The sequence below is a fragment of the Chiloscyllium plagiosum genome, unplaced genomic scaffold (assembly GCF_037043375.1).
Source record: "Chiloscyllium plagiosum isolate Xiang-an unplaced genomic scaffold, Cpla_swu_hap1 HiC_scaffold_39, whole genome shotgun sequence".
NCBI lineage: Eukaryota > Metazoa > Chordata > Chondrichthyes > Orectolobiformes > Hemiscylliidae > Chiloscyllium > Chiloscyllium plagiosum.
In genome coordinates this window covers 18,552,921-18,688,017 of record NW_028270177.1, presented here as the reverse complement: position 1 = coordinate 18,688,017, position 135,097 = coordinate 18,552,921, and the positions used below count along the sequence as shown (strand labels likewise).

Below are 135,097 nucleotides of genomic sequence, written 5' to 3'. Positions count from 1 at the left end.
ATTCTCCTCCCAGCCACAAGGGACACTGCAGACAGATACTGCACTGCAGGCAGATTCTCCTCCCAGCCACAGCGGGGGCGAAGGAGGCTAATTCCCCTCCCAACCATAGGGGACTCTTCAGGCAGATTCTCCTCACACCTCCAAGGGACACTGCAGATAGATACCGCCCCCATCCACAGGGAGATGCTGCAGGCAGATCTGCCCTCCCAGTCACAAGGGACACTGCAGACAGAAACCGCTCCCATTCACTGGGAGATGCTGAAGGCAGATTTCCCCTCCCAGCCAACAGGGGTCACTGCAGGCAAATATCGCTCCCATCCACAGGGAGATGGTGCAGGCAGATTTCCCTTCCCAGCCACAAGAGACACTACAGACAGATACTGCTTCCATCCACAGGGAGATGGTCCAGACAGATTCTCCTCCCAGCCACAAGGGACACTGCAGACAGAAACTGCTCCAATCCACAGGGAGATGATGCAGGCAGATTTCCTCTCCCAGCCAACAGGGTCACTGCAGGCAAATTCCTATTCCCAGCCACAGTGGCTCTTTTGTGCAGATTCTCCTCCCAGCCACAGGGGGATGTTGCAGACATATGTCTCTCCTTCCAGCACCACTAATCCAGAATTTGGTTTCCAGCATCTGCAGTCATTGTTTTTACCTATATGTCTCTCCTAGCCATAGGAGGCATTGCAAGCAGATTGAGGGGGAGGGGGAGGGGGAGGTGCTGCATGCAGATTCCCCTCCTAGCCACAGATGTACTGTAGGTAAGATTACTTCACCTTCCAGAGAGATACTTTATGCTCATTAATGGCCCTTATTCAGCCATCATTGTTGTTCACATAGTAGTGGATGGAGGAGAAGGTACCTCACAAGGCAATAAACAATATCTACCACGTGCTTGTGGCCTCCTGAGAAGAATAATCCTCATTCTGAAGTATTCAGTGCCTTTTTGGGAAGCAGATGTTAGCAGGTGGAGTCCTCGGAAAATGTGAGGACTGCAGATGTTGGAGTTCAGAGTCAAAAAGTGTGGTGCTGGAAAAGCACGGCCGCTCAGTCAGCATCCGAGGAGCAGGAGAATTGATATTTCAAGCATAAGCTCTTCATCAGGAATGAGGGGGGTGAAGCATAAGCTCTTCATGATGAAGAACTTATGCTCGAAATATTGTTTTTCCTGCACCTTGGATGTTGCCTGACTGGCTGTGCTTCTCCAGCACCACACTGTTCAACTCTGATCTCCACCATCTGCAGTGCTCACTTTCTCCCAATGCATTAGTTCAGCAGGCCTTCTCAGTAGGAGGCAATATAGATTTCTTGTCAGCAGTCTGGCCAGAATGTGGGATTTTCATGACCTGGAATAAACAATACCATAGACATTACAGTACTGATGAGGTCATTTGAAATTGGTAATTTTACTTGTGTACTTGATTAGCAGAATCTTAATGCTTGCATTTTTTCTTGCTATAATTTTATTGTCATGTACTGTGCTGTGTTGAGGGATACCATACAACCAGACCTTTGCCACTCAAATACCATGCAAAGCAGGACAAAAACTGCAAAAAGTTACAAATGTAACATGTTTAAAAGTATAAAATAAGAACAGCAAATGGTGGAGAAACTCAGCAGGTCTGGAAGCATCTGTGTAAAATGAAACAGAGTTAATTATTCATTTATGTAATGTGGGCATTGCTGGCTGGGTCAACATTTATTGTCCGTCCCTAGTTTAACAACCAGAATTTCTCAGCTCCCATCAGTTATGAAGAAGTCATATTGGACACAAACCATTGACTCTGTTTCTTTATATACAGATGGCAGACCTGCTGAGCTTCTGCAGCATTTTCTGTTTTCATTTCAGATTTCCAACATCCACAGTATTTTGTTTTTGTTTGTGGTTTAAATAAAGTATTGCACCAGGGAAAGAACTAAAGGATTTGTCAGTATTACAGCCAGTGTTTGGCTGTCTGGCATACTATTGAGACACAGTATACATATCTATGATACGTATCACTATGATACATATGATACATATCACATGATCTAACACCCCTTGCAGAGTTGTGGCAAGACAAAACCACAGTAAGATGTGTTAATGCTTCTCTTGCATCAGCAGAGTCTCTAAATACTCTTTAGCCATGCAACAGGGCCAAGACTCACATAGCAGAAAAGCAGGAGAGATTAAATGACAACAAGGATGATGATGCAAGCAAAAGAAGATGATAATGGACATGCAAAGAAATAAAAGTTAGATGGATGTGTGGTGTAAATGGGAATAACAGAATCATTACTAAAATGGCTGATGAAACAAAAGGGACCAAAGTAATAACGTTTTTACCAATTGGATTAAGCCTGTATTCATTGTTCACTGTTCAATTTTAATAACCAGAATAAATTTACACTTGCAGGTTGATTTCCCCTGATTGCATTACCATCTAATTCAGTCTAGTTGCATGTTGTATCAAAGTGAGAGAGATGGGAGACAAAAGCATTAAATACGTTGTGAAAAGTTTCTTAAAGTTCTAGTCAGAGCAGTAACGTATTTCTCTGCTAATCGCAGGTAGATAGGATAGTGAAGAAGGTGTTTGGTATGATTTCTTTTATTGGTCAGAGTATTGAGTACAGGAGGTGGGAGGTCATGTTACGGCTGTACAGGACATTGGTTAGGCCACTGTTGGAATATTGCGTGCAATTCTGGTCTCCTTCCTATTGGAAAGATGTTGTGAAACTTGAAAGGGTTCAGAAAAGATTTACAAGGATGTTGCCAGGGTTGGAGGATTTGAGCGATAGAGAGAAGTTGAACAGGCTGGGGCTGTTTTCCCTGGAGCTTAGGAGGCTGAGGGGTGACCTTTTGAAGGTTCACAAAATAATGAGGGGCATGGATAGGATAAATAGACAAAGTCTTTTCCCGGGGTCAGGGAGTCCAGAACTAGAGGGTATAGGTTTAGGGTGAGAGGGGAAAGATATAAAAGAGACCTAAGGGGCAACTTTTTCACACAGAGGGTGTATGGAATGAGCTGCCAGAGGAAGTGGTGGAGTCTGGTACAACTGCAACATTTACAAGGCATTTGGATGAGTATATGAATAGGAAGGGTTTGGAGGGATATGGCAGGTGGGACTAAATTGGGTTGGGATATCTGGTCGACATGTACGGGTTGGACCGAAGTGTCTGTTTCCATGCTGTACATCTCTATGACTATATGTGGAGGTGCTGGTGTTGGACTGGAGTGAACAAAAGCTTGTGATTTCAAATAAACCTGTTGGACTTTCACCCGACGTTGTCTGACTTCTAACCTCATTAATGTTGTCAAACAGAGACTGCCCATATAACAAGTCTCTGCAGAAATCATTGTCAGGATTCTTGGAAAGGTGCTGCATCACAGTTCAAAACAGAACATAGCACAACAGATAATGGCCTGTTAATAAAGACCTCCGTGAGTTTAAATGCTTGGTTATAATTCTATTATGATTGGATTTAACTTAACATTTTATTTTCAGACTTGGAATCAAACACTAAATTTTATCTTGCAGTCCAAACTATAAACAAGAGGTCCTTAAGAAGATAACCAGTCTCATTGGCAGTTGTGTGTCCTATCTGTATTAATACTAGAAAGCGCTGAAATCTGAAAAGATAGAAGTGGCATCTGCTACTTCTACTGATCTGAACAGCATTAAGAAAATAACCCAAATATATCTCAACTGAACTTGAAGCTCAATCCAAAACAACAATTCAAATTGCAGTACGGTGACTCAGTAGTTAGCACTACTGCCTCACAGCACCAGGGGCCTGTATTTGATTCCCACTACGGGTGACTGTCTGTGTGGAGTTTGCACATTCTCCCTGTGTCCGCGTGGGTTTCCTCCCACAATCCAAAGTTATGCAGCTTAGGTGAATTGGCCATGGTAAACTGTGCATAGTGTTAGGTGCATTAGTCAGCAGTAAATATAGGGTAAGGGAATGGGTATGGGTGGGCTTCTCTTCAGAGGGTCGGTGAGGACTTGTTGGGTCAAATGGCCTGTTTCCAATCTGTAGGGGAATTAATCTAATACTACAGAAAATATTTCTCCCTAATGGAATCGCTTTGGCTAATCTTTATATGTCAGCGTTCTCACTGAAAAAGAGTTTGCAATCCAATGTTATGCAGAGGTAGAAGAATAAAATGAATCTTTATTTTGTAATGTTTTATTTAATATTGATAGACCTGCGAACTGTAGTATGGTCATGCTAATTTACAAAGCTATATGCATTGCTGTTCATGATAAAGGTTGCCACTGTCATCATCTTTAAATGTAGGAGACTGCGCTTGAGAATGTAACTTTTAAAAAAAGTTTGTGATTTACATATGAAAGAACTGAAACCAACATGGTCATTCTAAAAGAGAGACTTAACAAACAATCCGGTCTTTTTCAATCTATAATTTCAGCTACATCACGCTGTAAACGTTTGCTATAAATTCTGAGTCTTACAATCTTATCCTCCACAATCACCTGATGAAGGAGCAGCGTTCCAAAAGCTAGTGCTTCCAAATAAACCTGTCAGACTATAACCTGGTGTTGTGTGATTTTTAACTTAATTCATACTGGAAACAAGTTTTAAAGAAGGTTTTTAAAAGTCTGTTTTTTTTTTACATACACAATAATAGAAGAATGTGGTGAGCCTGGTGAAAGCAGACTTGTGTCTAAACTAATTAAATATTTAACCACTGGATAAAAGCAAATTATTGCGGATGCTGGAATCTGAAACCAAAAGAGAAAATGCTGGAAAATCTCAGCAGGTCTGGCAGCATCTGTAAGGAGAGAAAAGAGCTGACGTTTCAAGTCTAACTGACCCTTTGACAAAGTTAGACTCGAAACATCAGCTCTTTTCTCTCCTTACAGATGCTGCCAGACCTGCTAAGATTTTCCAGCATTTTCTCTTTTGGTTAAATATTTAACCATTTGGTTCTGAAAAAGCCTGTTGGAAATGTGACCCCAAAATTGGCTGTCATTCAAATTTACTTGCCTCATATCACTAGAGTTATATAATAGAGTTATATAATAGAGCAAAATGTTCTTTACTGGAAGGGATAATCTAACATACATTAGTTTACCAGCCCAGATTGTGCTTCCTGCTAACCAACCATCCAGAAACTACCTCTAATAAATTGGAACACTCTCCTAAATATGATATCAAAACTGCACGTAATGCTCCAGATATGGTCTCACCAATGTTCTATTCAACTGTAATTAAACTTGAAAGGGTGCAGAAAGATTTACAAGGCTGTTTCTGGAGTTGGCAGTTTTAAGTTATAGGAAAAGTAAATATTTAAAAACTTAGCTTTCTGGCAAACTAATGACAAATATGTAATTTGGTTATTTTCAGTTATTTCTTACTTTAATTATTTGTGAAATATAAGTTTATGGAAGATTGTCAAATGTGGAGTATTGTGTTCCTGTGGCATACACTGAATGTTTACCGGTGAGGCCACTGTCTTTGGTTCAGGGGCCTAAATACAGAAACTGCCCCGTGGTATGCGATTTCTATCCATGCCCTTGGTCTGACCTCATTAATGTGTTGCTGCTGGGCTGCTTGAGCTAGACACCACCACAGAGGCAGTTGACCAGTTCCATGAAAGCTATGTTAGTCAGTTCAGACACTGGCAGTTATGATGAACAATGTCTGTATGTGTATGTGCGTGGTGCAATTTGGCATTCCCAGCTCCATTACAGGTAATTCTGCTTTAATACGCGTTTCGTTAAAGTGAATTCGCTGTAACGTGATTGATGAAATGGAGACACTTTCTAAAGCGCAAACTTTTGAAATGTGTGTTGGCTGTAAGATGATTACATTGCCAATGCTTTAAGTGCGATTTTTGTCTAATGTGGGGCTGCACAAGAACGCAACCATTGTGTTAAAGAAGAACTACCTGTATAATGCAAATAAATAATTATCTTCAAAACTACTATTTTGGCTGCTAGGTGTCTGAAGAGCACAGTCACACATAACCAAATAAGAGCCCAGCAAGTGATAGGCAGCCTCTTTGCAGATGCAAAGAGGTGAAGTCCTGTTTCAAGGGGGCTTTTTTTTATTCATTCATTGGTCATGAGGGTTGCTGGCTGGCCAGCTTTATTGCCTGTTCCCTAGTTGCCCTTGAGAAGGTTGCAGTGAATTGCCTTCTTGAAGTGCTGCAGTTCATCTGTCAGTAGACCCACAATGCCCTTGGAGGGAATTCCAGGATTGTGATTGAGTGACAGTGAAGAAACGGCTATATATTTCCATGATATCCTGGATGATTATGGAGGATCCGTTCCTGATACAATGTGTTTATTGAATGGAATGAGCATGTGCAAGCTGCCTGCTGTATTTGACCCTTGCCTTTTAAACAGGTTCAGTGCAAACCAATTTGAGGTCAGTGAGATTTCAATGTGAATTGAGGATTTGCAAAGTTAAGGTGATTTATCTTCTCTCACAATGGGAAAAGATTGGAAAACCAGAAGGAAATTCAATTTACTTTGACTGTTTTCACGGGGCTCACATCAAATAATGGCACTTGTGTGTGTGTTTTTGGGAAGAACTAAAAAGCACTGAGTATGGGCACCAGTTTTAGTCAGTGCTATTATTGTTCTCTGCACATTTTTGACTTTGCCCATCATAATTGCTAGGCAACTATTTTCTAAAGCTGTTGATAAGTTGCAGTCAAGTCTCAACATCCTGAAAGCAAGAGAGCCACTTACAGCAAGAGTTCACCAATTGAAGTGTTGCCAATTTAAAAATTTTGCAACAAACAAATAAAAGTGACTTTCAGGAAATGTGACGTAATCCAACATACCACAAGGTTTGGCATTAAAGTTTGTAAAATTTAATTAAAATTTAACAGTGACCACAACAAGTGCACCCCCTTTGGAGTGGTGGGGTCATAAGACACTGTGCAGGGACACAAACATCAAATTGTTAGGAAAAGAACTACAGGAAACCAAATGTATTCCTCAGGGACACCACTGTTTTCACAGAAAACTGTCCTCAAATTTTATAAGTGGCAAAGTAGTGAGAGGTGTTGGAATGAACAATTCCTCAGTAAGACAGTAAAGAGGACTAAAGCATAGGGTGGAGGAAAGCTACACGCAAGGTAATATACCAGAGATTGACTGATGTATTGGGAGCAGAGAGACAGAACCATAGAAATGATACAGCAGAAGGTGGCCATTTGGCCCATCCCACGCATGCCATATCTCTGCCATTGCTCTTTCTAATTCCATCATCATGCACACGGCCCGTCGCCCTGCAGTCTACAGCACTTAACATGCAGATCCAGGTACATTTAAAGGTGTTTAGGGTCTCTGCCTCCTCCACCACCAAGTCAGGTAGCAAATTCCAGACATCCACAATCCTCTGCATGAAAAAGTTTTTCCTCGCGTCCTTTCTAATCCTTCTGCCTCTTAGCTTGACTCTATGACTCCTGGCATTTGAACTCTCTGAGGAGAAAGTGAGGTCTGCAGATGCTGGAGATCAGAGCTGGAAATGTGTTGCTGGAAAAGCGCAGCAGGTCAGGCAGCATCCAGGGAACAGGAGAATCGACGTTTCGGGCATAAGCCCTTCTTCAGGAATGAGGAAAGTTTGTCCAGCAGGCTAAGATAAAAGGTAGGGAGGAGGGACTTGGGGGAGGGGCGTCGGAAATGTGAGGTGGAAAGAGGTCAAGGTGAGGGTGATAGGTCAGACTAGGGTGGGGGCGGAGAGGTCGGGAAGAAGATTGCAGGTTAGGAAGGCGGTGCTGAATTCGATGGATTTGACTGAGACAGGGTGGGGGGAAGGGAAATGAGGAAACTGGTGAAATCCGAGTTCATCCCTTGTGGTTGGAGGGTTCCTAGGCGGAAGATGAGGCGTTCTTCCTCCAACCGTCGTTTTGTTGTGGTCTGACGATGGAGGAGTCCAAAGACCTGCATATCCTTGGTGGAGTGGGAGGGGGAATTGAAATGTTGAGCTACAGGGTGGTTGGGTTGGTTGGTCCGGGTGTCCCAGAGGTGTTCTCTGAAACGCTCCGCAAGTAGCCGGCCTGTATGGGAGATCACCTCGGGGGATCTCCCATCCACCGCCTCCAACCTCATAGACCCACAACCCCGCACCTCCCGCTTCTACCTGCTGCCCAAAATCCACAAACCTGACTGCCCCGGCCGACCCATTGTCTCCGCCTGCTCCTGCCCCACCGAACTCATCTCCGCATACCTTGACACCGTCCTGTCCCCCTTAGTCCAAGAACTCCCCACCTACGTTCGGGACACCACCCATGCCCTCCACCTGCTCCATGATTTTCGCTTCCCCGGTCCCCAGCGCCTTATCTTCACCATGGACATCCAGTCCCTGTACACCTCCATCCCCCATCACGAAGGACTCAAAGCCCTTCGCTTCTTCCTTTCCCGCCGTACCGACCAGTACCCTTCCACTGACACCCTCCTTCGACTGACTCAACTGGTCCTCACCCTGAACAACTTCTCTTTCCAATCCTCCCACTTCCTCCAAACGAAAGGAGTAGCCATGGGCACCCACATGGGCCCCAGCTATGCCTGCCTCTTCGTAGGATATGTGGAACAATCCATCTTTCGCAACTACACTGGCCCCACCCCCCACCTTTTCCTCCGCTACATCGATGACTGTATCGGCGCCGCCTCGTGCTCCCACGAGGAGGTTGAACAGTTCATCCACTTCACCAACACCTTCCACCCCGACCTCAAATTCACCTGGACAGTCTCAGATTCCTCCCTCCCCTTCCTTGACCTTTCTATTTCTATCTCAGGCGACCGAATCAACACGGACATCTACTACAAACCGACCGACTCCCACAGCTACCTGGACTACACCTCCTCCCATCCTGCCCCCTGTAAAAACGCCATCCCATTCTCCCAATTCCTTCGACTCCGCCGCATCTGCTCCCAGGAGGACCAGTTCCAAAAACGCACAACCCAGATGGCCTCCTTCTTCAAGGACCGCAATTTCCCCCCCGACGTGGTCGACGATGCCCTCCACCGCATCTCTTCCACTTCCCGCTCCTCCGCCCTTGAGCCCCGCCCCTCCAACCGCCACCAGGACAGAACCCCACTGGTCCTCACCTACCACCCCACCAATCTCCATGTACAGCGCATCATCCGCCGTCATTTCCGCTACCTCCAAACGGACCCCACCACCAAGGATATATTTCCCTCCCCTCCCCTATCAGCATTCCGTAAAGACCACTCCCTCCGTGACTCCCTCATCAGATCCACACCCTCCACCAACCCAACCTCCACTCCCGGCACCTTCCCCTGCAACCGCAGGAGGTGCAAGACTTGCGCCCACACCTCCCCCCTCACCTCCCTCCAAGGCCCCAAAGGAAACTTCCATATCCGCCACAGATTCACCTGCACCTCCACACACATCATCTATTGCATCCTCTGCACCCGATGTGGCCTCCTCTATATTGGGGAGACAGGCCGGCTACTTGCGGAGCGTTTCAGAGAACACCTCTGGGACACCCGGACCAACCAACCCAACCACCCTGTAGCTCAACATTTCAATTCCCCCTCCCACTCCACCAAGGATATGCAGGTCTTTGGACTCCTCCATCGTCAGACCACAACAAAACGACGGTTGGAGGAAGAACGCCTCATCTTCCGCCTAGGAACCCTCCAACCACAAGGGATGAACTCGGATTTCACCAGTTTCCTCATTTCCCCTCCCCCCACCCTGTCTCAGTCAAATCCATCGAATTCAGCACCGCCTTCCTAACCTGCAATCTTCTTCCCGACCTCTCCGCCCCCACCCCAGTCTGACCTATCACCCTCACCTTGACCTCTTTCCACCTATCACATTTCCGACACCCCTCCCCCAAGTCCCTCTTCCCTACCTTTTATCTTAGCCTGCTGGACAAACTTTCCTCATTCCTGAAGAAGGGCTTATGCCCGAAACGTCGATTCTCCTGTTCCCTGGATGCTGCCTGACCTGCTGCGCTTTTCCAGCAACACATTTGAACTCTCTGCCAAGGAAAGCACGTTCCTCCTGTCCACATTATCACTACCCCTCACAAATATTGTCATGTGTCAGTCTTCTCTGTTCCAAGGAAAGCAACCCCAACCTCTCCAATCTCTCGTCATAGCTACAATGCTTCAGCCACTGCAAAATTATCATAGATCTCTCCAGAACAACTATGTCCTTTCTGTAATGTGGTGACAGGTGTGGCCCCACCAGTGTCTTGTACAGTTTCATCATTATATCCTTACTTTTATATTCTGTAGGAGAAAGTGAGGTCTGCAGATGCTGGAGATCAGAGCTGAAAATGTGTTGCTGGAAAAGCGCAGCAGGTCAGGCAGCATCCAGGGAACAGGAGAATCGACGTTTCGGGCATAAGCCCTTCTTCGATTCTCCTGTTCCCTGGATGCTGCCTGACCTGCTGTGCTTTTCCAGCAACACATTTTCAGCTTTTATATTCTGTACCTCTGCTAATGAAGGAGAGCATTCCATATGCCTTTTTTACAATGTTATCTACCTGTTCTGCTACCATTAGGGTCCTTTGCACTCATACACCAAGATCTCTCACTTCATCCAACCCTCTCAGTATATTCCAGTTTACTGTGTATACCCTTTTACTGTTTGACCTGCCTAAATACGTATCCCCATACTTATAGAATTAAACTCCAACTTTCCTGCCCATTCCACCAACCCATCTATATTATTTTGGAGCTTTCAGCTCCAATTATGCCCCCCCCCCCCCCCAAGTTCAAATCCAATTCGTTAATTTATAAAGCAAACAGCAGGGGTCCCAAAACTTAGCCCTGTGCTACACTACCTGAAACAGTAGAAAATAGAAGAACAGATGCAGTGTCTATAATCCAGCATGCTCAGAACTAAAACCGTGCCAGAATTTGCATATTCTGGATTTCAGCATGGGAACTTTGGGCCATGGGCAGTCCAGGTAAAACCAGATGGGATCAAAAGTCACTTGAAGTGTGGGAGAGAGGGGCACACATAGTGGTGAAGCCAATATTATTCTGGAGTCCCACTACTCCAACACACGGTTTAGCAAATCGACCAAGTACAAGTTTTTAAAACAAATTTGCTCAATTAAAATAGATGAATGAACAATGATATGAGTTTTCCATTTTCAGACACCACCAGCTTTCTCACTGTTGGATTTGAAGTACTCTATCTATATACTCAAGTGCAGTCAAATTACGCATATGCAAATACAAAGCTAAGAATATAGAAATGGGATATAATATAAAATCAGAAAATGCACACACTCACAGGGAAGCACAGTAAGATATAGAAACAGAAAGGTAAAGATGTTCCCATTCTACAGCAATTCCTGTATTTGAAAGGAAAATTGTGTTCACCTATATTACTATCATTGTACTTTGAAAGTAGTTCATTGTATGACATCTTTGTGATACAGGGGAGTTGCTGGATGGTTGTAGCATGAATCATAGAATCATACAGTACAGTAGAGGCCCCTTGGCCTCTACTGTACTGCCAAAAATACACTACTATTTACACTCGTCCCATTTTCCATACTAGACCCATAGCCTTATAACACTTCAAGTGCTCATCCTTGTACTTTTTAAAGGTTGTGAGTTTTCCCACCCCTACTACTGTCCCAGGCAGTGCATTCCAGACCACCACCACCCTCTGGGTGAAAAGGTCTTCTACTAAGTGTGGTATTGAATGATGTCAATGGCACAGATTCAATCCTTGTACTAGCTCTAGTGCTTCCTCACCTTGCCCCACACTTGTAGAATGATGCCCCTCAAGCTGTACCAATTTTTTTCCCTCTATTAGATGCCTATTTGTGGACAATGGCTAATAATCAAACAGTGATTATGGACTGGTTGGGCTGTAGGGTCTATTTCTGACTCTATGACTCTATATAGTAAGAATCAGGGAACAGTATAACCCCCCCCCCCCCCCCCCCCACCAAGAAATGCAGCTTTAAAGAACTAAGTTTTGATTGCTTTTATAAAGAACATGTACAAATATAATGAGTTGAATGACCTCAATCAATGGCTCAAATGACCCAGAGGAGCTGGTGGCATGGTGGTAATGTGACTGGACTAATAATTCACAATTCTAGGCTCATGTTCAAGGGATGTAGGTTTGAATGGCAGCTGATAGAATTTAAATTCAAGCAATGAAAAAGAGACCAGGACTCAAAAGCTAGACTCAGTAAGGGGCGACCATAAAACTCTTGTTGATTGTCATAAAAACCCAGCTGATTCACTGATGCTTTTTGAGAGAATGAAATTCGCCGTGATTTCAGACACAATTTATAACGTTGTTGACTCTTAACTCAGAAATATTCTAGTAAACACCTCAGTTCAAGGGCAAGTAGGAATGGGGAACAAATGATAGCCTTGCCAGTGACACTCACATCCCAGGAAAGCACACCCATCTGAATTTCTGCTTTACCAGTCGGTAACTGACAGGATTGTGCTGTGTGTTGAAATGTGACCTACAGATAAGTGCCAACAAATGGGTCATGATGGTTACCTCTGCCCTGAACCTTTATGCTTTGGGTTCTTTCAAAATTAATCAGCCAAATCAATCAAGCTGCAATGCAGACACATAATTTTCTTGCTGGAAACCTAGCTGCAAAATGAGAGGGACCTCGAAATTTTTCAAATTGCAGGATTCTCCAAGGCATAGGCTGTTTGCACTTCATCCTTCTGCTCTCATAAAGATACTCCAATATTTTCAGTTAAAGGAAATGTAAACCTCCATTAACACAGCACCTGTACTTACATTCCTGAAAATTATGGCATTAAGTGAAATGTATTATTTGAAACACATACTTCCAGAGGAACACATTTAAAAGTTTGAATAATGTTCCCAGAAAGTCAAAGAAGGGCAGAAAAGAAGCACAAATATAAAACATAAGCAAAAAGATTATGTTACAATTTATTTCCTCATATACAAGATTGAGTATCAGGAGGTGGAAGACAATGGACAGTTTTTCAAAAATTTGCCCAGTCTTTATTCAGACAGGCAATACCAAAAATGAGCTGAACAAACAGGAAACTTGCTCAGGAATACTGAATGGTAGCATGGAGCATTTTGTCTTTGCTGTTGGGAGTCGGGTAAGAGTCACATTATGGTGAATGAGCTGCTCATTATTGGAGGGTTGCAGTGGTTGAGGGGTGGACAGGTTGAGGCAGTCTATGTCATGGCAGCAATTGGAAATGAAAAAATTGAGGGCGGGTAACAGGCCCGCACAGGGTGCCCTCGTGGAGGGGGTGTGTTGGAGGCACGAGAAGGGGACTACAGAGGGTGGCAGGAGTCTTGATGGAAGAAGTAAGCACGGAGGCGAAGGCGGCAGAAGAAATGCTCAATGTCACAACCCGTGTCAAACGCATGGATCCGGGGGCATAGTGGGATGAAGGTGAGGCCTTTACTGAGGACTGATCATTCATCCTCAGTGAGGGGGAGGTCTGGGGTGATTCTAAAAATGCAACAGTGCTGGGAGCTAGAACCTGTTGTGGGGCTGGAGCTGGGAGTGGGGGTTGAGTCTGTCACTGGAATGGTTGTGGTTTTTGGATCATGAGTGATGTCATCGACAGAAGTTACATGGGGGCTGGGGGGCCAAAGTGGGGCCTTTGGTGGTATCCATGGGGGCAGAAGTGACATGACGCGTGGCATTGGCGATGTCATTGGCTGAGTTCCAGTGAGTGTCCTGATGAAGGGCTTATGCCCGAAACATTGAACTCTCCTGCTCCTCGGATGCTGCCTAACTGGTTGTGCTTTTCCAGCACCATGCTCTTTGGCTCTGATACCAGCATCTGCAGTCCTCACTTTCTCCCAGCTCCTTATTGGAATAATGGATAGTCAAATACAAACTGTGTTATAAGGCTCCATGTGCAGTGGACCGGTCCCTACCTTTGAGATGGGAGGCCTGGATTCAAGTCCCACCTCCTCTAGAGGTGTGTCATAACATGTCTGAACAAATTGGTTAGAAATGACCTAAAAACCATGTTATAATGGAACTTCTTAATTGAGGGTTACCTGTGTGATATTTTTGTGTGAAATTTTCTTTGAAGAAAGCATATCATCCTTCAAATATCAGTGTGCTATGTTTGTTTAATGCTGACCATCACTTCCACTTTTGTCTTATCATGCTTCTTGGTATTAACTATAAACCAATTTTGTCCACGCAAAGCTCTGTCTGGTGAACATATGACTCCCATTTGGGCTTCAGCTGGGTTTTTGTTTGGGTTGTAGCAAAAGTCATCAGTTATGCATTTACCCTAAAACATTGTGGAATGTTGTTCAAAATATTCAGCAAACATTAGGTGTGTCTTTTATAAACCTCTGTGTTTTTATATTCATATCTTGTCATCAGTTGTTTAAATACATTAAAGTAGTGAATGACTGGGACGTATAAAACAAGGAGAACACTATTTATTAAATGGAGAGTAGGGAGCACTTGTGTTATCGTTCATTGACACTATGACTAGTTTCTAGAAAAAATATTTTTGACCTAATCAACTTCTCTTTTGGTTTTATATGCTGTCTCTTTATACTAAGTTTCCTCCTTCCTTTTGAGTCATTAAAATGAGTCATTCTTACATCCTTTCAAAATCCTTAAATATACAAAGTACTTTATCAGATCTCTCACAAGATCCTAAAGTTTCACAATAGAATATTGTTACATTAACAAATGGTGTATCTACACAATAGTGAGATGAATGCCCTGTTCAACTGTTTTTATGATATTGGTTGAGATACACCTAAGACATTCTCAATGTTTCAGTACTGCATCATTGACTTACGCCTAACATTATTGCTATTCTTGTGTGTGAATACCCATAAAGCAGTTATCTCTAGTGGTCACAGTGTTTTTCCTTTGTAAACGAACAATGTCGGGTTGAATTTCCCTGGGGTTTGCTTGCTATTGACCTTGACAGAAGTTCCACAACATTCCTGACTATGTTGTTGTAAAGGATAGCCTACAATATGTTTATAGTCCCAGTGGCTCACCACTCGGAAACATTTTCAAAAGTATTTGTTTAAAATCTAAACTGAAAGTTCTGAAGAATTTTCAGAAAGGTCTATTGGGATCTTTAGGGAAACAGCATCAGATAGCAGTTTTACCTCCTTCTAGTTAGTGTGGTTGGAAAGTTATCCTTAACCCTACCTAGTATGAATTGGGTCTCAGTGGTAACACACTTGCTTCTGAGTCAGAAAACATTCACTCCAGAGATTTGAGTGCAAATTTTAGGCACAGGAAATACCGAGGGACAACTATGCCATTGAAAGATTTGCCTTTTAGTTGAAATTTTAAACTAATCTCCCATCTGAAACAACTTCACAAAGGTTCTGTATCCCATCACCAGATTACCCTTTATTTACATGTGTCTAGTGCATGATAATGACCCAACTAATACAGAGCTGGCTCCTAGAGTGAGCAGAACCTCTGGACTCCTGGTTTTTTAATCTTTTTTTTTGTAAAGTATTGAGAATAATCCTGTTCTGTAGTTCTGTCACTGTCATTTTGTAACAGTCCACTGCTGAAGGCTTAGACTCCTGTTTATATCTGTCGGCCATGATCTGATTGGACGAGGTTAACAGCCCCAATCAGGGAACTCGTATTTTATGATACCTTCCTGGCTGACCCCGTTGCAATTATTAAACTATCTACCCTTTCAGGTGAAAGTATACGATTCCATGATATTGCTGTGAAGAGCAGCCATCACCTACCCATTGAGACAATGTGTGGAATCATTTGGGAGCACCCAAAGTCTATTAGAAAGGCAGGAACTTAATTGGGCAGATGGCATCAATACAGTTTCCTGATGGCAGGTTAAAGTTTTGCTATTAAATTCTCAAAGGGTGGTTCACTTTCCAAAATTCCATCAAAGAAAATCTGATTTGCATTTATCAGTGTCATGAATGCTAACTTCCAGTGAGCACAAACTTCTTCAGTTACTTGGCTCCTTCATAACCATGGTATTTCTTTGTGTGATTGCCTACAGTGTTGGGATGATGTTTCTCTATTGATTATATCATGGAACGTCTCAGTCACGTGTAGCCTGGTTTGTTGTTGTTAACTGCTGTTGTTATTGTGTTGTACATAAAGCCTGACTGGGACAACAAGACTGCCCACATGAGGTATCTATAATGTCTGAAGCCAGCAAACCTGGCCAGGGTAGACAATGGGGCAGAATTCAAAAGGCTGTCTTTTGTGGTCCTGTTCTTGTCCTTTGCAAATCTTTGGTGATTTGTACATTCTCCTAATGGTGATGAATCATCAGTGACCTGTTGATGCTGAGCTGCTTTTATATTTTAAGTGCGGCCCCTGGCAGATGTGTCAGAGGCAGTACCACTGTGGGGCTACATCAATAGCAATGAAGTGACAAACATTGATTGCACTTGAGGTAACCAACCTTCTGTGTGACAGTCCTCTGCAGTGACAAACTTACAGTGCTAACTCACACTCATATGACATGAAGAAAGACAGTGGTGTGTACCCTGGCAGAGCACAGCATATCATTTATTCTCTCATGGTACTGGAGCCAGTTCTTTTAGACTGCCCACAGGTCGTGAACCCGGAGCAACTGTGGTTACTGTCAGGATGGCCTCTTGTTGTCATCCATAGGAAAAGGAACTTTACTTCACTCCTGCCAGACCTCAGGAGAACTTCTGAGGAGACATGCATGAACTGGCTTTTGTCTGGTCTCTTACATCACCAGGGATGTGTGAGGGTGATGAGCAGAGGTTGAGAGATGATCCTAGATTGCAGAGTGAAGTGCTGGCTAGGTGCATTTTAAATATAATACCAGGATATTTTTACATCTGCCTCCACACTACATTTTAAGAAATGAAAATTCCACATAATTTAACACATATAGTGTAGGGAGTAACATGTTGGCATGTATCAAAGATTGACTCTGCAACAAGAATCAAAGAACAGGCATAAATGAGTCATGGCAAGATGTAACAAGTGATGTGCCATAGCTTTTACATCTCAACTTTTACACTTTATCGAAATGAATTGAATCAAAGGTATGATTGCTAAATTTGCTGATAATAAAACAATAAGTAGAAAAGTAAGTTCCAAAGAAAACATAAAGAGGCTACAATGGGATAAAATAGGTCAAGTGAGTGGGTAAAGATCTGACAAATGGAGTAAAATTGTCTATTATGGTCAGAAGAATAGAAAGGAAGTATCTTATTCAAATATGAGGTATTGGAGATGCTGAGATGCAATGGGACCTGGGTATTCTCGTGCATGAATACAAAAGGTTTGTACGAAGGCACAGCAAGTAATTCAGATGAACATTATTATTTCTGGAGCGAGAAATTGAATAGAAAAATCAGGGGATTATGCTTCAGTTATACAGAGTATTGATTGGACCACATCTTGAATACAGCATAGATATCCTTATTTAAGGAAGGATGTAAATGTGTCAGAAGAAGTTCAGGGAAGATTAACTAGACTAATACCTGGAATGAACATGTTGAATTATGTGGAAAGGTTGAACAGGCTACGCTTCCACCTGCTGGAGTTTTGAAGAGTAAGAGATAACTTGAATGAAAGATATAACAATCCAAGGGATTTTGACAATATGGGTGTTGAAAATGTGTTTCCAGTTGTAGCAGAATTTAGAATTAGAGGTCTTGGTTTAAAATTCAGGGGTTGCCATTTTCAGACAAAGATGAGGAGAATTTTTGTTTCTCACAAAGGGTTCTGATTCTTAGGAGCTTTCTTCCTCAAAAGGCAGTGGAGGTAAAGTCTTTCAACACTCTCAAAACAGAGTGTTGAAAACAGAGATTCTTGATTATCAATGAGTTGAAAGATTATTCAAAGTACATGTAAAAGTGGAATAAACAAATCTGTCATTATCTTATTGAATGGAAGAGCATAATATGCATTCTTTAATGCAGTGTAATAGAAAGGCAAACATTTTAGTCAGAATAATGTGGACAAGAAGTATAAACTGAATTTCACACTGTGAAGGAATTGCAGAAACAACAAACACCTGGATTTATCTTTCAAGATGATAAGATGTTGAGTGGGTTCTGATGGAAGCATTTTGGTTCCATGGCTTTATTATTAGTGGCCAAGAATAGTGAGGAATATATACTGAATCTTTATAAGTGACTGTTCCAATTCTGGCAAATGTGTCAAGGCCTTAGGTAGTTCGCAGGTAGGATTTATTGGTATTGTTGCAGGAATAAGGGACTTTAACAATTTGGAGACACCAAAGAAGCAGGGATTGCTGTTATTTAGAAAATTAATAAAAGATTTCAGAGGTATTTAGAATGACAACGGGCTTTATAGATTGAACAAGGAGAAATAATTTTCAGTGGCAGAGTGGGTGAGTACTCACAGATGACACTGATTTCAGGTTGGCAAAAGCACTAGAGAGAAACCAATCATTGTTCAGTTTGAGTTCCACCAGGGAACCTAGATCCTGCCCTTTTTCCAGCCTTGGTTTAAATATGGTCAAAAGAATTTAATTCCAGATGTGAGGTAAGAGTGAATGGTCTTGACACCAAATCCACACTTAACTGATTGTAGCATCAAGGACCACTAGGAAAACTAGAATCTATGGGGTTTGAGGGAAAACTGTCTACTTGTTGGATTCATACCTGCATGAAGGAGGATGATTGTGGCTGTTGGAGGTAAATCATCTCTAGCCTAACTATCTTTAGCTGCTTCATTGATGACCTTGTCCCTATCATAATCATTATTTTTGCTGATGATTGCACAATGTTCAGCACCATTCACAACTCTTCAGATACTGAAATAGTCCATGTCCAAATGCAGCAATACCTCAACAATTTTTAGGCTTGGCTGACAATTGCGGATAACATTTGCACCACACATTACTAGACAATGACTGGTTCCAAAAGAGAATCTAACCAAACAGAAAATGCTGGAGACTTCATTCTGAAAACGAGTCATACTGGACTTGAAATGTTAACTCTATTTCTCTGTCCACAGATGCTGCCAGACATGCTGAGCTTCCCCTTTCTCTATTTATTTCAGATTCCCAGCTTCCACAGTAGTTTCCTTTTAACTATCTCCCTTAGACATTGAATGGCATTTCCACTGAGGAGAAAGTGAGGACTGCAAATGCTGGAGATCAGAGCTGAAAATGTGTTGCTGGAAAAGCGCAGCAGGTCAGGCAGCATCCAAGGAGCAGGAGAATCGATGTTTCGGGCATGAGCTCTTCTTCAGGAATGAGGAAAGTGTGCCAAGCAGGCTAAGATAAAAGGTAGGGAGGAGGGACTTGGGGGAGGGGCGTTGGAAATGCGATAGGTGGAAGGAGGTTAAGGTGAGGGTGAAAAACGGAGTGGGGGTGGGCACGGAGAGGTCAGGAAGAAGATTGCAGGTTAGGAAGGACCAGTTCCAATACCGAACAACCCAGATGGCCTCCTTCTTCAAAGACCGCAATTTCCCCCCAGACGTGGTCGACGATGCTCTCCACCACATCTTCTCCACTTCCCGCTCCTCCGCCCTTGAGCCCCGCCCCTCCAATCGCCACCAGTACAGAACCCCACTGGTTCTCACCTACCACCCCACCAACCTCCATATACATCGTATCATCCATCGTCATTTCTGCCACCTCCAAATGGACCCCACCACCAGGGATATATTTCCCTCCCCTCCCCTATCAGCGTTCCGAAAAGACCACTCCCTCTGTGACTCCCTAATCGGGTCCACACCCCCCCCCATCAACCCAACCTCCACTCCCGGCACCTTCCCCTGCAACCGCAAGAAATGCAAAACTTGGGCCCACACCTCCCCCCTTACTTCCCTCCAAGGCCCCAAGGGATCCTTCCATATCCGCCACAAATTCACCTGCACTTCCACACACATCATTAACTGCATTCGCTGCACCCAATGTGGCCTCCTTTATATTGGGGAGACAGGCTGCCTACTTGTGGAACATTTCAGAGAACACCTCTGGGACACCCGGACCACCAACCCAACCACCCCGTGGTTCAACACTTCAACTCCCCCTCCCACTCCACCAAGGACATGCAGGTCCTTGGACTCTCCATCACCAGACCATAGCAACACGACGGCTGAAGGAAGAGCGCCTCAGCTTCCGCCTAGGAACCCTCCAACCACAAGGGATGAACTCAGATTTCTCCAGTTTCCTCATTTCCCCTCCCCCCACCTTGTCTCAGTCCCAACCCTCGAACTTAACACCACCTTCCTAACCTGCAATCTTCTTCCTGATCTCGCCGCCCCCACCCCCCCACTTCAGCCTATCACCCTCACCTTATCACCCTCACCTTAACCTCATTCCACCTAACGCGCATTTCCAACGCCCCTCCCCCAAGTCCCTCCTCCCTACCTTGCAGCTCAGGTTGAGGTTCTGGATGTAGGTTTGCTCACTGAGCTGTTGGCCTGCACAGCTCAGCGAGCAAACCTACATCCAAGCATCACCTTCTCAAGGATGTCAGCAATGCCCACATCCCTGGAATGAAATATTAATAATCACCTGATGAAGGAGCAGCACTCCAAAAGCTAGTGCTTCCAATGACTATGACCTGGTGTTGTGTGATTTTTTTAACTTTGTACACCCCAGTCCAACACTGGCACCTCCAAATCATGTTAAAAAGTAGGCTTTTACCCACAACTTTGTTATGATCTTGGGCGGACTGCCTATAAAGATAGTATTAATACGTCTTAGAAGGACCTAGGTTCAATTATTGACAGAAAAACAACGCACAAGGAAGAGTTGGAGGGCAGGGGGAATCAAACTAACTGAATAGTTCCACCACAACCACCAGATGAAGGAGCAGCGCTCCGAAAGCTAGTGCTTCCAATTCAATGTGTTGGACTATAACCCAGTGTTGTGGGATTTTTAACATTGTACACACCCCAGTCCAACACCGTCATCTGCAAATCATCACCAGATTCCCAATCGCAACTTCACGCAGCCTACAGAGGGCGCCCCCGAGTGCTTACCCCGCCCTCCTCAGGCAAATCCAAACAGTTGGCCGCGACAAACAGCCGCAGTGCGACTGCGTACTGGGCGCCACCCGAGCTCCGGCTCCGGTCGCCGCCGATTGGTCCCTTTTGGGCCATAGGGCGGGCGGAACGGGGGAATGACTCGTGTAATTGGTGATGAGTGGGTGTCAATCGGATGATGCGTCAGCGCGCGGGGCGGCGGTTGGAGTGGAGCTCGAGCAGGCGGTGGCTGGCCGCGCCCCCTCGAGTCCAGGGCCAGAGCGAGGCTCCCGGAGAGAGAGGGAGGGAGGGAAGGAAGGAGCGGGAGCTGAGTGTGGGGAGGACCATCTTTTATCCGGTGGTGGTGGCGGAGGAGCGGTAAGTTTATCTATCCCGCCCTCAGCACAGATGACCCCCCCCCCCCCCCCCCCGCTCCCTCGGGAACCTGATGTAAAATAAACTGAAGTCGCGGCTGGGGAGGAGCGAGGGTCCGAGTGGAGGGATAGCTTCACCCCCCCCATCCTCCTCCGGGGGCGGGGGATGGGGGTGTCGTGTTTGATGAGGAGCCGCTGCCCACCCCCCCCCCCCCCCGATCTCAGGGACCGCGGTTGCGGGCTCGGGCTCGGCCGGTGTTGGGTTGAGGAAAGACCCTCCCTCTGTCTCGCCCGCTGTCAGTGGGGCGCACCCAGCCCCCGCCGATTCTCTGTTTGAGGCTCACCACCTCCTCCTCCTCCTCCCCCCTCCTCAGCAACCCTGGTCCGTGACCCCCTCACCCCTCAGCCAAAACCCCCTGATCACCAGCTTCAAGCTTAATTTGTGCAGGCGAGGCCGTGGGGCGTGATTTGCGGCATTTAAAACAAGTCACTGGTGACCTTTGGTGATGGAGGGACCTGCTTCCGAGTCGGTGGCAGCAGCAGCAGCAACAACATAAACAGAGCAGTGGTTCCACGTTAAATAATACTGCAAGTGGGAGCTGCCGTTATGGCAAACAGAAGATGTGGAAAGCGGTTTACTAAAGGCGTCGGTGAAGATTGTGGGTTGACTGACGGGATTAGAGTATAATCTCATAGAGACAGGTTTGTTTATCTTCGCATGTTGATTGTTCATTTTCTGTTCCCAGCTCTGTTTGGAATAAAACAAAATGGTTAGGTAATGCATTTGTGGAAGGTCAGAAGTTGCATGGCCTTAAATTAGTCCTGTGGAATGTTACTTTCAATTTTAAAATGATAAATTGGAGTTTTAAGATAATATCCTTTCAGAACCTTCAATTTATGTAGCTTTTGAATGTCCGCGTTGGTTGAGGGTTTTTTTTTGTTTTAAATTTGCTTTTAACACCAGGCAATTTTTCTTGTCTTGTTTGTGCTGATAAGTGAACTGCTATTTATATTCCTAAACTCGAAGGTATATCTCATTATTTTACAAAGAGAAAGAAAATTAGGAAATTTAAATTTTGAAGAACTAATACCATAATTAAGAAGGGTTTCAGGGTTCTTTAGGAAACAAGATGGGAGATGATGAAGCAGAGCTATTCAATGAGAGTGTTCTCATGAGAGAGGTTGAATGAGAACTGATCAAGGGATGTACACAGGAATAAAAGACCTTTACTGTTTACAAGAAGGGGAAATATTAGGGAAAATGGAGATAATTGCTAATATCTTGGGTTGTGGCAGGGCGAAACTATAAAGAAAGGGAATACATATGTTGAAGTCTGCCTGTATTCAGCAGATTTCACATGTCCTTTCTGCAGAAACGTTCTCAAGTTTCGTATTTAACTGTGCCCAATTCTGATGATTTCCATTGCTTCGTCTGCATATACTGTATGACAGTTCTGCATGTTGCAGCTACTTCTCAAGCCAAACTGTTGGCAAGAATTGGGGGATGGTTTTGCGAAGGATGTGACTCCTATTTTAGAGAGCTTTGGTTTTTTAAAAGCTATTGAGGAGATCTTTGAAGATATTAATCCTTGAGGTGTAAAAGAAAAGCTGTGCATAAGATAAAAATAGTGAAGGGGACAGATTACAGATTATATGGACAAGAATTTCAACTTTGGAATGACTCGTATACTTGATCTCCGTGACTAAAGACTCAGCCTATGATGGAGTGGAGATTGGCACAGACATCTATGACTTTATTTGATTCAATGAGCAGGTTTGAACAGTTTGACACGAGTTTGATCAACATTAAAGGGAATTTGTCAGGATATATGTGTGTTACACTTCTTTCGGGGTCCAAGTCACATCCATGTTGTAGACTGGAGTCATGAACGATGAAGGTAGTGGCTCCAACTTTCTTTTCATCACGTGGCTGACCATGAATTTCTCCTCTGCCGTGGTCTGCCATGTGTGTTGGAAGGATTTACAGGTTAGTAATTAATTTGGTTGCTTTCTCATGCAGGCCATTTGGTTCATTGAATCAACACCAACCCTTTGAAGAGCATCCTATCCGGATCAACCCCCATTCCCCCCCCATCCTGTCTCCGTAACCCTGCGTTTTCCCATGGCCAATCCACCAAACCTGCACATCTTTGGACTGAGAGGAAACCAAACTACCCAGAGGGAATCCATGCAGACACAGGAAAATATAGTGTGTATATAGCTGGGGCAGGCTAAGCAAAGACATGCCAGAGAATTCCTAGAGGCCTGACATTCCAACCACAACACCATAAACAAACACACAGATCTAGATACCATCTATCAACCCCTCCGAAAACGAACAGGAAATGACCACCACAAACCCCAGGAACCCCCATCTAGGACAAACATATAAATAAAAAGCAGGAGACAACAGCTTCGCTTCACTTGGAGGTCGCACTGATGATGTTACCTAGCCAGGTAATGAAATGTCTGGATATCAAACCTACAGCTCAGCGAGCAAACCTACACCCTAAACCTCAACCTGAGCTATAAACCTTCACAAACAGGAAAATATGCAAATTACACACTGGCAGTCACCTCGGGCTGGAATCGAGCCCGCATTCCTGGCGCTGTGAGGAAAGTGCTCAATTCTACATCCTCTGGTCAAGTCATTCCTCTACCAGTCATATTTTGCCAAGATTTTTCTTGACATTTACATGGTATGGCAATCTGATGACTGGTTAAAATTTTCATCTTGTCAACTAGATGTCTAACTAGTAAAACATGCCCCAACACTTACCATAATAAAGCATTTTGTTTTAAGGATATACTGCATTTCCGGGGTGTGATGTTTGATGTAATGATTTATAGTGTCATAACATGACTCTGAGCACTTCTAGTATCAAGTACTGGTTTAGTTTATAATATGATTAGTTGCTTGTACAAAGTTTTTAATACTGATTTGCTGAATAATATTAGCCTATTCTAAAGTAGCTGAAAGACTGTAAAACTGAAGACAAATGTTTGTTCAACTACATGATCTTTTTGGTAGATCTCTTCAAATTAGATTATTTGGGTATGCAAAATCTCTAACTTCCCTAAATAAATAAACTTAAAGTGGTGAAACTGTTTTAATTGCTCAAAATTTAGCTCTGCTTTGCAGTCAGAACATTTTTAAATTCCAGAGGATGTGGAATTGAGCAAATGATCGTACTATTCTTTTTAATTAATTTTGGCCCAACAATGTGCATTAACTTGAAAGTCAACTCTGTCTCTCAAAACTGGCACATCCCTCCCACGCAATATCTGCATGCTGTATTTGTGTTAATTATTTTGGTTCACTCTGTGGTTATTGTTTAGTGTGATTGTTTTTTTTGCTGGTCAGAAACTATTCCTTGGGTGTGTCTGGGCTGGGGTTGAATCTGGATGCGAAAGGCCAATGTCAGAATTTTGACCCTTTTTAAAATCTATTTTGCTGTCTATTAGTTGCAAAAATGTAACACGCACATTTTGAAACGGACAGGAAGGAAATGTCTCAGTGTGTATGACCAGTAATGGTGTTTTCAAGGCTGTTGAATTAACTAGCTGTCTGGTAATCTTAACTGCTGTTATTCTGCTGCATCTGCTTCATGATGGTTGGGTTGAATACAGTTCTTTACATGTATGGTGTATAAATCTGTCTTTGTTCTGTTTATCTTGCATTAACATTAATCTGCCCTTTTGTTTATTGCTAAAGTTTATTGCAAGTTTTTGTCTAAACCTTGGTCCTGGTTGTCCAAAAATTACTTTTGCCAGAGTCTTTTTTTGCAAAGGATATGCTGCACATTCAAAATGTTTTAAATATTAGTTGTTTGCTCTTGCAAGATTTTTTAAAAAATGAATCTTGTGGAAAATAATTTTTAAGATGGCCCTTATCTCTTTACTTTTGATTTTTTTTGTCTGACTGGAATGGGTTTGCATTTCCACAGTGGTAAGGTTTGATTGTTTATTTCCTTTTGTTTTGAATACGTGTCTTAGTGCAGTTCAAGAAATCAGACTTAGAAATATGAGCTGTTTTATCCAATATTCAAGTTACTGTGCAACCTCGGATATCCGAACACCACCAATTATCCAAATTTCAGATTATCCGAACAAGATCTCAAAGTCCTAATGCTTTGGTAAACATTTATTTAAACATTTGATTATCTGAACTTCGATCATCTGAACAAAATACTCCCCGCCCATGTTGTTCAGATAATCGAGGTTGCCCTGTACTCTCAACCATGGGTTGTAATAGGAATAAATAGAACTGTAGATAGTTGAGTATGTGACTCTTGCATGACTCATTTTTTAATTTTTTATTGGTCTCTTATAAATTAGCATCAATACATACATGCATACAATATTACTGATAAATTTTAAGTAAGTCAGTGATTAATCACAATACTTTTGCCCCTTGTGTTCAATAAATCCTAGTTCATGATAATTTGTATTTAATGAAGTGAACCAAAAGTAACTTGCTCCCAGTTTTTTAAATAATAATTTCTTTCAAATAGATTTTGTTTCAGCTTTGTGGTTGTGATAAGCTAGTTATGTCATTCCAGAAATGGATTCCGACAATGCATTTGTGAATAACCTCTGGTCCAGGATCTGCAATTGATGTATAAAATCCTCAGTTGCTCTGCTGTATTACGTTTGTCATTGTTTTGATGGAGTATTCTTGTCGAAATTACATTGCTTTGTTGCTGACATATATCCTCATGATATTATGTGAGGATTCTTGATTCAATGTTTAATCCATTTGCAAATGAACATATCATTTGGTAGTTTCTTTTTATTTCAAAAATATACTTTATTCATAAAATAATTTGATGGTCTGTACAATTGGTCATGCAGAGATCAAAACTTATCATTTTTATACAGGTCTGTACATTTTTTGATCATATGCCCATATAATTAGCTGAGGCATCAGCAGAGCCCAAATGACTGCATGGGCCCCCTGTTCTTCGTTAGGCAGGCAGACTTTACACAGTGGTTTTTCCCCACCGCGCCTTGGCGGCAGCTGCCCCAAGCTTCAGCTCGTCCCTCAACACGTAGTCCTGAACCATGGAATGCAACACTCAGTCGGGGTCAACTCCTTCAGCTGGAAGATCAGCAGGTTTCGGACCACCCAGAGAGTGTCCTTCACCGAGTTGATGATCCTCCAGGCACAGTTGATGTTCGTCTCGGTGTGCGTCCCGGGGAACAGACCGTAGAGCACGGAGTCCCGCGTCACGGCGCTGCTCGGGACGAACCTCGACAAACACCACTGCATTCCTCTCCAGACATCCTCTGTATAGGCACATTCCAGAAGGAGGTGTGTGACAGTCTCGTCCCCCCCCCCGCAGCTGCTTCGAGGGCAGCGTGCGGTGCGGCTGAGAGTCCGGGCGTGCATAAAGGATCTCACAGGCAGAGCCCTTCTCACCACCAGCCAAGCCATGTCTTGGTGCTTGTTGGAAAGTTCTGGCGATGAGGCATTCTGCCAAATGGCTTTGACAGTCTGCTCAGGGAACCGCTCGATAGGATCCGCCCTCTCCTTTTCCCGAAGGGTCTCAAGGACACTACGTGCTGACCACTTCCTAATGGACTTGTGGTCAAAGGTGTTTTTCTTGATAAATTTCTCCACGAAGGACAGGTGATACGGAATGGTCCAACTACTCTGAGCGTTCCGCGGCAGCGAGGCCAGGCCCATCCTTCGCAACACCGGGGACAAGTAGAACCTCAGTACGTAGTGACACTTGGTGTTTGCGTACCGGGGATCCATGCACAGCTTGATGCAGCCACACACAAAGGTGGCCATCAGGGTGAGGGTGGCATTTGGTAGTGAAAAATTTGAGAATTACTGAATAAAGACACGCTTTGTTGTAGCTTTTCATTTTGAACTCGGAGCAATTCTCAAGAATCCCACTGTAAAGTGGAACATTGCTTTATAGAAATTATGCATGATAAGAGTGCTGAATGGTTGGCAGTGGATTCTAGCAGAGGCATTTCAAGGAGTTAACTGCTAAACTGTATTTAAATTTAAACCATGCAAGTTGATTGCGATTGGTTAAGAAGTTGTCCTGAGGCATGAACCTGCAAATAGTTGTTACCTATTTTGTTATGCTAAAATAGATGCGGTGTGTGTATACTTTTGTTCTGTCTGCAAGGAGAGGGCACACTGAATTAGTATTAGTTTCCATTACACACAAGGAGAGCCCGACTGACACTCTTAAATTGGTTGTCATTGTAGCTCTCTGCACGCTTGAGATTATCTTGCAAATGTTGTCCAATCTTGGAATTACATCTAATGCTGGACACTTAAGTTTTGCAAGCAGGTGCTGGTTGGGTATAATCAGTAACTTGTGTGTTGCATGGTGGTTAATGTTTTTAATTTAATCCCCTCCAGGCTAGCCACCCATCTTGCACCCTCCATTCAATTCAAGACTCTACTTGCCAAACTTAAATACTTGCACTTTTCCACCTCCAAGATCTACTTTCTCCCTCGAGCCATATAAATGCCTAACGTTGCTACACTCTTCCATTGATGACTCCTTGCTCATTGTTTTACTATTGGTGATTGTGCCTGTAGTTGATTAAGCTCTGAGTCTTGGAGTACCTCTACTAAACTGCTCCACCTTAAAAAATGCTCTTTAAGCCTCTCTCTGCTGCCACACCTTTAGTTGCCTGTCCTTTTAGTCACTTGTCCTAATAATTCATGTGGCCAGATTTCCAATTTTGTCAGATAGTACATTGTATCTTCAACTAGGTAAAGGTTCCAATGTTGTGTAAAATTGGAAGTTGCTAAATGTATGGGCTGATTACAGTGTAGTAACTGCAACTTATTTTTTTTAAGGTGCTTCAAGTTTAATGCACAGCCACAAAACCACAGAATACTTAGTAAAGTAAGTACTCTGACTGACTGAAATTTAAGGTCAATGTTGTAGGTCACTTTTCCATAATATTTAGGATATTCATTCTACATTTTAAAATACTTTTGATCTTTTGAATTAATTTTATCTTTATGATGAATTGAAACAGTATTTTATTTAAACAACCCCTTTATGTATATTTTGTGACGTGTGCAATGGTTATCTTTCCTCCAATTGGTTGCTTTTGTGTTCTAAGTGTCTGTTTTTGATTTGCTGATACCATCTTTTGATTTAAGGCCCATTAGCCTATATCAAAGAATTACAGAATACTTGTTAGGAAAATAAACTGCTGCTGTACAATCTGAGCTATAGACAGGCTTGCTTGCATTGAAGGCCAAGAAACAGTTTTCTTTTGTTGCCACATCTACCAATCACCAAGTTGGGTTTAAAATAACTGTTTCTTCAATGGGCTTATAGCAATTGGTTAACTCTTTCTGTTAAAATTTCATCACAAAATTTGTGGCAAAGTTGTAGCAGTGACGGATAACATAATTACGCGGAAGTTGGTGATAACGGAGTACGGCGTGCTTGTTCATCTTTCTTAAGTTTGAGTATTTTAAATGAGGCAGAATTTACTGATAGTGGTGTGGTATTAAATTGTCCATCTTTTGTTGATGGAAACTTGATCCTTATTAAGGAAGTTAAAAATCTCACAACACCAGGTTACAGTCCTACAGGTGATTTGGAAGCACTAGCTTTCGGAGCACTGCTCCTTCATCAGGTGATGTGGACGGTTTCTGATTCTGTGCCATTGAGCTTGAGTAGCAGTGAAGATATGGATTACCAAGTACTTGATTATTTATGAAGCACTTCACTTTCTGTAGCTATGATAAAGTGAATCTGAATATGAATACAGTAAGAAATAACTTGAATGAGTGGGTGAAGATCTGGTAAATGGAGTAAAGTGTTGGAAATTGTGAAATTGACCATTTTGGCAGGAAGAATAAAGAAATATCAAAATGATGGGAGGTTGCAGGAATGTTTGGATAAGCAGGGCTTGGAGCTGTTTGAGTTTAGAATGTTAAGTGGTAATTTTATTGAAATGTGATACAAAATCCTGAGGGGTCTTAACGTGGTAGATATAGGAAGGTTCTTTCTCCTTCTAGGTGTATCTAGAACTAAGGGTCACTATTTAAAAATAAGGAACTACCCATTTTAGATCTCTCTTTTCAAGAAGCCCTGCGATCAATGTTTTTGAAGCAGTCATAGATAACTTTTCATACAAATGCTAGAGGATTTGAGGTTACGGTCAGATCAGTCATAATTTCATTAAATAGCACAGCAGACTTGAGGACAAATAGCATATTCCTAATCTGTTCATTTGAGTCTTTGCTCTCATAATGAAATCCAGACTGGAATGGATGGTTGGGTCAAAGGAAGTGGGTGATGCAGAAGTCAGGGGAATGGGAAAGCATGACTGGGTGTTGAGGCAGGAAGAGGTTCTACACAAAGAGAAAGTTAAGCCACAGTGAGTTGGATATTTTCTAATTAGTTTGTTTAGAGTTATTACCTCCTGGAGCAAGTGGGACTTGAATCCAGGCCTCCTGGCTGAGGAGCACTGCCACTATTGTATGCAGCAAGAACCTTGCCATGGTGAGAGATAAACAGGAGAATAAGAATTGTTAATTTCGAACAGTGAGAAACTAGGGGCCAGCGTGGATTAACAAGGGTCGGAATGATGAAGTCAGTTTTGTATTGGATTGGGTAGAAATAACAGAGCTTTAGATAATTTGCATATGCAAGCCAACATACAAATGAGGAATAGGATTAGACCAGTCAGCCCCTTGGAGTCTGCTCCTGAATAAGATTATGGCTGATCTGATTACTTCACATTTGTGCCTATTTCCGATAATCTTTCATCCTATGCTGATCAGCAGCTTATCTGGCCCAAAAAAAGGTCAAAGACTGTCTTCCTCAAAAGGTGGTTGAAGCAGAGTTCCAAAGATTGCCCCTCTGAGTACAGGTTGTTCTGTTATAACATGCTTTTCTTCCATGCGAATTTGCTGTAACATGATTGACGAATTGGGGATCCTGTTTCTATTGCTCAAACTTTTAAAAATGTGTGTTGGCTGTAACACGATTACAGAGCCAACATAAGCGCTGTTTCCAAAGTGGTGTTCTTCTATAATGTGAGGTTGCACAAGAACGCAGCCAATACATTATAGAAGCACTGACTATCTGTATACAGTAAGACTTCTTAAAGTTGTTTGGTATTAACTGGCATCTGTAGTGCTACTTGATCCAGACCCCACGGAGTCTCATGGCATCAGGTCAAACATGGGCAAGGAAAGAATTGGCTGATTACCACCTACTTCCTTACTTTGCTTGATAAATCAGCACTCTTTCATGTTGAACATCAGTTAGAAGCACTGAGGGTGGTAGGGACACAAGATGGACTCTGATTTCAGTGCTGAAGAGTGGCTCAGTAGCACCCCAGTTGATGAAATTGTGAATAGTGGTGATTAATTAACAACAAACTGGAGGAAACTGCACAAATTTCACCCATCCTCAATGATTAGGAAGTCCAACATGTCTGTTCAAGAGAATTTGAATCAATCTTCAGCCACAAATACCACTGATCCTGGCCACTTCCTGAGGAGCCCAGCATCACAGATGGCAGACTTCAACCAATTTGATTCACTCCGAGTGATTATCAAGAAATGGCTGAAGGTATTGGTTAACATTAACACTGAACATTTGTGCTGCAGAGCTACCCATGCCACTATCTGTGCTGTTTCAGTACACCTATAGCAGTGACGTCTACTAGAACAAATCCAACCTAGTCAATTATCACCGTATCAGAATGTCAGGGTGAGGTGATATAAAGGAGTCCCAGTAAATCGTACAGTTTGGGTATTATGGAGTGTCTGTAAGTTACTGAAACATTAGTGTTTATCCCAGCTTTGTTTCCATCGTATTATCATAAAGCATTAAACTGTTAAATTTTCAAAGCATTGTTCTTAAGCAGTCAGCAAATACTTTCATATAGACTTGGTTTCATGATGGTGAATTGTTGGATAAATGGAAACATTCTTCAATTAACGCAGAGATCTTTGCAAAACATATTTGTAACAACCTTGAATCCTGCGCTTTGTAGTTAAACTGGAGATATTCTTTGCAAGATAATCTCGTGGCATAATACAGCTGTGAAACATTACCTTTTATCTGTTTACTTTTGTAATCATTTAATGAGACAATTCATAACTGTTTGACTGAAATTTGGAACAATCCCACTTCTGGCGCACTAGCTCTGCAATAGTGGTATAATGGTGTTTACCTGGGTTTGTTTCCTGGCCATTGCAAGTATTGTGGGTCCTCCTGTGGTACAATGATAGTGGCCCAAGAGGCCCAAGTACAGGTCCCACCTGCTCCAGAGGTATGTAAGGACATTTCTGAACAGGTTGATTAGAAAAATAGGTTAAATAAAAGAAAAAAATTAAGTGGGTGTTTGGTAATTTTTAATGGGCCAATTAAAATTTAGAGAGATATTTTGAGAGAGGGAATTTGTAGTAACTAGAGCTCTGATCCGTGAAGAATTAAGGCATATTTTTTCAGATTATCAGGCAATTGGAATAACCTGAAATGTATGGAATTGTATCTCAGCAGAATATATTAGATTATTGCTGACGTGCATCAGTTTCTTTTTCAAGTAATACAAACTTAGTTGCATTACGTTCCCAAAAATTACTAATTGGTAATTTGTTTTTATGCAGCTTAGATTATTTTGTCAGTTCTGTAATTTGTCTAGAAGCGAATTACACCGCTAAAAATTTTTCTGTTGAAATATTTATCCTTTTGTTAATTTTGTCCTGGGAGTGACTTTATTCAGGAAAATTAGCTTTCTCTGTTCTAGTTTTTTGTGTGTATGAGTGTATATATATTTGTTTAGTGATTCTTGAAATGACATTTTCATATGTACAGCATGGAAACAGACTCTTCGGTCCAACCCGTCCATGCCGACCAGATATCCCAACCCAATCCAGTCCCACCTGCCAGCGCCTGGCCCATATCCCTCCAAACTCTTCCTATTCATATACCCATCCAAATGCCTCTTAAATGTTGCAATTGTACCAGCCTCCACCACATCCTATGGCAGCTCATTCCATATACGTACCACCCTCTGTGTGGAAAAAGTTGCCCCTTAGGTCTCTTTTATATCTTTCCCCTCTCACCCTAAACCTATGCCCTCTAGTTCTGGACTCCCTGACCCCAGGGAAAAGACTTTGCCTATTTATCCTATCCATGCCCCTCATAATTTTGTAAACCTCTATAAGGTCACCCCTCAGCCTCCAACACTGCAGGGAAAACAGCTCCAGTCTGTTCAGCCTCTCCCTATAGCTCAGATCCTCCAACCCTGGCAACATCCTTCAAGTTTCACAACATCTTTCCGATAGGAAGGAGACCAGAATTGCACGCAATAGTCCAACAGTGGCCTAACCAATGTCCTATACAGCCGCAACATGACCTGCCAACTCCTGTACTCAATACTCGACCAATAAAGGAAAGCATACCAAATGCCGCCTTCACTATCCTATCTACCGCGACTCCACTTTCAAGGAGCTATGAACCTCCACTCCAAGGTCTCTTTATTCAGCAACACTCCCTAGAACCTTACCATTAAGTGTATAAGTCCTGCTCTGATTTGCTTTCCCAAAATGCAGCACCTCTCATTTATCTGAATTAAACTCCATCTGCGACTTCTCGGCCTATTGGCCCATCTGGTCCAGATCCTGTTGTAATCTGAAGTAACCCTCTTAGCTGTCCACTACACCTCCAATTTTGGTGTCATTTGCAAACTTACTAACTGTACCTCTTTATGCTTGCATCCAAATCATTTATGTGAATGACAAAAAGTAGAGGGCCCAGCACTAATCCTTGTGGCACTCCACTGGTCACAGGCCTCCAGTCTGAAAAACAACCCTCCACCACCACCCTCTGTCTTTTACCTTTGAGCCAGTTCTGTATCCAAATGGCTAGTTCTCCCTGTATTCCATGAGATCTAACCTTGCTAGTCAGTCTCCCATGGGGAACCTTGTCAAACGCCTTACTGAAGTCCATGTAGTTCACATCTACTGCTCTGCCCTCATCAATCTTCTTTGTTACTTCTTCAAAAAACTCAATCCAGTTTGTGAGACATGATTTCCCACGCACAAAGCCATGTTGACTATCCCGAATCAGTCCTTGCCTTTCCAAATACATGTACATCCTGTCCCTCAGGATTCCCTCCAACAACTTGCCCACCACCGAGGTCAGGCTCACTGGTCTGTAGTTCCCTGGCTTGTCTCTACCGCTCTTCTTAAAGTGGCACCACGTTTGCCAACCTCCAGTCGTCTGGCACCTCACCTGTGACTATCGATGATACAAATATCTCAGCAAGAGGCCCAGCAATCACTTCTCTAGCTTCCCACAGAGTTCTTGGGTACACCTGATCAGATCCTGGGGATTTATCCACTTTTAACCGTTTCAAGACATCCAACACTTCCTCCTCTGTAATCTGGACATTTTGCAAGATGTCACCATCTATTTTCCTACGGTCTATATCTTCCATATCCTTTTCCACAGTAAATACTGATGCAAAATATTCATTTAGTATCTCCCCCATTTTCTGTGGCTCCACACAAAGGCCACCTTGCTGATCTTTGAGGGGCCCTATTCTCTCCCTAGTTACCCTTTTGTCCTTTTAATATATTTGTAAAAACCCTTTGGATTCTCCTTAATTCTATTAGCCAAAGCTATCTCATGTCCCTGTTTTGCCCTCCTAATTTCCCTCTGAAGTATACTCATACTTTCTTTATATTTTTCTAAGGATTTCACTCGGATCTATTCTGTCTATACATGAAATATGCTTCCTTCTTTTTCTTAACCAAACCCTCAATTTCTTTAGTCATCCAGCATTCCCTATACCTACCAGCTTTCCCTTTCACCCTGACAGGAATATACTTTCTCTGGATTCTTGTTATCTCATTTGAAGGCTTCCCATTTTCTTGCCGTCCCTTTATTGTTTTATGACTGCTAAAGTTAATGTTTATATACAGTATTATCATCTTAGATTTATTGTGGTTGAATTATTCACAGATTCTTGTTTGCAATAATTTCATTATGAAATAATATTTTAAGGATAATAGGTTTCTGGAATAATTTGATTGTTTAGTTGTTTGATTGGTATCTAATTCTACAAATGCAAGAATCACCTTTTAATGTCTAAAGTAATCCTGATTTGACCAGTTCTGTGGGCTGGTGTCTGAAGGAAAGATGTATGTTTTTATATGTCGAGAGGGTGGTGCTGGAAAAGCACAACAGATCAGGCAGCAACCGAGGAACAGGAGAAGCGACGTTTCGGGCACAAGCCCTTCATCAGGAATGAGGTTTGTGGGCCGGGGGGCAGGTAGCTGAGAATGTGTTAGGTAGATGAAGGTGAGGGAGAAGGTGATAGGTTAGAGAGTATAGATGGGAAAGGTGATGGACAGGTCAGGAGGGCGGTGCCGAATTGGAGGTTTGGGACTGGGATAATGTGGGGGCAGGGGAAATAAGGAAACTGTTGAAATCCATATTTATCCCGTGTGGTTGTAGGGTCCCAAGGCGGATTATGAGATATTCTTCCTCCAGGCGTGTGGTGGTAACGGTTTGGCAGTGGAGTCCCAGGACCTGCATGTCTTTGACTGAGTGGGAAGGGGAGTTGAAGTGTTCAGCCACGGAGCAATGAGTGGCACTTCTGTTGGTGACATCACTCCTGACCCTATTATCATACCCACTCAAGTGACTGTTTCCGCCCCCACACCTAGCTCTAGCTCCAGCTCCAGCCCCACCCCAGGTCCTAGCTCCCATCCCTGCCGTGTGTTTACCATTCTCCTAGACCTCCCCCTCAATGAGGATGAGCGTTTAGTCCTCAGCAAAGGTCTTACCTTCATCCCTCTACGCTCCCAGATTAATGAGTTTGACACATGTCTCGACCTTGAACTTTTTTTCTTCTGCCGTCTCTGCCTCCGGGCCCACTTTTTCAACCAAGACTCCCGCCCACCCACCGAGGACCCTTTCTCCTGCCTCCAATACACCCCATCCACCTGGACACCTGTTGTTGGCCTGTTACCCGCCCTTGACCTCTTCATGTCTAACTGCCGCCTTAACATCGACTGCCTCAACCTGTCTACTCTCCTCCCTCACTCGCTCCAACCTCCCACTCTCACAATGCGCAGCCGTCCACTCTGTCCGCTCCAACCCCAACCTCACCATCAAATCCGCAGGCAAGGTGGGGTTGGCGCACTGACCTCTACACCGGTGAAGCCAGGCGCCAACTCGCAGGCACCTCCTCCTACTGCCCCCCAACCACGATCTCACCTCCCACTACCGAACCATCATCTCCTTGACTCTCTACAACCTCATCTGGAGATCTCCCAACCCCACTGACTGTGAACCCTGCACCACCCAATTCTATCTCTCGCCAAAGATTCACAAACCTGACTTCCCGGGTCGACCCATTGCCTCTGCTTGCACCTGTCCCACTGAACTCCTCTCTGCCTATCTTCACTCCGTTCTGTCCCCCTTAGTCCAGGAACTCCCCACCTATGTTCCACTTGTGCCCCTCACCGCCTCCAAGATTTTTGTTTCCTGGGCCCACAACATCACCTCTTCACCAAGGACATTTAACCCCTGTACACATCGATCCGCCACGATGAAGGCTTCCAAGCCCTCTATTTCTTCCTGTCACATCGTCCCAAACAGTACCCTTCCACAGACACCCTCGTCCACCTGGCTGAACTGGTCCTCACCCTCAGCAATTTCTTCCAATCCTCCTACTTCCTCCAAACCAAAGGGCTAGCCATGGGCACCCACATGGGACCCAGCTATGCCTGCCTCTTTGTTGGGTATGTGGGACAGTCCATCTTCTGCAGTTACACCGGCACCACCCACCAACTGTTCCTCTGCTATATCATTGACTGTATCAATGCTTCCTCATGCTCCCCTAGGAGGTTGAAGAGTCCATCAACTTTACTGTCACCTTCCACCTCAACCTCATTCACCATCTCCGACATCTCCCTCCCTTCCTGGATATCTCCATATCCATCTCTGGCAACCGACTAACCACGGGCATCTACTACAGCTACCTAGACGACACCTCCCACCCTACCTCCTATAAAAATGCCATCCCTTATTCCCAATTCCTCTGCCTCTCCGCATCTGTTCCCAGGATGACCAATTCCACCTTACAAAATCCCAGAGGGTTGCCTCCTTCCAAGATCGCAATTTCCCTTCCCATGTAGTTGACAATGCCCCCTCGCGCATCTCCTCCACCTCCCGCACCACCACCCTTGAACCCCACCCCTCCCAACGCAACAAGGACAGAACCCTCCCTGGTCCTCACCTTCCACCCTACCAACCTCTGCGTACATTGCATCATCCTCCACCACTCCCACAGAGAGATTTCCCTCCCCATTCCTATCGGTCTTCCGGAGAGACCATTCCTTTCCCTTCCTGATTCCCTCATCAAGTCCACCCCCCATCAGCCCACACCCAACTCCTGGCACCTTTCCCTGCCACCGCAGGAAGTGCAAAATCTGTGCCCATGCCCCTCCCATCACCTCTGTCTAAGGCCTCAAAAGATCCTTCCACATCTGACAAATTTTACCTGTACCTCTACCAATGTCATCTACTGTATCCGTTGCACCCAATGTGGTCTCTTCTACATCGGGCATGCCTACTTGCGGATCATTTCAGAGAACATCTCTGGGACATCCGCACCAACCAACCCCACCGCCCCGTGACTGAAAACTTCAACTCCCCTTCCCACATCTTCAAGGACATGCAGGTCCTGGGCCTCTTCCACTGCCAAACTGTTACCACCCAACGCCTGGAGGAAGGACCCCCCCCCCCCCCACATTATCCCAGTTCTAAATCTCCAACTTGGCACTGCCCTCCTGACCTATCCATCACCTTTCTCATCTATCTGCTCCACCCCCATCTCCGACCTATCACCTTCATCTACCTATCGCATTCTCAGCTACCTTTCTCTCAGCCCCCCGGCCTACAAGCCTCATCCCTGATGAAGGGCTTATGGCCGAAACATCGATTCTCCTGTTCCTCGCACGCTGCCTGACCTGTGCTTTTCCAGCACCATACACTCAACTCCATCATCTGCAGTCCTTACTTTCTCCTCCCTGTGTTTATACATGATTTAATTCACAACATCTCGAAGTGCTTAACAAGTAATTGTGCTTTTTGGCTTTCAGTCACTATTGTAATGTTCGCCAGCCAATTTATGTGCAAAAAGCCCCCTCAGACAGTGGTGATAATAAGTTGTTGTTTGCTTCGTGCTGCAAATTGAGGCGGAAATATTAGTTAAGTCAGTAGCGATATCTAACTCTCCTGCACTTTTTTCCCCCCAAATTGACTTTTACAAGGAACAAATAAGTTCTCAGTTCAATGTTTCCTCTGGAAAGCAGCATTTCTGAAGTGTAGGACCTCTTCAGTACCATACGATGAGCCTAATTATTTTGGTCAGATCTCTTGTTGACCCTGTAAATAACAATGTGATAATGATTGATTGGATGAGCAAAAACTATTAGCAGACTGAGAAGTAGCTTCTTTTTATTCACCTAAGTGCTGTGAGGGTCTTGTGGCCACCTCCGAGGATACGTAGCACCTCTGAACGGTAACACCTGTGTTAATGCCGAGCTCCATCAGTCTTGGGTTAGCATGTCAGCATTGATTATTTTGCTGAAGTTCTGGAATAAAACTTGAATCACAACCATTTTATGATTATGCTACTAACTGACACAGCTATCAATTGTAAAATGTAAATGTTATCTAATGGCCACTTTGGCAAATATGGAAGGAATTCAGGTGGCATCAAGCACTGTTCATGTGCTCTGTACAATGCATGTTTTGAGTTCTTGTTCCATGGCTAGATGACTGTGTTGTTCATTAATAATGAGACTGTATTTCAAATGACTTTGGATATTACATTAATGAGCATGTATTTTACGGTGCACCGAAGCCCAAACGTGCAGGAATGGCTTCTTAATGGGTTTTGCTGCTTTAATATCCATATGTTCAGTGCTTTATTTTGTCTGGGCAAGCCAACCTACTCATTGCTAAAGAAGAACAATGTATGTTTATGTAATACCCCATATGACTGTCAGGAATATTGTAAAACAAAACATGACAGTGAGTGTTTTTGGTCATCTCTTAATACCACCTTATGTGACTTGGAGATGATTGGTTTCAAGAGGCTTCTTTTGAGGAGAAAACTGAGCTTGGGAGGCTGAGAGGTGTGTTTCAAAGCTTTGGGGTGTTGGTGACTGAAGCATGGCCATCAATGGTGGAAGAACTTAAAATCAGGCATGGTCAAATGGAGAATGAAACGTTACAATACTTGCACCTTTCTTAATGGAAGAAAGAGATGTTGATCACTAGCTTGCAGGATAACTTACATTCTAAATTTATCATGCTTTAGGTAAGTAATGTGGGCCACCAATCTTCTAAAATGGCGAATCAAAATAGGTTCTACAACCATTCTTGCGTGTGAACAATTGTTGACCTTTTTAGCTGCCTTGTTGGCAACTGATGTAACTGTGTCTTATGGTTTTCTAAGTTTGACATCAATGGCATCTATCTTTCTGATTTTCTTTCTTGTAAAGAAGTGTCTGATGGCATTTTCAGGATCATTGCCTTGTGTAATATTAATGCTGATTTGTACAGACCAGAAAGTTACATATCAGCCCTGTTTGTATGGTCTGTTCTGCTGTAACAATTTAGCTGCATTCTCGTGCAATAGAAATAATATGGCTTAACGGAAAAACAGGGTTGGGGTGAATCACCAAAAATATCAGTAATAATCAAAACAAAAATAGTATTAGTAAATGTTTAAAATCATATTTTAATGAAATAATACAATAAACTTAACACATTAAGGGGTTTGAGTTTGTTGAGTTACAGTACTGTGTTAAGATGGGCTGAGGGTCATCATCAGCATCATTATTACTTTCAGGTACAAGTTACAACAAAAGAAAATATTTAGTCCAGAAGTGGATGGCTGTGGTTCATTGCCCTCAGACTGTTTCTTGGGCTTTGACTTAAAAAATCTAGTTTTTGCTGCTTTGCTGTTTTCATGAAGAAGCTGTTCATAGGGTGCCAGATAAGACTTTATGCTGCAAACTGCTATCCTGCTGCATTCTGCATTGTAGTCATTGTCTTCTATGAGCTGCAGTACTTCTCAATTTCCCTCAGGGTTGAAGACAAAAGAGAAGTGGAAAGTTCTCGTGGTGCTGCATCCTGGACTTCGTCGTCTTTATCTCAAGCTTCAATTTCCTCCGCAGCAACAAGTTGTTTAAGATCAGTCTCCACATCAAATCGAGCTTGCTTCGCAAGAGTAACAAAATGTTCTTTGATTGCTGGAAGTTTTTCCGATGGTTCAGTACCTTTAAAATCATGAAAATCTGGGAGAAACTTCTGCCAAACTGCATGCAAGCAATTCTTACTGGCATCACCCCAGGCCTCCACAGTGATGTCAATAGCATTCTTAATGTTAAATCTCTTTCAAAATTGAAGAATGCTGTCCTTGTTATCTCCCTTAATAGCTGCAATCAGCTTCTTGAATGTGCGCATTAAATAATCAGCTTTAAAAACTGCTATTGCACCTTGCTTCATGGGTTGAATGAGAGAGATAGAACTTTCTTGTTTTCAGAAAGCTCACCAATGGTGGGAGGATGGCTTGGTGCATTATCCAGAATGAAGAGAATCTTGAAATCCATATCTTTTCTCCTGCAATAATTTCTAAAAATATCCTCAAACGTCAACAATAAGGTCAAAACATTTGCCCCATCATTCAACTTCTTTTGCTTGACCTGATGTAAACACCTAGAGTGGATTGTGGGTGGAGTTGAATATTAGCCGACTGGAGTTAGTGTTTTTTTTTAATCGTTCCTTTGAATTACAGCCAAATTACGTTGATGGAACTCATTATAGGAGAACAATCTATAGTCACTAAATTAACCTACATTGGATAGATGGTGCGGTGAAAAAGGGAGGGGAAGGGTTTGGGATAAGAAGACATATCTTGAAGTTGCATTGAATGCCTGCTTCATCTGTGATTAATCAAAGTATTCATGGGCTGATTGTTATGTACTAAATAGTCTTGGGACTCTGCTTTTATTTGGCATCTGATTTTATAGAGTAATCAGTTTAGGGAGTGGCTGCAGCTGTGTTTACTGAACCTAAAAAAAATGTCCAAACTTGTTATTAAGTTATCACTTCTAAAATTGTCATGGTTGCTTTTGGAAATGTTTAAAATGTCTTTAAACTACATGTAGCAATGTGTGCAGGGTATACTGTTACCTGAAATGTTGCTTATTTTAGGTGGAATCATAGAAATGAGCAATGAGGTTCAGAACTCTAGTAACAGTTTACAATCTGGCAGTGGTTCACGACCAGATGGATGTCCTGATAAATTTTAAGTACATGTTCCTTTAAACATAGTTTCTCTATGTAAATTGGAATAGGCATGAAGGCAAATAACTCTAGAAAGTGTGTGATTTGTGAATCAAGAGTCTTGAAAATGTATTGCGAAACCTCCACAGTGAAACATGGGTGTCGACTTACCACTGGCCAAATAGTTGTTGTTCCAGTGTAAATAGGAGTTGCACTGGGCATTCTATGAAAGAATTGCTTAGGCAATTGAACTTTTCCAGTGGTCAATTCCTCTACTCTTGGAACCTCCAGCAGTCATTGTGTCTCTTTTCTTCACCCCCCCCCCCCCCCCCCCCCCAAAAAATCTTGTTTTGGCAACCTACTTGGCACCCTGAAATCTTAATTGGTGTCCGGCCCCCAACTCCACTTACACCCTATCTTGTCAGCATTTTAACTAAATTTGTCTTATGTTCTTATGGTTTGAAGCAGCTGTCAATGTCCTTTTAAAGTTCAGAATATGGCAGCTGACTGCTGTGAAAACGGGGTAACATTTTGCCTTTCTCTGACAGTTAACCTAGAGTTGTCAGAATGGAAGTATGAGTCAGCATTTCTGAGGGAGTCCTGACTGGAGTTTCCTCTCAATGTGGAGCCACCACCTTTTTGTGTGAGATTGCCACTCCTTGGAAAATCCAGTGCAGTGTATAGAGGACTTTATCTCTTGCAGTTTCTGTAATTTCTAATTTGATCAGATTTTTTGACCTTTGGCTATATTCCCGATGTGGAATATGTTTTGTAAATATTAGTATTATTAGTCATATTCAGTGGAGCATGCTGTATGGGAACGAGTTAAATTTTGTTGCATATCCTCCCGTGTTTAAGTCAAAATGCTTTATAATGTCCTTCATGGAGTCATACAGCATGGAAACATACTCTTTGGTCCAACTTGTCCATGCTGACCAAGTTTCCTCAAACTAAGCTAGTCCCCTGTGTGTGGTGCATATCTGTCTAAACCTTTCCTCTTCGTTTACCTGTTCGAACATTGTAACTATACTTGCATCTACTTCCTCATTACACATAGAAACCACTCTGTGGAAAAGTTGACCCTCTGGTCCCTTAAAATTTTTCTTCTCACCTTAAATTTATGCCCTCTAGTTTAGAGCACCCCCTATCCTAGGAAAAGACTTTTGCCATTCACCTTATCTATGCCCCTCCCCATCATTTGAAAAGCCTCTATAAGGTCACCCCTCAACCTCCTGCACTCCAGTGAAACAAGTTCCAGCCTCTCCTTAAATCCTGCAGTCCTAGCAACATCCTGATAAATCTTTTCTGAACCCTCTTCAATTTAATGATATCGTTCCTGTAGCAGGGCAATGAAAACTATATACAGTAACTCCAAAAGTGGCTTCACCAACATCCTGTACAAGCTTGACATAATGTCCCAATTCCTATACTGAAAGGTCTGAGTAAATGACTGGTGATGCAATTTTCAAAGAACTATGTACCTGAATCCCTTCCTGTTCAATAACACTACCCAGGGCCCCACCATTTACATAAGTTCTACTTTAGTTCATTTTACCCAAATGAAATACATTGCATTTATCCAAATTAAATTCCATCTGCCACTCTCAGCCCATTGACCCAATTGATAAATATTGCTTTGTAATCTTGGATAAACTTCTTCACTGTTGACTGTACTACCAATTTTGCTGTCATCTGCAAACTTATTAACTATGCCTTCTAAATTCTCATTGAAATTGTTTATGTAAATGATGAAAAACAGTGAACCAGCACTGATCCTTGTGGCATGTTGCTGGTCACAGACCTCCAGTCAGGAAAAACAACCCTCCACCACCACCCTCTGTCTCATAGCATCAAGCTAATTTTGTATCCAATTGGCAAGCTCTCCCAAATCCCATGTGCGCTAACTTTAATCAGTGTACTATGTGGAACTTTATTGAATGTCTTGCTGAAGTCCATATAGACAACGGCCACGGTGGTGACTTCATCAATCTTCTTTGTCACCTCTTCAAAAAAAACTGATTTGTCCGCCTTTGTTTTTTTTAAAAACCTCCAGCATCTCTTCTGTAATGTAGACTGATTTCAAGACATCAATATTTATTTCCCCAAGTTCCCTAGCCCCCATTTGTTTCTTCACAATAAAGATTAATGCAAAATACTCATTTAGTATCTCTCCCAACTCCTGTGATTCCACACATCAATGACCTTGTTGACTTTTAATGGGCTCTCCCTAATTAATCTTTTGCTCTTAATGTACTTGTAGAATCTTTTTGAATTCTCCTTCATCATATCTGCCAAGGCTATCTTATATCGTCTTTTTGCCCTCCTGGTTTCTTCCTCAAGAATGCTCCTGCACCCCATATACTATTTTAGAGATTCATTTGGTCCCAGTTGTCTATATCTAACATGCATCAATCTTATTCTTGACCAGAACCTCGATATCTTTATTTATCTATTGTTCCCTACTCTAACCAGCCTTGCCCTTCATTCTAACATGAGCATAATGCCTCTAAATTCTCGTTATCTCAGTTTGGACACTTGCCAGTTGTCCCTTTGTCTGTGAACAGTCTACCGTAATAAACTATCAAAATTTCCTGTCTCATACCGTCAAAATTTGCCTTATTCCATTTAAGAACTTTAACTGTGATCCAAAGCCTATCCTTTTCCATAACTATTTTAAAATTAATAATAGAATAATGACCGTGGATCTCCAAAGTACTCCCCGATTAATCATTTGCCCTACCTTATTTCCCAAGCGAAGGTTAAGTTTTGTTCCTTCTCCAATAGGTACACCTACATATTGACAAATTCCTCATCATCTCAGCCCTTAATAAGTATGGCAGTTCCAGTCTATGTCTAGAAAGTTAAAATCCCTTACTGTTACAACTCTATTAATCTTATGTATATCTGAGATCTCTCTACATATTTGCTCCTCAGTTTCCTGCTGATTATTAGGGTGCCTATCGTACATTTTCTGAAGGTGATCATCCCCCTCTTACTTCTGAATTCCAACTGTACAGTTTGTCATTGGACAATCCCTCAGAAATAACCTCTAGTACAGTAGTAATGATTTCCTTAATCAAAAACACTACTTCCTCCTCCTCTCTTGTCTCCTTTCTATCCTTCCTGTAGCATCTAAACTCCTGAACATTAAGTTACCAATCCTGTCTGGCCTTTATTAATTTATTAATATACTTTATTAGTAAGAGATTTTATTAATAAAGTATATTTTTTGGAGTGAAGGTTAGTTCAGAGTTTTGACAACTGCAAAAGCAATGGTTTTGGTGTCAGTTTACAAAGAGTGCAACTTTTGTACAAATATATGGGATATACTTTTGCCACATGTACACTTGCCACATGAATTTTATGTTCCCTTTTCAGATAGATCCTCAACATGATATTAAACCTTGCATCAGAAAAATAAACCTCTAGGAAGACAGCGATTTGATCTGTGGATTCCAGTCTCCAAAATGAAAAAGAAACTTTGAAAATTGCACTTTGATAAAGTAGAAGATCAGCAGTTAATTTTAAATCAACAAATTCCTCTGTGGAAATTTTGGGTGGGACTGTTAGATAATGTTTCTGAATGGAAACAAACTCCCACTTGAAACCCAATGTATGCAATTTCAATTGTTTTATTTTGCTTCTGTGCCTCCTCTAGATATAATATCTGTTCAAATACATTTTCAAACTGAAATCCATGCTTTTTGCTATCAAACTGTTTTGTCCTATTGAGCATAAGTTCACTGTAATCCGTAGTACCTTTGCCTCTTTTGATTTTTTTCTTGAAAATTGTGCAAGTTAATAGTCATACCACTTAATTTGAGTTTCATTATTCCTTGCAATATCCCATATGTGGTTGGTTGCGTGATCATCAAGTTCATTTTTGGTTATTGATGTCAAGTCAAACTGAAGTGAAATCTAATTTTCTGTCTCGCATACTTGGAAAGTTGACACATTTATGATGCAGTTAAATGGGTGTCCACTTGAATCAGGAACACCTATCTTTTTGGGTTCCCGTGTCAAAATGTGTCAAATCTGAATGGACTTTGTATATATCAATAGTAAAATATGTTCAAATCTTGATCTGCAGGAATTGAGAACACTACAAACAACTGCAAGTCATGCATACATGCTCATATTGCAGTCAATGTGTGCTAATGCACGCCCACACCCATCTACTTCCTTGACACCTTGGTTGCATGATTAATATGAGAACTGATGTCAAGATGATAGGAGTTTTTGAATTAGATTTAGATATAAGGCCATGTGTTGAATGCCTCTAGCTTAAATATAATAATGTGCTGTGCATATCATATTAAGTACTGTGTAGTCATTTAGCCTGTCATTAGTTTGGACTATTCACTTACACTGTCCTTTCCCAAACCAATGTGCCAATCATTCTGTCTGGGATATGTTAGCATTTAGATGATATCTATTTCTGCATATACCAGTTATGCTTGATCTGCCATTTCTCAAATTGTAGTGCTTGGTTACTTTATGGGTGGCATGGTGGCACAGTGGTTGGCACTGCTGCCTCAGTGCCAGAGACCCACCTCAGGCAACTGTCTGTGTGGAGTTTGCACATTCTCCCAGTGTCTGTGTGAGTTTCCTCCGGGTGCTCCAGTTTCCTCCCCACAGTCCAAAAATGTGCAAGTTGGGTGAATTGGCCATGCTAAATTGCCCGTAGTGTTAGATGTAGGGGAATGGGTCTGGGTGGGTTGCTCTTCGGAGGGCCGATGTGGACTTGTTGGGCCGAAGGGCCTGTTTCCACACTGTAAGTAATCCAGTCTAATCTTAATTTATCCACTTGCCCTTTCAACTAACTTTTTACTCAGGAGTTATTGAGCAGTAGTATGGTAAATATGTCATACTGTGAGCTTGTACAATATTGCTGAATGTTTAACTTAAGCTGACCTTTTAAGTTTTTAAAACTAAATTCTTCCATTGTCCTGCTAGTTCATAATGGAAAGCAATATGTGTACATTAAAGTGAAGTCACTTGCAACCACCAGTCTGTCCTGATTTTTCAAGTAAATTTTTTTAATGTTTTGGAGCTTGTACATAACTATTGTGCAGAAATATAAATTTGAGCTCATTTAATTATGCAGTTCCATTGAACATAACTAGGAGCAGGAGGCTGCTACTCAGCCTCTCATGTCTGTTAGCTCGTGGCTGAATTGTTGTTCTTAATTCATCTGCCATGCTAGCGCCTCAGAGTTTTGAAAAGAGTAGAGTTGAAAACTTCCTCTTTAAACAATTTGTGATCGAGCCTGCACAACACTAGAATTTCAGACATTCCTCTGAAAGAAAAAAAATCCTTCACTGTTCATAGTTCTTTGAAAGTAGAGTCGCAGGTAGATAGGACAGAGAAGGTGGTGTTTGGTATGCTTTCCTTTATTGGTCAAAGCGTTGGGTATAGGAGTTGGGAGGTCTTGTTGCAGCTGTACAGGACATTGGATAGGCCAGTTTTGGAATATGCTTAATTCTGGTGGCCTTCCTATTGGAAGGATGTTGTGAAACTTGAAAGGTTCTGAAAACTCCACCCTGCCTCCTTTAAAAACGCTATCCCCACGGGATCCAAGATGGGAGTAATCTTAACAGGTCTGCCTCCTTGAGCTCTGTACCATAACTTGAAGCAAAGTGATACTTTTACCCTCTCCAACTAATCTATTTTGAAGAAAATGACAGTTTAATATTAGAAGTGCTACATACTTTTTTTAGTAAGGGAAGATGACTAGAGACAAAGGACAGAGTAAATCACAACATGTAGGGCATTCCCCTGCAGCATTGGACACTCCTTTGGCTGCAGCTGCAGCTTCCCAAGAAATCCTGATGGACTCTCCTATGCAACAATTGGGCTGCCGGAACGAGAGGAAGGCGAGTATCCAGCCAGTTTCTTTGAAGAATGGCTGCTGCGATATCTAGGTTGGGAGGCTTGAGACAGCACACTGGGTGACGGTGTGCAGGCCTGGTTCGGACCAGCTCCCCTGCCCAGTCCTAGTGCGATTCCAGTCCTGTAGGGACAAACAAAAGGTAATGGAAGCTTCCAGATCCTTGGAAAGAATCCTCAGGCCCTGATTCATAAAGGATCAAAGATTGTTTTTTCAGAACTTTTCTGCTGCCGTGATCCGCAAGAGGAAGTCATTTGAGGTGAAGAGACTGAGGCATCTGGATATTCGATATTCCATGAGGTAGCCAGCAGTACTCTGCTTTAATCACGAAGGGGCCGTGCATGTATTTGACTGCTCAGAAAAAGCAAAGAACTGTCTGGATGAGAATGTGTATCGTGTATAAGCAGGTAGGGAAAGAGAGTGAAGTTCTTAGTTTTGTGAAGCAAGAGATTCAGTTGACCATGACTCCGATCAGTTTACTATGGGGTGATGCAGGCAAGGGTAATGGCTTAACAAGGTGGAAAAGCATTCATTATGTAGAGCCATTTAACAAGATGAGGTAGAATTCAGTATGTGAGGTCAATTTTCACAAGGTGAAAAGTATTCATTTTGTGATGCCAGTTATTTATTGTGTAACAACAGATGGCTTAATCTTTACTATTGATAATCATTGACTGTAACGGTCACCCAGTTAATATGTATATTGCCTTATCTGAATGCTCCTCTCTGTAAAATGACTGTATAAGTTTTTCGAGAAATTACTGTTCTAGAGAAAACTGTGAACTCATGTCCCAGTGCACATGGGCAATCGTTCTCACTCCCTCCAGAACCCAAAATAAAGATGGAGATAAAACTATTGTCTCTGAATGTTTTGCTTCAACTGAGGGGGTGGAATGGAACGGTATGACACGGACACTTTGAAATAGACCGGATGGTCCAAAGAACATGGACAATAATGGTTGTCTTTTCTTTTCCCTTTTTTTTCTCAACTTAGTATACTTCTCCTTTCTCTTCGTTATTTTATTACAGAAAGTTTTTTTTTAAGGTCTGTGTAAGGTTGGGAGTGGGCGAAGTGCGAACGTTTAATTTTTTTTGTCCATATATCTATTTTTTGTAGTTTATCCGTTACCTGAGTTTGGGGCACGGCTCAAACTAGAAGGAGTTATGGAGGTGTATGTGGGTAGTGTAAGCCCCCAGCTCCGGGCAGAGGGGGAGCAGTCTCCTCTCAATTGTTTTTTGTATGCTGTAATTGATTTAGTTTGGTTTTTAGTAGAGGTAGTTTTTAAAAGGTTTTGTTAATGTAGTTTTAGTGTGTGCATTTTTAAGACTCCGAGTCTTTTATTTAAACTCTGTGCACTGTAAGTAGGGTTCTTCCTCTCGGGAGTTCGAGTTGTTATAGAAGGATGTGGCTAAGTGTCTCCTTAAATGGTGCACCTGGAATATTAAAGGGAGTCACTCGCAGGTCAAGAGGGGAAAAAAAGTACTCGGGAAGGAGAGGGTTGATATTGCCCTTTTGCAAGAAACCTATCTTGATGATAAGGAGCACTTAAAGTTACAGCAGGGTAGGTTTGATCGGGTTTTTTTCTCGTCCTTTAACATGAAGAGCAGGAGAGTGGTGATACTTATCCAGTAGAGTCTCCCATTTAAGTTATTCGATCAAGTTGAAGATGAATATGGGTGGTTTGTAATTCTTAAAGTTTCAATACATAGTGAGGAGTATGGCATTCTAAATATTTATTGTCCCTCAGCACACCCCCTCAAATTCCTGACCGATGTACTTTTGAGGTTGATTATCCTTAGAATGCGATACACTATCATAGGGGGAGATTTTAATCGCCTCATGGACCCCACAGTGGATAGAATGCCCAAAGGTCCCCCAAATGTGTCTCTGCAAACCAAACAATTGGTTGACTTTTGCATGGAATTGAGGCTGGTGGACATTTGGAAATGTCTCTACCCTATGGGGAGGGACTTTGCCTTTTTCTCAAATCCATACAAGTGTCATTACCAGGATTGACCTGTTAACACCTTCAGGGTTTTTCTGGACTCTGATGCATATTTAGAGGTTGAGATTAAGGGCAATGGAACAGGTTCCCAGCATTGGCGAATGGATCCTTTTATACTCAAGGAAGTTTGTCAAGTATTTACCAGACGAGTTCAAAGCATTCTTGGCTATCAATTCAGGTACAGCTAGTAACCAGACGATACTCTGGGAGACTGCTAAGGCCCATGCTAGGGAGATAGTTATCTCTTAGTCGGTGAGACAGAAGGGAGAGCAGCAACGTCTGCTCGAGGCACGGTTGAAGGCAGCCGAGATGACACATTTTGATAGGCTGTAAATGGCTAAATTGCAGCGAGTCACAGCCTTCCGGGTTGCTTTGAACTCGATGCTCACTCAGACAGCAAAGAGAACTGTTTGGCGAAACAAAGGCTGGACCTTCCATGTTTGACCTCTGAACAGGCATCTCTTCTTAATGCCTCCTTGACAGTGCAAGAGATACAGTCGGCAGTAACAGCTCCAAAGTAGGAAGGTGCCTGGCTCTGATGGTCGCCTGAGACAATTCTACGAAGAATTTATAAATATTCTGTCTTTTATTTGGCGTCACAAGTGGCCCATCATTAAGCTTGCCAAATTGCAGTTATCCAAGGGAGGGGGGAGGGGAGTAGACTTTCTGGATACTGAGAATACCAACTAAATTCCCTTCTGTCTTTCGTGAGTGACTGGACTTGAGGACCCGAGATCAATATGGTTGTATATCGAGGCCTTCCAGGCAAAGTGCCCCCTTACTAGCCTGTTGTTTATGGATAAGATGAGACAGTTATGGAATACTGTCAGGATCCAATCATTATTAATACAGTCAAACCATGGAGAGCAATGCTACAGAGCAAGGCTGTTTAGCTAAAACCTCCTTTCTTAACCCTATAGTTGGTATGCGAGGATTCCGGCCAAGGTTGATGGACCCTGGGTTCAAACTGTGAGCAACCAGGAGCGTCTCCTGTTTGGGAGACTTATTTGAGGGGGAGGTGATGATGTCCTTCAACCAAATGAGTCGCAAATATGGATTGCCCAGTAGAGATCTATCTTGTTACTTTCAGGTTAGGGACTTCCTCCAAAAAAAAAACTACGCTTTTGACCAATCCGTATAGGTCTGACACAGATTAGAGTGCTCCAGGCTATGAGCATTCTCTCAGTTAATGCCCTTTACCATCTGCCCTTTACCATCTGCCCTTTACCATCTGCCCTTTACCATCTGCCCTTTACCATCTGCCCTTTACCATCTGCCCTTTACCATCTGCCCTTTACCATCTGCCCTTTACCATCTGCCCTTTACCATCTGCCCTTTACCATCTGCCCTTTACCATCTGCCCTTTACCATCTGCCCTTTACCATCTGCCCTTTACCATCTGCCCTTTACCATCTGCCCTTTACCATCTGCCCTTTACCATCTGCCCTTTACCATCTGCCCTTTACCATCTGCCCTTTACCATCTGCCCTTTACCATCTGCCCTGTGCCTCGAATGACATTGAGCAACTACGTAAGGTCTAGTAACAAGAATTGGGAGTGGAGATTCCCTCAGGGACATATGGGAGGACATTTTGAGAGAATGTGAAAAAAATCTCGATCTATAACAGGACACGTTATGCGGTTGAAGTTTATTCGTAGGGTTCATTTGGCTCCAGATTGTCTTGCGAAATTGAAAAAGGGAGCATCTCCAATGTGCTTCAAATACAAAATAAGCATAGGTACCCCCACTCATTGCTTGTGGTTATGCCGCAAGCTTCGTAGGTACTGGAGCGCTGTGGCAGGAGTAATAGAGGGTCCGGGGGACGGAACCTAAGGTAGATCTGGTCGGTCTCCTGTTGGGTTTGCCGAATTTATCGTCCTTAGAAATGCATGGGAACAAGCTATTTAACATTCTCACAGTGTGAGGAAGAATATTTTGAGGAGATAGGATGCCAACTTGTGGAATGTTTCAGAACATATCTGGGGTTCACTCACTAAACAGCCCTACCGGCCTGTGGCTGAACACTTCAACTCCCCCTCCCACTCCGCCAAGGACATGCAAGTCCTGGGTTGCCTCCAATGCCAAACTCTAGCCACCTGACGCTAGGAGGAAGAGCATTTCATCTTCCACCTTGGGATCCTCCAACCACACAGGATCAATGTGGATTTCACCAGTTTCCCCATCACCCCCCCCCCCTTATCCCAGATCCAAACTTCCAACTCAGCGCTGCTGTCTTGAACTGTCCTACCTGTCCATCTTCCTTCCCAGCTATCTGCTCCACCCTCTGACCAATCCCTTCACCCCCATCTTCATCTGCCTATTGTATTCCAAGGTAACCCCACCCCTGCCCGCTCCACACCCCTTTCATTTATCTCTGTCTCCTTGGGCCACACCTTCATTCCTGATGAAGAGTTTATGCTCAAATATAGACTCTGCTGCTGTTTGGACGCTACCTGAACGGCTGTGCTTTTCCAGCATCAGACACTTCGACATTGACCCAATTGATCAAGATCTGTTTGTAATCTTAGATGACCTTTTTCACAGTCCACTTGACTACCAATTTTTGTGTCATCTGCAAAATTACTAACTGTGCCTTCTATATCCTCATCTAAATCATTTATATAAATGGCAAACAAAAGTGGACCCAGTGCCAATTCCAGTGGAACACTGCTAGTCCCAGACCATCAGTATTTGAGGTATATCATTTTTGCCAGTTTATCAATAGTGCTGGTTGATAAGGTGCTGATTTAAAACAACGTTTCCTGTATATCCACTTAAACGTCAACCAGTTGCTGGGTTTTTGGAGGGACAAAGCAAGAAAATGTTACATTTCTGTAAAGTAGCATTCTAGGATTTTAGCATGGAACTGCAATTTCTTTTCTTGGAGGATAGGGCAAGAGAAATTTTCATTCTTGCTGTATACTAACCAGTTTTTTTTGCATTTTAGATAATGTAGCTCATTTTTGAGGCTAATTGTTGCTGGGAGACTCACCAACCTATAGCAAATCTTGGAAATTGAGCATTTCCATTCTGCACGTGTGTTTTACTTTTTTAAACCGGACAGTTCAATTCTAAGTTATATTTGAGCATACAAATGATTTAGTATATCTAAGCATTTAAAGTATTTAAATCAAACTATTTAAAGAGGAGGTGCACAGATTTTTGGAATATCAGAGTTGAGGGCTATGAGAAGCTGGTACAGAAGAGGAACTGCGGCCTCAGACGGAGCAGCCATTATCTTGTAGAAAGATGTAGTGGGCTTGAGGGGTTGGACAGCCTACTCCTGCTCTGACTATTTACATTCTTTCATAGCTTCATATAAAGTATTGAGATCAAAATTATGGAATTGATGAACAATGCAACTTTAAGAAATTAAATTTCACTCCTTTATATAAAGCATGTGGGCAGCGTGGTGGTTCAGTGCAGCCACACAGCGCCAGGGACCCGGGTTTGATTCCAGACTCTAACAACTGTCTGTGTGGAGTTTGCACGTTCTCCCAATGTCTGCGTGGGTTTCTTCCCACAGTCCAAAGATGTACAGGTTAGGTGAATTGGCCAAGCTAAATTGCCCATAGTGTTCAGGGAAGTGTAGGTTAGGTGCACTAGTCAGGGGTAAATGTAGAGTAACAGGGTAGGGGAATGGGTCTGGGTGGGTTACTCTTTGAAGGGCCAAAGGGCCTGTTTCCACACTGTGTAGGCATTCTGTGGTTCTACAGATATGTACCATTGTTGATTTATTGCTGTATATTTGACCCAGCCCCTCATATCCAGATCATTGTACTGAAAAGTACTGCTAGGGATGGACCTCCTGGGACGTCAGTGTAAACTTCAAATAACACTTAACTTGTTTTCACTTGTAACTTATTGCATGCTTATTTTTGTTCAAGAAAGAGGGAGTTGACTGTGGTGTGTCTCTTGGAATGCCAGATGCTGAGGTTGGGCCATCGAAAAATGTTTATTGTTTACAGGCATAACCCTGTTCAGTGCAGTATTCAGGTACTAGCAGTTCTTCAATTTCCAGCAAATAGTGAGAGACTGAATTGGCACTCTATGTAAATTCTTTAAAGGTGCTATTTATTTGGAGCCAAAGTGCTAATTTGATTTTTCTTATGACAGCATCACATATGATATGTGATTTTTTTTCTTCCTATTTTGCAAAGGGCAGGACTTCTACTGCTCTGTTCTTAACATAAATTGACAGCAATTAGTTCTGCAGTAAAACTTGTCAGTAAAAGCTATGTGGTAGAATGCAAAAGGCCCTATATCGTTCACACTTTGTCCACTTTAAACATTCCATTTAATTAAGTCAGCGACTTAAAAAACAACTTTATCTTGTGCCTTTCACAACCTAAGGATGTCCAAAAGTGCTTAGCTGACAATGAATCCATTTACAAGCATAGTTGCAATAGAAATTGAACCTGAGGAAAAGAACATGGATGTGCTACATTTTAACCATCTATTTTAATATGCCTCTGAAGCATGAACTACATGCTTGGAATAAGTTCCAAAATTGCACTGGCGTGGAGGTAGTGTTCGGGCTCATCAGAGCCTGTCTGCTCCAGGTCCGTGGCATTGTTTTCTTATGCTTTTTTTCTTCCTTCTTCCTCCTTCCATTTTGAGGCCAGAGTGGCTCAGTGAGGCAGTGGCTGTAGTGTCGATGGTGTGGACCAGGATTGCTGGTAGTGGCAGTGCCTAGGACCTGGACTCTTGGCGACAGTAGACCTGGAGCCTGGATTGACAGCAGTGTTGGTGAGATGGTGGCAGCAGAGCTGCGGTCTCCCAGACCATCAGTGTCATCATTGCTGTTCTGAGAGTGAGGCTTCCTGAAGACCCGAACACCTTGCAAAAGCCCTGATGTCTGCTTGAGATACAATTTGAACAGAAGATGAACTCCTATTTAAGTAATTTCTTTTTATTCTTGTTGAAACTCAAAATGGTGGCAGATTATGGCGACAAAATATTTGTTCTATCTTCAAGATATGTGACAATAGATTATTCATTCACTTAACTACAAAGAAAGAGTAGTGATAAGTTTGATGCATTTAATTTGTGGACCTATAGGAGATGTTCATCATATTGTACATAAACAGGCAGACAAAGTGCTGGAAATGGCCAAAAGAAAGAGGAAATTTAATGCGTATCAACTAAGAGAAAGATCTTCGCCTCATTTATTCGGGCAGTTAATAGATAAAGAAAATTTAATGGAAGGAGAAATTGATGGTAAAATAGATGGCCATAATAATTGAATAGATGCATTTGACTTGTGTGAAATGAGTAAGTGCAGCACAAGGACAGACAAGGTGGAGATCCGTGGTAGTCAACCTTCAGGGAAAGGAATGACACTGATGAGCAAACAAATTGTTCTAATACTGAGAAATGTATAAAGCAATTTGTGCATAAGATTCTATAAACAATACCAATACAACTAAAAAAGTAGATTTAGTGATATTGATGGTGAGGTAATGTTGGCCAGGACACAAGAATTTAACTTGGAGTAGTTAAGATTTTTAATAACTGAGGGAGAAGTACAATCTCAGTTTAATGCCCCATTTGAAAGATCACAACTTTAACTCTGCAGCCTCCCTTTGATATTGTGGTAAAGTATTGGCTTTGATTGTATTTAAACCTTTTTTTAAAAAAATGTATTCACTCTGAACAAGTTTTCAACCCATGTCCTTCTGGATGTAAGGAAAGAGGAGTCTGAGTTAAGGTTGACATCTGAGGCTCTACAGTTTAGGTTGTGTAGCTCTTAAAGCTATCAGCAGACTAAATACAATGCTTGAGGGATTTTATTTTAATTTATTGTATGTTTAGGGAGAATGTTAATATTTCCTTTCAAAGTTGTTTTGGAAGTTTGAATCCCCTTTTTCAGCTTCAGGATGTATTCTGGGGAAGCTTTGCACTGGTTTAAAATCTTATTTTGTACTTTTCTTGGCAGAAAGCTACGTGTCTGGTTAAGGACTGAATTGTTAGATCGCTACAGAATAAGTGACAAGAAGTTACTGTTGCTAAAGAGATGGCACTGCCATTCAAAAAGGACCTTGAGAAGTACAAGGATATTGACGAGGATGAGCTTCTTGGCAAACTTAGTGAAGAAGAATTGAAACAGCTCGAAACTGCTCTTGAGGAACTGGATCCAGAGGTGGGGTTTGAAGTTCTTTATCCATCAATTCTCAGGGATGATGTGCTTTATTTTGGAACTTGGTAAAACTTCAAACTCAGTTATTTAACATCTGTTTGGAGAAATTAAACAGGTTGTAGGACATCTGAGATTGGTTAATATAACTTAAGAGGTTAAAACTTGTGTTGTACATTTTCCAAACATCCATCAGCTACCCCATAGTGTAACATTCTTCCCCAATCTTTAATGTTTGGATTTTCCCATAGCTGTGTAACTGTTCAGTAATTCATTGTAAGGAAAATTGAACTAGTGTTGTGATTTGTTATAACTGCAGTCTTGAATTGATTGGCTGTAATTTCTTTTGAGGGTTATTAAAAGTTCATGTTTTTATTTTCAAAATTAGTGTTTCATTCTTAACCAAATGTTGAATTTTTTTTTGTTTTGAGAATTGTATTTTAAAATTTGGACAATTTGCCAATATCCACTGAAAATTAATTTCATTTCCTGTGAATATTCACTGTTCAAAAAGTGCTTGTGCCTCTCCTGTGTGGGGAGTTTGATTTAGCTTTCGGATGGAGAGAGATCAACAGAGGAGAGAAAAATTTGAATGTAACGTACCCTGAAGCTTTTGGGCATGAAAGTTAACAAGGGTTTTGGGAATTACGGCAATTAGAGCCAAAATTAGCATATTGTATAAGAAAAGAAAATAATTTTTTTTAAAAAGTATTTTTTTCATTAGAAAGTCTATAATAAGCCACTTGGGGTTTGGAGATGGCACATTTAGAAAATTGATATTTAGGGTAGACAAGGAAAGACTTCAAGTGTATGTGTATTTCAACTTGAAAAATAATTTGTCGCCTAATGTGGAGAATGTCCTGAAGTAAAGAGAAAAATGATAGGAGTTTGTACTCTTTGAGACATTACTGTCAATGCGCACAGTTCATTTCTCATAGGCAAGCAGTGAATACTTTAATAGTTCATGGAGGAATCTGAATGCAGAACAGTTTGATTGTAGCTATTACACCATAAAGGGAGATGCTACCAAAGGTTTTTGGCCTGCACTCATCAGCACAGAATTATAAGACTGACAAATCTCAAAGGAAACAGCCATTTGTACTGCATCAGATTAAGATGCTTTTGGGTTGGCCATTGACTAGGACTCTGTTTGAGGAATTGCCAAGGAATAACCCTAAGGGATCAGTTGTCCCCAAAAGATTTTGTGCAGTGTGTTGACATGTTTTTCCAATTGGCAAAGGCCTGTATATGAATATTTGTATGCTCCCTGGCAGTCTTAAATTGGTTATTAGTGGAATTCTTAATGCAATCTGAATTGTTTAGTAGTTACTGTTTCCAATTGCAGAATCATATCAAATATTGGGAGCTATGTTGTGTGTTTTATAAATGTGGGCTGATGAAATATAAATTTTTGCTGATTGCAAACAGCCGAATGGACAAGCTCTTAGCTATGAATTGCCAGTCATTGGGGTATAGAGCTTACATGTGTGATCTCAGCATAAGTGCATCCTGATTATTCTGCAACGGACTTTAGGCTTCTCCCCCAACCATGCACACCTCTCCACCCTCAGCCAGTTTATTGTAATGACTTTTTTTGCTATTTCTAACCCTTTCGTTGGTCTATTATTCCTGAAATAATCTTCTGACATGAAAACATTGATAACGATCTCGGTAGAGTCAGGTAGCTATTTAAAACAGTAAAAGAAATCCAAAGTGAGTTATTTGCCCCTGCTTTCCTAAACCTAGACTAATTCACTAAGATTTGAATATCTACCCTGCAGTACTGAAGAGCACATTCTGACAATAGTTCAATGTGGTAATCTGAGGGCAAGGACAAAGAAGAAAACTGCAAAGTAGAGCCAAACATTTTTCTGCATTTATACCTATTGTATTTTATATCTCTTCAATTTGTTCTGATCTCCAGATGTTCAGTGGATGTCACGTACCCTTTTATATTCTGGATAGAAGTGAATGTTTTTCTATCTTTTTATTTCTACAAGTTAAAGTAAATTTAAATGTATAGAATATACTCTGTTTGTAAGATTCTCAACTTTTTTTTGAATTGTGCATACTGTTTGTTTCTATTCATATGTTTAGAGGTGCTTGATGTACTGTTTTATTCAGACATCTTAAGTGTGTTTTCTCCAATGCGCTAGCATTCACTCCTGCCAGCAGGCTTTCGTCAGAAGGACCAGACTGTCAAAAGCCCAACAGGCCCATTTGATAGAGATCAACTTCTAGCATTCTTGGAGAAACAGGCCTTGGAGTATAAAGACAGGGAGGATTATGTGCCTTTCACAGGGGAGAAAAAAGGTACTGTACGAGCCTTAATTGATGTTGCAGGCTTTCATTGTTTTCTTGCACGTTTCTGACTTCAGGGAGGGACGTCATGATTTTTTAAAAAATTATAAACGTACCTTCAACTTTCCAGCAGAAGATGAAACCACAATTGAACACCACAGATTTGTTTAATTACTTCTTAAAAACGTCATTATGACATTGAAGCATTTCATTAGAGGATTATTAGTGTCTATGTTCAGCATATTTGGTAACTGAAAATCATTTGTTCTTTTTATGACAACACTTTAATTAAATATTAAAATTTTTTTTGACCATTTTAAAACAGACTTCTAAGGTTCAGTACTTCCCAATGTTAGTGATTGTGTGAGTTGAAAAGGTTGCCCGCCATCTTCAGTAAGATTGTGTATTAAGTGGAAAGCATGCATTCTTTAGGGCGGTCAGCATTCAAAGAAATCCCTTGAAGTTGCACCAATATGTGGTTTGATTTCAGGAAGGGTGAAGTTAACGAGAAACATTTTGCAATAATAGAAATTGTGTAGTCTCGGCCGATTGTCAAATATTTTTAAAATGTAAAGTTTCAATTACAATGTAATACCCATGTGAGAGGCCTTGAACCATTCCTAGCAGGCATCAGAAATGCTAATTACAGTATTTAAACATATTGCCGTTGAGGAGAAATGTTTTTAAAATTGCATAATAGGATATGGTGTGGTTACCATCCGTATACATTTTTTTGTCCTCTGACAAGGAGTACTAGCGTGAGTTGGAGGCATGTATTTAGCCCCAAGATGAGCTTATGCAGAAGTAACTTTAACCTCATTAGATGATGATAGAAGTGGGAAATGCCAAAACATAGCCATATTAAATGCACACTTAATACTAATTAATCTCTGATTCTAAGTAATTCTTCTTGACAGCTTCACAGTGCTGGCATTTCCAAATAGCACCGGGGCCAAATATTAAAATATTTTCCTCAGTTTTAAATAATATTGAGAGTAAGCTCCCCATGAAAATAGTCAGTTTTTTGATAGTTTGTACACAAGTAGGTTTTTTAAAGGCTGAGCTGTCAGATCCCAAAAGTGGGAAATAACATTCCCAAATGCTTAAAAAATCAAAAGCTCTGTCATTATAAAGCTGCTGTGTGGAATTAGATCTGAACTCCATTTGTTTTGATTTTGAGCACTTAATTGAGTTCTTGAAACCAATCAGTTGTCTAGAATGGAAAATCCCCAAGTTTGAAATAGTCTTTACTGAGCAGCAATATAAAGCTTATGTTTTTACATAATATTTGGTTCCTGAAAAGAGGTGCAGTGTTTTTACTCTCATTATCTTGATTTCTAAGTGTAGATTTTTACAAAAATATGAACATATCTAAAGACCGCAATTTCTTGAAACTTGGCACACCTTGCCAATTACATTACATAAATAATATTTAGAACATAGAACATTATAGTGCAGTACAGATCCTTTGGTCCTCGATGTTGTGCTGACCGGTGTAACCAATCTGAAGCCCATCTCACCTAACTATTCCATTCTCATCCATATGCTTATCCAATTACCATTTAAATGCCCTTAAAGTTGGTGAGTCTACTACTGTTGCATGCAGTGTGTTCCACACCCCTACTATGATTAACGAAACTACCTCTGACCTGTATCTAATAAAGTCTATATTTAGTATAAATACTTTGCAAAACATCAAAGCTTAAAGGCGGAATAACTCTGCAATTGACTCAAAGGTCTATCTTTTTTAAACCGAGTTATACTTGTATTTTTCACCACCCACATCTGACTCCAAACTAAATTCCAATAATATTGAGCCACAAAGGACTTTTGTTTGAATGGAATTCTTTTTTTTATATCTAGTATATGAGCACAAAGAGTTTATTATAATTACTTTTCTTGCTATTTCTAATCCTTTCGTTGGTCTATTATTCCTGAAATAATCTTCAGACATGAAAGCATTGATAATGATCTCGGTAGAGACAGGTAGCTATTTTAAACAGTAAAAGATATCCAAAGTGAGTTATTTCCTAGCAAAATGAAGCAACATGATTCTACAGTTAGGTAAGAATTTTTACTATGAGAGTCGAACAGAAGAAATACTGAATACTGTTTTGGTATCACCTTTACTCAAAAACCCAAAGACAATATTAGTTAAACATGAATTAATTAGCAAGTTGTTGATTTTTAAACTATAAATTACCCATTAAATGGCAAATACAACTAAGATCTCACTAATTTGCTCAACAGTCCGCTCAGCACATCAGTCGTCAAGCTCAGTCGCAAAATTCTTCGGAACTCAATCTCCTCAAAAAATGTAGCTCCTCTATTAGGAACTGGTTGGTTTTGCACTTTACAGCAGCATGCGACCTATCTGAGTTCCACAGGCATAATCTACACTAAAAACGGCCATGCATGCAGGACTTCCTCAACTCAGTTTGGAAGGCATTGTTAATTTAAAGTAACAGACATGATTGGACCAACTGCATTTTTGTATGCTCTCAGATGATGGACCACTCTCTCTTTTGATACCTACTCGACCACTAAATTCATCAATTCCTACTGAGCTTTGAAGGCAGTCTGTGCCCTTTCTATATGCTTAAACCAGTTTGTCTCCCAGGGAGTTTTGATTTCTAATCTCAATCAATTTTTGTTTCCTTAGCCATTGAAAGGGTGAGTTTCCATTCTCTGCTTTAATTCTTTTTCTCTTTTCAATTAGTCTGTCTCAAAAAAAAGTCTCAACTGTGGAATCCAACACGATAGAATTGGAATGAAATTTAAAAATGCTTAATCATGGCACTTAACTGACTTGCTCTCAAGTTTATGGGTACCCTGAAGACTTCCATATGAGTAAAGCTACCAAAGCAATATCCTGCACCATGCAAGAGCAAGTCAGTTCTCTTTTGATACATGGCATCTGCGACAAAAACCAGGCTGTTTCCTTCAAAGATTTGCATTGAATTAAAAATGCATCTTTTGTAAGCAATCGAGCATACTCTTAGTATCTTTTCTGGACCATTATATAGAACAGTATAGCACATGGAAACAGGCCCATCAGCCCACCATGTCTGTGCTGACCATGGTACCATTCTAACTAACCCCATCTGCCTGTAGATGGTCCATATCCTGCTCTTCCCTGCCTGTTCATGTGCCTAGCTAAATGTCTCTCAAACTTTTCTGTTGTGTTTGCTTCTACCACTTTGCCGTGCATTCCAGACACCTACCACTCTCTGTATAAAAGAAAAATCACTTGCCTTACACATTTTCTTTAAACATTTCTCCTCTCACTTTAAATCTATGTTGCTTAGTATTTGATATTTCCACACTTGGAATAGTCCTCCTAAAAAAGCATTTCATAATTTTATAAACTTTTTATCAGGCCAACCCTCAACCTCAACTCTAGCAAAAACAAAATTCCAAGTTGGTCCAACCTATTCTTATAACTAATTACATTATGTAAGGCCTGTTTGTCCACTCTGAAATCTGAAGAGATTGGAACAAACTTGTGAAAATGAAAAAACAAATTTGACATGGCTATACATTCACTGTTGTGCACTGGATTCTTCAGACAGGATTCCATATTATTATCCTTTAACTGATAAATATTCTTTTATAAAGCATCAGAGAGTTAAGTGCTGAAATACAGCAATCCTGATGTAAATCTTGCCTTTTGAAATTGCAGCTGGCAAATGGTTTAAATCCTTTATCAATCATATAAATATCACATAAATATCAAGCTGATGAAGTGTCCATTTTGCATGAATATTGAGGCCACATATAATTAAGGGTCTGAACACCCCTCTCATTCTTCAGTGAATTGAAATTATTTGTCTCTATTAAGGTCAGTGGGTTCTGTCTAATTTGTTTTGCGAAGATAATCTATAACCAGTGCCATTAAATAGAAGAGAAGTACTTCAACCAGATTTGCAAACTGTGCTCAGGAAAAGACTAGTTATCTAGCCTCAATGGGCTATCATGTTTAGTACATTCACAATGCAGGCTTCCATACGTGTGGAAAAATGATCTAATACCATGGCCAAAGGGACTAATATAAAATTTGTTCTGAATTTGAGATTCCCTCCACAAGGTTTAGTTCCTAATCTGTTGTAACAATTTAATCCTTTAATTCTTGTTTGAATCAAGTGAATTTGCACTGTACACTTTCCAAGATTAATACATTGTATTGAGATTTCCTGAGAGATGCCCAAAACTGAATGCAATACTGCAGATGAGACATGCTCAATTGAAGCATCACTTAGTCACTTTTGAATTCCGACCTCCTTGAGATAAAAACCAGCATACTCTGAACCCTTTTCATTGCCAGCAAATCCGAGATTGAGTACAAGGATGCACAAATCTCTTTGCTCCAGCACAGCACCTAGTCACTCACTGTTAAGAAAATACTTTGATTGTATTTTTCAAATATAATCATTAATTGTGTATTCAAAAACCTGAGGCCCTTTATAGATTTCTAGAGGATTCCTCTCCATTGTCTCTTTCATTCTCAACTCCAAGTATGTGGGTGTTTATCACTGAAATTGAAATGAGGGTTAGCTGCTTTCCTCTGTTCTGCTAGCTACCAGGTTAAACTTTGTCTAAAGGACACCCTTGCCCTAGCCATTAACTCTATCATTTCCATGGTTTTCTACTATCTTCAGTCATATTCTCTTTAAGCTCAGCTTGTTTATTCTCTCTAAATTGCAGACCACTTGACTTGCATCTTAGCTACCATGCTAGCCAATATTGTTAATTGATCTCTCTCAAGTGATGTACCCTCTTCTCAAATTCTGCATGTTACCACCTCTCTCATAAAACTAGTTCTTGACCCTGCTAGTGTTGTAAACTGTTGCTCAATCTCCAAGTGGGGAGGCAATAGCTTAGTGGTAGAATTGTTGCACTGTCAATCCAGAGACCTAGATAATGTTCTGGGGACCCAGATTCAAATCCTATGATGAAATACAAATTCAGTGAAAATCTGGAATTCAGAGACTAACAATGATCATGAATCCATTGTCGATTGTCAGAAAAACCCATCTAGTCCACTAATGCCTTTTAGGGAAGGAAAATTCCATCTCTACCTGATCTGGTGCACATGTGACTCCAGACCATAGCAATGTGATTGACTCTTAACTCTCTGGGCATTTAAAGGTGAGTAATAAATGCTGACCCAGGCAGAGATGCCCACATCCTGTGAATAAATGTGGCACAGTGCTGCCTCACAGCGCCAGAGACTCGGGTTCAATTCCCGCCTCAGGCGACTCTGTGTGGAGTTTGCACATTCTCCCTGTGTCTGCGTGGGTTTCCTCCGTGTGCTCTGGTTTCCTCCCGCAATCCAAAAATTAGGTGAATTGGCCATGCTGAATTGCCCATAGTGTTAGGTGAAGGGGTAAACGTAGGGGAATGGGTCTGGGTGGGTTGCCCTTCAGCGGGTTGGTCTGGAATTGTTGGGCCGAAGGGCCTGTTTCCACACTGTAAGTAATCTAATCTAATCTCAAGTGAATGTGCTGTCACCTTCCAAGACCCAAACTTTGAATTGGACTGAATTTTGTTTTGTTCCACAATGCTAAAACCTCTCTTCTCAAATTCATTTAGTAGAGGCAAGACCTAAGTTAAGTGATGTTGGGTTGAAATAGGTGGTCCTATAATGACTGTCATTTCATATAAACCTGTTAGACTCTAATGCGGTGTTGTGTGAAATTTGACTTTGTCTATCCCAGTCCAACACCGGCACCTCCTCATTACTATGTTATGGCTAGAGTAATATGGTCAGAACTTCATCGGATTCAAATATACACCAACATTGCAAACAATTTGGTTTGGCATCTGGCAATTGGCATCCAGAATGGAATCTTGCTTACGGGCAGCACAGTGGTTAGCACTGCTGCCTCACAACGCCAGAGACCCAGGTTCAATTCCCGCCTCAGGCGACTGACTGTGTGGAGTTTGCACATTCTCCCCGTGTCTGCGTGGGTTTCCTCCCACAGTCCAAAAGTGTGCAGGTTAGGTGAATTGGCCATGCTTTAATGCCTGTAGAGTTAGTGTAAATGTAGGGGAATGGGTGTGGGTGCGTTGCACTTTGGCGGGTCGGTGTGGACTTGTTGGGCCGAAGGGCCTGTTTCCACACTAAGTAATCTAAACAGTTTTTGGTCAAACCTGAAGGTAATGGCTTGGGCTCTTATCACTTGGTTGGAGGAAATTCTTGATTATCTAATCTGATTGAGGAACAAATCTGACAACCTAGAGATAGTTCCTGAAGAAGGGCTTATGCCTGAAATGTCGATTCTCCTGTTCCTTGGATGCTGCCTGACCTGCTGCGCTTATCCAGCAACACATTTTCAGCTCTGATCTCCAGCATCTGCAGCCCTCACATTCTGCTCAACCTAGAGATAGTGCCAATATAGAGCTGAGTGCTGTCTATATAACAATGGAAACTGATAGTTTCTTTTTTGAATGGTATTGCCTCAGGTAATATATCATTGAGCAATAGGAGGGGTTTAGGTATGAATCCTTCTCATTCATGAGAAGTTGTGGTAAGACCAACTCTTACTCATAATTTGCTGGTTTATAATTGGATTATCCCAAAGGAACTAGTGAGAGTGATAAGCAATAAGTGCTGGAGCAGGATTGAGCGGCCAATCTTGTATGACTGCAGATTGAAAGGATAAGGAAACATTTTTACATCGGTTATTACCTGTGGTTTCCTCAGTTTTCCCTTCAATAGCCCTTCAAAACATTTTTTAAATTGAAAATTCAGTAAATTATTCTGCTTGATGTATTTTTAAGTTTCCTTAGTATTTTCTCCTTTTCTTTTAGCTGTGAAAGCAGTCCTCCTCTAATATAATACCTTTCTCCCATTAATAATCTTGTATTTATTGGGTTGGCATACCACTTGCCTTCTCTTAATCAGTAAAAGATTTTACCTTAGACAGTGATTAAGCACATATGTCTTTGCCCCTTTTGTAACTTGTCTCCTTTTCTCCCTGACTTCCTAGCCTATCTTAATGCAGGAACTAAATTTGATTATCTTACTATAGTTTCTACTTGCCTTAATGCTTCATACAAGAAGAGATATTGTGCTATGCTAACTGCTGTGTCTCTTCAGATGTTGCCAGACCTGAGTTTTTCTAGCAATTTGTTTTTGTTTCTGATTTCCAGAATCTGCAGTGCTTTAGGTTTATTTTGTTTTGGAAATTGTGTTTATCCTAGATAAGGTGGCATGTCCTTACTTGGTTTCATCCCACAATGCAAAATAGCTCTCTTTGCCATATATGTACAGCTGAAAAAGAAATTAGTTATGAAGTCTCTAACTACAGGAATGCTGGCAAGTGAATGAAGTATCTATAGCTAACATTTTAAAGCTGCATGATTCCTGCTTGTTTACCCCACCCTGTTTTGCACTTTTATTGGTGGTCAAAATGGGTGGTTACAAAGTTAATCCACATATTTAAATTTTCATTTCTGTTAACTTAATTAATATGCATTTGCAGCACTCCCTCCTTTTTGTGTCAGTTTTTTTTATTTCATGCGATTTGGGCATTGCTGACAGGGCCAGCATGTATTGTCCATCCTTGGTTGCCCTTGAGAAGGTGGTGGTGAGCCCCCGCCTTGAACTGCAATAGTTCGTTTGTCAATGGACCTACAATACCATAAGTGATTTATACCATAAAAACTTTGACCTGGTGACATGAAGGAATGGTGATCTGTTTCTTGATCAGGATTGAATGTGGCTTGGAGAGAAACTTGCAGGTGGTAATGTTAGTGTTTGCTGCCCTTGTCCTTCTAGGTGGTTATGTTCAGGGGTTTTGAATATGCATTCTAAGGAGCCTTAGTGAATTTTTGCAGTGTATCTTGTAAGTGGCATACGCTGCTGCTGCTACTGTGTGTTGATGGTGCAGTGAGTGAATGTTTGTAGATGTAGTGCCAATTAAGTGGGCTGCTTTTTCCTGGAAGGTATTAAGGTTCTTGACTATTGTTGGAGCTGCAACCATCCAGGCAAGTGGAGAATATTCCATCACACTCCAGACTTCTGCTTTGTAGATGGTGTTCAGGTTTTAGAGAGTCAGGTGCAATGCTCTTTCTTTTCTGCTGTGCAGTCTTCTGAGACTTGAGTGGAAGCTGTGCATTGGCATGTTAATTGGCATGTTTCCCAGCTGCGCAGCTTACAGGAAATGTTGCTGAGGTGATGAGTTAGTCACTAAAGGGTTCCTAGCCTCTGATGTACTCTTGTAGTCACAGTATATAATAGCTAATCATTCAGTTTTTGTTCAGTGGTAATACTCAGAATGCTAATTTGACTGATTTGCTGTGGTACTAAATTCCACCGGCTCGTCACCTTTCTGGGTGAAGAAATTTCTCCTCATCTCTGACCTAAATATTTATTCTACATCCTTAGATGAAGACCCTGGGTTCTGGACTCCCCAATATTGGGAACAGCCTTCCTGCATGTATTCTGTCTAATTCCTGTTAGAATTTTATAGGTTTGAGTGTGATTCCTCTTCACTTTTCTGAACTCCAGTGAATAAAATTCTTACAGATTCAATCTCTATTCATATTCCAGTCCCATCGTAGCAGTAATCAGTCTAGTAAATCTTTGCTGCACTCCTTCTGTAGCAACAATATCCTTCCTCAGACCAAAACTTCGCACACCTTTAGGTGTGACGTTTCTATGGTGCTGAATAATTCCTGCAAGCCATCTCTGCACCTGTACTTGAATCCTCTCACAGTGAAGACCAACTTACTATTTGCTACCATCACTCCTTGTATGCTTAACCTTCAGCAATTGGAGAAGATCATCAGAGAACTGGAAGGGAGAAGAGGACAGGTTGGGGTTGAGCTACAGAGATGAATGGAAAAGAGATGGGGCAGTGGGGGTGGATTGGGAAGAAGGCTTCCTGGCACTTGCGCTTGACATCACACACAGACTTTGTGAAAATGTGTTGTGTTTTGAACTGTGCGCATGCACATTCGTAATTGCCCACAGTTTGTGTCAACAAACACCTGCCTTCAGAAAAATACCTGTTTATTTCTACTTTTTGGTTTCTGTCTGCCAGTCAGTTTTCTGACCATCTCCATACACTACCCCATGCACTTCAATTTTACACATTACTCTCTTTTGTGAAACTGTTGTCTAAAGTCTTAAGGTTCAAATAAACCATATGCATTGACTCAGTGTTATCAACTCAAATAGTTGCATCCTTGAAGAATTCCAGTAGATTTGTCAAGCATGATTTCCTTTTCATAAATCCATTCTGACCCTGCTGGGTCTTTCCACTGTTTTTTCAAGTACTGCTTCAATAGCTGAGAAGTGGAGAGGAGTGCCGAACATTGTGCGTTAGTCAATGAACTTCTGACCTTATGATGGAGGGAAGGTTATTGGTGAAGCAACTGAAGATGGTTGGGCAGAGGAACTAGAGCTTTTCTTGCACAGTGGTACATCTCTTCCTCTGAGCTAGGAACTCCCATCTGCTCCAGAGTGTGTTATAACATCTCTGAACAGGTTGATTAAGAAAGCTTTCTACCCTGAGGAACTCCTGGAACTGAAATGACTGACCTCCAACAGCAATAACTATCCTCCTTTTGTGCACTGTATAACACCAATCAGTGGAAAGTTTGCCCTAATTTCCATTGATTCCTGTTTTGCTAGAGTTCTTTCATGCCATATCTGATGAAATGAGGCCTTAATACCAAGGGTTAGAGTGTCTCAACTCACCAGTGGAATTCAGCTCCTTTATTCATGTTTGAGCTAAGGCAGTAATGAGGTCCAAAGCTGAGTGGCTCTGCTAGAACCTGAAATCAGCATTCGTGAGCAGTTTTTTTGCTAAACAAGTGCCACTTAATAGCACTGTTGACAACATCTTCTATATCTTCACAAGTCTGGATTATTGAGGTGGTAATTGACCAGATTGGATTGATCCTGTTTTCTGTTGGAGGTGTTAAACCAAGCATATAAATCTCTGTTCAAATGTAAAAGATTACAAGAACAGTGGGGTTTTTTTCCTGATGTCCTAGCTGGCTCCTAAAATCTGAACTTATGCCATCATTCTGCTGTGAGCAATTTAGCTGCAGTAGTTAACTATGTAACAGTGACTACCTTCCAAAATTATTGATTAATTGTTAAGTAGCTTGGAGTGTTCGAAAACAGATACTTTTCTAAAATGAGCCTGATATTTGTTCAGGTGATTCCTTATTATTTTGTTCTTTCACATGATGTGGTGCTGGTCATTCACTTATTCGTAGCTAATAGAATCCCTAGTGTGGAAACAGGCCGTTTGACCCAATAAGTCCACACCCACACTCCAAAGAGTAACCCACCTAGACCCATTCTCCTATCCTATTACTCTGCATTTACCCCTGACTCATGTTTCTAACCAACATATCCCTGAATAATGTGGGCAATTTAGCATGGCCAATTCACCTAACCTGCACGTCTTTGAATTTTGGGAGGAAACCCATGCAGTCACTGGGAAAATGTGCAAACTCCACATAGACAGTCACCCAAGGCCGGAATCAAACCTGGATCCTTGGTGTTGTGAGACTGCAGTGCTAACCACTGAGCCATCGTGCTACCCCAACTGTTCTTAAGATTCACTGTACAAATATGGATGAGAAACCCCATCTGTTGAAGGAAAGACCATCATTTTCCCGTTTTTAGTATCCAGCTTGATTTCTTACCTGCATTGTCATATGTATGGTTTATCCTAAATGTTGTTTAGGATTCCTCTTGAAGATTTATTTTTGGCATTTCCAAATTTGTACTTGTGCTTTCCTGTTTTGGCTCCTCTAGCCGTGTTTTGGATGTCACCTTGCTATTTTAATTCCATAGGTTTGATCTCTTGTTGCTGTTTACTATGGATAAAAAATTTCGGTTTTCCCAGTGTTCTTTCATTTCTCAATCAAAATGACATGGAATATTTCTTGTAAAGCATCAGATTTATAGGCGTGTTATGTGTGATGATGATCAAATACCTAATTTTTGAGTTAAGTCACCATTGGGGGAAAAAAACAGGTGGTTATTTGTGGTGTTTAGCAAACTGACTTTACCAGTGTGAGTAAAACTTTCCCATTTAATTATTTTGGATTAGAGTAAGCCATTCAGCCCCTCAAGCTTGTTCCATTCAATTAGATCTTGGCTGATCTCTATCTTAATTCACTCTGCCACTGGAATGCAAACTCTGTTATCCAGCAGTCTGTTCTTTTTAACCTACAGTAGTTAGCTAATGGGAAAGAGCATGCTTTTCCTTTGAGTATCAGTACAGCATTTCTCATGTTTTCTTTCTCTGTGGGATAAAGTAACTACATTGCTCAAATAGATTTTCATCGACAGGAAAAAGACCTTCCCTGAATTACAGAAATTGTGTTGTATGTACTAAATAAAGGAGAGCATGTCATGCATGGAACACTTCTTTAGTATGATGCTGTTTGCCTTGGTTAGATTTACATTGTAATATTTTTTTCATGGTTTATGATGGTGAAGCATGAACTGTTAAATGCCAACCTGGTGTTGCATTTAAATTAATGGCTCCTGATTAAAAGTAGCCTTTAATTTGGATACTTTGCATGTCTCTGGAATTGCTGTTGTCTGTTTTTGTTGTTTTGCTGGGTTTCTGTATTTTGCTAACCTGTGCTCTCTGCTGCTCATCCTAATGCCAACCACAGGAGCAGCAGCTGCCACTGCCTCAGGTGAGACTTGCTCAGTAGAAAACTTTGTTTCTGATCATTTCTTTCATAGCTGATGCCATCATCTTTCATTTGTTTGAATGTGATCCAAGTTCCAATTATTGATTGCTTTTGGCAATCATCGGGGTTATTAGTAACACAGTTTAAATAAAAAAAGACCCTTCATTAATATTTTTCTTTAAATCATTTTTATTTAAAATGTGAGGCAAAAATTGCCATGTCTGTGACACTGGTTTTGTTTGAGTGTTGCTGGCTAGCATTTAATGCCCATTACATTGAACTTGGCCATTTCAGAAGGCAGTTGAGGCACCACATTGCTGTGGATCTGGAGTCACAATTGGGCATACTAGGTGAGGATGACAGATTTCTTTCCCTGAAGGACACCAGTGAACCAGATGGGGTTTTTCCCCAACAATGGTCATTAGAAGATTCTTAAATCCAGATTTTTTGAAATCAAGTACTATCTGCCCTGGCAGGATTTGAACCCAGATTCCCAGAACCTGAATGGAGTTTCTGGATTAATACTGTAGCATTAATATCACGAGGCCATTGCCTCCCCTTGGTTTATAGGAGTTGAAAGTCTGAGGTTGCAGTTGAGTAGATTTGGTAGATACTATTCATTAATAAATTTACATAAAACTTTAGATAATGAATGGAATTGTGTTCTCCTGCTATTAGAGTTGCTCAGTGATTCAACTCTAGTTGTTAAGTTTCTCGTAGTGCAGTAAGTTGCCAGTGTGATATATTTTGTCTTTTATTTCCTTATCTCCCCCCCCCCCCCCCATCCTTGCCATTCTTTTCAGACTTTTTACATGTGGGTTGTTAAGGGTGTGGTACTTTATCGGAATTGTTACTATTACCAATAATCTGGATCTAATTCTGCTGCCTCATTTACTGTTAACCTTCTCCAGACTAGAATGGGAAAATTATTCAGCTGACCCATATGTTTGTAGTTAGAAAGCTGATGGGATTTGGCATGAAATTTGTCTTGTGTCATCAACATAATATGCTAGTGATTTTGAAATGACTCTTAAATTACAAGCTGGAAATGAATTAATATTGGAATATGGGGCAAATGTTTCAGGATTTTTGTGGCTTAATGTAATGGAACCTAATGTGATTTGAAAGAATGTTATCATGGTAATTGTATTTTTGTAGTGTTGGCAAAAACTATTTTTCTTCATGGCTTTTGAGCGCTTATCTCTTTGGCCTTGATTTGATTTGGTTTTAAGATGATAGAATTTTGACTCCCAATCTCAACTGATGGTTATGGTAGAAATTCCTTGAAGGCAAATTACTAGTTGGAAAGTGGTTATGGTGAAAGCTGGAAGTGAGAATTCCTTTCACTGTACACTCTACATTCCTACTTGTCTTTATTTTGCAATTAAATTGATGTTGTTACCAGTTCTTGCCAACTGCTGGAGGGAAAGTTTAAGCTTTTTTGTGAATAATCCTTTTATAACTTTCAAATATTGAAGTTTAGGACCAATACATTCACAATATAAGAACTTAGACTAATTGATGTAATTTTATTTCACTTGAGTGAAATCTTCAAAATGGATTTAAAATCTAGATATTTGGTTAAATTTATAAGATTAATTAGATTTGAGTGTGATAAAAGGGATAATAATGTGTCTCACTGAAAATTTTTAAATAGCAATTTAATATTTTCATGAGCCCTGCTTAATCTGCAAATTCCAGGTCCTTGATGTTACTAATAACTAAAGAAATAAGGAATATTAGTTTTCAACATGCTTTGCTGTTAAACCTCACACCTCTCTAGTTTTCAAACTCTATTTCTTCCTGTAACAAATATCACTAAGAAGGCTTTCCATTCATTTTTTTCTTGACCTATTAGAAGGACAAATATGCTTTCAGTTGATATTTGTATGCATTAATACTTCCCATGGATAGGTGATACCTGCCATTTTTTAAAATATACAAGAATTGCAGGGAAAATACCTACAAAAACACACTAAACTCGATGTTAGCCAGTGGTGAAGTGCGAACTGTTGAACTGTCAATGAGGGATTCGGGGAGATAAAAGAAATTAACATAGTTAGTCTCACCCTAGTCAGCCATGGGCCAGGAAAATGATTACTCTTGATCTTCAAATATTTGAGCTGATTGGAATGACAGATTGATGTCTGGTTTATGTCTGCAGAATGACCTTTATTTTGGAGTGCATGTTTGGTTTACATTCCACAGAATATAGCCTGCATTTACTGCACTTTTCCTTTTACAAATGTGATCACATTTGAGCAATATTTAAGTATTAGCTAATTAGTTTTAATGCCAAAATTGATTATTGCAGAAGTGAGCAACAGTTTGGCTTGAGATTGCCAATAACCATGCCTATGCTTTGGAGGAAGAGCAAATATTTTGAAAAACATTTTATAAAATAAATCATACCTGAGGAAGTGTAATAGAATTTTAAAATTCTGAAGTGTTGGAAAGTTGAAGCTGATAAGATGTTTTTTGATCACTTGATTTGGACCATTAATAGTAATTGTAGGGAGACCCCAGTTCAAGTAGAAACTAATTAAGTTACGTTTTAGTATTGTGACATTCAAATTGGCTACTATGAGTTATGATGAAGGGCTTCTGCCCGAAACGTCAACTCTTCTGCTTCTTGGATGCTCCTTGACCTGCTGTGCTTTTCCAGTGCTACCCTTTTCTATTATGACCTATTGACCCACTTTTAACTGCAAACAATTTGAAGGACCTTGAATATGCATTAGGGGTGTGTTGTGGACCAGGCCAGACCCCCTCAAAACATTTGAAGAAAGTAGCCCAGACCCAAATTTGCTACTTGTTTTAAGCAGGTGAATAGCAGATGTTCCAGGAGTGATGCAGCTGGTCAAACCACTTAGTTTTAAACAATTTATTTGCAAGATTACTGAATGAAACACAAACAAAAGAGAACAGAATATGGAATGATTTAATCTGTTTGAAAACCCAATAGACTTTCCCAATTTAATGGTGCTATTCCAAATACTTGCAACAATCCCCATAAACACCCGTTGGCAAAAAAGGTAAAGTCAAACACTGTCTTACAGGAGAGAGCGAGAGAGAGATGGCAGAGAGATTCAGCATGAAACACCTTCCATGTGGTTGTTTGTTGGACCAGCAGCCTCAAAACTGACTGCTTTTCAGTCAACAGCCAGACTGCTAAAAACCAAGCCAGCCAGAACAGCTGAGCTGGGAGAACTGGCTACTCCCCTTTTCATTATACAAGTGTTTTTTTAAAACTTAAAAGCCTTTTGCCTGAGGCAATATCTATTAGCTATTATCAAACTGGTCCTAAAACCCTTCAAACCTAGACATTTAAGAATTGCTGCTTTTATGACCTCTGTGGAAAAAAAATTGCCAAGGACAATATAACCTTGTTAAAGGAGCAGCATCGTCACAACTCCTTCCAACCCACCCCCCCGCCCCCCCTTTTAAAAAAAAAAACATCAGTATCCAAAGATGGCTTCATTTAAAAAAAACCCTAATCTTAGTACACTACAACACATACATTACATTGACAATAATCATGCAAGCATGCACTACTACATTGTTTTAGTCTGTTTTACTCCTGCCACCAAATGCGCTTGTTTCTCATGCAAGTCTCAACAATGCATCAGCAATCACATTTTCTCATCCTCCACATGCTCAACTTTCAATTTTGAATGGCTGTCAATAAGCTCCATATAAACAGTCTGGATTTTTTGTCTTTAAATTTCTCCTAAAACTTCAATGTGTTTGATTGTCTCAGAAACATTGCTGGTAACAAACATTGAAATGTTGTAATACCAACACCAAGTTCAAAATTTCCTTCTCAACTGTTGAATATTTCTGCTGATGAATGTTCAGTTTCCTAGAGAAGTACCCAATAAGTCTTCCTATTCAACCTCTCCCTATAGCTCAAATCCTCCAACCCTTGCAATGTCCTTATAAACCTTTTCTGAACCCTTTCAAGTTTCACAAAATATTTCCAAAAGGAAGGTGACCAGAAATGCACGCAATATTCTAACAGTGGTCTAACCAATGTCCTGTACAGCCGCAACATGACCTCCCAACCCCTGTACTCCATACTCCAGTCTGAAAAACAACCCTCCACCACTACATTCTGTCCTCTACCTTTGAACCAGTTCTGCATCCAAATGGCGAGCTCTGCCTGTATTCCATGAGATCCATTCTCTCTCTTTTTCTCTCTTTCCCCCTCCCCCCGCCCCATCCCCCACATATTTTGTCACATAGCACTGGCTTCAGCCTTGGTCAGTCACCGCTCCTAATCTCCCTATAATCTCTCTATGCACTGTCATTATCACCTCTTTATTGTTACCTTTGCTTCTGGAGCCATGACTCACCTTCTCTCAGCCTAGTATAAATACCTCCCTATTTCTCCCTTTTTTTAGCTTTGACAAAGGGTCATTTGGACTCACCGTCAGCTCCTTTCTCTCCATACAGATGCTGCCAGACCTCCTGAGATTTTCCAGTATTTTCTCTTTTTTGGTTCAGATTCCAGCATCCGCAGTAATTTGCTTTTATTCCATGAGATCAACCTTGCTCACCAGTCGCCCATGGGGAACCTTGTTGAACGCCTTACTGAAGTCCATATAGATTACATCTACTGCTCTGCCCTCATCAATCCTCTTTGTTACTTCTTCAAAAAACTCAATCAAGTTTGTGAGACATGATTTACATGTACATGTACATCCTGTCCCTCAGGATTCCCTTCAACAACTTGCCCACCACCAGAGTCAGGCTCACTGGTCTATAGTTGCCTGGCTTGTCCTTACCACTTTTCTTAAATAGTGGCACCACCCTAGCCAACCTCCAGTCTTCCGGCAGCTCACCTGTGACTATCGATGATACAAATATCTCAGTAAGAGGTCCAGCAATCACTTCTCTAGCTTCTCACAGAGTTCTAGGGTACACCTGATCAGGTCCTGGGGATTTATCCACTTTTATGCGTTTCAAGACATCCAGCACTTCCTCCTCTGTAATATCAACATTTTTCAAGATGTCACCACCTATTTCTCTTGTTCCTTCCGTGTGACTAAAAATCAGCAGTTCATCTATATGTATGACACAATTAGGTAATCTGGAAATTACCTTATTGGTTCATCTCTGAATTGTGCCTGGTGCATTTTTCATACCAAATGGCAGGACTTTAAACAATTGTCTTCGCTCTTTCAGACTAAGGTACCTGCCAGAACCCTCTGAGCAAGTCTAACTTAAAAATACAAGTTGCTTGTCCCACCTTTTCAATACAGTCTTCCAAAAGCGGAATCAGATCTGTAACGGCATTAACTTTGCGAGAGTCCAGAGTCCTAGAGATGTGCAGCGTGGAAAGAGGGATTAATCTGACATCTAAAAACAGTCAGCCTAATGTCAGTGCTGAGGAAACCTATTGAAAGATTTTTAAAATTAGCCATAATTTGGAAAATCGCAGTTTAATAAGTGAAAGTCAGCAAATCGAAACTTACTTAGCAAATCCCTGGATCAGCTGAGACCTTGGTGAAAACCTCACCTTCTCAGTCTTGCCCTCTGCTGATGACCCTCATGTTAAACTCACCATCAGCCTAATGAGAAAGTAGGAGCATCCCTATTGCTGAGCCAGGGGCCTGGGATCAAGTCCCATCTACACTGGAAGTGTGTAATAACATCTCTGAACAGATTGATTAGAAAAGAAATGAATAAAGCAGATCCAATCCCTGTCCAACTCCATTTTGATTTAGTCCCTAGCCTCTCACCCTACACCCCCATCCCCATACTTTTGAAGGTTTGCATTGAGTCCGTGGTTAAGAATGCAAATGTAATGTTGTCATCTCGAGAGTTTGAATGTAAAAGCAGTGATCTGCTTCTGAGACTTTATAAAGCTCTGGTTAGGCCCCATTTAGAATACTGTGTCCACCTTTGAGCCCCACACCTCAGGAAGGACATACTGCCACTGGAATGTGTCCAGCAGAGATTCATATAGTTGATTCCTGGAATGGTACACTTAACATATGATGAATGGCTGAGGATCCTGGGATTGTATTCAATAAAGTTTAGAAGGTTGAGGGGAGATCTAATAGAAACTCACAAGATAATGCATGGCTTAGAAAGGGTAGACGCAGGGAAGTTGTTTCCGTCAGGCAGGGAGACTAGGACCGTGGGCACAGTCTTAGAATTAGAGGGGGTCAATTTAAAACGGAAATGAAGAGATGTTTCTTCAGCCAGAGAGTGGTGGGCCTGTGAAATTCATTGCCACGGAGAGCAGTGGGGACCAGGACGTTAAATGTCTTCAAGGCAGAGATAAATTCTTAATTTCACAAGAAATTAAGGGCTAAGGGGAGAGTGCGGGTAAGTCGCATTGAAATGCCTATCAGCCATGATTGAATGGCGGAGTGGACTCGATGGGCCGAACAGCCTTACTTCCATTCCTATGTCTTATGGTCTTTTACATAACTGTCAGGTACCATCTGGTTTTGCTACCATTATTATGACTGAGCTCCAGTCATTGTAACTCACTTTAATTATGGTTAAAGTGAGCATGCATTTAACATGCTCACTTGTTAAATGTGAGCATGCATTCAGTCTCCTTTTGAACCTGTGCCAATGTCAAAGGGTTATACCTATAAAGATGTTGCTTGATCAGAACAGCATCTCCTATACCTACATCATGCATAATTAGGTTAGTACTTCCCAGCTTATTTTCACATATCTCCCCATGCGATAGACCTTTTGATTTTCCTCTGGAAGATAACTCAATAATTTATCCCAATTTTTGACAGTTTTCTCATTGTCCAATTTAATTTGAGCAATGTCCAATTTAGAATCTTCTGAACTTGGTTCTTCCCTCTGTGTTGTCACCAATAACAGTCTCCTTTTGTCTTTCCTTCCTTGTCAAAATACCTTTTGAGCATAATTACAAAACACAGAGATTTCTTTCTGTCTGAAGTCCTAATCAAATAGTTAATCTCACTGGATTTCCTTTCGACTTGATAAGGACCACTAAGCCTGCTTTTAAAGGTTCGCCTATCATTGGAAGTAACACTAACACCTTATCTCTGATAGCAAAATTGTGAGTTCTTAATTTCTTGTCTGCTTCCTATTTCATTATATGCTCTGATACTTTTAAATGCTGTCTAGCCAACTCCCCTGCTCTATTTAATTGTTCCTAAAATTTGACACAGTCCAAATATGTGGTCCTTTCACTTCATGCCCAAAAACGAATTCAAGTGGACTGGATTTGAATCGATTCATTCGGGACCTCTCTGATTGCAAAAAGTACAAGCGGAATTCCCTTATCCCAATTATCTGGATACTCTTGACCATAAGCCGTCAACGTGGTCTTTAATGTCTGATGTCACCTTTATAGCACTCCCTGTGATTCTGGATGGTCCGCAGTAAATTTGACTTGTTTTATTCCTAAGCTGTCCATAACTTCCTCGAATAATTTTGATGTGCAGTTTAACCCTTGATCTTATTGTATCTCTGCGGGTAGTCCGTATCTCAAAAATTTGAGTAATTCCACTACAATCCTTGTAGTTGTGATATTGTCTAATGGAATGGCCTCTGGAAATCTAGTGGATACATCCATTGTTGTTAACAAATACTGATCCACACTTTTTGTTTTAGGTAGGGGTCGTGCATAATCAATTAAAACTTTTGTAAAAGGTTCATCAAATGCAGGAGTAGATATTAGACTAGATTAGATTAGATTCCCTACAGTGTGAAAACCGGCCCCTTGGCTCAACAAGTCCATACCAACCCTCCGAAGAGTAACCCACCCAGACCTATTCCCTCTGACTAATGCACCTAACACCATGGGCAATTTAGCATGGCCAATTCACCTGGCCTGCACATCTTTGGATATTAAAGGTGCCTGTGGATTTCCAATTACCTGACATGTATGACATGTCTGGGCAAAATTCAACTATATCCTTGCACAATCCAGGCCATTAAAAATGTTTTTGTATTTTAGCTCGAGTTTTTCTCTCTCCTAAATTACCCCCTCATGGTAGCTCTTTTTACCCTGTGGTAAGTTATCCTTACGATCTTCACTGAAATCTACCCTTACTCTTTCCCTTTCCACGTGAGGATTTCTGTTTCCCCAGTTCCTTTCCCTCATAGATTGAAATTGATTTTGGAAGCCAAACTTTGAATTGTGGATCAACTCATAATCATCAGCCATTTTAAATGCTTATCTTGCTGTTTTAACTCCCTGCTTTTTCACGAGTTCTCACTACTTCAGGAAGTTAATTTTTAAACTTCTCCAAAATAATTATCTAAAAGTGTCATAGGTTTGCTCTACTTTTAATTCCCTTACCTACCTATCAAAATTATTTTGATGCTTTCAAACTCAGTGTAGTTTGATCAGTGTCCCTCCTTAGATTCCTGAAATGTTGTCTGTAGGCTTCTGACACAAGCTCATATGCACTTTTTCGGTGGCTTTCATCACCACCTCATATACCCAAGATGCCATCTTTGATAGTGATGCAAATACGTCACTAGCTCTACCTACAAGTTTTGTTCGGATCAACAAAACCTATATGGTCACTGGCTACCGCATTTGTTTAGCCACCTTTTCAAATGAGATGAAAAAGGCTTCCACATCCTTCTCATCAAATTTAGACAATGCGTGAATATATTTAAACAGATGCTCACCAGACCTTTGGCTACCATGAGTTTGCTCACCCTCATTCTCTTCCTCACTAAGCTCACCTTGAGCCTTCATCTCCATCCTTCTAAGCTGACTTTCCTGTCTTGAATGCCAATTTCTGAAGTTCAAACTCCCCCTCTTTTTCTTTTTCTCTCTCTCCTCTTCTCTTTTTCTTTTTGCTCTGCTAGGGCCTTGCATTCCTTTTTATCTTTGCTCTGCTTTTAATCGTAATTCAAACCATTTTATACCTGTTGCCTTTTCCTTGTCTTTTGCCTCTAACTCAAGCTGCTTCATTTTCAATTGAATTTTAGCCATCTCCAAAGATTCTGATGGCGTTTCCAGCAAATTTAAATGCTGAGCTATTGCTATAATTATCTTTCCTTTCCTCACGGAAGGAGGCAGCTCTAACTCCAGCTTATCTGCTAATTCCAACAGCTTGGCCTTAATCACCTTTTGCGAAACCCCCAAAGCTATTTCTTCCACCCCCAGAAAACTGAGTGACTGAAGGAGCCTTTTTTATCCCATTGCTATTGCACTGTTTAAACCAACCAAATCAACATCCAGAACAAAAGTCATTGCCTTAGAGTCCAACAACCCTAATCCAAAATCGGAACTATTGAACAAATCTCACAAAGAGCTCCCAATTTATTATGGACCAGGCCAGACCCCTCAAAACATTTCAAGAATGTAGTTGTTTTAAGCAGGTGTACAGTGGATATTCCAAAAGTGATGCAGCTTGCCATACCCCATAATTTCAAACAGAATTTATTTGCAAGATTACTAAATGAAACACAAACGAATGAGAACAGAATACATAGTAACTTAACCTGTACGAAAACCCAACAGATTAGCCCAACTTAGTGGTGCTTTCCAAATACTTGAAACAATCCCCATAAACACCCATTGGCAAAAAGGTAAAATGAAATGCAGGGTCTTACAGGGGAGAGAGAGAGAGAGAGAGAGAGATGGCAGAAAGATTCAGCATAGAACACCTTCCAAGCCATTTATTTGACTAGCAGCCTCAAAATTGACTGACTACTTTCAGTGAATAGCCAGACTGCCAAAAACCAAAGCAAACTGAGAAAAGCTGAGCTGGGAGAACTGGTCACTCCCCTTTCATTGTACAAGTTTTTTTTAAACTTGGAAGCGTTTTGCCTGAGGCAATATCTATTAGCTACAATCAAACTGGCCCTCAAACCTTTCAAGCCTTTCAAACCTAGACTTTGCAGAATCGTTGCTTTTTCAACCTCTCTGGGGGTGGGGGAGAAGCCAAGGGCATCATAACCTTGTTAAAGGAACAGCATCGTCACAGGTTTAGTTTGCAAGATTATTCATAAATGTACTGTTGCCAATCATCATTGATCATAGGTGAGATATTGCTAGTTCTCTGCAGTGCTCTTAGTTTCTACGTCTATTGCTGTTGAGGTTCACCATTCTCCCTTTTCCTTTCAAGCAGTGCCTGAATTTATTTAATCTATTTTGGAACAAGAATAGGCCATTCAGCACTTAAAGTTTGTTCATTCTTTCAGTCATATTTTGACATATCTCTCGATGTACCATTTGGAATGTAAACTGGATTACCTAGCTTCCTGTTTTTTCTGACTTAACATAATTAATTAGTCCAAGTATGAAGAATTGCTCAGCATAAGAATGAGTAAAAATCTTAAAAATATGATCAAAAATTACGATTTGGACTGTTTTGTTGTACAGGGCTGAAACCATGTGAAAATATGACATCCAAAGATTAGAAGTTGTAAGATGTGACTTTTGAAAAAGGGTGGAGTGGTTTAATGAGAGAGAGTGAAGAAGTCCTTAGGATGATGAAAGAAAAATTATTGGTGCATATTAAGATTATTTTTTAAAAATTAGGTTGGACTGACTGCATTGAAAGTGGTGAAAATATACTTGATGTGTTAGCAGGAAGGTGAGAGGGCTGTATAGCAAGAGAAAGAAAGATGATTTTTGACAACTTGAACTTGAAAGCAAGCGGTTCCTTTCAGCTTTCAGTAACAGTACAGCATCTGTTGTACAACTATTTTCTCTTCCGGTGGCTAACAGCACAAGTATGAATATGCATTTCAATCTCTTGCTACATTAGAAAATGTTTAGAATAGGAAGATATGTATTCCAATCAGTTCTAAAATGCTAAAGCAATCTTCTGCAGAATTTGACCTCCTACCTTCAAAGAAAATGTTCAGTTTGATTTATCAGTTTGTAGTGGTGAATGTTCTGAAGCATTTCATTGAAGAGTAGTAGAGATCCAGTAGATTAAAACGGTAAGGGATTAATTAGAAGTGTTGGGAGTTTTGACTGGTGATTTTGTGGTGCTTCAAAGGAGTATACGTGAGCTGGGATATGGAACTAAATTATGTTGTGAAGGCTTGTTACATCCTATTGCAAATAAAGTTGGAATTCATTGTTTTAGCTCAAATGTGACTGGAAGCTGTATAGTTGAGGTTTAATTATCGTATTGGATTATATGAAATCACATCAGATCTATGCTGGACTTTGTGTATCTGGAGTTCAGGAGCCCACTGGATTGGTTTTCTGATGTTTGTGGTTATCCAGCAGAAAATATTGTGGCTATAAATATACAATGGATCAATATTTTAAAATATTTTCAGCATGATCCATTTGATAACCACGTACGTGCACCTACAGTTAAGCATTGCGAGCGGGAGTAATGCTTTAACATGGTGTTGTCATCAGATCATGAGAAGCATACTTCTAAATTTAGACCTCTAAAATACAATATTTGTGAATGAAAACACACAGTAATCTAATTGTCGTGCATTTGTAAGGCTGAACAAGATAGAGGTGTATCATTATGCATAAGCATTCACAAGAAAGTGTTCTACTGAATGTGTAACCTATCTTTCCATTTCAAGTGCTCATTGACTTGTTGCACCATTCTAGCAATTAGTTTTCACTGCTGCGGTTTACTGCTGCATAGCATTTTTGTTAGTCCAAATGGTGAAATTTTAAAAGTCAAACTATGTGCTATTATTCTTTATAATTGCATCATTGATAGGTATATTACAAAATGTATCTATCAAGTAATTCAATTTTTGGGTATAATTCTGGATTTTCTTGTAGCAACAAATTAAATTATTTAGATTGTGCTGTTTGTGAAAATTGTTCACAGATAAAATGCCAATGGGTAACAGGAAACTATTGAAGAAATATTTCAGTCAGGGAAGGCAGAGGTTATTGAAATTGTGGGTTAGCAAGATTATATTAAAGGTTGTGTGTTTGTGCAGCCATCTATACAGCTATAATAGTGTGCTTAATATGTTTTAGTTTTCTGTGAACACGGACAGGAATGCAAGCAAGCAAAAACCAAAAACAAATCTTGGAATAAACTCTTAGTAGCTGAGGGTGAATTCATATTTTCTTTTAAAAATATAATTTATTACATCAATCAATTGGATTTGATGGTTAGCTCTATTCCATGAAGGGAATCATGCCATCTCTCTCCATTAGAGACATGTGGCTCACCATATTAAGGCTCACCAGTCTAAGTGTGGGGCAAGATAAGGATGCAGCTGTCCATGAATTAACATAACCAACTTGGGGATTGGCTCAATGCCACTGCCACCCCCTAGGTCCAAACTGAAATGCTTTTTAAATATTCTTACATGAAATATTTGACTATGAGCTCATAACCAATAATTTATACAACTTAGTTTATTCAAATAGACATCTTCAATCATCTTTTTTGTGTTAAAGCCTTTCAAGTTGCTTTACACTATGCCATTTATTCAATCAGAAGAGTTTATTTATCTCCATTTGAGATGGGAGTATTCTGGAATTTTTTTGTTGTTGTACAATAAAACATGGAAAGTAGTTCATCAGATATTCTATTGTGATGCATGGATGCATTTTTAAGCGCATTTCTAATTCATGACCCTGCAAATCTTGGAAATTGCAACTTAATTACACAGAGACTTTGTTATGTGTAACTTAGATGATGCACTTGGATTGCTTATTTACTCTTGTGTGGAAAGACTCAAATGCATATCATTTTTTTTGAAAGTTGAAATGCTTGGAATGGCAATTTTCTTTTTAAAGCAAAATAAGCGACTCTTTTTAAATTGTGTAGAGACGCTTTAAATTTATAATTTGCCCTTTCCTCTTGGGACCCATTTTTAAACTCACCTTTTTTCTTTCTCCCTCTCAGAGTACACACTTCAGCAGGAATAGTTATTGCCTTTTAAGACTTACAAACTTGTTTGGTTTGTGAAGAGGAAAGAACAGTAAATCATTGCTGCGTCCTTTCTGAAAGTAACATAATAGAATAAAAATAAAGTACAATGAATGCTGGAGATATGAAATAAAACACATCCTGCTGGATAAATTTAGCAGGTCTGGCAGCATCCGTAGAGAAAACAACAAATTTAATGTTTTGAGTCCAATTTGACTTCTTCCAATGAAGGAAAGGTTAACTTTCTCTGTCCACAGATATTGCCACACCTGCTGAGTTTCTCAAGCATTTTCTGTTTCTATAATGAAACGTGAAACTTGAAGGTGTTGGAGTGATTTGTTTCTGAGATCTGCCTTCAACTTTGAGCAAGATGTATAACTAACCTGAGGCAAAGATTTTTTGTATGAAATCATGTTGCATCAACAGTGAGATGTCAGTTTTGATACATAGAAATGATATAGATGAGCACGTGGAGGGAGATGACAAGTAAGTTTGTAGATAACATGAATATTTGCTGGATGGTTGATAGTGAAGACGGTAGTCTTCGGTTACAGAAAGATATAGAGGTTGGTTAGGCGGGCAGATCCAAGGCAGATGGAATTTAACCCTGAAAAATGAGAGGTGATGCACTTTGGAAGAAGTATCAAGACGATGGTGTGCTCAGTGAAAGGCAAGGCATTAGGAAGTTCAGATAAACAGATCATGGGCTGCTTGTCCACCGATCTCTGAATGCAGCAGGACCTATTACTAGTGTAGTTAGGAATGCATATGCCTTTAGCAGTTGTGGCATAGATTATAAGAGAAGGGAGGTTATGTTGGAGCTGTACAAATTTTGGTGAGACCATGCTTGGAAGGATGTGATTGCATTGGAGGATGTGCAGAGGAGATCCACCTGTATGCTGCCTGGGGTGAAGCATTTTAGCTATGAAGAGAGTTGGATAGGTTCCGGTTGTATTATTTATGGCAGAGAAGGCTGAGGGTTGACCCATGATAGAGATGTATAAGACGGAGGGGTATGGATGGGTTAGATAGGAAGCAGCTGTTCCCTTTGGTTGAAGGGCCAATAATGAGGGTATATCATTTCCAGGTAAAGGGCAGGGAGATTAAGGGCATTGAGGAAAAGATCTTTCACGCAGAGAATGTTGGGAATCTGGAATACCTTCCCTGGGGCAGTAACAGAGATTGGAAACCTCAGTCTTTTAAAAACTATGTAGGTGAGTGCTTGAAATGTCACAATGTTCAAGGTTATGGACCAAGTGCTGGAAAGTGGCATTAATGTAGATAACACTCCGAGTTGGAAGGGCCTCTTCTGGACTGTCACTCTGCATTTTGTAATGTCTCAACACCACACCACTTGATCCTTCCGCTGTTCAAATTGCTTTAGATTTCCTGTAGCAATTGTCAACTATCAACCTTCAATCTTCCTTGTACTCACTCAGTTCCTTGTTGCAAATTTTTAAAATTACAGTTATCTATTTCATCGTAGTTGTAGGTATATTTGCTGAGCTGGGAAGATGTTTTGCAGACGTTTCATCCCATCTGGGTGATATCTTCAGTGCTTTGGAGCCTCTGTGAAGTGCTGTTGTACTTTGTCTTCTGTAATCCATTTGGTTCTGTTTCTGCTGCTTCCCATTGCTGGTTCCAGTTGTTCGTTTTAGACCTATACACAATATACCGGTCACTATGTGCTTGTTAATGGAGCCTGTGGATGAGTGTCATGCTTCTAGAAAGTCTTTGGCTGTCCTCTGTTTGGCTTGTCTTATGATAATTGTATTGTCCCAGTCGAATTTGTGGCCCTTGTTATGTGTGTGTGTGGAGAAAGTGAGGACTGCAGATGCTGGAGATCAGAGCTGAAAATGTGTTGCTGGAAAAGCGCAGCAGGTCAGGCAGCATCCAGGGAACAGGAGAATCGACGTTTCGGGCATAAGCCCTGGCTACTAGGGACAGCTGGTCATGGCGGTTAGTGGCTAGTTGATGTTCATGGATGCGGATTACTAGTCTGCTTGTTTGTCCGATATAGTGTTTCGTGCAGTTGTTGTGTACCCACAACAATGACAACTGGCACCTGAGCTACAAACCTTTACGCGTGTCTATTTTACAATCAGGGCACCTGGTAATTTAATTTTTTTCCATTTGATTTGTGATTGGTTTTGTAATAGGTGCAATACAAATGCAAGCTGATCAAATTACTCAACTGAGTCCAGTCAGTAATATAAATTAGAACCAGTAAAAGTAAGGTTATTATTTATCTTATATTTTAGCGACATTCTTTGTTTCAAGATTAAAGGTAATCTATAAATTCAAGTTGTCTTTGGTGCATAGGGCCTCTAACCATTCTTGCCAGTGCATCTCTGGATGCCTAGATTAGAGTGGTGCTGGAAAAGAACAGCAGGTCATGCAGCATCCGAGGAGCAGGAAAATCTGTTTCAGGCAAAAACCCGTCTGGATGTACTAACTAAGGCCTCTTCCCCCGCCCAAAGACATTTATGCTTTACCAGATACATTGACTATATTCAATATCATTCGACTGGTAGCATTCTAATCTTTTTCTGACATAGTGCCCTGCTACCATAATAGTGTCCACAGCAGCCAGTTTATTCCAAATGCTTAAAGTATTCACGTATAAGCCACCTATTGCAGATTTGTCTTCTCTGTTGGCCCTTATTTGCCTGTAATGTATCTGGGTCTTTGAGATACTGTGGGCCTTACCATATGCTGTCTACTTTTTGATCAGTCTAGTTTGATAGCCAATTTCCTTTTTCGAAGTTTTTTTTCTCGCTCACCATCATCTCATTAAAGGCTGCTATTCTTTACATCTTGCTCTGTTTCTGCAAATATTTAGTGCAGACTCTCCCTTGTGCCAGTCTTTATTGTCCAAGAAACTTCTCGCCTGTTTAAATAGGAAGAATTACTTGCACACCAGTTTAACGCTTGCTGACTTATCCTAATCTTGTGAACTCCCATTTTGAAAAATAGGAACTGAACCATTGAACCTTGCTATGTATCAGTGTTTGATGTTGAGCATTTAAAAGCCTCAATGATTCCCTGGGTCATTTATTCCTAAGAAGACTGCCATCACTGAATCTCTCTGCTGTTTCTTCAGTAGTCTTTGTAAACCTACCTTAGTATGAATGTCTAGTTCTTGCAATCAGAAGGGGTACTGTCCTTATGCACATTATCATCTACCTTTCTGAATTAGTTTTCTATAGGTGCAGTTTACGAGTGTCATTCATTTGAACATCTAAGTTTATTACTTTTCCGATTTAGCCTCTGTCTCTGCTGCTATTTAAGTATTGGCTGTTGTACTTATTTGGTTTCTTCTGTACTGTGGGACTCCTGCCTGATATCTTTATTATGATAGCTGTGATGTTATGTAAGCTTTCTGACCATTTTTCCTTATCTAGACCAGCTAATATCTATACTGTCAGGTTGTTCCAAAGTGGCTTATTGTCAGTGAAGTATTCATGGATCCTAATCCTGCTGCAATATAGAAAATTTTATATGAACAGCTTTGAGTTTAGTATTTTCTACTTTATTGAGGAGAAATGTAAGTGAATTTTATTTGATATTTCTGACTACACATTTATGATCTAAAGTAAAAAATATAAAATGCAGCATATCCCTCTGCATTAACATAGACAGTTTTATATCAAATATGTTGTACTAAACAAAACATTTAATTCATACAACTTTGCATTTCAGAGCTTTTGTGTATGCTCAGCACCAACTTTTGTATATGCCCAGTAGCAATTTCAAAAAATCCCAGGTATTTTCAATTAAGGAGTAATTTGGTTTAACCTATGTTGGAAATTGTGTTTCAAAATTAGTTTGGCATTAGAATGAGAAATGCTAGTCAGTAAAATATGAATGCATTATAATTCAGGAAAATCTAATGAAGCTGGATTACATGGAATTTTCAGGATTTTTGGAGGGAACAACCGTAAGCAAATCTTCATAGTTCCACTCACCAATCACATCTGTGCTTCCTCCTCTTATGTTGGCTGTCGGTCACACATCTGACTTTTCACTTTCCAGTCCCTTTTCCCAAATCCTTTCATGATCTTGGTCTTCCCTGTTTCTGCAATACACTCCAGCTTCATAACCCTCACATCTCTGTGCACCTCCAAATCTGACCTAGTGCGCATTCTTAATTTTAATAGGTATACAAGTCATGTTTTAGCTGTACAAAGTTCTTTTGTTAGTCCACGTGTGGCCTAACAGGGCACAGTTCAGGGCACAGTGTTGGGTTGTAACAAGCGGTTCTGGGCAATAGACCATAAAAAGGATATACTGACTTTTGATAAAATGCAGCATGGATTTATTAGAAGTATCATAGAATCCCTACAGTGTGTAAACAGGCCATTTGGCCCAATGGTCCACACCGACCCTCCGAAGAGTAACCTACCAAGACCCATTCCCCTACCCTGTTACTTTGTTTTCCCTGACTAATGCACCTAACCTACCCATTCCTGAACACTATAGACAATTTAGCATGGCCAATTCATCTAACCTGCACATCTTTCGACTGTGGGAGGAAACTGGAGCACCCGGAGAAAACCCATGCAGACACGAGGTGAATGTGTAAACTCCACACACAGTCACCCGAGGCTGGAATGAAACCTGGGTCTGGTGTTTTGAGGCAGCAGTGCTAACCACTGAGCCAGATGTCACGAAGAAAAAGTTTACAAACTAAAGTTATATTCTGTGAAATTTAGAAGGTTGAGGCATGATACAATAAAGTTCCCAAGATAGTAAGGTGAATAGATAGATTTTAGCAAAGCTATTTCTGCTGAATGGGAATCTCCAGGGAGCAGAGTCTTAAAAACCAGAGCCACTAAGTCCCAGAAAGAACTAGGCATTAGAAATTCTTAAATTATTTCTTTCATCCTGTCTGTTTGTGTCATGACCCATCTGGTGGGTTGGTGGCATATGTACCTGGATGTTCTGGCCTGGAGGGCCACTACCACTGTTGGAACTTATATGCATGTTCAAAGTTTGTGAGAAGATTTGTAGCTCGGGTGCTCGTTGTTGTGGTTCTGTTCACCAAGCTGGAAGTTTTTGTTGCAAACGTTTCGTCCCCTGTCTAGGTGACATCCTCAGTGCTTGGGAGCCTCCTGTGAAGCGCTTTTGTGGTGTTTCCTCCGGCATTTATAGTGGCCTGTCCCTGCCGCTTCCGGTTGTCAGTTTCAGCTGTCCGCTGTAGTGGCCGGTATATTGGGTCCAGGTCGATGTGTTTGTTGATGGAGTTTGTGGATGAGTGCCATGCTTCTAGGAATTCCCTGGCTGTTCTTTGTTTGGCTTGCCCTATAATGGTAGTGTTGTCCCAGTCGAATTCATGTTGCTTGTCGTCTGCGTGTGTCGTGTTGTTTCGTGTAGCCACTTAACACCGCCTCATAGAATTCTGTCATTTCTGGAGGGTAATTGCAAGATTCTGCTTATGAACTGTGATGTTTAAAAATTCCTCATTACTGTGGTAATGCTATACGTATGCCAATAGCTTGATTTATGGTAATAAGCTGCTACTAAAACTAGAAACTGGTTTGAGAAAATAGATTGAAAACCTATTAGAGCATAAATTATAAATCATTTGGGATTATAGGAAAGTTATGGATACCAAAGCAGAAACCTGTAGAGCAGCGTGTAGAAGAGAAGGTGACCCTGGATCCAGAACTGGAAGAAGCCTTGACCAGTGCAACAGATACGGAACTCTGTGACCTTGCAGGTAAACCATTATGAGCAGAGGATCCCCGTGATGTCTTGCATTTCTAATTAATTTGCTTTTGAATAGAGAGATGGAGATGGAATTGTACAAAATAGTTAAAATGAGAACTTTGTTTACTCATCTTAATTAGTTTTAATTTAGAATAATAACAAACTTTGCCATGAAAAAGTGGCTACGAATCTACTGCAGAAGATGAGCAAAATTCAGAGGTTATGGAATCGGATGTTCTCCGAATTGCACCAATGGAATTTAGTTGTTAAAAACTTTATCCACTGTTTAGTGATTGAGCACTGCTAATTGTAGCACAACTCTTGTATTTAGGTATGTTTTATGTTTTGCAACTTGGTTATCTGCATCTAAAGTTCATTAATTCACTGCCTGTATGAAACTGTCCTTGAATATCTGCAGAGCTCAGTGAACAGATTTAAGCATACTATTTAATGAAGGTATCGGCAGTCTTTGTATTGCACAATCTTCTTGCAGTTGTGCAGGTGATCTCTATCAAAAAAAAAAGTTGTAATATATATTTAGAGCAACACAGTACCAGAGTGATAGGTTATAACCTTGATCCTCCAAATTCTACTTCATCTTCCTCTTGATAATTCAGCTCTTGATGAATTTCTCCAATGGGGCGGAGTTGAGATGAAGTGGAGAGAGAGAAACTCTAGGCACTTTCACCTGACTGTCTAGCTAAACTTGTACCATCACTAGTGGCCTTGGAGGAATGTCCCTGCTGTGGCTATGAAATGGGAATTGCATTATCAAGTGGAAATCAGCAAATGAATAAATCAACAAAATTAGATAATATACCCTCAAACAAAAATGTAAAATGATGTTCAGTAATTGTAACTGCCACTTCTTTCAGACAGGATTGAGATGTCAATATATACTTCAAGTAGTTGGCCTAAAATATTTTATCTACTATCATCCCTTCACACAATTGATTTGAAACTCAATTCCAGAACAATATTCCCACAGTGCTTCATGGTACTTGATACTTGTAACAAGTTTCTTGCAAATACTGCACATGAGCAATTTCTCCTCTAGAAAGCTGTTGTTAATTTGTGTAGTAACATTTCTGGAAAATTCCATGTGATTGCACAGCAGGAAATCCATAAAGCCTTTGTTTATCAAATCTCAATTAATGTGGAATTTTTATTCATTTGTAATTTTGTTTGTCCTCTTGGTACTTGAATTAATTTTAAGGGAAAATGATTTACAGTAACTGAATTAAATAATCGAGTTTCAACATGCTGCTTTGGTACATTCATTTATTTTGTAGCCATTATTATGGGTAATATATTTGACTGAGTTTAGTGAATCTGTTTTTAAGATGTAGTTAATTTGTTTCTTCCTATTTTCAGCCATTTTAGGGATGCACACATTGGTAAGCAACACACATTACTTAGATTCTGTTGGAGGCAAAGGAGGCCTGAACAGTAAGTTGGCAAAAATTTACTACTTTTGGCAATTATTTCACTTAATTGTTGTACAGCTGCGTTTACATTAGAAATATGACAATACTTGCAGGGTTGCAGTAGTTTTGTAGTGTTTTGTTTTCTTTTCAAGAAAAGAATTCAAGTCTTAGCATTCAAATACTGTATATCTTGGCATATTTTTGTTTCTAGAATAGTGAAATTCTCCGACTGATTATTCACCTAATGGCTTGGGAGTGAGGTGAATGAAGATATCAGTTTGTCTGGGTAGAATATTAGTAGTTAAACATTAGATATCAATAAAAGAGTAAAATGTAGAAACGAATAATTTAGTAAGTGATTTGGTATACAAGCCAGTTGTAATTGGGAAGAAAAGTCACTTTGGCTGACACCAATTTAAAATGTTCTTCTCAGTTGGATTTTCTTCAAATCTAAAATTCATAAAGTTAAAAATCACACAACACCAGGTTATAGTCCAAAAGGCTTAATTGGAAGCACACTAGTTTTCGGAGCGACGCTCCTTCATCAGGTGATAGTGGAGGGCTCGATCGTAACACAGAATTTATAGCAAAAATTTGCAGTGTGATGTAACTGAAATTGTACATTGAAAAATTGGTTGTCTGTTAAGCGTTTCATCTGTTAAAATACATTCATGTAGAACTCTGGGCTCAAAAACTGCATGAATTTATGCAAAACTCTGTTATCTCACTTTTTAGATTAGAATCAATCTAAACATCAGGTCACAGACCAAGAACACAGGGAGCTAACACCTTCAACATGTTGTCTAGCTATCACCATTGTTAACAGCTAACTCGAGAATGCAACTTTAAAAGAAAGGTTTTGTGATTTACACATGAAAGAAGCGAAACTATCACTGTATTCTAACAGATGAAAGGCTTAACAGACAATCAATTTTTCAATGTATAATTTCAGTTACATCACACTGCAAATTTTTGCTATAAATTCTGTGTTACGATCGAGTCCTCCACTATCACCTGATGAAGGAGCGTCGCTCCGAAAGCTAGTGTGCTTCCAGTTAAACCTGTTGGACTATAACCTGGTGTTGTGTGATTTTTAACTTTGTACACCCCAGTCCAACACTGGCATCTCCAAATCAAAATGCATAAATGCTGTGAAGTAATTCAGATCATAGACTTTAATAGTTCATTAAGCAAATTAACACCATATTATCAAGAGTGCAGATTACTCGTGTTTAATGTTGGAAGGTTACAGTGTACAGAAAAGATTTGTTTCAAGCTAGTGCTTTGTTTGGTATGACATTTTTAATTCTCTGCAAAATTTTCCATCTGTAACCACCCTCACACAATACACTCTCCAGTAGCAATCAGTGTTTAAAATATACAAATGATAAATATTTTGGGCACAGTATTGAAAATTCCACTGGTTCATCATTTAGATTTTATTGGAATCCTGGTAACAGCAGCCAAGACAATTACTTGGTACTACTTTCTATTCTTTTCCTCTTCCCCTTCCCTTATACCTTCGAGATAATACGTTGAACCAATATTGTTTTAATACTGGACTTTTATATTTCACGGAGTAAAGATGGTCAGTTATCATTTTTATTTTGTATAGATTTGTTGACTAGAATACTCTGGGCTGGTACACTAAAACTTCATTTAAAATATTTATTTCCAAACTGTGCCTCAACTTTGACTTTATGTTGGACATTCTGATGGACTTATTCAGTGATGCAAGACTTAAACTAGTACATATTATAGCTCTGCTTATCATTTCAATTATGATATTGACTTCTGAACATAAAACTGGTTCAGTACAAAAATTGCTTTACCAACTAGTTGCAACCAACATGCGTTAATATATTAACTATCACTAACTGCCCATATATGTACACCTAAGCCTCTTAACAGATGTCTCTTTAATATTTAAAGGTGTTGATAACTGCTGTAAATGATGATTTTCAGATGTTGTCAAAGGTGAGAAGGTCAAACCAGTTTTTGATGAACCTCCCAATCCAACAAATGTAGAAGAAAGTTTACAGCGAATAAAAGCCAATGACCCAGGGCTTGTAGAGGTTAATCTTAATAACATAAAGGTAGGATTGTTGTGGTTATATTCAAGTATATTTTTAAAAATGTTTTACTTTTTGCACTTTGAAGAAACAGGATGGCTTCTGTGTCCAATAACTGGATTAGCACAGTGAAAAGTTTCCATTTTTGATTGATTAAATTTCATAAACATATTTTCAAAATTTTAAAAGAATCTAAATGCTTAGTGTAATAAAGCACTTAGCACCACCTCATGGAATTCTGCTACTTTTGGAGGATAATTGCACGATTCTACTAATGAACTATCCTGTTTAAAAATTCCTCATTACTGTAGTAATACAATGCATATACTAGTAGCTTGATTTATGGTAATAAGCTGCTACTAAAATGATATCCCAAATTGTGTTTAACAACTTCTTTGCCTCCTTTATTCCATGATTCTTTTGACAACACCTTGTAGTGATCACTGCTTTAATTTAAATTTTGATATTTCAATTCCTTCAGTATTTTGTCTCTTGTCAACATTGGATATAAGAGATTGAAATAAGAGATAAAAATAGAAATTGCTGGAAAAGCTCAGCAGATCTGGCAGCATCTGTGGAGAGCAATCTGTGAAAGTTTTGGGTCAGTTCTGAGGAAGGGTCACCTCGACCTGAAACATTAACTCTGATTTCTCTCCACAGCAATTTCTACTTTTGTTTCTAATTTACAGTAACCACAGTCCTTTTGGTTTTTACTGAAATAGGCGAACTGGCTACCAGAGCTTAGGTTTTCAGCAACTGAATCCCCACACAAGAGATTTGATCAAGTCAGAATTATTTAGTCATTACCAATAGACACCTTTATTAGCAATGTGAAATAGAGAAAATTGTGGCATGGGGTAATTACTATTTTTCATTCCATAAGTTAGTCAAATTGGATTAACTGTCCTCTCGCACCATCTCGTGTTTGGAAACATTTTGTAATATAGCACATGCTAAAGGAGAATGGGCCATAAACAGAATAAGTGGCTAATATATGTTAAATTGATTTGTACGAATGACGTAATTGCTGTGTAGTGGTGTAGTCTATGGATAAGGCATACTTTCGGGCAGTTCCTCATGTGGTAACTTTAGTATTTGTTTGAAGAAAGGCAAAACAGCCTGTGGTACACGTGGGCACGAGTAACTGCTATTTGAGTCCTCTGTAGATGAGGAACAGATAAGCTAGGACTCCAGTGTGCATTGATTAATTATTATCTTGAATTTGTCCATAGAATATTCCAATTCCAACATTAAAAGACTTTGCGGAAACCTTGAAAAAAAATACTCGCCTGAAGAAATTTAGTTTGGCAGCAACTCGGAGCAATGACCCTATTGCTTTTGTAAGTTCCGTTTTGCCTTGATACAGTTTTCATGACACGTATTTTTTAATTGTTCTCCAGTGAGTTAACTTGATATTTTGCTTAATACCATAATTCCAAAATAGTGAGCTGCACGTAACCTTGCATTCATCATATCCCAACCTCCCAGCCTATTTACAAATGGTGGTAATAAGACATGGCACAAAACTCTGTCCCACTTATAATAACCTACATTTATAAATATGTGGGCCTGAACATTAGCACAATAGTGGTAAATATTATTCTAGTGACTTTTAAGCAACTGTTTTGTAATGATTTTCCCTTCTAAAATGAAAGGCTCATCTGAAAATCTGTGCGCAGGTTAACGTAAACATATTCTTTAAATCTGTTGTGTTAGAGGTTAGTGATCATTAAATCCATAATATGTAAACACAGTTTGGATCATGGTGTAATTTTGATGGTGTGTGGGCCTATGAAGATTAGGCTAGTTGCTCTGAAGGTTGTTTCCATGCTGTATGACTCTAACTCAAAAGTACCCTTCACCCTACTACTGCAAGATGTGAGTTCAGCCAGCTTGGCCCAAGCTTGACACTTTTCTCCTTCTCTATCACTAGTCTCTGAACAGACGTTTTCTGTCACTAGGTGAATAGGAATGATACAGTAACTCTATTTAAATTAATTCTGATTATATCTCAGTGCTGTACATATTGGAATTAAAGGTGCTATAAAAATACTTAATTTGGAATTGCTTGTTAGCATTCAAACCAAGTTTTTGTCTTGAAGGCTTTTGCAGATATGCTACGAGTTAATAAAACACTTCAAAGTCTAAATCTTGAGTCAAACTTCATCACTGGTGTTGGAATACAAGCAATCATAGATGCACTGAAAGACAATGAAACCTTAATGGAGATCAAGATTGATAATCAGGTAAGTTGTTTTGCCTGAAATTATTTGAAACTTTTACTGGTGTATCCTTGGCACAATGCTAAGACAGGTTTTTTTCTCAATATTCAATACCTTCATGCCACAAACTAAAATGTTATGATGCTTCAGGCACCATAACTGAATTGTTTGTGCATCAAACGAGTATACTACTTTGTTTGCTCGGTTTAGTTATAAACATTTCTGCTGTGTAAACTTTTTTGTATACCTTAAATATCATACTTAGTACCATGAAACCCCAAAATTAACCTGTTCTGGATTGAGCTAATTTAAAGTTGTGAAGATATTGAAGGATGCATATTGTCATATTTATGCATATTATTTTTAAGAATTAAATTTTTGAATCAGAAAAGTTTCTTTTACACACTTAACAAATTCCTCTCCATCTAAACCTTTAACACTATGGCAGCCCCAGTCTATGTTTGGAAAGTTAAAATCCCCTACCATAACCACCCTATTATTCTTACAGATAATTGAGATCTCCTTACAAGTTTGTTTCTCAATTTCCCTCTGACTATTAGGGAGTCTATAATACAATCCCAATAAGGTGATCATCCCTTTCTTATTCCTCAGTTCCACCCAAATAACTTCCCTGGATGTATTTCCAGGAATATCCTCCCTCAGCACAGCTGTAATGCTATCCCTTATCAAAAATGCCATTCCCCCTCCTCTCTTGCCTCCCTTTCTATCTTTCCTGTAGCATGTGCATCCTGGAACATTAAGCTGCCAGTCCTGCATCTCTGAGCCATGTTTCTGTAATTGCTATGATGTCCCACGTTCCTATACATGCCCTGAGTTCATCTGCCTTCCCTGTTAGGCTCCTTGCATTGAAATAAATGCAGTTTAATTTATTATGGATTAGAGTGGTGCTGGAAAAGCACAGCAGTTCAGGCAGCATCCGAGGAGCAGCAAAATCGACGTTTCAGGCAAAAGCCCTTCATCTGGAATAGAGGCAGAGTGCCTGCCGTGCTTTTCCAGTACCACTCTAATACAGAATCTGGTTTCCAGCATCTGCAGTCATTGTTTTTACCCTGTTTAATTTATTAGTCCTACCTTGTCCCTGCCTGCCCTGACTGTTTGACTCGCTTCTATACCAGTCTCAGATTGATCTCTTTCCTCACTATCTCCCTGGGTCCCACCCCCCTCACCTTACTAGTTTAAAATCCTCCCAAGCAGCTGTAGCAAATCTCAATTGCAACATTTAAGAGGCATTTGATGGGTATATGGATAGGAAGGATTTGGAGGGATATGGGCCGGGTGCTGGCAGGTGGGACTTGATTGGGTTGGGATATCTGGTTGGCATGGACGGGTTTGACCAAAGGGTCTGTTTCCATGCTGTACATTTCTATGTGTAGTTCAAATTGTTGAAATTGCGGCCTTATTCTTGATTGTCATCTCGTATAAAAGAACAAAATGTGCATTATTTGCAGCAATTATATATGTATATTGAGTTCTCAAACAATAACTACTAATTTGTTATAAAATTGAAAGGCATTGATAATTATATTATGTTATTGGATTAGAATTGCTTTATTAATGTTTTTCTAAGCCACTCAGCACCCACCCCAAAAGATATTTGATCAAATTACAGGGCTCCCTCAGTGTCAATTTTTAAAATAAGTTTACTTAAAGGCTGTCCCTTATCAGTCAACATTAGTTACATTGGCTGTTTCTGCTCTTAGCGCCAACAGTTAGGTGCCACTGTTGAAATGGAAATAGCGCAAATGCTGGAGACAAACTCCTCAATCTTGAAGTTTGGATATCAGTTCACACAACAAGGACCACGAACGAGGGCAGCCGCAGCCATAACCAAGAATAATGATCTAGGTAAGATTCATGATGACTTTTGATTTTACCCCAAAAATCCTATTTCCAGAGGCAATTTAGATTTTCTCACCCTGCACCCCTTTCTCATCAACTTTATTTTGAGAATATAACTCCAAAGGTTCCAGTCATCCACTAGGATTTCCCTAAGTGCATATTTCTGTGTCACAAAAAAAAATACTGTGGATGCTGAAAACAGTTAATGGATTGGGCTTTCATCAAGTCATTGACCTGAAACATCAATTATTTCTCTCTCCATAGATGCTTCCTGTCATGCTGAGCAGTTTCCAGCATTTTCTGTTTCGCATGTGTAAGCTTGTTAGCAGGCTTTTTCAATCTGAATTGCCATGGGGTGCTGGTAACATTGGGGTTAATCATCCCATTGCATAAATGCAGGGTCTCTAATAATTAAGATTCGGAATCTTGATTCAAAATTGTAATTAATCCATGGCTGAACTACTGAATTTTGATTTGAAATATGAAACTACAACAAATGTTTTATTAACTGACACCTATGGGACCAGGTGTGTCCAGGTTGATCAAACATTCTGGTTGATCAAGATGTCCACATAATCTAAAAACACACATTAAGTAATGAAAACATAATACAGCATGTATACACATCACTTGTTATTTATAGCATAAATCACTTAAATAACAATACAACTCTGCCTTAAATAAAACAATGGCAGAAAGCCTTCTCACTTGCACCCTCAAGTGACTACTCTGACACTGTGGATATGGTGATAATACAGTAATCCTCTGGTATTTCAGCTATACATGTTTTACTGGTTTAACAAGAGTACTGGTTCATAACGTGCCAGTTAAAACAAAAGTTTCCTGTATTCAAAACTTTAATGGTAAATTTAGGTGCATAAAGGTTATTCTCTTTGCTTTCATTAAGATATTGCAGGAGAATTTGGTTTTGAATGGTAAAAGCAGCACAGACTCTGTCTGTCTGTGTCTCTGTCTTTCTTTCTCTCTCTTCCTCTTTTTTTCCACCACTCCCATCCTGTGATATCTTGGGTGTATACAACGCTGAGTTGTATAACTCAGAAAATTCAAACAGGCAGACAAGATATTTATTGCTCCTTCCAATCATCTATGGCCTGGTAAAACTTTGCTAAGTATTTTTTGACTGGACATGCGTTATTCCTACTTTTTACTTGCGTGACTTTAGGAATAGAGTATCTGTTTATTGCATCCCATCTGTTTTGACTTTGGTTTGACATTTCCAAATATTTACTTTGTTTACCTTTTGATTTAGGGTAGACCCTGCTGTGCACTTTATTTTTGCCATTTTCTCTTTCACCCGATCAAGCCTGTGGCATTGATCAGCTGCAATATACAGTTTTTATCCACTCTAGTAAACAAGGTGGTGGCAAGTAGTGGTATTACAACAGATCTCCATGATATTACCTTCTATAGTTGAGCTGAAAAAAAAATCCGTTTCAGCAGCCCCATTGAGGGCAAAAGTAGGAAATAAGGAGCATTTACTTCATTAATCACTGCTAACCCAGTTGTTTACAATCAGCAAGATGAGTAGAATATTTAGTGCTGGTTGATGCCTGAAAACTAAATCCATTGCACTGTTCAAACTCAGTTTTCTTGCCCTATCAGTTATCTTAAATTATATTTTAATTTCTAATGTCAGTTTCATATTTTATTGGCATAGATAAGGTTAATTCTGATTCCTTCTATCGATGTTTCAGTAATGCTTCTTTCTAATTATGAGATATACTTGTTATTCTGCCATTATATCTGCTGTTGGTATGCATCTTCCTTTTTAAGATCTTAGGTTTAAGTAAGTCGTAGGTATTCCTTTTGCTGAATACTTTCTACAGACAAAGATTTAGCAAAAATGAGGTACCTGGCCTTGAAGCCAAACTTGCGACTACTGAACATTTACAAAGCAACAATTTGAGATGAACAACTGCTGCTCAGTTTCAATGTTAAAGTTTTTTATTTTTAATTCCTGTTAATTGCTGTCATCTTGCTTCTTCAGTCTGGAATATGAGTAAATTCTTCATTGACCTTGCCAGCTGTCCAGCCATGAAGCCCCGAATGGTATTAAGCATGTTGCGTATGGAGAATTGGAAGTGTTGAACTAATTATCATTTTTCTGCATTTCACTAACTGCTATTTTCAGAGTTTGCTTTTATCTAACCTATTTCACTCTTTTTCATCTAATTTTTGGAATACAATATTTAAAGCCGTATCAATGCATGATTCCAAATTTAAAACCAACCAGAAAAGATCAGGTTTCCAAAAGCATGGGGTATGAGAGTCTGTATCTGAATGTATGCATTCTGAACTACCTGTTGGCCGTATCATTTCTTGACCAATGTTTATCATGTTCTTTTCATACAGTTCGCAAAAAGCGAGTCGAAAGAGATACATATTAATGGTAATCTGGAGTCTGTGTCTGCCTGGTGCTGTATTTCATCCTATGGAAGACCCACTACAATGCATTGGGCATGTTGCCAAGCCTAGCTTAAGGCATTCTCACATTTTCTGTCTGGGTAGAAGGGAAAAGACTGGAATTTAACCCCTCCACTGTTGTAGCAGAAACTGTAATTTAGTAATAACTTTTCCATAAAAATCACGTTTCTTTTTAATTTTTCAGGGGACCTCATGATTAGCACCAAACCATATTGTAATTTGAAAATGTTAGATAGTGAGGTATCCAAGACGAGAAAAATGTTTGACTTGAAATTTGCACTGTGCCCATGTCAAGTATTTTTAATCTTTTTATATACTGTAATGAAAATCGTGCTAAATTGTAGTGTGTTGTGCAGTGGAGTGTCATTTTTGTACTGCACTTAATGTTCCAGTATATCAGGACTAAGACAAGAAAAGTAAATTTTTTTTATAAAAACAATTTTTTTGTATTAAAAAAGAACTATGAAGTTTGTGTTGGGACTTGGATTTATTTTGCTGATTTGGCCATGTTGTATAGCACTGAACCATGGCCATGCAGGTAGCTGTTGCTCTTCTGCTTGCCTGTTGTTTGATGAGAACAGTTCAAATCAAGTCTTAACAGAGGGATATTTCTTCAGACTTTCTGCCAAAAAAGCCACTTGTAATTCTTAAATTCATCTACAGTCCTCTTGCTAAAACTGCAATTTATTACCAAAATAACTTTTATCAATAAAATTTCTATTAGAGCATTATAATATCACACTTGTAGATTATGTTCTGAAAGGATTATACTAGTTGGCAATAGTCATAACTGTTTAACCAAAGATCTATAAATCTGGATTCTTTACAGTTTTGTCAACCTAATGTGTTAAATAGACCTTTCCAGTTAAGTTGGATTGTCTGACGTACTAATATTGGGAAAACAAATCTGAGCTACTGTTTACAAAGTCCTCCTGGTTTGATAAATGTAAACCAGCACACTGATAAAGCTGTGTGCAGTAGCTAAAAGTATGTAAAGTTTTTATGACCAACCCCCCCCCCCACACACACACACACACACACACACACACACACACACACACACACACACACACACACACACACAAAAACAAAGTTTTATTTGCTGATTATTTTAGGAGTTTGTCTAACTTTACTTAGAAAATTTTGTGGCAGCATGACTAATATTGCAGGAAAATATCTGGATACTAAAAAATGCATATGCATGCCAGTATCTTGTGTAGTATGCTTAAATGACCAAACTGTTGTGTATTTGTATGGTTAAGCTATATTATAATAACATGAAGAAAAGCTATGTCAGTGTTTGTAGGCCCATGTCTGTTGTCTACCCCAGAGACTAATGCATTACATTGAGTTGTTGTTTTTTCAAACATAACAATTATCACAGGATCATGAAAAGAAGCTGTTATAAATGTTCAACTGTTAATGTTTAATCTCCGTTATACAAAGTCTTGTTTAACCATAATGGAAATCTGATTTGTGGGAATAAATACAAATTAAAATTGGATGTTGAAAATATTTGTATAGCCTATCCTTGTAACTGAACATCTTAAAAAGAACACTCCTTACAAAGGTGTTAGGTTGTTTTGTGCAGTAATAAATAATGGTTAACAACCTATTACATAAAGTGCATATAAGAATTAATCTGAGGATGTTAATGTAAAAAGTGCTGTATATATTTAACATGTACAGCATTTTAAAATGAAACCTGTGGGATAATAAAGTTTTTAATAATTCAATTCTCTTCTTTCTCATTTAATTGTGTTGAAACCAGTAATTTCATGAAGGATGGCATATACAAAGCCACTATAATATTTAATAGTGAAACTGAATTGTTATTTTACTGGAACTGATTTTGAGAATATTTGAGAGGAGTCTTTTATCCAATTTACATGACATTAGTGACACTAACTGATCCAAAACTTGCATTTTTATTGGAGGAAATCTGAGAAGCTTGCCGTACTGTTATTTTGCAATCTGATATTATAAGCAATGGTGTCTGTATGGATTTGTAGAGTCTTGTTACCGTTATTCCATGGTGCTGCGGAGGACAATGGTTGTGTATAGCAGAAATATCCAATTTCGTCCAACTGCATTGCTGAAGATGGGCCGTGTCAGAATGAATGTTGTGGTTACTTCGTGAAGCAATGGAATACAAGCAGGTTTCCATCTTGAGGATGATGGTCTTGCCTTGTGTAAATTCTTTCATGCTTCTATGTTTCCAGAGATATTCCTAAACAGCTACAGTTGAACTCTCAAACAAATGAATGGAAGAAAGATCTGGAATAAAATATCTTTTTTTTCATTGTTTTCTCCCCATTGGAAACAAGTATGCCAACAAGGCTTCAATTTGCAGTAAATTGAGCACTGTGCTAAGATCTAAGTTAGTGCAGGAACACTTTTAGTGTTTTGGTCAGCATAGAGGTAGCACCAATTTTATATGCAGCAGTTGATTTATTATTTGATTTGATTTCTTATTGTCATATGAACCAAGGTACAGTGAAAAGTTTTTTGTGCTGTAGAGTCAGATCATAAAGTGCATAGGACTTGGGACATATGTCCTTAAGTCTTAGACTTAGGACATAACGAACAAAGTGCATTGTACAAAGAGCGAAGAATACAATATTATGGCTGCAGGGAAGGGGCACAAAGAGCGAGATCAATGCTAAAATTTGAAAGGTCCATTCAAGAGTCTAATAACAGCAGCAAAGAAGCTGTTCTTGAATCCATTGTTTAACCTTTTGTATCTTCTGCCTGAAAGAAAAGGTTGGAAGAGATTTGATCCAGGGTGGGAGGGATCTTTGAAAATGTTGACTTATAGATGGAGTCAATGGATGGAAGCTTGGCTCCTGATGGATTTGGCTTTCTTCATAACTCTGTAGTTTCTTACAGTCCTGGGCAGAGCAGTTGTCATACCAAGCTGTGATTCATCTGGATAGAATACAATGGAAGGCATGCAGGTTTCAGTATTGGGGGTGACAGCCTTGCCTGATGTAAATTCTCTTGTGCTTCGACATAGCCAAACGTTTCTATGGTGCATCTATTGAAAATACAACTTCCTGAGGAAGTAAAGACGTTGTGCTTTCTTGACCATTGCATCAATGTGGGTGGATCAATTGTTGGTGATTGTCACTCCAAGGAGCTTGAAGCTCTCAACCATCTCACTGATGTAGATAGGGGTGTGCCCTCTACCTTGCTTCCTGAAATCAATAACCAGCTCTTTTATTTTGCTGATATTGAAGGAGAGATTGTTATCTTTACGTCACACCACCATGCATTCTATTTCTTTCCTGTATTCTGTCTCGTCATTGTTTGCGATCAGGCCTACAATAGTGGTGTCATCAGCAGACATGTAGATAGAGTTAGGACAAAATTTGGCCATACAGGAAGTACAGTAAGGGGCCGAGTACGCATCCTTGCAGGGTGCTGGTGTTGAGGATTGTCGTGGCTGAGATATTGCTGCCTATTCTTACTGATTTGCAGTCTGTGGGTCAGGAAGTCTAGGATCCAGTTGCAGAAGGCGGAGCAGAGACCTAAGTCTGAGTTTGGAGATTAGTTTGGTTAGAATTATAATATTTAAGGCAGAGCTGTATTCCGAAGGAGGAGCCTGATGTAGGTATCTTCTGAATAATGTGACTAAAGCGCCTCATTGAATGCAGATTTAATTTCATTTTAGTTTTATTTCAGAAACAACTTGCTACAAGCAAAGTAGTATCATTCAGCTACTCAAAGCATAGACACACATGTGGAGGTTCTGACTTTAAATACCCCATTATTTGCTGTCATACTGTTGCAAGTCTTCCTGTGCAAAAACATAAAAATGCTTGTGCAGTGAGATACATAAATGAGCTTTGGTATGATTGCTAATTAATGCATTTACAAGATGTGAAAACTATGATTCTTGCACTTCAGAACCAGTAAATCTCTCACTTGGATAAAATTGCATATTTCATTATTTACACTCAATCACTTACTGCTCTAATTCTGCTTGAAATATGGTATAGTTGAGCATTGATTCTACTTCAAGACTGATCTCACCTCACTTTATTCATAAAATTCCTTATTCTGATGGTTTTGCCATATATTATTTGATCAGTTAGTTCCAGTTGAGGATAGGATCAGATGATAGATTTGGGCTATTTGTGTTATCTCTCTTCAGGATGACTACTTGGAACAGTCCTTTCATTTAATTATTATTCTAAACTTTGTCTCCTTGTTTACTGATTTAAATAAGTGTTCTTGTCAGTTTAAGCTATTTAAATCAAATCTTCATCCTTGTTTTTAAATCTCTCCAGGGCATCATCATTGTCGATTTTGTCTGATTTCCATCAGCCCTGGTTTTTTCTTCCTATTGATGATATTCATAATTGCACCACTGGTGTCTGTGCAGCCAGCTGTCCAGCTTCGAAGTTCTGGAATATCCTCTGCATTTTCTTAGTTTTTCTATGCTGCATAAACCAACCTCTTTGACCAAGATTTATTGTCAGTTATATTAATTTCATCTAATTTTGTTCACAGACCTGTGTTACCACGAGAAGTATTTTTTAAAAAGAAAAATATATTACTGTGGATCTCACTGGCTAGGCCTGCATTTATTGCCCATCCCTAGTTGGCAAGCCACCATCTTGAACTGCTATAGCATATGTCATGTAGGTGCACCCACAGCATGTTAGAAGAGCAGTTCCAGGATTTTGACCCAGAAATAGTGAAGGTGTGGCAATATAACGCCATGTGAGTGTAATGTGTGGCTTGGAGGGGAACTGGTGATTGTTGGTATTCCCATACATCAGCATTCTTTGTCCTTCTAAGTGGTAAAGTTCACATGTTTGGAAGGTGCTGTCAAAAGGTGCTTGGTGAATTACTGAAATCTGTCTTGGTGTACTCCACTACTGTGCACTAATGATGGAGGACGTTAATGTTGAAGATGGTAACTGGAGTGCCAGTGAAGTGAGTTTGTCCTGAATGCCAAGATTCTTGCTTATTATTGGAGCTGCATGTATCTAGGCAAGTGGAGAGTTTTCCATCATATTCTTGACATGTGCCTTGTAGATGGTGGACTAGCTTTGGAGAATCCAGAAGTGAGCTTAGAAAATTCCAAGCTTCTGACTTGCTCTTGTCAATAGGCTGGTCGATAGTATCCTTTTGAGATGCTGATTGGATTCAACAACGGTAATGCCATTGAGTAATATGACGAGGTGGTTAAAATTTTTCTCCTTTGAGATGGTCATTGTTTGGCATTTGCAAGGCACACACGTTACTTGCCACTTAGCACAAGCCTGTGCTGTCCTAGTATTGCCACATCTGAACGCTCATTTCCTCAGTGTGTTAGGAATGGTAAATAGTCCACAACATTGCATGAAATTATCAGTGAATGTCCCCACTTCTCAACTTTATGATGGAGCAATGTTCATTGCTGAAACATAGTTGGAACGCCACCCTGATGAAATCCTGAGGTAATGCCTTTGAGTTGAGATGATTGAACTCCAACAGCCATAACCATTTTTATTCCAACCAGTGGAGCGTTTTTCCTCTGATTGCCATTGACTTCAGTTTTGCTCAGACACCTTGATGCAACAACTCGGTCAAATGTCATCTTGACGTTGAGCAGTTACTTTCCTCCCCTTCTAAGTTCAGTTGTTTGTCTGAGCTTGGACCAAAACATTGAGGTCACGAACTGAGTGGCCCTGACTGAAAATGCAAGATTTTGTAATGGAAGAATAGAACCACTCTGCTTATGAGTTTAAAATATACTTAACAGCAAAACTTTCATTTAATTTGAGGCAAAACCCCTTGGATTGAATAATTCACTGTATAAAAATGATTTGGGATTATGCTGTTATCCAACTAAAAGTTTTGAACTGTTTTAATACCATAAATGCTCAATATCAATCTAACTTTTAACTTCAAATTCAGTAGAAATTCAAAGTAATTACTTTCAAGCTTTCCTACTTATGCCAAGTCTAAACATAAACTAATTTTACCCTGGATAAGTTGGTATCAAGTGGTTTTCATTTTAAAATTCCATATTTTGTTTGTTTAGAATTTCCACCTGGGTTTCTAAGTCTCGTAGCTCATTCTGCAATCAGAGAAAATAATGCATTAATTGCACCAGTTTTCTAAAACCTTCAAGATTAAGTTTGTAATAAGATCCTAACATCATCATGGTTAGATATTTAACATTGATTATTCCTATGCTATTTTAAATCTTTCTTTGCACAGAAATTGAGCATGTCACCTGATGGGCATCAAACTTATTACACATATTGTTTCTAAATGATTTGCATGAGGACCCAGATCTTTGACTCACTGGCAAGAGTTGGTAATACTGAGTATGGCTCTCACAGAACCAGGAAAGCAAAATAACTGTGGATGCTAGAGATCTGAAATGAAGTCTGGAAAACGCTGGAGAGAGATCAGATTTAACATTTCTAATCATATGAAGAGTCATTTCAAACTCAAAATTAACACTGTTTTGTTCTCCTTAGTTGCTGCCAGACTTGAGTTTTTCCAGCACTTTAATTTTGATAGAGAGCCATATGTGGTCCACATTTGAGCCTGCAGGCAAATGCCACTGAGAGGAAGGAGAAATGTTTGGAATATAGACATAATATGAAACTAATCAGTTCTTAATTGTTAACAGTACTATTTTAATGCACAGTCTTTGGATTGTTTCTAAATGAGAAAATGACCTTTTATGAGAATATCAGGTGTTTGCAAACACTCTGCATTCTGAATAATTTGAATGGTTGAATGATCTCTGAATTGTCTGGAGTCAGCATGTGACTGTCAATAATTTGTAAATGGAATTGTTCAGGTTATGTTGTGTGAAATCAATACAGGTAGCAGACTAGTAAACTCTAATATTTTTGGAAAAGCATTATGACGGTAAAGAAATGGGAGTAGGTGATTTTTGGAACTGTGAACATACAAATGCCTTGTGCAAGCATTTTTTCCAAACTGATGTACACTATATTTAGAAATAGAGTATAGTTGCACATTCTGCATATCATTTGATATTTAGACAGTGTTCCCTGGAATAGTTATTTTTGGCATTCCATTGTGTTTTCAGCCACAAATTATTCCCATTCATCTTAGTGTGCAAGTGCCTGCATTCCCTTTATTTTAAACTGCTTTGTGAGTTAATTTTCTGCTGTGCTTCTGGAACTACAGATTGTGTACCACCAGGTATCTTCTCAAATGGAAAGTAGGATTTTCTGCACCACACTGGTCTTTAATTCTTTAAGCCAGCCCAATGCAACATGACAGCAGGCATTTAGGAACATCTTGCCTATTTATTGGCTTGGTCAAATGAGGCATCTATCCTGGGGTCCAGAAAAGCTAAGGAAAAGATAGTCAATCATTAATTAAATGAGCTTTTGCTCATATATTTGAAACAAATTTTCATGCACTTATCAAGACTGGACATTTTAAAAAAACATAATGCTTTAATCAGTTCCATTACCCATTGGTATCACCCATTGAATCTGAATCTAAGCTTGAAGTTGTTCAGCAGTTAATTACAGAGTAGCTACAAATTGGATCAACTTAAAGTGGGACCTCACCACTTTGATCTCTGACTAATATTGACTCCCAGTTTAGCAGCACTTATCCATTTTTTTTTCCTTGTTAGCAAACCTCCTTTTGGCTTCAGCTGTCCCCACTTCTAACCGCCTTTAGCTCCAACCATTCCACCTCTGTGCCCCTCCAGTTCTGGCCTCCTGAATATTTCCAATTTTATTCGCTTCACCATTTACTAGCTGTGCTTTCATGTCCCCAGACCCAGAGCTCTCAAATTCCCCCTTTCTGACTTTCTACCTTTCTGTTCTTCAATGCACACTTTAATATCAGCTCCTTGGGCAAACCTTTTAGTCACCTAATATCTCAATATGTGGCTCTGTGTTAAATTTTGTTTGGTAAACCTGCTAGAAAGCATTTAGGAATGTTAAAGCACTGTATAATTTTAGGTTCTCTGGGGAACTGCAGTTGTACAATTTTATCAACTATAGATTCCTGTACCTTTTTATAAAGAGAACCTAATTTTGCATTAAATTCTTGAATGACTAGATTTTTTTCCATACAAGAACATGAGTAGGAGTAGGCCATTTGACTCATCAGTCTATACCACCATTTGACAAGGTAATGCTGATCTGCCCAAGATTTCAAATCTCTTCATGCCAGCTCATCATAACCCTGAACACCCTGCTATTTCAAAAAATCTATGCCTCTTCTAAATAATTTCAGTGACCTAGTCTACACAATTCTGAGAGTTAAGGAAGTCCAGACATTCACTGACCTCAAATTTTTTTTTTCACATTTCAGTTTTAACTGCGTATTCCTCAGTATTAGATTTCCTCAATATTTCCTCAATATCTTCTCAACACCTACCCAGTCAAGCCACCTCACATTTTGTATGCTTCCATAAGCAGTATGCACCAAGGATTGGTGCTAGGTCCACTGCTTTTATATAAATGATTTGTGATCATAGGAAGTATGGTTAGTTTGCAGATGGCACAAAAATTGCAGGTATGGTGGACAGTGAAGAAGGTTACCTCAGTATAACAAGATCTTGATCAGATGGGCCAGTGGACTCCGAAGTGGCAGGTGCAATTTAATGTAGATAACTGTGAGGTGCTACATTTTGGAAAGGCAAATCAGGACAGGACTTGTACATTTGATGGTAAGGTCCTGGGAGTGTTGCTGAACAAAGACATTGGAGAACAGGTTCACAGTACTTTGGAAGTGGAGTCACTGGTGATAGGATAACACCCAGGATAGTCAGATAAGGTGTTTGGTATACTTGCCTTTATTGGTCCATGCATTGACTATAGGAGGTATGTTGCAGTTGTACAGGACATTGGTTAGGCCAGTTTTGGAATACAGTACTGTGTGCAATTCTAATCTTCCTGCTATAGATAGGATGTTGTGAAATTTTAAAGGGTTCAGAAAATATTTACAAGGATGTTGGAGGGTTTGAGCTATAGGGAGAGGCTAAATAGGCTTGGATTATTTTCTCTGGAGCATCAGAGGCTAAGCAGTGACCTTATAGAAGTTTATAAAATCATGAGGGACATGGATAGGATAAATGCACAATGTTTTTATCCCCAGGGGTGGGGAGTTCTGAACTAAAGGCATAAGTTTAGGGTGAGAGGGGAAAAATTTGAAAGGGACCTCAGGGACAACTCTTTCACGCAGAGGGTGGAGTGTGTATGGAGGAAGTGGTGGAAGCTGGTACAATCACAACATTTAAAAGGATCTGGATGGGGATATGAATAGGAAGGGTTTAGAGGAATATGGGCCAAATACTGGCAACTGCACTAGATTAATTTAGGCTATCTGATTGGCACGGATGAGTTGGACTGAAGAGTCTGTTTCTATGCTGTACAACTCTATGGCTCTATAAGATCACCTCTCATTTTTCTAAATTAATGAGTAAAGATCTAGCAGTTTAACCACTTTTGATAAATCGACCCTTTCATCCAAGGATTCAGCTGAGTGAATCTCTTTTGAATTTCCTCCAATGGAAGTAATCTTTTCTTAAATACAGGGAACAAGTACAGGGTGTTCCAAGTGCAACCTTCCCACCACCTGTACAGTTGTAACAAAGCTTCCTATTTTTAAACTCCAACTCCCTAGCAGTAAATGCTAGAATTCCATTTGATGCCTGACGTACTTGCTGAATCTAGGAGAAAGTGAGGACTGCAGATGCTGGAGATCAGAGCTTAAAAATGTGTTGCTGGAAAAGCGCAGCAGGTCAGGCAGCATCAAAGGAACAGGAGAATCGACGTTTCAGGCATAAGCATTTTAAGCACTTGCTGAATCTGCATGATAACCTTTTATTTCATGCACAAGAACACACAGATCCCTCTGCAATTTTTTTGAATCTCTGTCCCTTTAAATAATGAACTACATTTTGATTCTTCTGATCAAAGTGTGCAACCTCACACCAAATTCCACCTTGCTTAACCTATCTCTATCTCCTTGTGGATACCTTGTGTCCTCATCACAGCATGCTCCCTGACATTTTTATATTGTTGGCAAATTTGGATACATTGTTACCTGCACTCCTTCAAGTAATTAATATTGATAGTAAATAATTGAGGCCCTCAGACTGACCATTGTAGCAGACCACTAATTACATCTTTCCAACCTGTAGAAGACCCATCAATCCAGTCTTGTGTCAACAAGTACTTAACCCATGCTAATGCATTACCCCCAATACGGAGAGCTATTATGTATTAATCCATTTTGTGAAGCATCTTATATCGTCTGGAAATCCAAATACATCTCTTGGTTCCCCTTTATCAGCTCTTGGTATCTTCGAGAATTCGCAAGTTTGTCAAACATAATTTCCCTTTCATAAAACCATGTTAATTGTTTGTTTGTATTATCTTTCCTAAATGTCCTACCACTTCTTTCTTAATAATGGGCTCTAGCATTTTCCCATCAATAGGTGTGTATGTTTCTTTGTTGAGTATAAAGAATGTACATTATCCCACAAACTATCACTGTTAGCTTTCAAATTAAGCTGTAATAAACAATGTTTGTGCCAAAGCAAATTCATTCTGCCTCCATTTTTTTAATATTGTGCTGGAGTGTCCTGACTCGTTACATAATATTTAGTGCGCTCATAAGCCATCTTGTTCCTACCAGTTTCTTAGCAGATCTGCTTGTGTAAACGGACTTGATTTGCAGTCTGAGTAGAGATGGTCAAGAATCCATACTAGATGGGTGCGTGTAAGAAGGCTCAATAAACTAAAATGTTTCTCAAAAAACAAAGAAAATCTACAGCTCAGGAACAAGCCCTTTGGCCCTCCAAGCCTGAGCTGATCCAAATCTACTGTCTAAACCCATTGCCCAATTCCTAAGCATCTGTATCCCTCTGCTCCCCACCTACTCGTGCATCTGTCCAGAAGCATCTTAAATGAATCTACTGTGCCTGCCTCTACTAACTCTGCTGGCAACACGTTCCAGACGCCCACCACCCTCTGTAAAGTACTTGCTGCATGTATCCCCCTTAAACTTTTCAACTCTCGCCTTTAAAGCATGACCTCTCGTTACTGAATCCTTCACCCTGGGGAAAAAGCTTATCTCTATCTACCCTGTCTATACCCTTCATGATTTTGTAAACCTCAATCAAGTTACCCCCTCAATCTCCTTTTTTATAATGAAAACAAACCTAACCTATTCAACCTCTCTTCATAGCTAGCACCTTCCATACCAGGCAACATCCTTGTAAACCACCTCTGCACCCTCTTCAAAGCATCCACATCCTTTTGGTAATGTGGCGACCAGAACTGTACAATGTCCTGTACAATTTTAACATGACCTGCCAGCTCTCATACTCAATACCCTGTCCGACGAAGGCAAGCATACCATATGCCTCCTTGACCCCTCTATCCACCTGTGCAGCAACCTTCAAGGCACAATGGATCTGCACTCCCTGATCACTCTGCTCATCAACTTTCCAAAGGCTCTTCCGTTCATTGTATAATTCACCCTAGAATTAGACTTACATAAATGCATCACCTCATATTTGCCTGGATTGAACGCCACCTGCTACTTTTCCACCCAACTCTCCAGTCTATCTATATTCTCCTGTATTCTTTGACAATCCCTTATGCTTCCTGCCTACAATGCCCTCTTCCAGATCATTTATGTATATCACAAACAACAATGGCCCCAACACCAAACCCTGTCGAACACTACTGGTCATCTTTCTTCATTTCAAGAAACTCCCTTCAACTACTACTACTGTCTCCTGTTGCTCAACCAGTTCCTTATCCACCTTGTTAGAACACCCTGCACACCATGTGACTTCACTTTCTCTATTAGTTTACCATAGGGAACCTTATCAAATGCCTTACTAAAGTCCATGTATATGACATCAACAACCCTTTCTTCATCAAACAACTCTATTAAGTTGGTAAGACACAATCTCCCCCACACAAAACCATGTTGCCTATCACTTATAAGCCCATTCTTTTCTAAATATAAATAGATCCTATCTCTCAGTACCTTCTCCAGCAACTTTCCCACCTTTGACGTCAGGCTCACTGGTCTGTAGTTACCCGGAATATCCCTACTACCCATCTTGTATGGGGGAACAACATGAGCAACCTTCCAGTCCTCCAGCACCTTACCTGTGTTTAAGGCTGCCACAAAGATATCTGTCGACCCCAGCTATTTCCTCTTGCCTCTCTCAGCAACCTGGGATAGACCCATCCATTCCTGGGGATTTGTCCACCTTAATAACTTCTAGCCTACCCAACACATCTTCCCTACTTATGTCAACTTGATCCAGACTAATCGAACTTCATCTCTAATCTCAACATTCATGAACACTGATACAAAGTAATCATTCAGAATCTCACCTATTCTCTCAGGTTCGACACACAGCCTTCCTTCATTATCCTTTAATGGACCAATCCTTTCTCTAGTTACCCACTTGCTTCTTATATAAGAATAAAATGCTTCGGGATTCTCCTTAATTCTGCTCGCTAAAACTATTTCAAGACCCCTTTTAGCCTGCTTAATTCCTCGTTTAAGGACTGGTCCTACTCTTCCTATATTCATCCAGGGCCCATTCTGTTCTTCACTGTCTGGACCTTACATATGCTTCTCTTTTCCTCTTGGCTAGTTGTACGATTGCTCTTGTCATCCATGGTTCACGCATCTTGCCTTGTCTACCCTTTGCCTTTAATGGGACATGCCTATCCTGCACCATCTTTAACCTATCTTTGAAAGCCTTCCACATATCAAATGTGGATTTCCCTTCAAGTAGCTGTGTCCAATCCACATTTCCCAGCTCCTGCCTAATTTTGATATAATTGGCCTTGGCCCAGTTTAGTACTCTTCCCTTAGGACCACTCTCATCTTTGTCTACGAGTATTCTAAAACTTACAGAATTGTGGTCACTGTTCCTGAAGAAATCCCCCACCACAACTTCTACCGAGCTGGGAATTTGTGTTGCAGACGTTTCGCCCTCCCTGTCTAGGTGACATCCTCAGTGCTTGGGAGCCTCCTGTGAAGTGCTTCTGTGATCTTTCCTCCGGCATTTATAGTGGTTTGAATCTGCCGCTTCCGGTTGTCAGTTCCAGCTGTCCATTGCAGTGGTCGGTATATTGGGTCCAGGTCGATGTGCTTATTGATTGAATCTGTGGATGAGTGCCATGCCTCTAGGAATTCCCTGGCTGTTCTCTGTTTAGCTTGTCCTATAATAGTAGTGTTGTCCCAGTCGAATTCATGTTGCTTGTCATCTGCGTGTGTGGCTCCTTAGGATAGCTGGTCGTGTCGTTTTGTGGCTAGTTGGTGTTCATGGATGCGGATCGTTAGCTGTCTTCCTGTTTGTCCTATGTAGTGTTTTGTGCAGTCCTTGCATAGGACTTTGTACACTACATTGGTTTTGCTCATGCTGGGTATCAGGTCCTTTGTTCTGGTGAGTTGTTGTCCGAGAGTGGCTGTTGGTTTGTGTACTGTTATGAGTAATATTTAGCAAATTGATATCGTGAAAGGATTATCTTTGCTTTAGGAGCTGGCTTCTAGTTTTTCAAATCCAGATTTATCACCATTTTCTGCCAAAAAAGTTAATTTTTTGGGAATCCACCTCTCTTTAAACTTATAATAGAGCATACACTACGTACATTTAAAAAAAAAAAAGTTTCTATTTATTATAACTTAAATTTGTTAGAAAAACCCAGCTTTTAATGCAAGTGTGGTACGTCATTCAGGAAGGTAACACTTTGCACCATGTAATGGAATTGGGTCTCCCATTTCTCAGTTTCTCGCATCATTCAGGATTTAACTATTGTAAGTTGACATAATATTACTATCAACTTATTCGAGTTGATAACTCTGCTTTTTGTTTGATTTCGCCCTTCAGTCGGTGATTCACTATCATATGACACAATAATGCTAGACTTGTCCTATATTCCAGTACGAAAATTCATTGTTCATTAAGCCAAATGCTATTCTCAAACATTTTTCCATTCTTTTCGACTCTGTGCTCAAGTTAATTTTGTTTTGGTGACATGGCTTTCAGAGCGATAGAATATTTCGAGGACTGCCTTTACCTTTGGTATCCATTTTCAATATATCATTATCAAGATAGTAAACAAACCTGGAGGTATTCTATGACTACTATAACTGCTACATGAGTTCAATAAAAAAGTGACAAATTTGTGGCATTCTTTAAGCACAACTGTAATAAATCTTGCTGTGGAGAGGTTAAATAGATTGTTTCTATTCTTTATTAATACATGATTTTTATTTGCTTCCAATTTCTTTTTGAACTACAGTAATGCCCCCATACCCACGGGGGATACATTCCAAGACCAACCGCAGACAGTAGCAAACCCATTCATTTAAATGGAAAATTTACCTCCCCAGCAGCCCCTGGTTCCTGGCTCTGGAATATTCCATGTAATATGTTTGGGCCGCAGGTAACTGAAACCGCGGTAAACAGACCCGCAGATATGGCAGTCGCCCTGTATTTAGCTGGTATAATAGTATAAGAATATTGATTGATTTTATAATATCAATTTATGGTATAATTTTCATCAGTCTTTGAATAGATTAGTATTTAATAATGATGCAATCCCTGATAGTTTGCCTGTTAATCTGAAGAATAATGATCATCAAAACATATTAGTGAAGTGCTCTTTGATCTCATGTGGAATAAGGTCAAAATGTTAAAATTAAATACAAATAATACAACTTCTCATTTTGTGTTATAGCATTTGTAAATAGTGATCACTTTTGTATATAAGAGCATAAGAAATAGGAGGAGGATTAGGCCACCTGGCCATTAAAGCCTGCTCCATCGTTCATTAAGATCATGGCTGATTTTTTCATGGACTCAGCTCCCAACACTGAACCTTGAGGCACATCACTAGCCACTGATCTTTTCTTAATAGAATCCCTGCAGTGTGGGAACAGGCCATTTTGCCCAACAAGTCCACACCTACCCTCCAAAACGTAACCCACCCAGATCCATTCCCCTACCTTTATTACTCTACATGTTTTCCCTGACTAATGCCCCAAACCTACACATCACTGAACACTATGGGCAATTTAGCATGGCCAATCCACCCAACTTACACATCTTTAGACTGTGCGAGGAAACCTGAGCATCCAGAGGAAACCCACGCAAACACTGGGAGAATGTGCAAACTCCACACAGATAGTCACCTGAGGCTGGATTCAAACCCGGGTGTCTGGTGCTGTGAGGCAGCAGTGCTAACCACTGAGCCACTGTGCCACCTATAAGAGCCACCATGCCGTGATCTCCAACCAGAAAAACACCCATTTACCCCATTTCTATCCATGCTAATACATTACTTGTAACGTTGTGCATCTTTATCTTACATGGCAGCCTTTTGTGTTCCCTGTTGTCCACCATGCTCGTGATGTCCTCAAGGAATTCCAGTAAATTAGTTAAACATGACCTGCCTTTCATGAACCCATGGGCCAATTTCTATCCAGTTTCGCTATTTCTTCTTTGATAGATTCAAACATTTTCCCCACTGCAAAAGTTAAGCTAACTGGCCTATAATTACCCTTCTTTTGTCTACCTCCTTTTTTAAAGTGGTGTCACATTTGCTATTTTGCAAATATTCCAGAACCACCCCAGAGTCCAGCATATTTTGGTGAATTACCATAAATGCATTTGCTATTGCCCCCACCATCTCTTTCAGTATCCTGGAATTCATTCCATCAGGCCCTGGAGACTTGTCTACCTTAATCCCCCTTAGCTTGCCCAACGTTACCTCTTCAGTATTAAACATTTCTAGGTCCTTACCCTTCATAGCCTCTTTGTCATCAATTGTTGGTATATTATTTGTGTAATCCACTGTGAAAACTGACCCAAAAATATCTGTTTTCATGCCTCGGCTATTTCCTCATTTCCCATTATTAAATACCCCTCCTCATCCTCTAAAGGTCCAATGTTTATCTTGGCTCTCTTTTTCATTTTATATATTTGTAGAAACATTTGCTATCTTTTTTCTTTTCTGAACTAGTTTACTCTCATAATCTATCTTGCCTCTCTTTATTGTTTTTTTTTTGTGGCTTTCTGTTGACCTTTTAAAGATTTCCCAATTCTCCTAGTTTCCTCTAATCCTTGCCGCTTTGCTATGCGTGGGCTTTCAATTTGCTAACCTCCTTTATTTCCTTAGTTATCCATGGCTAATCTATCCCTTTTCCTACAGTCTTTCCTTCTCACTGGTATGTATCTTTGCTGAGCATTGTGAAAAATTGCTTTGAATGTCCTCCACTGTTCCTCAATTGTCCCACCATATAATCTTTGCTCCCAGTCTAGCTTGGCCAACTCCTCCCTTATCCCATTGTAGTCTCTTTTGTTTAAGCACAAGACACTGGTATTAGGTTTTATCTTCTCACCCTCCATCTCTATTTTAAATTCATCCATACTGTGATCACTACTTCCGAGAGAATCCCGAACTACCGGATCATTAATTATTCCTGTCTCATTAGGATCTAGGATAGCTTGCTCCTTCATAGTTTCCGTTACATACTGTTTGAGGAAACTATCGCAGACACATTCTATGAACTCCTCCTCAAGGCCGCCTTGACTACATCTTGATTAGTCAAATCAAGTCAGATTATAATCCCCCATGATAATTGCTGCATCATTTTTACAGTTATTTCTTTGGTTATTGCCTGCCCCATTGTGATGTTATTATTTGGTGGCCTATAGACTATGCCTATCAGTGACTTTTTTCCCCTTACCACTTCTAATTTCTACCCACATTGATTTAGTCTTTTTCCCCTTGGAACCTATATCATCTCATTACAGACCTTAAATATCAGTGCTACTCGATCTCTCTCTCCTCCTCGTCTATCCTTCTGAATAGTCAGTATCCCTGAATATTTAACTCCCAGTCGTGATCACCCTTAAACTATGTCTCTGTAATAGCCACTAAATCATACTTGTTCATCATGATTCATGTCATCAGCTCATTTACCTTGTTTTAAATCTTAGCAGGACTTATACACTTAATAGTAAGGTCCTAGGGAGTGTTGCTGAACAAAGAGACCTTGGAGTGCAAGTTCATAGTTCCTTGAAAGTGGAGTCGCAGGTAGATAGGATAGTGAAGAAGGTGGTTGGTATGCTTTCCTTTATTGGTCAGAGTATTGAGTACAGGAGTTGGGAGGTCATGTTTGGTTAGGCCGCTGTTGGAATATTGCGTGCAATTCTGGTCTCCTTCCTATCGGAAAAATGTTGTGAAACTTGATAGGGTTCAGAAAAGGTTGACAAGGATGTTGCCAGAGTTGGAGGATTTGAAATATAAGGAGAGGCTGAACAGGCTGGGGCTGTTTTCCCTGGAGTGTCGGAGGCTGAGGGGTGACCTTATAGAGGTTTACAAAATCATGAGGGGCATTGATAGGATAAATAGACAGTCTTTTCCCTGGGGTGGGGGAGTCCAGAATTAGAGAGCATAGGTTTAGGGTGAGAGGGGAAAGATATAAAAGGGACCTAAGGGGCAATGTTTTCATGCAGAGGATGGTACGTGTACGGAATGAGCTGCCAGAGGAAGTGGTGGAGGCTGGTACAATTGCAACATTTAAAAGGCATTTGGATGGGTATCTGATTAGGAAGGGTTTGGAGGGATATGGGTTGGGTGCTGGCAGGTGGGACTAGATTGGGTTGGGATATCTGGTCAGCATGGACGGGTTGGACCGAAGGGTCTGTTTCCGTGCTGTACATCTCTATGACTCTATGACAATGACACTAAATGCTAAGACCATTCAGGTAATGTGCCCTTCTGTTGGCTTTTATACCTTTTTTTTTAAATCATACCACAACTGCCAGAAGAATCTTTATTTTTATACATTCTCTCTTTTTCTGTCACTGCCTGGTTTCCACTTACCTTAGTGCTACACTGCTCAGCTGCTTCTTGCTTTTAATTTACTATCGTGATTATCTTTTTCCTTAAACCCTCACCTCACCTACTCTAGCTAACTCAGGTTCCCGTCCCCTGTTAAACTAGTTTAAAGTTCACTTAACAGTGCGAGCAGAACTACTCAGAAGACTATTGGTCTCATCACCTTCCCCAGAAACGGTCCCAATTATGTAGAAATCTAAAGCACCCCACTCCCCCAGCCACATATTGAATTGCTTAATCTGCCAAATCCTAGCATCATTAGCACGTGGCACAAGTGGTAATCCAGAGATTACTACTTTTTCAATCAGGCTCCTAACTCTGTCAACTCAGCCTTAAGAACCTCACCCCTCCTCTTACCTATGACATTGGTAACAATGTGTACCACAATCACTGGCTACCTCCCCAATGCTCTGCAACCACTCTGTAACCTGCAGGACCCTTACACCAGGGAGGCACCACATCATCCTGTTGTCACTAAAGCGGCTGCAGAAACTCCTCTGTTCCCCTAACAATTGAGTCTTGTATCATTACAGTCCTAATTGCCTTTTTCTCCCTGGTCTGTGCAGCTGAGTGTTTCATGATGTTCCGGTTTTGCTTTGGCTGCAATTTCTTGTGGGATAATCACTGTCATCAGAACCCAACTTGGGAGCTGGCCTGCCAAACCCTTTGATTAAGCAAAAAAATTATCCATTTTAAAAAAAAACTAAATCTAATTCTTACTTACATACGGTAACAGTTAACTCGTAAGTATAGTAATTTCAACAGGTTATTTGATTTGACTAAAAAGAATTAGAGGTATACTCACCCCTCAAACAGCCAATCACTTATTGGTTTGGCTGTGATGTCACTCTGGGATATTGAGCTTTCACTCAGTTTATATATTCTATACATGTTTTATAATATGGATTGACTTGTTCCAAACACCGACCAAAAGATAAATATTCAACAGTTCTTTATATGGCTTGTTAACTCATTTATATGACCTCACATTGGTTTCTGTTTCAGAGGTTGTTAAATTCTCTGAGAGTGAGGTAACTTTGTGGACAATGACTTATAAACTCAACATGTCACAACATGATTTATTACACTTGCACGGAATGAACTGCTGAGTCTGATTTGATTTGTGTGTACTTGTACATACTATTTCAAGTTCTTTACTTCCTTCTCCAAGTATGGTATTTTTCTACTCAACTTTATTGATCACCTTTTCTGAGCTCTAGTTATGTGTACTCCCAGTTATGCTGGTTGAAATGGCTCCAAAAGTGAGAGCCGCAATGATTATTTTTTTTATTGCCTGAAAAGGGTAAAGTATGTAAAAGAACAAGTATCTTAAACAATTTGAACTCATTCACCAAACTTGATAGTTGAACGGTTGATTGAGAACTGTTCTGCTTAGGGAAAGGCAATGCTTGATGTTAGAAATTTGCCAATTCTGTTTAATCAGCCAGGAGTCAGTATCGTCGTCTGAGAAGAACATCATCCATATTCTGTGAAGCAAATATCTGCTCTGCTACCTTGACAAGATATTATGGCACATGTGCTTGTTAAAGTAGGAATTAAGATAATGAGCCAGAACTTGAGGGTGCCACATAGTATATGTGCTTTGTTAAACTTTATCCGACATCCTTTGACTCAAAAAGAAAAATGGGGGAGTTTAGAGGAAGTGTGAATTCATAGCATAGCGAAGGCAACCGAATATCTGGGATCTTGGTGAACTATCTCTTTGAGAAATGAGTTTGAAGGTTTGGGAATTGAGAGGAATTAGTGAAAAAGAGGATACGTTTGAGGCAAATCAGGATTGTATAGGATGGGTATCTTCGTGTAGTAAAAGGACCTAGAAAAGTTGTTCGTCAAAATAAATAAACTTCACAGCACTTATTTTCTAAAAAAAGTATATATAAATTTTAAATGAAGTAATTAAGGCTGTTAAAACACCCTAATGCCCTTTCCCTCTGAAAGGCCAAAATATGCCTAATCTCTGCTGTTCATTCTGAGCAAATTTATTCAGATTTTTTTTCAGAGTCACTGCAATCCTATTGTTGTCTACATGATAGAATTGAGTTGCTGAATTTCACATGTTGATATAGCTTATGTTTGAGTATTGTATTCAACAGCAATCTGCCCTAATCTCTTATATTTTTAAAGTAATAAAGCATATTTGTGGAAATTACTTTGTGTATACAAACACTGATTTCCCTGGATTTGCTGATTTGAAAACCAAAGCCAAGTTTACAACCAGTTAATTATAGTAGCAAAGTTTAGGAGATTTTCAAATGGTGTTCTCAATTTCTTTCCTGCAAAAAATGGATGATAAACATTTAAAAATTTGCTTGCGTCATTTTTCTGACCATATTTAAATCAACACGCAGAACCAGGTAGCAGATCGTTTCGTATTGTAAGTAGGGTGATCATTGTTAGAAACTAATCAAGACTTAAACAGGAAGTAGACGCAATACGTGCAACAAAAGCTTGTCCCATTTTCTCCAAGCATTGAGAAGCATAATTGGCAGTCTTTGACGACAATACTGGAAATCTTCTAAATATATTTACTTCCCCTTTTATTTAAATTATAATTGCACAATATGGAGATGCCTGGATATGGAGATGTCTTTCTGCTAGGAGGAGAGACAAGGACCCAGGCACAGCCTCAGAGTGAAGGGATGACCTTGCAGAATTGAAATAAGGAGGAATTTCTTTAGTCAGAGAGTGGTGAATCTGTGAAATTCATTGCCACAGAAGGTTGTGAAGTCAAATCATTAGGTGTCTTTAAGACACACAGGTCCTTGATTGGTAAGGGGATCAAAGCTTACAGGGAGAAGGTAGGAGAATGATGTTGAGAAATATATTAGCTATGTTTGAATGGTGGAGCGGATTTGATGGTCCAAATAACCTTATTTCTACTCCTACATCTTATGGTCTTACTACTTAACATTCCCACAAAGCAATCCTGACCCCACTAACAGCTTCCAGCATATGGCCAGATTCTCTATGACCGCTGCACCTGCACACACCACCTCTGGAAACAACACCTTTGCTTTGAGGACTCCATTTGGTGCTCATAGTTTGCTGACAAAATGCTAGGGTTATGCTTTGCTGGGGTAGTGTGCCCTTCTATCCCACAATCATCACAAAACTTAGATATTATACAAATATGCAAAACTTTCCGATTGCCTGTCATTGGAATGGATAGAGATATAGGAAGCTGATGTGATGAAAATTTTGTCAAACGTTAAGATTGACAAGTCGCCAGGCCTGGACCAGATTTGTCCTCGGCTGCTTTGGGAAACGAGAAATGCAATTGCTTCACCACTTGCAAAGATCTTTGCATCCTCGCTCTCCACTGGAGTCATACCTGAGGACTGGAGTGAGGCAAATGTAATTCCTCTCTTCAAGAAAGGAAATAGGGAAATCCCTGGCAATTACAGACCAGTAAGTCTCACGTTTGTCGTCTGCAAGGTATTAGAAAGGATTCTGAGGGGTAGGATTTATGACCATCTGGAAGAGCATGGCTTGATTAAATGCAGTCAACACAGCTTTGTGAGGGGCAGGTCATGCCTCACAAACCTTATTGAGTTCTTTGAGGATGTGACTAGAAAGGTTGATGAGGGTCGAGCTGTGGATGTGGTGTATATGGACTTCAGCAAGGCATTTGATAAGGTTCCCCATGGTAGGCTCATTCAGAAGGTCAGGAGGAATGGGATACAGGGGAACTTAGCTGTCTGGATACAGAATTGGCTGGCCAACAGAAGACAGCGAGTGGTAGTAAAAGGAAAATATTCTGCCTGGAAGTCTGTGGTGAGTGGTGTTCCACAGGGCTCTGTCCTTAGGCCAGTTTATAATTTTTATTAATGACTTGGATCAGGGGATTGAAGGATGGGTCAGCAAGTTTGCAGACGACACAAAGGTTGGAGGTGTCGTTGACAGTATAGAGGGCTGTTGTAGGCTGCAGCGAGACATTGACAGGATGCAGAGATGGGCTGAGAGGTGGAAGATGGAGTTCAACCTGGATAAATGTGAGGTGATGCATTTTGGAAGGTCGGATTTGAAAGCTGAGTACAGGATTAAGGATAGGATTCTTGGCAGTGTGGAGGAACAGAGGGATCTTGGTGTGCAGGTACATAGATCCCTTAAAATGGCCATCCATGTGGACAGGGTTGTTAAGAAAGCATATGGTGTTTTGGCTTTCATTAACAGGGGGATTGAGTTTAAGAATCGTGAGTTCTTGTTGCAGCTCTATAAAACTTTGGTTAGACCGCACTTGGAATACTGCGTCCAGTTCTGGTCGCCCTATTATAGGAAAGATGTGGATGCTTTGGAGAGGGTTCAGAGGAGGTTTACCAGGATGCTGCCTGGACTGGAGGGCTTATCTTATGAAGAGAGGTTGACTGAGCTCGGACTTTTTTCATTGGAGAAAAGGAGGAGGAGAGGGGACCTAATTGAGGTATACAAGATAATGAGAGGCATAAATAGAGTCGATAGCCAGAGACTATTTCCCAGGGCAGAAATGACTAACACGAGGGGTCATAGTTTTAAGCTGGTTGGAGGAAAGTATAGAGGGGATGTTAGAGGTGGGTTCTTTACACACAGTTGTGAGAGCATGGAATGCATTGCCAGCAGCAGTTGTGGAAGCAAGGTCATTGGGGACATTTAAGAGACTACTGGACATGCATATGGTCACAGAAATTTGAGGGTGCATACATGAGGATCAGTGGTCGGCACAACATCGTGGTCTGAAGGGCCTGTTCTGTGCTGTACTGTTCTATGGATCCAGGTTGACCAAAAGCAAGGACCAGGTTTCTCTACTTTATAAGAGTGACTATTTATAAATACAGATATATATTTACAGATAAACAGTTATGAGCAGTTGACATGTATTTCAATTAGTTAACACTCTTAAACTGCTCACAAATAAAAGCAGATTTCTGGAGGAACTCAGCAAGTCTGGCAGCTTCTGTGGAGAGAGAAACAGTTGACATTTCAAGTCAGATATGGCTCTTTTTTCGTGATTTTCACAAATATGAACATTGGAAGACTGCGAAGACAGTTCACTGTGTCGTTATACATAGGGCTCACTGAGAGTTCTTTTGTCTTGTCAGGGTGTGCTGCTCCTTGATTCTTATTTAGCTACTTTCACTTGCTTGCAGAAGTTACGGACTGTCTGATTTATACTAATAAAGTTTCTGACTTACTGGTTTCTGACTAAACTAGCTCTCTTTCGGCTAAAGTTTTTTTTGCTTTTGTGCAGATTCAGTGGCTCCTCCCAAGCTGGTCAGCCAATCACATGGTTGATAAACAGAAGCCCTTTTTCATTAATAACTGGTCACTAGTACTTGGACTTCTTGTTGGCCAAAATTCCATTTATATAATGCCCTCTGCCTCCAGCTCACCTGTAACCAGGCTTCATTATTGCTTGAACAAACAGCAGTGTAAACAGCATCTATAAAGAAGTTACTTGCTTTTTAAAATGGTTCTTTTCCCATTTCAGTCTACATAAAAAGTACAGAAAAATTTAAAAGATGCAGTCATAACATCAGGGAATTGAATTTGCGATCTTTCACATTGGGCGTGGATGGGTTGCACCACACGTGGTGATTTTCCAATCATGTTTTAGGAGGTGGAATTGGTCCTTGATCTTTGCATTCTTCAATTCCTGTTCAGTGAACAGAGTAAAAGGAGGATATGGGCTGATGGGGAACCAAAATGGGGTCTACACAGTCAAGTGGCATGGCTGAGATGTGAAAAGAATACTTTGCATCTGTCTTTCCTTAGACCGATCTTGCCCAGACTGTGGTGAGAGGGAAATAAACTGTCAATGGAAGGGTTTAAACTTGGTAAGGTATTGGCTTATTTGTCAGTATTTAACATTGATACGGCACTGGGGCTGGATGAGTTGAAACCAAGTACATTGAAGGGGATGAGAATGGAAATTACAGAGGCACTTGCAGCAAGCTTTCAATCTTGCCTGGATTCTGGACTGATGTTAGAGGGCTGGAGAATTACTAACATCACCATGCCCTTGTTCAGTAAAAGGTGACAGGAACGCCCAACAATTTTGGCAGTTTAACTTAGGTGGTATGGAAACTTCTAGCAACAATTATTTAAGGGAGGATTAATAGTCACATGGAAAGATGTGGTTGATTTGGAAGAGTCAGCATGAATTTGTTGACAGCAAGTTGTCTGACTTGCTGGAATCCTTTTAAAAGGTAACAATATGAGAAAGCTACTGATATGGTGTATGTGGACTTCCAACAGTGTCAGACAACAGACTTATAAGAAAAGTTATAGTCATGAAATAAAAAAAGATAGTAACAATATAGATACATCATTGGCTGAGAAATAGAAAACTTAGAGTAATGATTAATGGGTGATTTTCAGTCTGGGGAGGATTTGTAGTGGAGTTCCCTAGGGGGTCAGTACTGGGACTTTAGCTTTTCCCTATATATAAATGACCTAGATCTTCGTGTGCGAGGGACAGTTTCAAAGTTTGTGAATGACACAAAGTCGAGGAGAATTGTAAACTGAGAGGGGTACAGTGTAGAACTTCAAAAGGCAAAGACCAGTCGATGAAGTGAGCAGGTAACTGGCAGATGAAGTTCAGTGCAGAGGTGTGTGAGGTGATGCACTTTGGTGCAATGAACCTGGAGAAACAATAGAAAGGGTACTTAGGATCCTATCTGATGTTACTCCTGGAAAAGTCAGATCCCACACTGAAAGCTGGCTTGATAGATTTTATTCTTTTAATTTAATGTGGAGATGTTCCACTGAAATGTGAACATAAAATGCTGCTGATTCTGTTTCACAGTAAAGCAAGTCTACTATTTATCCAAAAAAGAACAACCAAGCTATTTACAAATAATACAGTTCAAAAAACACTGCAAAATAAAATCATTTCTGACACAATCTCAAGAGCATTCAAGTGCTCGAGAGTCCCTTCTGTATTACACCTATAGGTTTGTCTTAACTTAGTTCCTCATTTTGACAGCTTGATAATCTTTTACTTGATTAGTCATACAACTGAGCTTAGATTATTTTAGCTAAAAATCACCCTTTCAGGATTCTAACCAAACATATCTGGACCCTATGCTGGGATGTACTACAGTGGTAGAGTTGGGTTCAACTGATACATTCAAAGGGTTATTGTTTCTATGTAAATGATTATCCAATGTGCATTGTTATGGGAAAAAGGCAGGAGATTGATATTGTTAAAATGCTCACAGAGCCAGTGTAGGTATGATGGGCTGAATAGCCTGCTACACTGTAACAATGCGGTTCTGTCATCTAGCTCCACCTTAAAAATATAGAATGACCCCCTCCACTAGCACCTGAGGTAGACAGTTCTAAATTGCAAGATCTTCTGAGGAGAAAAAAATTCTCCTCATCAGTCTTAAAAACGTGAACCCTCATTTTTAAATGGTGAGTCCCTTTCCAAAGGTGTGGAATTTGCACTTCCATTTTGTCAAGACCATTCAAGATCTTAGACACTTCATTCAAGTCACCCTGATTCTTTCAAACTTCAATAGAAACAAGCCCAGTCTGTCCAACCTTTCCTCATCAGATAAGCCACTCAATCCAGATATCGATCTAGTTCGACCAAGAGACTCCTTGTTCTCTCTCCTTCTCTCTTCCTCCCCCTACTGCTCGCTCTCTCTCCCTCCCTCTCCTGCTCGCTCTCTCCCTCCCTCTCTCTCCGCCTCTCTCTCTTCCCCCTCCTTCTCCCTCTCTCTCTCTCTCTCTCTCTCTCCCCCTCCCCATCTCTCTCTCTGTCTGCCTCTTTCTCTCTCTCTCTCTCTCTCCCCTTCCCCCCTGCCCTCTTTCCCTCCCACCCAAATCCTTCCTTCTTCTTGCTCCCCTCAGAACATACATACGTACACACGTGTTGGTAAGGGACATCAAAATATTCTGTTTTTATTTTCAACTATTTGTAGAGAAAATAATTAGGAGAAACTGACAATCTTCCAGACACCATGGAATATTGACTACCTGTTTCATACTAACCATATTGAAGCCTGTTAACTTTGATGCAGGCCAACTGTGCTGTGATGGATGGTGTGAATTCGGTAATGATTACCTGCAGCCCAAAGCCATGTCATAGCTCCATTTTTGGCAGACTGCCATGTAAATTCTCACCATACCTTTGAAATTCTGATTACTTTAGCAATTGTGATGTAAGCCATTTCAAATAATGGGGCTTTCTTTGGATGTAACATGCAAGGAAAAAAATACATCTTAAACAGATTATGCTGTGACCAATTTTAAAATAGAAATGTACGTCATTAGAACATAATTGCAATATTTTTAAAACTGCTTCCAAAGTCTATAAAGAATTAGTGAAACAAACTGAGGAGCTCTTATGAGCGTTTCTGTTTTTAATTTGCTGGTCAGCCGTGGGCAAGAGCCAGGGCTATGGAAATGTTAGCGTTGTACACAATTTTGACGAGGTAGTTCTAATTAGTGTCTCCAGGCAACGTTTTGCAGCTACATGTTGCAGAAATTGTTGAAAGCTAGTTTGGATATTACAGACGAGAAAGCACCCAAAAATAATCCTGATGGACTTGACATTTTGCTTATTTTAGATGGGATTCAAACTTCCCTGACTAATCTCCACAAAGATCTTTTTTATTACAGTTAGCTAATGGGGTCATGACATGTAAACAAGCTGCAGTCATTTGGCATCAGCAAACTAAATCAACAAACAAGCAGGCTTTCCATCATTCAGTCCTGTAGTTTGGGCCATGGCCAAAACCATCATATTTCTTAACCATTTTTATCAGATTTCTGGATTTGCTGACTTACTGGTACATTACTTGTGTGTTATACTCATGATTTTGTTTTTGTAGTTATTGAAGTGTGTTCCTTATGTATTAGAAGTTGAGATAGAGGGGTCTTCTTTATATAGACTGTATCAATATTTCTGAGTCAGTCCTGGGTATGTGTTGCTATGCTGGAAGCGGGGGGGGGGGGGGAGGAGCAGATAATCTGACCGATCTTTCTTTTCGAGAACACAAGTGCTGCACCTCGAGTATATGATCACCGATCTGCCTGAGATTAACCTGTTCAGCAAAATTTCCTCATTCTACACATTTGAGACACATTTTAAAACCGACCTTTTTGACCAAGCTTTTGGTCATTTGGCCTAACCTTATTTGGCTCAGCATAAAATTTTGTTTCATGTTGCCCCTGAGAAATATCTTAGGACGTAAGAAGTATTTTGTACATCAAGGTTAATTTAGTCATAGAGTTGAACAGCATGGACGTAGACCTTTCAGTCCAACTCGTCCATGCTGACCAAATATCCTAAATTAATCTAGTCCCATTTGCTAGCAGGTGACCTATAATCTCTCTCAACCCTTCTTATTCCAATACCCGTCTAGATGCCTTTTAAATGTTGTAATTGTACCAGCCTCCTCCACTTCCTCTGGCAGTTTGTTCCATACTTGCATCACCCTCTGAAAAAGTTGCCCCTTAGGTCCTTTAAATCTTTCCCCTCTCACCTTAAATCTATGCCCTTTAATTTGGACACTCCTACCCAGAGAAAAAGACCTTGACTATTCACTCTATCCATACCCCTCATGATTTTATAAACCTCTAAGCTCACCCCTCAGCCTCCAATGCTGCAGGAAAAATAGCCCCAGCCTATTCAGCCTCTCCGTATAGCTCAAACCTTTCAACCCTAGCAACATCCTTATAATTCTTTTCTGCACCCTTTCAAACTTAACAACAGCTTTCCTATAACAGGGAGACCAGAATTGAACACAGTTTTCCAAAAGTGGCCAAATCAATGCTCTGTACAGCCACAACATGACTTCCCAATACCTACACTCAATGCACGGACCAATTGTTTTGCTTCATATTTGCCTGTATTTAAATTTCATTTCATTGTGACACAAACAATTGTTTTAACCTCCATTTAACTTTCTTCTAATATAATTCTGTTAACTAAATGTCTTCAGCGTTTAATGTTGGATTGTCATCGTTGGCAATCACTTGCTAATGATTATGATTGTCTACTTAGGCAATTCCATGTCACTGGTCATGGGTTCAGTAGGATCTTGAGCCTGATCCTGAAGCTGTATATTGATCACACATTTGGCAGATGTTTCAGAGAGATGAAAGTGGCCCTTGGCCTTGAGATCATTGGCATTTCTTTCTCCAGTTTCCTTTCCATACTTCCTCTAGCTGATGGGTGGTCTGAAAGAATTATATCCATTCGTACAGGAGCTTCTTCCATATTAGTTTCTTCTTCGATGCACTGACATCGAAATTACATTTTTGAGGGAAGTCTTCAAACAGTCTTTTAAATGCTTCCTTTATTCTCATCTCAAACAAGTGCCTTCCTTGAGCTGGGCAAAGAAGATTTGGTTTGGATCAATGAGACAGGAAAAGTGCTTCCATCTTGTATTCATTCTAAATGTGCTGCAGTCATAGCTTCAAGTACATGTTGCCTACATATAGCTGCCACTGCAGTATTTAATGCCAACAGTTTCATCCCTAGACACATGTATGTGATTTGTTTTCTCACTTCTCAAATATTGCAAATTTTTTGTAACTCAATGCTAAATGTGATCTTCAGGGATAACTTTTTAATAACAGGAAGTTACTACGTTTGTGTCTCTGCTGTTCCATCCTTCATGGGCATTTTCTGATTTTGACTTTGCAGAACTAAGCACTCCAGAGCAAAACCAGTGCACCAAACTACTAATGTGTGTTGATTGTATTTTTGTGCATATTAATCTGTTAGGTCTATAAAGAATGAAAACTTATATCCAGATGTATCACAGAAAGATAATGAAAGGGGTTGTCAAGTGTGCTCAACAATAACTTACTCAATGATACTCACTTTGGGATCCACCAGAACCACTCCGGTCCATTAGAGCTCTGGTTCAAATAGAGACAAAGAGCTGAGGTGAGAGTGACTCTCCTTGACATTGAGACAACATTTAACCAAGTAAGGTACCAAAGAGCTTTAATGAAATTGGAGGCTATTGGAATCTAGGAAAACTCCATTTCTAGTAGGAGTTATACATAGCACAAAAGGAATTTGATTGTGATTAAAGGGCAATCATCTCAGTCCAGGATGCAGGATTTTCTCAGGCTAGTGTCCCAGCAATGACCATCTTAAGCTGTTTCATCAATGACCTACTATCCATCATCTGCAGAGAAGCAGAGACGTTTGCAGACTATGTAACGTTCAGCACCATACACCACTCAGACACTGCAGAAGTCTGTATCCAAGTGGAATCTGGACAGCATCCAGACTATGGATGACAAGTGACAAATAATATCTGTGCCACATAAGTGCTCGACAATGACTATCTCCAATGAGAGGATCTAACATATTGACTTTCGATGGAACTGCCATGAATAGATCCCCAATTATTGGCATCCACAGTTACCATTGACCAGGAACTGAACTAGGTCTCCCATATAAATACTGTGGCGATAAGAGCATGTTGGAAGGAATTCTGAGATGAGTAACTCTCTCCAGCTTCCCATAGCCTGCCCACCACCTACATGGCACAAGTCAGAAGGCTGATAGAATACTCTCCACTTGCCCCACTGAATGCAGCTCCAACAAAACTCAAGAAACAACCCCATCCAGGACAAGCAGCCCTTCTTTGGCATACTGTGTTCTTCCTTCAACATTCACTCTCTCCATTACCAAAGTGCAGTAACAACAGTGTCTACCATCTACAATGTGCACTGCAGCAGCTGACCAATGTTCATTCAACAATACCTTCCAAATGTCTGAGTTCCAACCTCAAGAAGCATGGGAACATAACCAGTTGCAAGTTCCCCTCCAAGTCACACTCCATCCTGACATGGAATTAATATTTCATTTCATGGTGTGTTTTTTTAAATGCAACAAAGACATTTGTGTTTGAGAACGTGTGCCTTGTACGTGGTTGTCAAAAATGTGCCAGGAATGAAATGTGCTCAAAAACTTTTTATGTTACAGATAAGGGTATGTTTCATGATCCGAGACCAGGCTGCCAGACTTCAATTATGACCTAACTACGAGCCAGTAATTTTTTTTAAAGTTGACGAAGTGAGAGATCTGGGTATGTTAAAAAGAAAGGGCACAAGATTCCACGGTTTTAGACGAGGGTAAATATAATATGATCTACAATACATGTATAACGTATACTCACTGCAGAAGTAACATATGGAAAATATGGGTAATAGATTGTAATCAAATACTCCAAATTGCAATTAAATAGCAAATGTGAACAAATCAGATCACTAGGATTTCTCAGCAGTTCTCCTCAGATGTTAATGACACAGTGGGTCATAAATCTCATTCAACTTCACAAGTGATTATGATTCTTCACTTTTGCCAATTTGTCCTTGAAACTTCTACTCGAGCTGTTCCAACTACTGACTGCTCCTTTCCTGGATTTACTGTAGCTCCCCCAACTCCAAAACTGCATTACAGTAATGACTGTCAGGCACAGTTTCAGCTTGTCTGCAAACAGCTACCTCACCAGGTTGGTACTGCTCAGTCTCCAAGCTGTAATCATGTTCAGCTGCACAAAGCACAGGCTGTTTGTGGGCTTTTCAACCCTCACACTGAACTGTGCTGAATGATTCATGGTTCTTCTGAGCTCCCACAGCTTTGATGACCTTTCCAGAGCCCTAACCTCAACACTTCGCTATCTACTAATTGTTAGAGCCTCTGAGTTTTTACATATAGATATCCAACTGCTCTCGACTTCACACTGAGTCCTCGAGACAGATCTCATGTAATTCACTCGCCTTCTCTGCAGTAGAGCTAAGAGCAAGTTGCCTAACACGCAGCCTACATTTCTCTTTCTTTCTCACTCTCCCTCTCTCTCGCATTCACCAAATGTAACCTTTGATACCTACTTCTTTGACCCCCAGATTGGCATCAGTAGCTTATAGAAAGCCTTGCAATAGCCTGACTGAAATAACTCCACAGAGGTCTGTATCCTGTCACTCATTCACCCTCTACTTACATGTTTTAGCACCAGGTCAGGTTCCTCCAACTCTGCCTCTGATATGGGCGGCATGTAATGCACCGTAGCTCACCTCTTGTGCCCAGAGTATCTTGGAAGAAATTCATTCCCTTCTTCAGGCAGACAAGGTACCGAGGTGGTGACGTCCACCATGTCCATCTCAGATTCCAAGCTATCTTCAATGCTTGGCGGAGAGGAAGAACCCATAGGTTACGGAAGTTAGAAAGGTAGTTGAGCCAGGCACGTTTTCCTCCTGCCCTGTTTCGGAGTTTTTAGCTTTGATGTAGTCCACGTGTTGTTCAGGACCATTGCACTGACTTTATATGTCACTGGACCTGACCTGACCTCGTGTCGACCATGCCATTCCCATGGTTTCTACACCCAGACTTCATCCCCTGAAATAAACTGTCTCTCTCACTCAGCAGGATCTTATGTCCAGCATTGGCATTCCTGATGCCATTTCACCACCACCCCCCCACCCAACACACACACCTGCCTGTCAGGTCTAGGAAGATCAGATTTAACCTGTTGCAGAGTTTTCTCCCATTAGCAACTCTGCTGGAGCTATCCCTGTAGTTGCATGAAGGTTGATCCAATAATCGAGAGGGAATCAGGACACTTTGGTATCTAGTGAAGCTGTTTCTTTCAGCCTGCCTGCAAAGTTTGTTCTGCTCTTTCTGTTAGATGGTATGAAGCTGTCCTTAAATGGTGAATACCATTCAACTTTAGGAAATACTCAAGGTAAACAATGGCCCGTTACCTGTGACCAACACGTCTGGGAGTCCATGTATCGCAAAAGATATGCACAGTTTTCTATTGTCATCCCGTGTTTGCTGAATGAACTCTGTGTACGTCCAGCCACTTTGAGTGGGTGTCCATAATGACTAAAAGCATTGAGCCCATGAAAGGACCTGCATTGTTGATGTGTAATCAAGCTCAGGATTTACCTGGCTATTCCCATGAATATGGGGGAGTAACTGGTGGTACGTTTTGTCCTTGCTGGCACTCTGGGCACTGCCCCACCAATGCAGCTATGTCTGTATCCAATCCTAGCCACTAGACATAACTTCTTGCCAACACCTTCAGTTTGGAAATTCCTAATTCCTGGTGGAGTTCAGGCAGTATCTGGTGGCGACCTTTGTTCAGGCCAATCACTCTTGCTCCCTGTGATAAAATGCCAGCCTCTATGGTGATCTGGTCTCCCCATATCCAAAATGGTTTCAGTTCTGTTTGTGACGGCCCTTTTGTTTCCCTCACAACCAGCAGCTGTTTCAGTTTTGCCAGGACCAAATCATTCTGTATCCAAAATCTGATATTGCCAGCTGTAACTGGAAGTGTGTCCAGAAAATTTCAAACCATTACAGACTCTCCCAGTGGTGGTACCATCAGTGGTATATCTGCCAGTGGGAGGCAGTTCAATGCATCTGCATTTGCTACGTGGTCAGTGTTCCAATTATAATTATATGCACTTAGTATTAGAGTCCAACCCTGAATTTGGCTGAAGCTATGGACAGCATTGCCTTGCCCTCTTTAACTAGACCTAGCAGCAGTTTGGGGTATGTTATTATGATAGAGTTACGTCCTGAAAGGTGTTGGTACAACTTCCTGACTCCAAATATGGCCACTAAACATTCCTTCTCAATCTGGGCTTTTAAGCTCTGCATTAGCCAAAGTCCTGGATGCACATGCAATTGGGCATTCCTCTCAAGTGGGCCATCTATGAGCTAATACTGCCCCTGATGCCATACAGGGAGGCATTGCATGTCAATACTAGATCACACTTGGGATCATAGAGTACCAACGCCTTAGAGAGTGATAGCTGTTTCTTCACTTCCCTGAAAGCTATAGCTTGACTACGTGACCATTTCCAAGGCAGACCCTTTTTATAAGAGTTGATGCAAAGGTGTCAGGGTGGAGGCCAGGTTTATGTATGAACATTTCATAATAGTTCACCAGCCCAAGGAAATACCTAAGCTCCAGTACAGATATTGTCGCCAGGCCACCTTTGATCACCCTCACTTTATTGTCCAATGGATATAACTCGGTCTTGTTTCTATAGCCCAAGTAGATCACTTGGGGTGCCTGGAATGCATATTTCTCAGCACTGTGTCCAAATTCACCAAGTTCTCCTTATTGGTCTTCCCTGTCATCTAGATAAATAGCAACTTGGGGTAGACCTTGTAAAATGTTCACCATTGTCTCCTGAAAAATAACACAGTCTGACAAAGCCCTAAAGGATATTAATTGTAGCTTACTCATGGGAATCCTCATCTAATCGCAGTTGCAAGTACACATGGGATAAGACAATCCCCTACCAGATTTGCATATAAATCCTCTATTCGAAGGATTGGGTGTTTATCCAGCTGCGAAAAGCAGTTTACCGTTTATTTAAAATCCCCACAAAGACTAACTAATCCATTAGGTTTCAGTTGGTATGACCGGTGCTGCTCATTCCGCAAACTGGATTGGTTTGATGATTGCTTCGCTCTCCAGCCTCCTGATTTTCTGCCTCTACTTTTGCCTGTAAGGAAAATGGCACTGGGCGGGCCTTGAATAACATTGGGATTACTTTCTGGTCAATGTGCAAGATGGCCTTGGCTCCTTTGATAGTCCCTAAACCGTGCTGAAAAGTCTCTGGGTAACTGGGACTTCAGTCAGGCAGCCATTTTCAAATCAGAAAATATTGAGCCAATTTAGATGAATCTTTCTCAACCAATTTCACACAATCAAGCTTGGGCTCAAGTCTTTTGCTACAATTAATGGTAACTGAACCAACTGCTTCTCACATGAGAGTGGAACCAAAGTTGTCCCCTTAAACTGTAATGGTTTCCCAGTATGTATTTCAGTCTTGCTCAAACTTAAGGGTTGGAGTTTGGAATGAAGTTTGTTAAATACTAGTTCTGCAATCATTGATACAGCCACGACAATAACCATCTTCATTAGAATTGGGTGACCATTTAACCAGGCTATTATTTTGATTGGTTCTGATTTGGATGTTGTAAGCAATTTAACTGTTCCACACCAGACATAGATGGACTTTCCAGGGTGTGCACTCTCCTGGATACTGGCCTATGAGTTCTCCTACTCAATCTTGGTCTCGTGGGACTCTTTTGCTGTCTTGAGTCCACTTACTAGTAACAACTCCAATGGCTTGCCAGCTCAGATCCTGGAGAAAATTCTAACCAGTTGACCGAGGCTTGGCTTTGTTTTGAGATTTTGCTATGGGCTGATCTAAAATTCTTCTGCTCAGGATATGTCCTGAGTGAGGCAATGCAATTGTTTTCCCTTAAATGGTGTTCCCTGAGAACAGTCAGATTGGCGAGGGTGTCCACTTCCATCAGAATACCCTGCAATTCACATTCACCACTGGCTACATTTTCCAGTGATAAAGTCAGTTGTAGCGCCTGTTTGAAGTTCAGTTGGGTTTCAGCAATAGGTGCTTTTGCATGGTTACATCATTAATCCCACATGGCAACCACCTCTCAACATTTCATTAAGGACAACCAAAGCGTCATGCTTCTGCCAGTCAAAATTCCCGATATGGATTCCCCCAGTTCTTGAATTACTGAGTAAGACCGATAATGTCTCAGAATTAGAGGAAGCTTGGGGGTCATGATATTCCTTAACTAAATCTATCATCTCTTGAAAGGTTTTAGTATCTGGTGCCTCAAGGAAAGTTCGGCTCCTAATAACTGAGAAAGTATCAGGTCCACAAGCTGAATTACTCGTTGCTTTTCATCAGCTCCCATGTCATTTGCCCGGAAAAGATCAAGCATTCTTTTCACATACTGGGTCCAGTCTGTGATTGCAGGATCGAATGAGTCAAGCTTCCCAAATAACAGCATGATGCTAGAAGTACTTATGCCATTCGAAGACAACTGCTGTGAGTGAATTTCTTCAAGAACATGCTTTTCTCACATTGCCACTGAAATAACTCCACAAAGGCCAGTATCCTGTGACCCAGTAACCCCTTATTTACTCATGGCAAGACCTTGACACTGATCTAGCTTCCGCAGAGGCAGCTGTCAGACTGAACAGAACCTCTATACTCCTGTTTATACCTGTCAGCCCAGGGCTCTGTAATTGGACCAGATTAACAGCCCCAATCAGGGAACTCATATTCTATGTTGTCCACCTGGCTAACCGCATTACAATCATTACACTGTCCCTTTTGTGGGTCAGAATTGAGTTGCCACTTAGCAGCACTTGAATCCTGTGTCCACTCCGAGTGTTACAATTTACAGATTTCTGGCTTTTCTAGTATAATCTAAAAAAACTTTTAAATATAAGGGTTTGTCACAATTTTGACCACTTTTGAGTGAGAAATGTGGTTTATTTACCAATGAGTATGATGTGTTACATTTTAAAACCTCTAGAGGGCAACCTGGTACAAAATACAATAATAGATGCTGCAAATTAATCCTTACTTGTGCAACAACCCAATATACAAAATCCTAGTCTTCAAGTAGAGCTGAAAGTCAAACTATCAATAATGTTTTACTGACAGTAATCAAAAAATAATACAGCGCATGCTGTAAATCTGAATTAAAATAGAAAAGCACTCTGGTCTGACAGTATGACAGAGAGAGAGAAAAACATAATTAACTAAAGACTTTTCATCAGAAATGGGGAAATTATAGATGTTATATATTTCAAATTTTGAGTTAAGGGAGTCAAAATCAAAAGGAATAGAGTAAAAAAGATGAGAGAGTCAATGATCGCAATGTTTGAGGCCGGAGAGTTTGGCAATGGGGAAAGATAGAAGCAAAAACAAAGTAAAACATGCAAAAAAAGGGCAATAAGACCGGGGGTGGGGGGGGGGGGTGTTGGGGAGATGGTTACAGAAATTACATTGTGGAATTGTTGAGCCCAGAAGACAGTAAAATACATCATTCAATAAAAGGTGCTGTTCCTTAAGCTTATAGTAAGTTTCACTGGAAAAGGCAAGGTCAAGGACAAAGATGTCACCGTCAGAATAAAATGGAAAGTTAACATGACCAGCCCCTGGGGGGTAATGCCTGCAGACAAAGCAGAGGCTTTCAACAGAGCAGTCACTCAGTCTGTCTTTGGTCTCCTCAGTGTAAAAGAGTGAGTATGGTAAGCAGCAAATATACTGTGGTAAGTTGAAAGGAATATATCATTACATACATAATCACAGCTTTACTTGGAAGGTTTGGGACCTTGGATGGTGTGGAGAGTGGAGCTAAGATGACAGCTTTTACATCTGTGCTTATGTGGTAAGGTGCTGTGGAAGGGAATAGGTGTTAGAGTTTATTGAGGAGTGGATAAGGTGTCACTGAGGGAGCAATCGGCAATAGCCCAGCACGGAGCATGGCAGCAGCCAATGGTCAGACCACATGGAGGCCCCCAGTGTTGGTCTACAGTGGATAGCCTTTGGAGAGAGAATGTCATATTTATCTTCTCAACTTTTGTTTCTTATTGTTTTTTTGTTATACTGTAGATAGCTGTAATGTACCTTTTTTTCATTTCTCTTCTGTAACTCGCTTTGTACCTAAGATGGCATTGTAAGTGGCAACATATAAACATTTCACTGTATCCATTTGCGTACAGTGACAATAAGCAGTCTCGGAGCAGAGGCCGGTGTTGATGGAAGCGAATCCCGGAGCAGAGGCCGGCACGGGGAAGCGAGCCCTGGAGCTGAGGCCAGTGAGAGGGAAGCGAGTGCCGTAGTTGAGACCGGCTCGGGGAAGCGACTCCCGGAGAAAATCTACCTTGGAGTAGCTGAGAGTCAATGCAGAACGAACTGGAGGCTTGGAGCAGAGATGGTTGTTCGACTGGGGACTGATGCAGGCAGTGAGACCACACACACACACTCTCACATACACACGGACACAGGTACACACAGACGCACACACAGACACCCACCCTTATAGACACAAACACTCCCATACATGCACCCCCTCACAGACTTAAGACACTCTGCCCTCACTACACACACACACACTTTCTCACACTCACAACCCCCACCCCAGACAGATACAGACACACAGACAGACAAAGACCTACAAGCACACATATATTTTATGTGGTGAATTTGTACTTGCAGAGTTACATTACACTTTGCTCAAAAACTGCATACATTCATGCAAAACTCTGAGCTCAAAAACTGCATGAATTTATGTAAAATTCTGTTATCTCACTTTTTAGATTAGAATCAATCTAAACATCATGGCATAGACGGAGAACACAGGGGGCTAACACCTTTAACATATTGTCTAGCTATCACCATTGTTAACAGCTAACCCGAGAATGCAACTTTAAAAAAAAGGGTTTTGTGATTTACACATGAAAGAAGTGAAACTATCACTGTATTCTAACAGATGAAAGGCTTAACAGACAACCAATTTTTCAATGTATAATTTTAGTTACATCACACTGCAAATATTTGCTATAAATTCTGTGTTACAGTCGAGCCCTCCACAATCACCTGATGAAGGAGCGTCGCTCCGAAAGCTAGTGTGCTTCCAATTAAACCTGGATTATAACCTGGTGTTGTGTGATTTTTAACTTTGTACACCCCAGTCCAACACCGGCATCCTCAAATCAGAACAAAGAGGCGACATTGTAAACTTTTCACTGTACTCCTGTACTTGAGTACACGTGACAATAAAGTATAAAGGATATTCGAGAAGTATAGGAAGAGTCAGAGTAGACCACGTGAAACTGAGTGAAGTTCGGAAATTGGAAGTGAAGTATGTGACCTTTTCCATTTCAGGGCAAGGACAGGACAATCCACAAGGCAGCAGAAAAGAGAGTTGAGGGAAGGGACAGGGGTCAGACCGGATAAAGGAATGGTCCAGATTTCCCACCAAAAGACAGGTATAATTATGACCCTCATGGGTACCCAATGTAACAGCCTTTATTTGAAAATGTGATTTAAATTCAAAGAGAGGCTGTTCCATGAGAGAACAAGTTGAACAAGAGGAGGAGGAGGATGGAAACCTGTTTGGACCTCACTTCACGAATGTGGTGGAGGATCCTCAGACTGTTCTATTGGGGGATGGTTGTGTGGA

General features: G+C 40.4%; 1 protein-coding gene across 3 annotated transcripts; it reads left to right on the top strand.

The window, feature by feature from the left end:
* Window positions 1-21,207: 21,207 nt before the first annotated feature.
* tmod2 (tropomodulin 2) lies at window positions 21,208-98,283 on the top strand. Of its 3 annotated transcripts, XM_043677379.2 has the most exons (13): window positions 21,208-21,275; window positions 28,104-28,152; window positions 54,438-54,641; window positions 56,792-56,948; window positions 68,592-68,615; window positions 87,054-87,176; window positions 88,541-88,615; window positions 90,559-90,689; window positions 91,898-92,005; window positions 92,768-92,911; window positions 94,609-94,753; window positions 96,756-96,817; window positions 97,121-98,283. In XM_043677379.2, exons 3-13 carry the CDS (start codon window positions 54,516-54,518, stop codon window positions 97,241-97,243), a joined length of 1,218 nt encoding a protein of 405 aa, XP_043533314.1. In that variant the 5' UTR covers window positions 21,208-21,275; window positions 28,104-28,152; window positions 54,438-54,515; the 3' UTR covers window positions 97,244-98,283. The 3 variants fall into 3 exon arrangements, with proteins under 3 accessions (XP_043533314.1, XP_087837455.1, XP_087837456.1); XM_087981329.1 differs by lacking the exon at window positions 96,756-96,817 and having other exon boundaries at window positions 21,216-21,275; XM_087981330.1 differs by lacking the exons at window positions 68,592-68,615; window positions 96,756-96,817 and having other exon boundaries at window positions 21,220-21,275.
* The last annotated feature ends 36,814 nt before the right edge of the window (window positions 98,284-135,097 follow it).

Coding starts and splice junctions, on each gene's coding strand:
- tmod2 (XM_043677379.2), top strand. CDS start 54,516: ATGGCACTGCCATTCAAAAAGGACCTTGAGAAGTACAAGGATATTGAC. Junction 87,177..88,540: donor GGAACTCTGTGACCTTGCAG/GTAAACCATTAT, acceptor TCCTATTTTCAG/CCATTTTAGGGATGCACACA. Junction 92,006..92,767: donor GCAATGACCCTATTGCTTTT/GTAAGTTCCGTT, acceptor TTTGTCTTGAAG/GCTTTTGCAGATATGCTACG.